Below are 139,138 nucleotides of genomic sequence, written 5' to 3'. Positions count from 1 at the left end.
CACGCGAATGATTGCACGGCGGTTAAAGGGTTAAAATCATCGATGCGACGCATTTCAAAATGCGACGATGTTCTAAGGTATCGGTCAGTTGCATTTCACTACTTTGCTCACTATTTACTTATGACGTCACCACAATGTCGTCTATGCTTGAAAACGGCGTATAGTAAACGGATTAATGGTGAAACGCTAGTGATGCGCCAGATTTGCGATATCAGATTTATTATGGCAATTTGATTGATTTAGTTGATTTGATTTTTTTATTCATTTGCTATTTATGTGTTAGCTGATAGTTTTATATTTTTTACATTTTATTTTATTCAAATATCAAATTATAACACGTTTGAGTTCAATTTTGAATAGCTTAAAAAACATTTATACCATTTTGACTAGCCCGTTGGCGCAGTTTGTAGTGACCCTGCTTTCTGCTCTGAGGATTGTGGGTTCGATTCCCACCGAGTCTGGGTGTAATATATATTTATTTATATATGTATTATTTATGTGTTTATCAAAAAAATATGTAGCTATACCAGTCGGCTGTTATCTATAACACAAGCATTATGTTACTTACTTTAGAAACAGATGACGATGTGTGTATATTATAAATATTTATTTATACCTCTAGTGGTCAACTATAGACGACTTCGGCGTTTTGGACATATCATTTACGTGGAATAAAAATGCATGTTTGTATTTCAATGTTTTTCAGTACGTATAGCTCTAAAAACTTTTTTTTATACTCAAATATTGCAGGGATATCTATTTTAGAAATGTTGAATTAAAATACTAAAAATATTTTTTAAATAATTTTATTTAATATTTTTGTGGTCCGGGTTTTTTGTCGCCTATAGACGTCGCTGGCGCACAGGACTCGCGAGTCCTTGTCAAGTATAGGTGACAACGGCGGTCAAAAGGTTAATATTAAAAAAAAAATGATTCAATAGAATATTCAAATTTATCAATAAAATCTCAAGAACTACTGATTAATTGAAAAATTCTTTTTTTTAGATAGTCCACTTTCCGAGGAAGAGTGAACGCTATTAGGTATATAAAATTTTCTTACCCTTTGTTTAAAAAAAAGGGGGTGAAACCGCGATGCACAGCAAGTAGTGATATAAATGGCAAACAACACTGGCATATGGCCAAATTTACTTGAAACGTAATAAATCTAAGATTTTTTTTTATTACATCCCTTACAAGGGTAGAGGCAATCAATCCAGATAACTTCAAATTTAATACCACCGGCACACAAAAAAAATGAAGTGGAATGTGCATTTGACCGGACCTACTTACGGGTACGTATTTTGGTCCGCTGAATCCGAATTTGAGGTCAGTTTGATCTGTACACCCTCAGAATTTCGAGGCAACTTAAAAAAACCGTAAAAATGATGAAAATCGACAGTTTTAATGATGTAAAAATTTTTTTAGAACTAAACTAAGAGTGATTTTTGTGTATTTCGATCCGCTGAATATGTGTCGAAACTTTATTGAGACCATGGGCCGCTTTAAATGCAAAAAAATCGCTCAAAACCCTCGAAAATTCCAAAAAAAGTATTTTTTTTTTTGCTTTTTCACTTTTGTTTTTGACTTTTGAAGGCTTAATTGCTTGTGCCTGTAACCAGGGCACCTCCACGTGGTGACGGTGGGCAACAGAACCATCTGGCAGAGTCCCTGGGTAAACGGCGTGTGTGCCGTCATGGCAGGTACAAGTGATAAGTACTTTACGATGCAGGGAGTCGGAACCCCAGTATCGGCGTCTGGTCAGAGTGAGAAAGCAGGCTCGCAGGCGTCGTCATCAAGCGACTGCAGCTCTTTAGAAGTGGGCAACTTGGCTACTGGAGAGTATACTATTACAAGAAGTAATTCTCATCTGTGTAATAAAAATCCTGATTCATTTTGTTACATTTGTGGCGAATTCAATTTGGAAAGGAATCGAAGATCGTTATCTGATAAGATCAAACAAATTTATGAAGAATGTTTTGGTCTCCAAATTACTAATTTGGATTCAACGTGGGTTCCACATACGATTTGTAGTCGATGTAACATGATGTTAACCCGGTGGGAAAAAAACAAGAAACAGGAAAACTTGAAATTCACAATACCAGTTTTTTAAGTTTTCTCGAAATTCTGAGGGTGTACAGGTCAAACTGACCTCAAATCCGGATTCAGCGGACCAAAATACGTACCCGTAAGTAGGTCCGGTCAAATGCACATTCCACTTCATTTTTTTTTGTGTGCCGGTGTACTTAATACTTTTCTACAATCGCAGTCGCAACACGAAACCCACCAAAATAGTCAATAATATAGTATATAAACCAGTGAACAAAACATAAAAAGTTATTCTGGGAATAATAATTGTGTTTGCTCGCAAACGAAAAAAAAACCGACTTCAATTACATCGACAAGTAATACAATGTAGATCAACGAAAAAATAGTCAAGCAACTACGCGTTATCAAAGATTACTCAAAATAAATATATAAGGATAATAAAAAAATGTGTATTCCAGTAGCAAAGCACGAATCAAACTAGAGACAGAGGGGGAAATTTTTTCAATACACAGGGGAGTGAGGCAGGGAGACCCACTCTCTCCGAAACTTTTTTCATCCCTGCTAGAAGAAGTCATAAGGAAGATGGAATGGGACAACATAGGGATTAACATAAATGGAACATATTTAAATCATTTAAGATTTGCAGATGACATAATACTTATAACAGATAACCCAGAAAGCCTTAAAAACATGCTTCAAGATTTATCATGTGAAAGTAAAAAGGTGGGACTAACAATAAACAATACAAAGACAAAGATAATAACAAACAGGTCCCAAATAAGTATCTCAGTAGATGAAGAAGAAATAGAATACGTGAATTCTTATGTATACTTAGGCCAACTTATCGCTTTTAACACGTTAACTGCCATGTCAGTCACCGGTGCCTGACAGAGTCACTATTTGTTCAGGCCACGTCAGCCACCGGTGACTGACGTCGAAGCATCAAATTCAAAAGACGGCAGTGTGCCGTCTAGCACGTTAACAGTGTTATTTTCTATTGGAATTGACTGACAAGGCCCTGGAAAAAGTATGTTCAACTTGGCCTAACGCTTTTATATTTAGAACTGGATTTATTTAGGTTTTAATTGGGAAAAATAAAATGCGACACAATGAAACTATAAAAACTTTTTATTGTAAGAAATAATCATATTTTGGGCTTACACAGCTTAGAAAATTATTAAAAAAAAATGCAATTTAGAGTAATGAAATGCAATAATCAGTCGCAGAGGCCAAGGAAAAGTTACATTGTTTTATGTTCCTCGTTGAAACAAGATAGGCAAAAATGTGGTTCATTAGGGCATTGTGGGCAATAAGTATTCACTTGCTTAGTCTTCTTTCTAGCATAATTTCTGTCTATTGTTTGAACATTTACTTTATAACACCGCGAACAGTACTTTCTAGTTTTTTTAACAGGTCCTTCTTTCTTTTTTAGCTCATGCTTTTGCCTCCTATTTCTTGTCAATGGCATGTCAGGATTACTGTTTTCTTTACCCGATCCTGTTAGATATTTGCACAACTTTTTCCTATATTCTACTATCCCTATTTTTGACTTTGTGGTTTCTTTATAAATTATGTAAGAATTGAGTAATGCAGTGTTCAACAACAGTTCAACAGCAAGTTTTCTGTACCATTTTACAGTTTTTCTCAGTGGTGTTGAGTATGCGATCATCTGATCAGATAGGTCTACAGAAGATTTTGCTTTGTTATAATCGACTACAATTTTTGGTTTTATCATTTCTTTGTCTCTTTTGTAAGTCCTTGTAAATCCAATAGAATGTTTCGTAGATAGTAAATAAACATCCCTTTTATCCTTCCATTTCATACAGGTAATGCCATCTTCATTTTCTTTAGCTCTAAACTCTCCTTTTTTTATCTTTCCGTTTATAACATCTTTAGGCAAATATTTTCTATTTTTACGTAAAGTGCCCACAAGATGCGTTTCTTTGTCCAACAATTTCCGTCCAAGATCAGTACTGGTATACCAGTTATCGGTATATAATGTATGACCTTTTTGAAGATATCCTTCCATAAGTGACATCACAACATTGGTTGGGGTTGTAGTTTCAGTCTCACCTCTCTTTCCCGCATATATTTGAATTCTGTTAGTGTATCCTGGATTAGTACATAATTTAAAAACTTTAATTCCATATTTGTGCCTCTTCAATTTGATATATTGTCGGAATATAATGCGACCCCGAAATGGTACCAGAGACTCATCAATACAGAGATTTTCATGAGGATAGTAATATGTTTCAAAGTTGAGATTCAAAGTATTTACCAATTCACGTATTTTGAACAGACGGTCGCCGTATCTTTGGTTATCGTTGTTAGAAAAATGTACCATTCGTAACAAAATTTCAAACCTGTTACGAGACATAACCGAACGCGGGAAAGATTGGCAAATCAGGGGGTCTGTTGACCAATAATCTGCTAGCTTAGGCAATCTAACTAAGCCCATATATAAAATCAAACCAAAAAACCTTTTGATCTCGTCTTGGTTTGTATCAGTCCAACTAAGCAGTCGCGATTCTCGTTTTAGTTGATTTTTTGAACTAAGTTTAGTAATTGTCTGAGCAGCAAATCGGTTGGTTTCCATAGCTATATCATGAAACACACTATCCGGAACTAACAAACAATAGAAATCCTCTGGTTTGGATTTTGCCATCGTATTTCTCAAACTATAAGGTTTCAAACCAGGGCACTCTGTGAAAGGTATAATTCTTCTTTGCTTACCCGCTGGTTCATACCATAAATCGGTCTCAAGCCTTGTGCTAACCTGCTGTTCTGGGTTTTCTTCTTCGTCACCACTTTCTATCACATACCGCCTCTTCCTGTTTCCTCGACTATGAAAAATTACTTCTGTATCGTCACAATTTTCACTACAACATGGAATTTCTAACAGCGGGGAATCTCTTTGAGTCAGTTGTTTTTCTAGTTCGTCAATTGCTTGCAGATCTACCAACGATAATTCAAAATCACACGTATTATCAATAATGGACATGATTACAATAGCTATCGTCACACAAAATCTCCAAAAACACAAAAAAAAGCAATGGATGCGCGCACTTACTTCCGCAGCTAATTCGAAGCGACTAATAAATAAACACTGTAGGTACATCGCATGGCTCGCGCCGGACTGGTTGCAACCTGCAAGGAATGAACTACGACACGCGTAGGTACTTTTGTTCAAATGGCCGAACGCCGCACCGAGTGATTTCCCGCGCAAATAAATTGGCGGCCGGCGGACGGTGCTTGACAAAATGCTTGACATGGCCCAATGGCTATGTTTTGTTTCGTTTGGGCCTCGTCAGGCACATATGCCAGTCATTTTATTTTTTTGCTTTATTTTACATTATAATCACCGGAAACCAATTAAAATAGTCATATAATGTGATTTACTTGAACATACAATCAAAAAACAAAAATAAAAAAAAAACAACAAAAATCAATTCAAAATTTTACTATGGCAGTTAACGTGTTAACAACCAAATGGATTCAGAGATTGACAGACGGGTAGCCAATGCCTGGAAGAGATTTTGGTCCCTCAAAGAAGTGCTAAAAGGCAATCAATATAATATAGCAATGAAAAGGAAAGTATACAAGACATGCATATTACCAATCCTTACCTATGGGTGTCAGACCTGGGCAAACACACAAGAACAAAACCAAAAACTGATTACATGCCAAAGAGCCATGGAGAGGAGTATACTGGGTTACACAAAAAAGGATAGAAAGAGAGCCGGAGATCTAAGACAAATTACCAAAATTGAAGATTGAAGATTTTAAAACTAGAAAACTCAAACGGAGGTGGGTAGGCCACATGATGAGAGGGAATAGAAATAAATGGACGAGAGATATAACAGAATGGACCCCTAGATATCAAACAAAAAGAAAACGAGGAAGACAAAGAAAACGTTGGTCTGATGACTTAAAAAAGCATGCGGTTCCAATGTGGCACAGAAAAGCTGAAACAAGAGCAGAATGGAGAAAGCTGGAGGAGGCCTTCGTGTCGCAAAGACACGCCGACGCGTCGCCCGACATATTTACCTAATAATATAAATCAATTAAAATTACAATTTAAATTATATATATAATGATATTGAGTATATATAATAGTAATTCAATAATGTTAATAATGAACTTTTATATTCTACTTTTAAAGCTATAAATTCTAATTTGCATGTCTAATTTAAAGTATGAAATGATAAATCATGTATATAGTGTTGGCAATAAAGGCTTAATAATAATAAAAATAACTTTTCTACAATAAAAGAAATATGTTCATAAGGATTTTTCTTGAATTTCATCCTTTAGCAGAGATTTTATCCCCCCCCCCCCCAAGAAAAAGGAAAGAAAGTCCCCCGAAAAAAGCCGCCTGGGAGATTTTACTGTAAACGCTGCGAATTTATTAAAACTTATTGAAATCCCTTTAAGGCCAAGGTATATAACACAATGATGTATTGTCAAATTATTCTTCTTTAATAGGGCTACATAAAATTAACGACAGCATTTTGTACGGATAGCTTACTATACCCATTCTAAATAATAGAAAATGGTCACGTACAATGCAGTACTTGAAAAGCTGTTTAGGCCGATAAAGTATTTGTCATCAAAACTAAAGGAAACAAGCTAAAGAAAACATTCAGATGTCGTGGACAAAAGCTTTAATAATTCATATTTAATTAATGGTCCACTTAAACATATACCTGTAATCAATTAAGTTTTACATCACACAGTAATTAAATTGAGAAAGTATGCGTTAAACGCGATTCATAAACACTTTTGGTTCACTTAAACCAATTAGTTTTTATATTTTATAGTAAATATTCGTTAATTATATCTCTTATTTTTGGCTGACATGTAAAAACAGTCTTAATTAACCTTTCTTCTTCATTTTCTCCTTGACAAACTGGAATTAATCATCATTATAATTTGTAATTTTCTGAAATTACTGCTCATCCTGCTTGAATTAAATTAAAAAATTACCATACGGTAAAAGTACCAACTATACTATGTTGCTGGGTACCTTAAACCAATTGGTTTTTATATTTTATCATAAATTTTCGAATTATTATATCACTTATTTTTGGCTAACATTTAAAAAGTCTTGACCTATCCTCTTCATTTTCTCCTTGACAAACCGGAGTTAATCATCATCATAATTTGCAATTTTCTAAAATCACTGCTCATTCTGATTTAATTAAATTAAAAAAAAATTATCATACGGTAAAAGTACCAACTATAACTATGTTTTGCTGGGTCACTTGAACCAATTAGTTTTTGTATTTTTACATAAATTTTTAATTAATTATATCACTTATTTTTGACTAATATTTACAAAGTCTTAATCTATCCTCTTCATTTTCTCCTTGACAAACTGGAATTAATCATCATTATAATTTACAATTTTATGAAATTACTGCTCACCCTGCTTTAATTAAATTAAAAAATCACCATACGGTAAAATTAACAACTATACTATGTTGTTGGTTCACTTAAACTAATTAGTTTTTACATTTTATCGTAAATATTTGATTAATTATATCACTTGTTTTTGGCTAACATTATAAACAGTCTTTTAATCTATCTTCTTCATTTTCTCCTTGACAAATCGGAGTTAATCATCATTATAATTTGCAATTTTATGAAACCTGCTTTAATTAAATTAAAAAATCACCATAAGGTAAAAGTATCAGGTATACTATGTTGCTGGGTCACTTAAACCAATGGGTTTTTATATTAATTTATCGTAAATTTTCGAATTATTATATCACTTATTTAAGGCTAACATTTAAAAAGTCTTATTAAGATGTCCTCTTCATTTTCTCCTTGACAAACCGTAGTTAATCATCATTATAATTTGCAATTTTCTGAAGCCATTGCTCATCCTGCTTTAATTAAATTAAAAAATTACCACACGGTAACATCTTAAGTAGTTTTTGTTAAACGTTCTATTACTGATGATATAACTTCCTCCAACTCCGTGTTTGAAAAGAAATATTCTAGTTCAAACGTCTCTGTCTCACATCTTTCTATCTTCTTATTCTTCGTGTCGAGGACTTGTAACGCGTGTCGTAAACAAACGGAATACTTCTTGCGAAACACTCCTTTTACCTGAAAATATTTTAGAAAATACTTATTTTTATAAAAATAAAAGAATGTTAAGGGACAATACTCATACATTTGAATACGACAGTCATACAAGTATATAATTAATAGTATATATATTCAATTTTTTTGAAAAAGTGTTATTTAGTAAACAAATACGGCGAACTTCCGACCACAGACAATAGAGTAATATTGTAAGCTTAGTAAAGTGACACAAAGAGCAAATGAATGAACAATATTAATAAGCCATAAGCGAAAGTAAAATTTATTTTATGTACAAATATTTAACGATTACCATATTGCTAAAATTATTGCAAAATCTGATAATATATTGAATATTTTTGCTAAGAATTAGTAGAGGTACAGAGTTACGAATATACAGAGTGACTGGTGAATTACTATCAATATTTACAGAGGATACTCGGTACATGATTCTCATTCGAATTATGTAAAAAAAATAGGTACTTAATTTTTGACAAAATTCCCACACATTTCAATTTAAATAAATGAAATATAGACACATTAATTTTCAGCCATAATGGCGGCGCGTGCGGCCTTGGCCTTGTACTGTGCCGCTTGCCGCCGCCCGCCGCAACCCCCGCCAATTCTAATTCCCCCCTAAATTCGATTAGTAGGTCACTAGGTCGGTTGGGCGAGCGCCGCCATAAGGTTTGTACGTCTGAGTACGTCCATCTTCCCGCGCGCGCGCCTAGTGATCGATCTTACGCGTATACCTAATATGTCTCGTGTGAATGTGACCTGTCATAAGTAATTAGGTATGGCTTATCAATACACAAATGCAGAGTATTTAAAAGTGACCCGTTCGTGTTATATCGTGTAAAAGACAATAAGTGTGGTTCATTTATTACGTAAGACGATTTAGGGGGAGAGGGGGTCAAATTACAAAAATGCGCAAAGTGAAAATACCTTGAAAAATCGCGGGCAACCGCGCGAGTGGCGACTAGTTGTCACTTGCTTTCGTAAACAACATTCGTTATTTCGTTGATAAATTTTAATATTGTAGTTGAATATGTAGTTTTTTATTTTATTTTTTGTTAAGCCTCTGGACTGAAAATCTTATGTCGGTAAAGATCATAATTAAAACCAGTTTATTACTACCAAAAAATAAAAATTATTAGTACCTACCTAAAGTACAAATAAAAATAAACATTGAAACAAACCAAACGTGTATTCATTTTTTCGTTTAGATTCTTACGTAATAAAATAATATTTATCTAATTATCAAGGGGAAGGGGGTCGGCCTATTCTTATCTTGGTATTTTTGCCTGTCCTAAGCCAAAATTAAAGTATGAAGGGGGATTGGATCATACTGGTAGATCAAAAGTAGCCTGCTACCCTGTTAACACTTGGCGGTGTTTGGACGTAGGTAAACGACCGCGCGATAACTTAATGTACCTATACCTACACACTTGCTTTGTGACGACTGCGCAGCTAGGGCGTCCAGACGACGCGTAATTAGCGAGATAACTGTTGGTTAACTTTACTTAGAAGTTTATGAATATTTATTTTATATGTAATTTTTTTTCATCATATATGATCCTCAAATAACACGTCCTCAAATATTGATAGTAATTCACCAGTCACCCTGTATATAAATCAAGTATCTTTATAAAAGACAACAAATTTATATTTCGTTTATGTAAAATGAACGGTAAAAAAGACGTCACAAATAAAATTTACAACACAATAGGGGCGGCCTGTGTCTCGAAAAAAAATCGACCCTATTAATATTATTGTCACATTATTTGTATTTACTATGAATAAAAAACCTTGCGCCGGCGACACACTCTCTCTATCATCTAAAAAAAGGACTAATAACATTGTTCTCCACGAAGCTCTCATTGGATAATCCTAAGTCTCATCCTAGTCTCAAAAATTTTTCCTGTGAACTACAGTAAACTTTTATGCCATTGCTATGTGGTATACTTTAACATTATATGGGATAGCGTTTAAAATATTCAAGGTGAAATTGATATTCAGAAACGAAAAAAAAAAAAAACCGACTTCAATTACATCGAAGAGTAATACAACGTAGATCGACGAAAAAATTGTCAAGTAACTACGCGTTATCAAAGATTATTCAAAAAGTAGTTATCAGATCTCGATAAAATTTATATGTGACCACATGATAAACATCAGCTTTAAAAGTTATTGCGGATTTTCGAGAGTTTCCCTCGATTTCTCTGGGATCCCATCATCAGACCCTGGTTTCCTTATCATGGTACCAAACTAGAGATATCCCCTTTCCAACAAAAAAAGAATTCTAAACATTTTTGAATATCATATCAAAAATTGACCGCTCCAGCGGGGTTCGAACCCGCGTCTCCGACTGACCGTGTCGGCGCTCTAGCCAATTAAGCTATGGAACGATGTACCCGCTAGATCGAAATTTTTGATATGATGATTTTAATTTTCGGTTTAAGCGAACTCACTATAGACGGCGCCACGGTTCGACACGGTCAGTCGGAGACGCGGGTTCGAACCCCACTGGAGCGGTCAATTTTTAATATGATATTCAAAAATGTTTAAAAAAAGAATTATCAAAATCGGTATATCCAATAAAAAGTTATGTGGTATAATACAATGTAGGTCGACGAAAAAAGCGTCAAGTAAAAACGCATTATTAGATATAACTCGAAAAGTAATTGTTAGATCTCAAATAAATTTAAATGGGACCGATTGACGCACACCACCTTTCGATTAAAACAAAATTTGTCGAAATCGATCCACCCGGTCAAAAGTTCTGATATAACATACATTAAAAAAAAATACAGTCGAATTGAGAACCTCCTCCTCTTTTTTTTGAAGTCGGTTAAAAATAAAACCCTTTACAATGAACACTTTACCATAAAAGATTGACATTTGCAATATTTTGTAAGCATTTTTTTTGCGCTCAACATAAAAAAAAATAATAAAAACAAATTATAATTCGTGAAAATTTAAAACATAGGTAAAGAACATGGCCTATTTTATCGCTCATGCTGTTCATTCACTTATTCTCATTCACCTCTAAAAATATTATGACCACATCCCTATTTGCCTTTTAAAAAAACATATTGAAATATCATATTCAAAAATAGTAGTCACCTGTACTCTCGGAATTCGTATTTTAGTAGTTTTTATGTGTTTAAAATGATAAACTGATATTTGTTTTTAGTGAAATAAATAATAAATGGAGTTTTACAAATGTCCGTAATCTAATGTGTTGTGAAAGTGAGTGATAAATGCGGAAGAAAACGTGAATTACGATTGACAGGGGTTTGTTTACCAAATAAGACTGTTCCAAAAAAAAAAAAAAATCGGAATATACGTAATCTATATTGTTTCTAAATATATATTTAGCAAGTAAAAATCGAATATAACGAAAATTTTGGCCTAATAGAATGTAATTTTTATGAAAAGCAGGTCTTAAGATGGTTTACCGTGATTAAATAAATAAAAAGACAACAGGAAGCTTACCCGAGACAAGTAAAGAGTTGATCGGCAAACTTCACATTCGTTCTCGTGGACGTTCCAAGCACCAGCTGCGCTACGTTTCTCGGACTGGATAATGAAGGGCTTTGGAAAAAAAAAACCGTTAAAGTTAGTAAACTAGTTTACTAAATTATTTCCTTTTTTTACTAACAGCGCTCTTTTATGTCAGTTATAGGTATTGGCATAGATATTGATTGCATTTAAAAATTATAATATATTTAATCATATTCTAATTAAGTAAAATAACAAAACTCTAAAACCTAAACATAAGTTGACGCTTACTGTTCGAATCGGTACAGTATCTTACACGAGAAGCTAAATAATACTTAGTAAAAAAAAACACACTTTTATAAATAAACCAAACTAAAATGTAGAAAATCATATCAAATTAGCGCAATGTCATCAGTCCTCGAGAAGAATCATCATTACAGCCTATACAGTCCTCTGCTGGACATAGGCCTCTACAAGTTTACGCCAAAAATAACGTGAACTCGTGTTTTGCCCATAGTCACCACGCTGAGCAGGCGGGTTGGTGACCGCAGGGCTGGCTTTGTCGCACCGAAGACGCTGCTGCCCCTCTTCGGCCTGTGTATTTCAAAGCCAAGCAGTTGGGTGGTTATCCCACCACCGGTCGGCTTTTTAAGTTCCAAGGTGGTAGCGGAACTATGTTATCCCTTAGTCGCCTCTTACGACACTCACGGGAAGAGAGGGGTGGCTATATTCTTTAGTACCGTAGCCACACAGTACAGTAGCCTCGATAAGTATACTAAGTGTAAATGAAATCTGAACGTTTGAAGTAATGAAGTCCAAAAGAGTCTGTTACAAACATACAAACACACAGGTAAAGCTAATAAAAAACGTGTTAGAAAAGGCTGTAAAGCACCATTCTCAGCTTCATAGCTCAGCGTTATTTCACACGATGCACTTGTAATATTTTTTAACACCGCACACCTTATATCGCTCTTTAAGTAGCAAACTCCCACAAAGTATATCATTTTTGATAGAGGTACTCATAGTACCAAAGGTTTAGCACTTCCGTAGCAAGGGAAAGGAACCACGAAATTTTGACACGAAATGCAACAGACTAATCATTGTACGACAATCTGATTACAAAGATACCCAAAATTTTTCTACGCAAGAAGAGGTCAGAATTCAATATCGGTGCCAATAACTATATAAGATTAATTTTATTATTAACTACATATATACGATTAATTTAATTAATGAGATTTATTTATGGTAACTTAATCTTTGTCTGTGAATTATATTTATGATGTATTCCACAATCATTTTAGTATAATTGTGTTTGCAGGCAAACGAAGAAAAACCGACTTCAATTATATCGACAAATAATAGAACGTAGGTGGACGAAAAAATAGTCAAGTAAATACGCATTATCAAAGATTACTCCAAAAGTTGTAATCAGATCTCGATGAAATTTAAATGTGACCCACATGATAAACATCGGCTTTCGATTAACCAGACCCAGTAAAAAGCTATGCGGATTTTCGAGTTTCCCTCGATTTCTCTAGTATCCCATCATCAGATCCTGGATTCCTTATCATGGTACCAAACTAGAGATATCCCCTTTCCAACAAAAAAAGAATTATCAAAATCGGATCATAAACGACGGAGTTATCCCCGAACATACATTATATATATATATATATATGTGACCGTGTATATATATATATATATATATATATATATATATATATATATACACGGTCGAATTGAGTAAAGTTTGAAGTCGGTTAAAAATACATTTTCATACAAAAATTCCTCAGACCCTGTAAATCGCGGGGCGTATGTGCGGGCGGTTTGCCTTTTACTGCGTTAAAATGTTGCTAAAAACGTCAAATAATTAATGGACGACCGTTGCTATTAGTACATGATATACCTTGAGTCCGTGTCCCTCGAGCTGGCGACGATTCTCTATTTCCTCGGAGAGTATAGCGGAGAAACTCTCGTGTACCAACTGCAGCATGGTGAGTGATGCGTTCGGGTCGCGAGCCACCGAAATCAACAGCTGCTCCAGGGAAAACATTGTCGGCTCGCAGCTTTGACGTAGTTCCTTAACAGACACCAATAAAATAAATATTAAGCGCCTCAAACTCAACGACCCCCACTAGGATTTATTCCTGCGGCGGGAGTCCAGAAACACACACAATACACAAGCACAAACGCCCAGACCACACAAAACACTTGTTCGGCCTATACAAATGTATGCCGTGAGCGAGGATCGAACCCGCAACCAGCCACTAGCCAGTGCTGTAAACTAGGGGATTTGACAAGACACAACTACTTAGTTGCCGATATTTTCAATTTATATAAAAGATGTAAGATAATTTATTAACTTTAATCAATAATGTATCTAAGGCATAATAGCCCACTCAATGAAGGAAAAATAGGGGAAATAATTCGTGTAAAAGCTATTTCTGGCATAGTTGTAGGGATTGGTGTCTGATGCAACATACTTAAAGTACTGATGGATGAGGGTGAAGCTAATGGGTAGGGGGGGGGAGGGGTTGTAAAGTCCCCTTTTTTTAGTTTTTCTTAAACAACTCGTAAACGGTGGCTCATAGCAAAAAAATTCTTGTACTCAAGTAATCTATATAATTTTTTTTACAAAAAAAGGTTCTATACACTATTCCTTTGGATCAATATTTAACGAGATATTATAGTATATTTGTTGTCAAAAGTTCATAGTAAAAATAAAAATTAGCCGAATAGGTTGAGCTATTCTCGAGTTATGCGCTTAGCATCATTCATTTTTATTTATATAAAAAGATAGATAGATATCACGAACTTTATTTAGTTGAACCACATCTAGTGGACTACCTAAGTGGTTTTACATACATTAATTGGCTTGAGCGCCGACACGGTCAGTCGGAGACGCGGGTTCGAACCCCGCTGGAGCGGTCAATTTTTGATATGATATTCAAAAAATGTTTAGAATTCCTAATGTGTGGGGTAACACAAAAATAAAAAATCGTAGATATTAAAAATAGCATGGTGTCGTCTCCTGTCAAAGATTTGCATTGTAATATGAAACTTTGCTTGAAGATCAACTTGAAGAGCTCATGAACGTGGAAAGAGCTCATAACAAAGAGCTCCATAGCGTTAAGCAGGCGCTGCTGTCTGGGCTGCACACCGTCCAAACAAATGTTATGGAAACGCTAAAGGAGACTCAAGCCGTCCGTTCATGGTTAGGATATGAGACGGTAGAGCCTTTCAGACGTATAAAAGAGGGAGCTAAGGGAGCTACAGTCGGTTTTGGAAGCTAAACTGAACGAGCTGACAAAAGGCCTCTCGTCTAGCGGATCCTATCGGGCTACAACGGAAACCGATAAACTAATAACTGAAACAATTAAGTCGGTAGGACAAAGGATCGGATCCCTATCAACCTGGATGGAGCAAATGTCTGGGAAAATAGAGGAAACGAAGTCCTACCTGACAGAAAGAATTGAAAATATACCAGGGATCCAAGGCGACGAGGTCAAAACCCTAGACACAGCGGGTTTGGAAAAAAGATTAGAATTGTTAACACAACAGCTAACACAATATAATGTAACACTACAACAACAACAAACACACCACACAAACAAGGATCTGACCCCGGAACTCGAAACTATATCAGAGAGGATCGAGATTATGACTTCTGAGTTGCGCACATGGAGAGAGGCAAACAAGACCACTGCCTCTCCAATGAAACAGTCACTCCATACTGAAATAGCAGTCCAGGAGGTTAAACAAACCCTCAACTCGATCAAAGAGGGGGTGACGAAACTAACCCCCAAAAACGGTTCACGCACATTCGCTCAGGTTTCCGCCATACCAAAGCCGGACAATATTCACCAGCCCAACCACACCCTCATCATCTCGTCCCGAAACCCGAAAGAGACCAGTGACAATGTGCTGATGAAAATGAAAGCCACGCTGGACCTCAAACAGTCTGGGGTGAGAATGGAAAGGGTCCGGAAAGCGAGAGACCAGAAGGTGGTCGTGAGGTGCGCGACAAAGGAGGACATGGCAAAGATCAAGGGTCAGATCCAAACGAATACAGAACTGACAGTCCGGGAGCCGTCAAATCAGGACCTTCTGGTATGCGTGCGGGGAGTGCTGACTTGCTACTCCAACGAAGAGATATTGGACCACATAAAGGCCCAAAATGGTCATATTCTCGAAGGTGTAGACAAGTCGTCGCTCAAAATGAAGGTGAAATACAGAAAACGCGCCCGAAACCCGCACGAGTGCCACCCAGTCTTAGAGCTATCTCCAGAGGTCTGGAAAAAGGTTTACACAGATTGGTAAAATCTACGTGGGCTTCGGACGATGCTCGGTTGAGGACCAGTCCCCACTCGTTCAATGCATGAAGTGCCTAGGCTACGGCCACACCAAGGCACTCTGTAAGGAAAAGGATGCATGCAATCACTGTGGAGGCGAGCACACGGGAAGAGACTGTCCCTCAAAAGCCAGAAACGAGCCGCCGAAGTGTGTGAACTGCACCAGGGCCAAAAAAATCGGCTCTGACCGGGCGCACACGGCGTATAGCGCAGAGTGCCAGGAAAGACTAAAGTGGGACAATATAAGCAGGTCGAGGGTCCAATATTGCTAAGGGCGACCAGAAGGCCAAAGTGGCGGTCCCAAACGAGGAGACGCACAAAACGGGCTGCGGTTTACACTTCACACAGGTAAATCTGCAGCGCTCGAAGCTGGCCACGGACGAACTGTTTCAGGCGGCCTCAAAAAGAGGAATCTCTTTTGCCCTAGTTCAAGAACCGTACATCGGTAGAGTGGGCGAAATGAGACAACGCCCCGGCGCAAACATCATTCAGTGCACCCTGGGCCGTCAAAAACCAGTAAAGGCAGCGATTATTGTCTTCGGTGACTGTGTGGAAGTCATTCACGACCCCCAGATAGTCACTGAAAATGTAGCTGCTGTCTTCGTAAAGGCCGGTCAGCTCGAGCTGGGGTTACTGTCCGTCTACTTCGAAGGGGACCAAGATATGGAAACTTACTTATCCCAGATGAGAGCGGCAACCGCCAATATTCCCACACACCATCTTATAGTGGCCGGCGACGTCAATGCCTGGAGCCACTGGTGGGGCAGCAGCTCCAAAAATCACCGAGGAGCACAATTCCACGGCTTTATCACCGAAATGGACTTCCACATACACAACATTGGGGATATACCCACGTTCGAGACGTTTAGAGGAGGCAAGCTTTACTCGAGCTGCGTGGACGTGACTCTAACCAGTCAGTCACTTCTCGCGAGAATGGAAAACTGGAGAGTGGAACGAAATCTGATCACATTTGATCACAACGCCATAACCTTTAGGCTACGCACCGGAGGGCCCATAAAACCATTGGAGCAAATTTCGACGCGCAGATACAATACCAAAAAGGCGAGATGGACAGAATTCACCACTATCTTGAGGTCTGACCTTGCAGAGGAAAATGTGACTCTGAGTGGCGTCTCCCTTGTCTCGAGCGAGGAGGAGTTGGAGGAGATGATTAACAAGTACGTTTCTATCATCCACCGTACGTGTGAAAAAACTATTCCGAGGATAAAGCCGCGAAAGGGCGAACGCCGACCACCCTGGTGGTCGGCTAAACTGGATTCCCTGAAAAGGGAACAGCTAAGAGCAAAACGTCGCGTAAGAAATGCTGCACCCAGCCGAAGGGCATACGTTGTTGAGGAATACATACTGGCCAGGGAAAAGTACAAGTTGGCGGCAAGCGAAGCAGCCACCCAAAGTTGGAAGGAGTTCTGCACGGCACAAGACCGTGAGAATGTATGGGACGGTATTTACAGAGTGATCAGGAAGACCTCTCGCAGGCAGGAAGACATGTTTCTGAGAAGCGAAGCTGGCAAAACACTGTCACCGGAACAGTCGGCTGAACTCTTCGCGAACACATTCTACCCTGAGGACTCTGTAACAACCGAAACCGACTATCACAGACAGGTCCGGGTCGCCGTCGAGCACAGAACCCCTGCGGAATTACAAGATCTCTCGGATGAAGACCCACCTTTTACGACGGCCGAGCTGGAACAGGTTCTGATGAGCCAAAATCCGAAAAAAGCTCCAGGCCCGGATGACTTGACATCAGCCATATGTGCAGCGGCAATAAAATGCGACAAAGAGGTGTTCTTAGCGTTGGCAAACAAATGCCTATCGCTGGCCCACTTCCCAAAACAGTAGAAGGTCGCTCACGTATGCATTCTCCGCAAACCAGCTAAAGAAGATTACACCCAACCGAAGTCCTACAGACCTATTGGACTCCTGTCGATCCTCGGAAAGACACTCGAGAAGCTGTTAATAGGCAGGCTTCAGTAGAGGCTCTTCCCTACGCTGCACCATGGCCAGTATGGATTCATGCCACAAAGGGGAACGGAGAAAGCCCTCTACGATCTAGTTGGGCATATCAGGAGGGAAATTAAACTAAAAAAGATAGTACTTCTGGTATCGCTCGATATAGAGGGTGCTTTCGACAATGCATGGTGGCCAGCTCTAAAAAAACAGCTGATAGAGAAACATTGCCCGAAGAACCTCTATGCCATGGTCGTTTCATATCTAAAGGACCGAAGGGTCATAGTAAACTATGCCAGAGCAACCTGCGAGAGTTGTGTCCAGGGATCCATAGGTGGACCGACTTTCTGGAATATTATCCTAGACTCGCTCCTTAGGGAGGTACACGGTATGGGAGTGTACTGCCAAGCCTTTGCGGATGATGTGGTCCTCGTTTTCTCGAGCCAGAAAACCAGCAACCTGCAAGCCTCGGCCGAATCCACCCTAGCTGCCGTACAAGACTGGGGTAAACGCAATAAATTGAGCTTCGCACCACATAAAACCAATGCGATGGTCATGACCAAGAAGCTCAAATATGACATCCCCATAGTCCATATGTCCGGCACTCGCCTGAGGCTTGTAGAAGAAATAAAACTGCTGGGGCTCATTTTGGACTCTAAGCTCACATTTAATGCGCACGCGTCCGCTGTGTGTAAGAAAGCGGCGAACATATATAAACATTTAGCGCGCGCGGCAAAGGTGTCTTGGGGTCTAAACGGAGAGATAGTACGGACCATATACGTGGCGATGATAGAGCCCATCGTCCTGTATGCAGCAAGCACGTGGTCTACAGCAGCACAGAAGTTGTCCATTAGAAAACAACTAGACTCACTGCAGAGAGGCTTTGCGCAGAAGATCTGCAAAGCGTATAGAACGGTGTCTCTAACATCGGCACTCATCCTATCAGGCTTACTCCCCCTTGACCTTCGGATCCGAGAAGCGGCCATACTTTTCAAGACCAAGAAAGGCCACTGCGAGGACTTTCTTCCGCCAGGTAGAGAGCTGGAGCGCAAGGTGGGCCCGATGCAAAATCCCCATCCATCTCTACTCATGATAACCGAGTACGAGCGCTTGGAGAGTCTGAATCCCGAAGACATGGAAAAACACCACATCGTCGGCTCACTCATCTACACTGACGGTAGCAAAATCGAGGGCAGAGTAGGAGCTGCCCTAACCGGGTGGGACAAAAGTAGGGAACTCAGATACTCCACATTCCGGCTAGAACCGCACAATACCGTCTTCCAATCGGAGATGTACGCACTCTTTCGAGCTGCGGACATGGCAAGAAATTCGAAGGAGGGCTCTATTAACATCTTGAGCGACTCTAGATCGTCACTCGATCTACTTAGGAGTCCTTCGGCAACTCACCCTCTGGCCATTGAGATGAAGAGTTGCATCAGGCAGATCCATGAGGAAAATAGGACAGTGCGGTTCTTTTGGTTGAAGGCTCACGTGGGAACACCGGGCAATGAAAGAGCGGATGAATTGGCCAAAAAGGCGGCCCTTACTAAGAAAACAGCCCCTGACTACGATAAAGTACCTATATCGTACGTCAGACGGCTGATACGGGAAGAGACCGTCAGATTGTGGCAGGATAGATACAATTCTTCGGAAACTGGATCGGTTACGAAAATATTCCTACCAGATGCAAAGACCGCTTGCAAACTGGTAAGGAAATCGGCGCTAACACCTAACGACACACAGATTCTGACCGGCCACGGAGGATTTGCGGCGTATCTTCACAGATTCCACCTCCGAGACGGTCCTTCGTGTATTTGCGATCCGGATTGCGAGGAGACGATTCTACATATCATATTGGAATGCCCGAGATTTAGCAAAGTGAGTGTACGGTTCAGCCGCACATACATATCGCCCGATCAGCAGTTTACGTTAGTTGCACGATTCATTAGCTGAATACATCAGTTCACGTTCACATATCATCACCGTACATCGCGTTCGTGAGCTCATTCCTAGCGATTAAATATTAGCAAATATATTTATATTTTAACATTTATTTTTAAATCTTTTATCTACCATAATCAGCAGCAGCAAGTCAGGTGTAACATACAGTGAGACTGGATTTGGAAATAAAACTCCAGAAGGGACTAGAGCAATCTTCGCTCCACACCATCATGGAGAATGATGCCGAAAGGGCTGTCTTCCTCGCATTCGCAAGAAGCGCCGCATCAAGGGCTGCCAAAAGAAACGGCTCAACCGCTCTACCTCTAGCTGTGACATCCGTACCACAGACCACACACACACAGTCACCGCAAATACAAATACAATTACACATACACAAACACAACAAACAGATCGGTCGACTACCGTGCCTGCCATTCAGTGCCCACAACCCCGAACGCTGCTGGGCCACATCACCCAGACCATCCGGTCTCCACTGCTGAAGATTATACAGAGGAGGGCCGATCAAAACGCACCTCCGGAATCACCTGCTCCGAGCAAGACGATAGAGTCCCTACTTGGAGAAGGCAACCGTAGCGGAGAAGTGGGCATAAGCACCAAATGCATAGCCCTCTTCATGGACAATGAAGCGGAGAGATTGGGAGTAAGTTTCGTCGCTTCGAGGGGCGAGATCGACTGGTGGTTTCCCCGGGGCTCGCCCTGCTGTTAAAAGGTAGCACAGAAAAAACAAGCGTTAAAAAATCAAAGATCGATACGCTTGCGCAAAAATACGGGGACGACTCTACCTGCCGTCTGGTGCAATTGCACAATAAAGCGATAGTGCTATTCGAGTGGGGGGAGAAGTCAGCCTTTGCGCAGGCCAGCTCGTGGCTGCAACAGCTGGGTGAATCCTCCGGGGGTGTCCCTGGAAAAATCAGCGTGGACTCTATGAGAGTTGGTTACGATAGAGGTGGCGTATCGGACAGATACGGCTGCCTACTAGCGTCAAGACACCACCAAATCATAGCCTATGAGGACAGGGGGGAGGATCTGGGCTACTTAAAGCCCAGATCACAACCACTTTCACCCTCGTATGGTCGACTCTCGAGGAGACTGCTCTCAGTGGCTCGGAGCGACTGCAACAAAAGGCTGAGGCAAAAAAGAAAATGGAGGGACGACGCGACCCCGAAGATAATACTCAAAAGGCGAAGCCCCGACTGATGGCGATAGTAAAGTTCGTCCAGGCTACCATCTCCCCCAAGAGGTAAACGACTGTCCCACCTTTCCCCAAAATTGGCGGAAACGAATGAGCTGCAAATGAAAGCAATAAGCAGATTTACCAAGGACGAAAGTCCGAGGTACTCTCAAGCACTATCAGCCACTCGAACGAGGGCCGACATGGGGCAAGTAACACCACCCAGACTTCGACCAGCATCCACACCACTACAGCATGCGGAAAATGCGCTGATCGAGTTCCTGGCCATAACAAATGCTAACCGCGAGGTAAGCCTGGCCATATGCAAGAAAATCATGCAGACCTACCAGTACAACCATGAAAAGTTACTGGAGGTGGAACTCGAAGAAGCCGAAGCAGCCATTTATAATAACGACACCCGGCAAGTCCTCAAGGGCAACATGTCGGGAAGATATATGGCTGCATACAACATCACGTCAGGCTTCGTGGACGCAGTCGAGGACGAGGGACAGAACGACGAGATTCAGACCTTTCACACACCGAAAGGGGACCCGTTGGTGGTGGTGGCCAAGTGCACGAGAGTGATGCTGGGTGATAGGGTGCTCGGGATGCCTAAAGCCACCATGAGTGACCTGGACGCCGAAGGCGCTTTCGGGGCTTGGAGGCTACCGCAACTGAGATGGACAAACGGGGTACCCGGATGCGGCAAGACAACTCACATAGTCGGGAACTTCGATGAGGACGGCGAAGTCGTAGTCACAACCACGATCGAGGCAGCGAAAGACCTTAAAGAGAAGCTGGCGCACCGCTATGGCAATAAGGCCAAAACGAAGGTGCGCACAATGGCGTCCATACTGGCAAATGGTTTTCGTGAGGGCGTTAAGATAAGCCGATTAACGGTAGACGAAGCCCTTATGAACCATTTCGGAGCCATAGTCATGGCTGCCCGGCTATCGGCAGCAGAAGAGGTGGTCCTCATCGGAGACGTAAACCAGCTGCCGTACATCGACAGGGAAAACCTGTTCGAGATGCGGTACAGCAGACCTTACCTGACAGTAGGTATCTCATGCGAGCTGTCCTGCACGCATCGAAACCCAAAAGACGTTGCTTTCGCCATCAGTGAGGTGTACGACGGGATCTACAGCTCGAGCCCGATCATCCACTCGTTGCGCATAAAAGGATTCACCGACTCACGAATACCAGCAGAACAGGACCGGACCCTGTACCTGACTTTCACGCAAGAGGAGAAGAAGGCGTTGATAGGTCGGGGATACGGAGCTGGGGAGGGGTCGAGAATCCTGACCATTCATGAGGCGCAAGGACAGACGAGTGAAAACGTCATTGTTATCCAGACGAGGGCGGAGAGGCTTCGAATCCATGATAGTGTCTCGCATGCGGTGGTTGCGGTGACTAGACACACTAACACCTGTGTCTATTACACCGACGACAAGGACGACGCAATTGGCCACTTCGTCAGAAGGGCGGTGCCTCAAAATGGCGATCCATAATAGGGATGCGAATGTTATTGAGGATGTGCTCGCGAAACTGGCGGCGGGCGCTGGTTTAGAAAAATGAGAGTGGCCGTCGACAATGCGGTAAATTAACAATGTAAGTCACACAATGTAAATTATAAAGCATGTAGTGCATTATAAAATTAATGGAGCATGTAGAAAAAGAAAAAAAAAAAACCATAGTCGTAAGTGATTATTCTAGTTATTGTTATTTAATTTAATTCTAATAATTATTCTAATTATTATTATTATATAATTATATATATCTCTCACGGTCAGTTTTGGACTCACCATCGAAATAGAGAAAATAAGCTTTAGTTCGTAATTCGAATGCAATGTTGAAAATAATACGCCTCAATACTTGAAAATTAAAATTTAAATAAAAAAAGGCATGGGCACTCAAGAGCCTATGGATGTTAAAATTTAAATAAAAAATTAAAAAAAATATGAAACTTTGAATAGTTACGGGTTTCTGTAAAGAGCTCACTACAGACAGCGCCACGGTTCGCTTAAACCGAATATAAACGTTATCATAACAAGAATTTCGATCTAGCGAGTACATCGTTCCATAGCTTAATTGACTAGAGCGCCGACACGGTGGAGCGGTCAATTTTTGATATGAGATTCAAAAAATGTTTTAAGAAATATCATGTTATTATATGTATATCTTCTACATCTACTTCTTGTATACAATTTCACGCAATTACATTGAAAAATATGTCGTGATATTAAAATGGAGTGGGGTGATAAAGAGAACCGGATCTCTGTGATTGAACTACACAAAAGAAGGTATAGAGCCAAATACAATGTTTAAAACTCTCCATACGCTTGGTATTAGACAAATGTTTGTGTACCGGGCTATTAATTAGTACAATGAAACCTCCTATGTTGTGGCTGAAAAAGATCTGGCCGTCCAAGTAGTATGTACGAAAAAGGCGATCAAAGATTTTTCACACGTAATGGCTGCAGTTGCAGAAAACTGGCTACATTTAATTCTGACATTCCCATGAGATTGTTAGCAAATTATAAAACTGTTGCCTTTTATTGTAATGGTACCGTTTTCAAACAATTTTGGTAGTGTGAAGAAAAGGGAGGATCCTCCAACCAGACGGGTGTTATGTCTGGCGGGCTAACGCCCCGACGGTTTTTGTCGGGATCTTCTATATATGCTTAATCACTTTGAAAACTTTGATAGCGCGATTTAGCATACGTCAGTTTTCTCTAATTACGTAGTTTGTAGTCGTTGGTATTTCGCGCAATATATGTCGCCACACAATATTGCGTTTTAGGAAGGCATAATGCGTTTAGACTTCAATTATGCTATAGCATGAGAGTGAAAGAAACACGTATATCACATATATATCAATCATATATTTTTTTACATTTATTTTAAATTCATAATATATACATTTTTTAATATAATATCAAAAATTGACCGCTCCAGCGGGATTCGAACCCGCGTCTCCGACTGACCGTGTCCGACACGGTCAGTCGGAGACGCGGGTTCGAATCCCGCTGAAGCGGTCAATTTTTGATATGATATTCAAAAATGTTTAAAATTCCTAATGTGTGGGTAACACAAAAATAAAAATCGTACATATTCATAATATATATATATAAAATTGACTTACTTGAAAAACATAGTTAACACTTTTAACCCACGAGTTGGTTGCGAAATAAACACTCTCTGAGACAGTGTATCCCGTACATATAGAACAAGAGTATGCTTTAGGGAATACAATGATATATTCGCCGGGCTTCTGAACCACTCGTGACATAGAGACATTTCTCTCTAGAAGCAATGTTGGTGGTATCATAGCAATATCAGATGGGAGCCATATGGATTTGTTCTGACAAGCAGTTGGGCATAGGCTCTCGACTGCACGACGGAATTTGTTACTTTCAGAATCTGGTATGCCGTACCTAAAATGGAACATGAGTCTTATAAACGCGAGATAACAATAATTTAAGCCGCGTTTGAAGAATCTTTTTTAATGTTTAAAATTTGCTTGTTTGGTGAGCGTTAGACATTATTATATAAACTAAACATTGAGCAAATACTAGAAACAAATAGTTTACAAATTCACAACAGAACTGGCCTTGAATTTAAGTAATAATAAAATCTGTTCTAATCTAGGCAATTTAATATGCCTATTTGTTATGTTGTCTTGCCTGCGTAGGTTGGTCAAGTAATTTAGAAATGTTCATCATTTCCTAAGATAAGCAACTTCCATGTAACGCCTAACTGATATCTGAGTATCGTTTAATATATACATAGGTAATGATTATTATTGATTTAAAAGAAAGAATGAATTGAAGGAAACTTTCTAGTGTAAGTAGGTACCGATCACCCTTATCTTACATTAGCCTCCCTGAGGCTTATAATACTCACCAAATCTTCTCCGGGCCTGTATGCATGTATTCAATCCAGGGCAGGCCGTGTGGGTCGCGGTGCCAACAGCTAGTCGAATAAATCATACCCACGTGCAGCGTTGGTACCGTCACACCCAGCACAGGCCCGAGAGAACGCAACACATTGCCACTGTTCTGGCTTAACATCTGTAAATTATCAGTCAGAGTCAGAAGGCAATTTTTTTCATAAGTATCATATTACAGCAGGACTACATATTTAACGAATCCACAATTTCATTATATTATGTAGATTTTTATTTCATAATACATATAACAACATTATAATAAAAAACATGGATATTAAATTGTTAAATTAATAAATCTATAAGAACCTTTAAATTCCAAGGGTGTTTGCCATATTGTTCATTCTTGTTCTTACTAAAGCCGTAGCCCTCAACACCCGTGTCTATTGAAGCAGTGTTAACGCACACATGCTCATTGCCCAAGAGAACAAGTTTCCAGTACTGAGATTCAATTTCGGACGTCGAAGGCGTTGATGGGAAAAATATTTTCCGAGCGGTGGTAGCTATCTAAATAAGTAAATATATTGTTGTTATAGTAATTTTATTTATAAAAGCATCTAGTCTCATTTATACAGTTATAAAAGATAATTGGCCACTATTGTCACTTGTCTAGCAAATGAAAAATAACCAACTTCAATTATATCATATATATATATATATATATATATATATATATATATATATATATATATACATACATACTAGCTGACCCGGCAAACGTTGTCGTGCCGCTAAACGTTATTTAAAAATAGGGGTTGATGGTAGAGGGTTGAAAATTTAGGGTTGTATGTATTTTTTAATGTTGTATCATAAAAAATAGAAATTAAAAATTTTGTCTAAAAAATAAAATAAAAAATTTAGGGGTGGACTACCCCTAACATTTAGGGGGATGAAAAATAGATGTTGGCCGATTCTCATAGATAATGGATAAGCACAAAAAATTTCATCAAAATCGGTCAAGCCGTTTCGGAGGAGTATGGCGACGAAAACTGTGACACGAGAATTTTAGATATTAGATATATATATACGCTACGCTACGGTTAAGGACGCTATCACATTTTTCACTCGCTCAAGTTTAGGTATTTAAATCGCTCCACAATAACATTACGCGTACGCACACATTGATACCGCTATCTGCTCGATTTTGTACCGACGTAACTAATCTTGGTACTTTTATTTATTTTATTTTATTTTATTTTATTTGGATAGCTTACAGCTTATTATAACTATACCTCATACAGAATATGAATAAAAAAAAAGCTAATAACAAGCTATCACATATAGACTTGAAAGTATTAATTTTTAATTTTACTGGCATTGATTAGTAAATTTAGTTGTAAGTTTAAAGTCGAACTTGGTAACTGTGACTAACTACCTACTATTCACGGAACCTCTCCTCTACTCTGTTTATGACGATGTCTTAAGTCGTCAGGGTATCTACTACTCGTTCGTCGTACTATACAATAAAATATAATAGATAATAATACGCTTATTTTTATAATTCAAAATCACATACAATTTTAAGTTATATTATTATAGTTTTAACATTATAATAATATAAACATAACATATTTTACGTAAACAATCTATACAAATAAATAAAATTGGAGTGTCCTTTAGTTATATTAAAATACTGCTTTTTACTAAATGCATACGGATGTATACACGGTCCATATACCAAAATAACATTTTTCCAATTTTTGTCTGTCTGTCTGTCGGTATGTTCCGGCTAATCTCTGAAACGGGTGGACCGATTTTGACGGTACTTTCACTGGGATATATCTTATGCAATAAGGAGTAACATAGGCTGCTTCTATTTTAGAAATTTATTTATTTTATAACTCTGCAAACGGAACAATGATGATAATGATGAATGTAAATTTAAAATAAAATAATTTTTAACAAAAAAAAACCGACTTCAAACAGGAAACTTCTTCAATATTATAAAATATTTATTTAATCATTTCTGATTAACTAAATCAAAATACGAATTACTTTGTACTAAGTAAGTTTATTTTTCACTTTTTAGTTTCCTGTTAGAAGTCGGTTTTTTTTTGTTAACAATTATTTTATTTTACAATTTTTAGTGATGGGTAGACCTAACAAGGATGCTTTTTCTCTTGTGTCGGGGGTCCGGAAACATACACAATACACAAGCACAAACACCCAGATCATGACAAACATCTTATATGGCCAATAGAAATGTCTGTCCTGCGCGGAGATTGAACCCACTAACGCCAGCGCAACAGCCAGTGCTGTGACCGCTGCGCTAACGCGTCGACATACTATGAATAAAGTTCGCTATCAGGTGCACGTAATAACAACCGGGACTGACAGCCTAGCGTGTTCTCCGAGGCTAGGTTGGGAGAACCACAAGGATTAACAACTAGACTGAAAATAAATATTTGTATAAACATAAATATCCACTCCAAGCGGGAATTGAACCCGCGACCGTCAGTGTTTAGGCGCCGCCGACGCGGTACATGCACCATTATATCAAAGCGGTCGTCAAACAGCAAAAGGTAACTGCTGTAAATTGTTGAGAAATTCCCTCGAGTGTATGGGCTCCATCATCAAACCTGGTCCTGTGACACAGATGACCACACAGCAGGTAATTCCTCGAATATCTTTCGTCTCCATCATCAGACTGTAATGGCACTTGTAACTCATATAGGTGCAAAGTTCTCATCGATAGAAACGAATTAAGTTCAAACAGCAGGTAATTGCTATAAATCGTTAAAGAGTTCCCTCGACTATCTTTTGTCTCCATCATCAGACTGTAATGGCACTTATAACTAATACAGGTGCAAAGTTCTCATCAATAGAAACGAATTAAGATCAAAAAGCAGGTAATTGCTATAAATTGTTGAAGAGTTCCCTCGACTATCTTTCTTCTCCATCATCAATCAGATCGACTCCAGACCTTTATTAAATAGTAGTACTTTATAGTACTTAATGAAAACATGATTAAATTTACTAGTCACCCGTACGATTTTTGAAAGTTTCCCTCGATTTCTCTGGGATCCCATCATCAGATCCTAGTTTTCTTATCATAGTACCAAACTAGGGATATCTCCTTTCCAACAAAAAAAGAATTATCACAATCGGTTCATAAACGAAAAAGTTATCTCCGAACATACATTAAATAAATATATATATATATATACGGTCGAATTGAGTAACCTCCTCCTTTTTTTGAAGTCGGTTGAAAAGAAGACAAATTGCAAAGATTACTTATTATTATTGATTATTATATATAAACCAGATGCATAGCAAAGACAATCGATTGTGAAGTATCAATTTCGTCCAAGCACAGTACACACAAAAAACTCATTTTTTACGTAATTATTACTTGCGCTGAAGCGATACAGCCGTGCTTCCATGAGCGCGTTTCGGCGCGGAATGACGAACGACGATGGTTCACTTGTAAAAAATGTATGAAGAAATTTAAGAGCGTTTCTTATTTTTCTCATAAATGGAAATATTATTTATTTTTATATAAAATATCTAGCGCTACGTATAGAGGACTAAATAAGCAACAATTTCTTAGTGTATTTATTTTTCTTAGTGCAGTGTATTTAGGCTATAATGGTTCCAATTCAGACCCGTCTTTTTTTCATTTTTTGCGATTTCTGTGATGGTTAAACTGTATTTGTGTGAAAAGTTTGTATGGGGCTATAGAATTTTTATGGTCTCACTCGGAGATGAATATATTATCTTTCATTTGAAACCAAGATATTCTCTCAGGGTGACTCCTAATTAATTTAAATGGTACGTGAAAAACACTGATATTTGTAGAAAAATGTGATAGCGTCCTTAAGATGTTTGCGTCCCTTTTTAGAAAAAACCTTCCAATTACTCCAAATAAGTTATATATCATTTTACAGACATTTGCTTGCTCTATCGGCATCCACAACTAAAAAGTTTATTACTGCTTTTGCTTTTGTAAATTAATTAATTAAAATTTCATCTGTGATGGCTTTGATTTTGACACAGTCAAAATGATTGACAGTCGGTAAATTTTTTACTTATTAAGTGCCAATTATTTGCATGGGTATTGCTAGTCGACATGTAATACAACATCAGTAGATGATTTTTTTTTAAATCAAATACATAGATCAATTATAAATGGGACCAGACAGGGCCAGATGACAAGCACTAACATTACATTTGAAAAAAAAAGTAGTCGAATTGAGAACCGAGAACCTCCTATTTTTATTGAAGTTGGATAAAAAAGTATACCTTCTTAAAATTAGCGAGGTTCATGACGCGTCCCCGTACAACGCATTCCTCAGCCTCATTTAGCGCTGCAGTCATGTGCTGATTATCTTCAAAGTCATCGTCATCTGACGAGTCGGATTCGCCCAACAACCTCTTCTGACGGTGAAGCGGGTTCTGTGCTCGTAGAATCAGCTTATCATTTCTTTTCGACCATTTCCTGTCCATTTTCTCCGTTAGTTCTTGACGCTCCCCTGTAATTTTTTTATATTTTATTTTAATCTTATAAATATTTTTACGATTGAATAATTGTATGATTTAATATATATTTTTTTACAAATGTAACATCAAACCTATCTATCTAAACGACTTGCATAATATATAGCTATTATAAATGGTAAAAAAAATGATCTGCTGTTATTTCTATAACCTATAAAAATATTTAAATTAAGCATTATAAAATTCTGAAAAGGATGTAGATAAGTGCAATTAATTATAACATACTTTGAGTAAGGGCATCATAGGGTAACAGATATTTAACATATATTTGGTCCAATTTTTTAGCTGGATTATTTAATTTAGTATAATTAAGTTCCTCGGCTAACTTGTTCCATTTTCTCGTATCCACGTACGTTCTACTTTTGACATTCGCTTTAAGCCCCCCTTGACGTTGAACAAAATGCAACATCTTAGGCAGATTGACTTCTAAGCCTTCTAACTGAAAAAGTTTAAATATATTTATTAAGAAAGATTTTTTTTAATTTCATTGAATTAAAATATACAAAAACAAATGGCTATTAACAAATAAACAAATAAATAAAACTGGAGTATCTGTTTGTAATATTAAAATAAACGCTTTTTATTAAAACCATATGGATGTATGTATTAGTGATGTTCCGGATATTCGTATCCGTATCCCTATCCCTATCCGCGGGAAAAATGAGATCCGTATACATATCCGTCACTTTTCTCGCGGATCTTATACGGATCTTTTATTAATTTTCTTTCTTTCTTTTTTTCTTTCTTTTTCTTTTATTAATAATAAACTTAGATTATTTGATTAAGTAGTATATATAATATACTTATATATAGGGTACTTTCGGTATTGATAAATAAATTATAAAATTTGATAAAAATTAAAATTTATTTAGAAGTACACTTAAATATTTTGATTATGAATCATAAAAGCACATTATTGTTTTATTATATTGAAAGTAAAAATCGTATATTTATATCTGTTTATCACGTGACCTAAAACACGACCCGCCATGGTATGACGACAAAACTACATTTTTGTGAAAAAGGAGTGAAAACTTCAGCCAAAGTGTATCAAGATACAGTCTTGGATCAGGTTCTGAAACCTCTCAACAATACACTTTTAAAAAATATACCGTGGACTTTCCAGCAGGACCTGCACCTAGTCACAAGGCACGAACTACCCAAGCCTGGCTTGAAACTAACGTTCCGGACTTTATAAGAGTTGAACTGGCCCTCATCTAGCCCAGACCTCAACCCTTTAGACTTCAAATTATGGTCAGTTTTAGAGGACATGGCCTGCTCTAAACGACACGGCGACTTTATGTCTCTTAAAAAATCTTTGGAGCAAGCAGTGGCGAAATTTCCCTTGGAAACAGTGCGTAAATCCATAGATTCGTGGTCAAACGGATTAAAGGCCTGTATAAAAGCTAAAGGAGGCCATTTCGAATAGTTTTTTATTTTTTGCTGAGATGTTAATAAATATGTAGGTATCAATTTTAATAATATTACATTACTTCATTTTAAAAAAATGCATTTTCATTTGTAACAGAACTTATGGCTTATTTTACTTTTGTTTCTTCCGACCAAAGTCCCAATATCCCGAAAATTTGTTTTTTTTTTTCTCCTGATAATAGTGTCTCGAATTCGATCTGGCAACCCTAGTCCTGCCCGTCGTTGCAGCGGGCATGACGTCAACTATCGTTTCAATGTCATGCATCGACACCGATTGAGTGAGTAAATAAAGATCCGTATCTGTATCCGCGGATCTTGACACTAAATATGCGTATGCGTTTCCGGATCCGTATCTGCGGATATATCATTTTTGACGATCCGACACATCACTAGTATGTATATTCTATTTTTTTTGGAAGAGTCCTAAATAGTAAACAAATATGGCGTACTTCCGACCACAGATAATAGAGTAATATTGTAAGTATAGTAAAGTGACACAAAGAGCAAATGAATGAACAATATCAATAAGCCATAGACGAAAGTAAAATTCATTTTATGTTCAAATATTTAACGCTAACATATTACTAAAATTGTTTCAAAACCTAATAATATATTGAATATTTTTTCTAAGAATTAGTAGAGGTACAGAATTACGAAAAAAAATATATATATATTAATCGAGCATCGAGCATAAAAGGCCACAAATTTATATTTCGGTAATGTAAAATGGTCGGTAAAAAAGACGTCAAAAATAAAATTTACAACAAAATAGGGCCGCCTGTGTCTAGAAAAAAAAGTTGACTCTATTAGTATTATTGTCACATTATTTGTATTCCTATAAATATAGAGCCTTGCGCCGGCGGCACACTCTATAACACGTAAACAAAAGGATTGATAACACTGTTGCTCACGTAGCTCTCATTGGGTAACCCTAAGTCTCATACTAAAGTCCCACAAAATTTTCCTGTGAACTACAATAAACTTTTATGCCAATGCTATGTGCTTTTATATTATATGGGATAGCGTTAAAGAAGAGATGGATACGATTCCATACATTCTTGGGCCAAAATGTAATGAAATAAAAATAGTATCAATTAATGCATTTAGACTTATTGATTCCTTGCTGAAAATTATCTATATTTTGGCTATCTGAGAGTGGAGTTATTAGACTTTTTGTAAAAGTGAGGTTATGTTACAATGTCTTTACAAAATCCCGATCACTAAGTTCTTGTAGCATTAATGTTTGTTAAATTTAGTGAAGACTGTTTGAAAACTCTTTACCAATATTAATATACACTTGAAACCATAAATAAATATCAGGAATGGACTCAGAATGCATCGGAAAACAGTAAACATGAAACGAGTGACGGACACAGTATTACTGTAAAAATATGATTTATTTTAAATCGATACGAAATCGATAATCATTTTGGTTTATCAGATATTAATTGATATTTTCGATATTAATGTAACTTTATATAAATGTTCTTTTATTTGTTTACAGCTTTAATTGTGCATCTAAATATCTTGAGTTAATTAACCAGTGCAAACATTTTCTTTTTGAATTCTGTAATCGATTATAGTTGAATCGATACCCAAATAATTTGATAAAAACTATCTTTTTCAATTTTCTCCGCTTCTAGATTCAGAATTGAGCTGATATTTTATATTTTAAAATAAAAAAATATGACCAATTTTTTAAACAATATCTCTACTCATTACATTTTGGCCCAAAAGTCCCCATCTCCTTTTCAGAGTGAAATTGATATTCAGAAACATTCATAATATAAAATAAAACCCTTACAATAAACACTTTACTATAAAAGATTGACATTTATAATATTTTGTCAGCATTTTTTACGCTCAACATATTTAAAAAAAAAAAAAAAAAAAAAAAAACAATATCTAAAACATAATAACAAATCGCGTTACGGTAACATTGTTTTATAACTTACTATCAAATTATGATTCGTGAAAATTTAAAATATAAGTAAAAACACGGCCCATTTTATCGCTCATGCCGTTCATTTTCTTATACTCATTCACCTCTAAAAATATTATGACCACATCCCTATTTGCGTTACAAAAAAAGATATTAAAATGTCATTTTCGAAAATATTAATTATCTGTACGCTCGAAATCTGTATTTTAATAATTTTTATGTGTTTAATATCATAAATTGATATTTGTTTTTAGTGAAATAATTAGTAAATGGAGTTTTACAAGTGTCCGTTAGCTAATATGTTGTGAAAGTGAGTGATAAATGCGGAAAAAACGTGAAATACGATTGACAGGGGTTTGTTTACCAAATAGGACTCTTCCAAAAAAAAACGGAATATGTACACCGTATATATACCAAAATAACATTTTTACAATTTTTGTCCGGCTATTCTCTTTCACTGACACATAGCTGATGTAATAAGAAGTAACTTAGGCTACTTTTGTTTGAGAAAAATTTATTTTCTAAATGCAAACTAAACATAATTTCTTTTAATTCGCTTTTAATAACGCGGACGAAGTCGCGGGCACAGCTAGTATACAATAATCGCATGTCACAGTGTTTTTTACCGAATTCCTCCGAACCGCTTTACCCATTGGTAATAATTTTTTGTGATTGATAGGTTTGAGAACACGACGTAGGTTATTTTTATGCCCCTAGGTGATAATGGTATCCCACGACAGAATGATTGCTGGGTCAGCTATTTTATTATAAAAACTTGACATGTAATAAATAGATGATACTTACTAAAGGCGAATGAGAGAAGGCTATGTTTTGCGACGCTAAAAATGATCGCAAGGCGCATAATTCTCGCGTCACTGGTCCCCATCGACTGTAAAACCGCGCCAAGTACTGGTTCGTCACAACAAATCGGATAGAGTCATTGAGTGTACAAGAAGGTTTGAAGCCCGGAGGTGCTATTACTTTGCATAGCCCGTATTTCGCTGCTTCTGGCGTTATTTTTTGGAAATATGCTACAGGGTCCTGAAATACAATCACATTTTTAAAATAAAAGACGCAACCTAATATTGGATGAACTAATAAAACCACGTGAAACCAAGATAGGCTTCGTTTTCGCTTTTCTTTACCATTACAAAATTAATATCATATTCTAAGATGAATCATAATATCATGTAGAAAACCTGCATATATTTTAATTTGTAAAATTCTGCAATAGATTGCTTATTTTACGACGATTCAGCCTGTAATATCCCACAACTGTTCATGCCTAGGGATGCCCAAAAAAGTAATTTTTATCGAGTTATCGTATCGTAATACACGCGACAGCGTGCATTTGTATCGATACACTATATACGATATCATCGATATTTTTATCATTACGAAATGATAAAGACAAAATTGTAGCTTTTTGGTATCTCTCTATTAGCGCTTTGATCAATCATTTAGACGGATATTAAGTTCTTTTCTATTGAAACCATTTCTGAGATAAAATCATATCAACTTTTTAATTTTTAAAAAATCAAATGAATCTGGAATTACCAGATATATTGCGTAACACTTAGCTTTTTTACTTTGTATCGTTAACTGATTTAATAGAACTAGTGGTCACCCAGTGATCGCCAAGTTTCAACATTATTAAGGTTCTGTTGTTAAAGACTATACTTCTAAAACAATAACTCCAAACGGTTGACTTTACTAGTGCCGTAATGAAACGCAAAGCGGTATTACTCCACAATAATAAATTAATTATAATAAATTGCTTGCAATGATCTCTAAATTTAAGGAAAGCTTTCTGTACAGACAAACTTATAAAGATCTTAACTAACAAATTTTAAATAAAAGTTGACTTGTGGAGTTCTGTTTCACGTTTAGTTACGTTACAAGTATTAAAATAACAGTGTCTAGTATTACCAAAACGAGTCGATGCAGTTAAGTTATCTGATCCATATAAATACTGTTATATTTTGATGCGATACCTCAATACAATATTTTAGTAGGAATACTGTATATCGTATTGCTGTATCGATATTTCGACATATCGTATCGTGTTGGGCATCCCTACATAGGCCTCTTTCTGCGTGTAGAAGGATCGCAGATTAATCCACCACGCTGCTCTACTGGGAGTTGGCAGATATGTTCCCTACGATGGAATAACGATCGCTATCGGGTATTTATGATAACAAGCGGGATGGACAGCTTAATGTATTTTCCGAGGCAGGGTGGGAGACCCACATGGACAGACAAACCGGAAATAAACATTTGTAAATACACATATCTATCCCGAGCGGGAATCGAACCCGCAAACCGCCATGTGTAACCGCCACAACAGCACGTGTACCATTATACTAGAAAGGTTGTGGCTTATTTACGTCAAATTATTCTTCCTAATAGGAGAAAAGACTTGGTAACGGAGTTCATTTAAAGTTATAACATGAATATTTATGCTCATGCTATTGAATACAAGTATTCTTACTCTAAATTCTGCTTCAGTGGGACGGAATGATGGCGCCTCAACTATTTTGCCTTTACCCGGGTTATATGTTTTATATATTTTTTCTTGGTCTGACGGTCTGCTCATTTTTTTCGTCTCATTACTCTCAATTTCACTATCAGTGGCATTGATCTCGTCGGTTTCGGTTGGTGACACACATTCGACATACGACGTACTGGCAACAGAGTGTCTTCTTTTATTAAATAACTTTTCTTGACAACCAACCGAATTTCTTCTTTCTTTAACTTGTTCTTCTTGACAAGCAACCGATTGTCTCCTTTCCTTTACTGGCTTTTCTAGACAACCAACCGATCTTCGTCTTTCCTTCACTAGCTTTTCTTGACAAGAAACCGAATGTCTTCTATCCTTTAATGGTTTTTCTAGATACGCAACCGATTGCCTTCTTTCATTTAATGGCATTTCTAGAGAAGCATTTACAGGCTTTTCTTGGCAAGCAATCGACTTTCTTCTTTCTTTTAATGGCTTTTCTAAACAAGCATCCCATTGTTTTTTTTCCATTACAGGCTTTTCTTTACAAGCAATAGACTTTCTTCTTTCCCTTAATGGCTTCTCTAAACAATCATCCGACTGTTGTTTTTCCTCTACAGGCTTTTCTTGACAAGCAACTGATTGTCTTCTTTCTTTTGCTGGCTTTTCTTTACTAGCAACCGACTGTCTCCTTTCCTTTGCTGGCTTTTCGTGACTAGCTACCGTCTGCCTTCTTTCCTTTGTTGGCCTTTCTTGACTAGTAGCAACCGACTGTCTTGTTTCTTTTACTGGCTTTTCTTGCCAAGCAACAGACTGTCTTCTGTTCTTTAATTGCTTTTCTTTACAAGCAACCGAGTTATTTATGTCCTCTTCTTCACTTGTATTTTGAATAGGTAAAATAAATTGAAGAGGTAAAATGTGTGAAGCCAGTTTTCCAGTCTCTAGGGCAGTCAGTAGTGCAGTGGTAGAACGACTTATTTGAAATACTTTAATACCCGAGTTTAGAATGAGGCTTTCTTCGTGCTTTACAGTCTTTTGATATGTTTTTATGTTGTTTTTTAGAGATTTACAAAATTTGCATGACTTAAAAATGTGTATTGGTTCTAAAGGCTTTTCAGGTCGTTCTTCCGACACAGTATCATTTTCAGCGTATTTATCTACATCTGCAATTAAAAATTTCAATTTCAAATAATGTATTTCTTCAAAAATATTTTTCGCTGTAAAAAATGTGTCATTAGTATATTGAAGAAAGCTATTTACACGAAATAAATTACTGAACGCACAAATAAATATTTGTCAACCAATATATGTCATCCTTTTTCATTATATAGACTTTATACTACATTTTTAAAATCTAAAATACGCTATTATCCTTATATTGTGGATATTTTGTGGATTCGAAACTTAACTTTGTTTTTTATAATAAAAGAAAATGGGAGAATTTACCATATCGAGGGGATGAACATTAAATCATTGAAAGTTACGAGACCAATGAACATTGTGTATTGGATTTTTTTTTTGTTTTCAATTTTCCAATGTTTTTAATAGTTATTCTAAATTCAGCAAGGACAAATACAACAAATCAGAAACCATGAAAATCAGTGCAGCTGTTCTCGAGGTATAAGTGTTCAAACAAACCCCACTTTAGTTTTATATATTAGAAGATAAAATGTTAGTCTTCCAAAGTGTACTACAGTGTGTAGTGTGTAGTTTTCGGAACACACTTCAGCCTGTAATATCCCACTACTGGGCATAGGGCCTCTTTCCCCATGTAGAAGAAGGACCAGAGCTTAATCCACCACGCTGCTTCAATTCGGGTTGCCGGATATAGTCCATACTATAACACACACAGTACAGAAACTGGGATTGTGACCTTCCACTTTATGGAAGATTTTATGCAAAGATCTTGGCTTAAAAGCTTTCAAGATTCAACTTGAGCAGGAATTAAAGCCAAGCAACCATCGTATGCGCCTCCGATTAGGTGAATGGGCTGAACCACAAATTGACATAGATATTGAATTTCCATTCAAAATTTTGCTATCTGACGAAGCTCATTTAAATTAAGTAAATTAGTAGCATTGTCACATTTGGAGCAAGAGTAATGCACAAACTTTTGCCGAAACACCGTTACACCTACAGGAATTTACTGTTTAATGCGCTTTATAGGTGGAGTTATTGGTAGTATGTTTTTAAAAACGATGATAGTCAGAATTTTACTGTCAATAGTGAACGGTATAGGGACATGATTAAAAATCATGATGATGATGATGATGATTTAGGAGTATAGATTGCTAAGTTTGCGAATTGATTCAAATAGAAAAAAATTTGATCTATATTTGAACAAATCAAGCCATCCCCTAGGAGATTATATTGAAAGCGCGGCGTAATCTTTTTGAGATGTAAAAAATTTAAGAAAACAATGTACGATGGAATTATTCCCTTTATAGGGTAACAAAAATGCCGGTTTTATGCAAATTTCAATTTAATACACTATTTAATTTAAGTGAATATTGTAGGAGTTAACGCAGAATTCAAAATATGCGTGCGAAATTTAACATACATTTAAGAAACAAAAGATAGGAGAATACATTGATTGGGTGCCTGTCAAAAAGTGTCAACAAAAACTTTTAGTTAAAATAATGTTACTTAATTTTTCAAAATTAATCATATAATTGTTTTGTATTCCTACCTACAGTGGCTATTTTAAGATTCAGCGCTCCGGGACAATAAAGTACAATAATTCCTCATAAATTAAGACAAAAGGGCAAAATAAGGGTATGTATTTGGGATGATGTTACATTTCTGAATAAAATTGTTGACTAAGTTTAAAGATTTTTTTCGGAAATGAATCGTTTTTTTTTTTTTTTTTTTTTTAAAATAAATCGATTGCTAGGTGGTTAGCCTAAAAATGTTACTTTCAAATATTTTGAATATCGTATATATATTAATAAAGTTAAGATATTTGTCGCCTTTTTAGAAAAAACTCACAATTACTCCACATAAGTTATATATCATTGTATAGATAATTGCTTTATCTACCGGCACCCACAACTAAAAAAATTATCATTACTTTTGTTTTTGAAAATTAATTAATTATTAAAATTATGACAGGATATTCGGACTCTAGTGGTAATCTAGCGTGACTGGTACTTCTTGAAAAAAACTAACATAATCTAACCTCAAAATTAACCTAACCTATCTAACCTCAAAATTAGATCGTTTATCGGCATAATTTCGTTCCGTGGGTATTCAGTGTGATTAAATTACGGAAACACATTTGAGGCTGTACTTAGTGCCAGCCACTCTAATTTCACGCTAAATTTACGCTAGTCACGCTAGTGTCCGAATATCCTTACCGTAAAATTGTATATATATATATATATATATATATATGACGACTTTAATTTTGAAACAACGTTTTCAGGATTGACGCTCGGTAAACTTTTTACTTATTTATTGCGAATTATTCGCACGGATATTGCTAGTCATAAATATAAAACATTAAAATAATACAAATATAATATTTACGAATAATATACACATTATAAGAAAATTTTACAAATCATTACATAGTATAAAACAAAATTGCTTCCCGCTGTCTGTATGTTTAGATTTTTGAAACTACGCAACTGATTTTGATGTGGTTTTCTTCAGTAAATAGAATGATTTCAGACGAAAGTTTATATGTATAATACATGCATAATATAGTAGAGGAACACTGATAGTTTTGCAAACGTGTGAAGCCTGGGCGGGTCATAAGTATAACGTATAAATATAACATATTACAGAAACATTTTAAGGCCACCCATTCCACAATATAATCGAGTAAAACAATACATAACCGGAATATATTTCGTGTAACCTTTTTTGGTAAAAATCGATTCTTTTTTTCACATCCCTAGGACGTATGCTCGGCTTGGCCATAGCTTTTGGCTCTAGGGTAATTACGCTTTTATCTATCTACGAGATGAATGTACCGATTTTGTAGCCGGATCTTAGACTATTTACCTGTGTGGTAAAGATCCGGTTGAACACCGGTGTTATTGGTTTAGGGTAATTACGCTTTTATCTATCTACGAGATGAATGTACCGATTTTGTAGCCGGATCTTAGACTATTTACCTGTGTGGTAAAGATCCGGTTGAACACCGGTGTTATTGGTTATCTGATATAAGTTACTACTAAACACTCAATTAAATTTAATATATATATTCCGTGAGCAAAAAAAAAATAACTATTACCATAAAAAAATAATTATTCAATAAATTATTATTTAAGTTCATTCAAATCTTTACATAAAAGTAAGACTTTTTCTTCTAAAAGCTGAACTACTCACATTTCTTTTGGCTAGACGCCTGTGACGTTTGCTTTTGAACAATGATGTGAATTTCTGAAAATATAAAAAAACATGTTGTGGACCATTGAAAATTATTACATTATTTATTAATTAAAATTGTTAAACCTTACCTTTTGCAACCGGGCATGATCGAGCAAATGAAGTCAGCCGAGAAACATCTAAAAAAAAGCATATTTTAAATGTTTACATAACATTTGTTTAAATTATAACTATTTGGATACTCTTCTATACAAAGCAAAAAAAAAAAAGCATAAGATTTTTTGTCTTTTTTTATTATTTAATTGTTTGTTACTGTTTTTATATGAGAGAGATTGGGGTAAGTAGAATGAGAAGAATATCTTACCTCTATTAGTTTCATTGTATATATGAGCCGCCAACGCTAACTGAATTTTGAGTGGAAGTTTGACGGGAGCTGGAAAATAAAATACCAGTCATAATCCCTACTAATATTATAAATGTGAATGTAAGTTTGTTTGTTACGCTTTCACGCGAAAACTACTAAGCCGATTATCATGAAACTTTGTATAGATATTCTTGGAGGTATTAGAAATAACATAGGATAATTTTTATTTAAAAAAAAAGCGAAAGATAAAATCTCTCTCTAATACTTATTTAATTTGTATTTTTAAAGAAAAAAATTAAAGTAATTTACTATTTTGTAAATTTATGTATGAACCACTAAATTAGTCTAATTATTTATAAACTATTATATACGCAAAAATCCTTTTTTTTTCGATTTATTTATCACTATTGTGTATTCAATAAGTTTTCACAACTTTAATAACTCACTTGTAGTGGTGGTAGCTTTTTGTGGAGTAACAGAATTTTGTGTGATAGTATCTAAAACAAAAAATTACGAATTTATTGGCTGGAAGAGATCTCTTCTAGAGGATAAGTCCACCGTTGCTAACTAAATTTGTATATAAATAGCTGTACAAAAAATTTAAGTGCAATAAAGAATATACATTTATGTTAAATGAATACAAAACGGGCATATATGACTAAATAGAAAACTGTAAAGGATAAGAAATTATTATTAGAATATGAATTATTGAATACAATGCATATGAAACGGGAAATGTATCAGAAACTATTAAAAAACAATCATAACTTACCTTTATTTGTCAAAGGTAACCTAAGTATACCTGATTCCCTTGGAGATGGTTCTGGAAAAATTCGAATGGTTAATTTTAAAGTTAATCCTGAAAGTATTTCGCTTAAAAATAATAAACTCTTAAATGATTTGTTTGGATACTAAAATATATATATATAGCCAATTATGGTGAGGCTGTAAAATCTTAGGATTGTCCGTTACAGTAATCAAAATTATCAACCAATTGAGAAACTCAACAATGGCAAACAAAAAATAAAATTTTCTATTATTACTTACTTTGAAGTGATCTAATATATAGATAACAAGAGTTTATAAATAATTTTTACAATTGAAATCAATAAAGAAATTACCATAACTTGGAGTATCTACAAGGTTCGAGTCCTCCACACATGTTGTAGCTTCCTTGGCATTGGCATTTGGTATTCCCTTAAGAGTTGGGGACTCTTTGTACTTTGGTTTGTTTGTGTGTTTCTTTTCTGTTCTATTACAGTTCAACACGTCTTCATTATTCAGTGACTCATTGTGAGTCGATGAAACATTACGATTTGCTTTTTTAGGACTTGGTCCTTCATCGTAGTGTAGCGTGCCTTTACGAATCCTTTTATCCTTACTATTAACTGTTTCATTGCGTTTCGAAAAATCATTACAGCTAGATTTCTGCTCTAGTTCATTTGCAAATGAAACCTCACTGCCACTTGGCACTTCATTATTCTGGGATTCTTCATTGTTATGTGGAAGCTCGGTTTGTGCAGGTTGTGGCGACGTCAACATATCTAGAATTATGAATTAAACAAATGATAATAATAGTGCAGTTGAATTGGAACTAAACTAATTGACAGCAGTAATTTATACTAAGCTAACATAAAAGTGAACTTTACAATACAGGCCTATAAAAGGGAAAAACGTGATACCTTTTATATTAAGAAACTTATTTGAAATTTGGTATCTTTAATAGTTTATTTATTCAGCGCAATTTTTTTTTTATTACATATAAAAGCACATTTTATTAAGTTCGCAATTAAAAAACCAACTTATCAAAAATGCGTGTTGGCGTAGTCCATCCAACTGCTGGCTTTGAAATACGCAGCCCGCCTTCCCAGTGTGGTGACTACGGGCAACACACATAAGTTCACGCCATTTTTGGCGTGAACTTGTGGAGGCCTATGTCCAACAGTGGACTGTGATAGACTGAAGTGATGAGTGATGAAATTGTTGGTGTCAAAATTTAGTTACCGATATGAAAATTCGAAAATGATACACAGTCAATTACTACGTTTATTTTTTAAATATTTAAAAAATAAAAATACCTTTCTTCGTTTTCAAAATATTTTGTGCATTGTCTTGTTTTTTGGTCATTCGTTTTGGTGTTAAAGTTTTCTTAGTATAAAACATTAGAGGTTTATCATCATCAATAGAAAAATCTTCGTCAACAGCAGAAGTTGGAATGGCTGATCTTAACTTCATATTACATTTTTGACTCTTCACTTTTTGTAGTTCTAGACATCGTAATGAACAGTTTTTCGACTTTCTTTTAGTAATAACTTTTCTTTTGTTCTCAGCTACTGGTTTTGTACATATGCATGTTGCAATATTTTTTATATTATTTGCTAATCTAGTTACTTTCTTTTGGACTGGTTGAACTTGTGCTTTAGTAGTCAAATTACTGACAGCTGGTGTGAGTGCCTCATTGCTAACATTAGGCTCATCATCCATTTGCGTATTTGGCTGTTCTTGCAATCTTTCCAATAACACAATTGGATTGTGCTTGTGTATACCTAAAATCCGTATTGTTTGTAATATTTTAATTAAGCAAGTATTGATTTCTCATGGTAATATTTAAAAAAAAAAATTAACTATTTTTAATTAATTAAAATATTTTTTTGTGTTAATGGAAGATAACTTTTTAATATTTTTTTGCTATATACAATAAAGACAGAATGAAGATTTCTTATAACAAGAAAATCCTTAAAATTAAACAATTTCAACTTATTTTGTTCTATGTAGTCACAACCATTATAAAAAAATAGTAAAAAAGAAAATAAAGCTATGAATGTAGTCTAAAGTGTGTCGAATGTAAGTCACGAAAATCCACATTTCAAAAATACAATATCCCATCTAGGCTAATGCCATTTAAATTGTGTGTTCATCAATAATGTTTAAATGAAAAATATATATATACGTACTTTCAAATGATATCGAGTCTAAGAGTTTCCTGGCAGAAGTATTATGTCGAAAAACATATGATATTGGTTTTTCATTTGTAAGATCTCTTCTATTTATTGCATTGTTCGTTACATTTGGACTAGGCGGCACATAAGCTCCTTGGGCAAATTTGCGTTGCGCCTGCACTTTTCTGAAAAAATATAAAAAATAAAAATTTCACATAATTATGACAAAAAAAAAAAAATGTCATAATCAAAAGCCAATTTCAACAATATATTCTTTACATAATAGAAGGTGTTTAGTAACTCTCAAGAATGATGCATATGCATACATAATAACAAACTTATTAGATTTAGTTAATTAAATAATATATTCTGCCCATAAGAGGGGATAGTTGTTTAGATCACGTTATATTAAAACTAGAAATAAATAAAGATAAGGCCCTTGTTGCAGTGCTGAAAAAGACTATCACGGACCACAAGTTGGTTATGTTACATTTACAACATTCATTAAATATACTAGATATAATATAGATATAAGGTTAAGACAATTGTAGATTTTTAAAATACTCTTAAAACATTAATTAATATGGATGTATCTGATTTGAGCATATGTAAGAACCCAAATATATATGCAAATATTCTGAAATTATTGTTGAGTCTACATTCCACATGCTGGTAAGCTCGTGGGCAAAGTCTAAATATTTCACACTGCCTTTTGAATCCGACCCTTGATCCAACAGTCAAGACTTTCTTAAAATGTTGGTCGAAACTCTTCGCTAATAGAGCATTAACCGATACAACAATAGGAACAATTATTGTTGAGTCTACATTCCACATGATGGTAATCTCGTGTGCAAGGTCTAAATATTTACTTATTTTTTCTTTTTCGGCGATTGTCGACAGTCGGCGACTTACGAGATTAGCGTCATGAGGAACTGTAATGTCAACAATATTTGCTCAGCGCGCTGATCGGTCTACTAGGACTATATTAAGTTTATTGTCTGCAATAAACCTGTCAGTGACAATAGACCGATCCCAGTAGAGCAATGCATTTATATTATTAATACTTTTTTCCTAACAATCACCATTCCTAAGATATTGCAATTCTAAAAGTTGAAGGTGAACATTTTGTATTATATTGATACATTTAGACACAACCCTACCGTAGTCAACCCTCAACATCTCTGGGTTGACACGGAAATGGCCCACAAAAGACAAGCACATCCTAAAATTTTACATAATTTAATAATTTTTTTAGAGCAATTAAAATTAACCCAACACACAACCTACACACTTAATCACAATACAATAATTATATACGATCAACATAACATTATTTTGATAAAAATTAGTACATCAAAATAAAACATCAAAACAAATTTGAAAGAACGATAATTAAAATGAAATGAAAAAAAAAAATGTGTGTATCCATATGTACTTAGTAAAAATCAGTTATTTTAATATGACAAACAGACAATCCAATTTTATTTATTTGTATAGATAAATCCAATTTTAATTAATAGTATAAATAACAAATTTAAAGATCATACACAACATTTTAGAAAAGTAACTGAATTGAAATTATCAGATTCTTCAAAGTAAATTTTGAGTCTTTGATTAATAAATTTTGTAATTTCTTTGCAATTGCATGTATACATATGTATATTTGTAGTAATTTTATAGACTTCCTGACTCCCTGTAAGCGAGACAAACCTCTCCTTAGTAGGTATTACATAATAATAATAATAATAATTTATTTCAGACATATGTCCATATTTTTGTTAGTTACATCTTTTCCTAAGCTATGTTAGTTCCAACAATTGTTACAAATGACAAACAAACAAATTATACCAAGTCAAAAATCAATAAAAATAACACTAACATCAAAATCAATATACTAAAATTCAATCAAACCCAAAATTAAAATGATCACCAAATTCAATACTAAAATTCAATCAATATTACAATAATTAAAATTAAAAAATTAAAATAAATACTACAATTCAAAATTACAATAATAAAAAATTAAAAAAAAAAAATCAATATTAAAATTCAATCAAAATTAAAATTAAAACTAAAAACTAAAATCATAATTCAATCAATAGAAAAGCTTAAGAAATAATAACTTATTCAATTTAAATTAAGTTTCAAAAAATTTCAATACATTAAATTAGCACAAATTATCACCGTAAAACCAAAATCAAAAATTAAAACTAAGAATCAAGACAAAATCGAAATTGAAATCAAAATTATAATTAAATGTCAGTTACAATAATTCTTAACAACTATGTTAGTTATAAAAAAATAAAAAAATAAAAGCTATCAAAATTTATTTCTTTAAGCTTCCCTCGCAGCTACGTGTGCACCATCCCAGCGTCTCCAGAGGGGACTATCTAGCTTTACAGCCAATGTGCTGAGGAGGTTATTGGAGCTGTTCATTAATCTGCGCATTGCGGACGCGGTCCGCTTGCGCATGATCGCATAGAAGTCATCTATATGAGCATCCGCAAACATTGCCGACGCGCTGCAGTACCGAGGCTTCTTCAACAAAACCCTCAGCACATTGTTGTACTGTACACGCAGAGCACTATATGCTCGCCGAGTGTAATTCTCCCATAGACTACACGTGTAAAAAGACTGACAAAAGGCTTTAAATAAAATTACTTTTACTTGTGACGTACAACGAGCAAATCTACGGGCCAACATATTACCTCTAACAGACAAAGCTCTGCGCTCGCGCTCGATATCACTATCATCATCCAGGCGTTCATTCACAATATGCCCAAGGTATTTGAACTCAGATACTTGTTTTAGAGGAGTTCCACAGAGATGTATATAAACAACATAAATAACAATAACAGAAATTCAACATCAATGTGTTTAAAAACAATCACTGGAGATGGTGTTTTTAATTGGTCCGAATTTATTTATTGGCTTTCCAACTACAATTTAGACAACCAAACATCTATAACATACATATTAGATTATTTCTACAGTATAAATAAATTAACAACAGCATTTAAAAATGTGTATTTAAATTATAAGAATTGCACAGCATTAAAAAAACAAAATAACAAGATTTGAGTAAATACTAATTTATTGTTTTATACTAAGAAGATAATTTGATAACTATTGATTTATTTAATTATTGAAAACTACAAACATTTTTGTTTTTAAAGTAGCCAGACTGTTGCAGAAGATATATGTCACAATTTTCATAAAGGTCATTATAATTTTCCTCATCATAGAGCAGAGGTAAGCTGTAGTTTCTTTTTTTAGTATTAACATATTGTATTAACATAAAATCTCAATCTGTAAATACATATAATTAAAATATTGTGAGCAGGTGACATGTGGTGTTTTCAGCACGCACGATTGGCTGTCTCGTGTTTGTCCTGATCATTTCATGGTCATACTGTTACTTTTTGTCTTGTGTATGATTTTAAATTTTTAAAAGAGTACCGAGAGCGTTTTTCCTCCGGCTTTTTTCTCTCGGCCTACACTAAGGACATTAGTTTATCTTATTTATTGTAATATCTAAAAAGAAAATTTGTCGAAATCGGTCCACACGGGCAAAAGTTCTGATGTAACATACATAAAAAAAAAAAAAAAAAAAAAAAAAATGCTGTCGAATTGAGAACCTCCTCCTTTTTTGGAAGTCTGTTAAAAACCAGCAAAAACAAGTCACTGTGTGGTACTCGATAACGACTCTTGGCAGCACTATTTTTTTCGTAGGTATTTTTGTTTATTTTATGCCTTGGCGTACAGGGCACGGGATTGGTTTTGAGGCGTGGCGGTCAAAAGGTTAATAAAGCCGAGGACATAATAGAAAGGTAATGTCTACCGAGATATTAGAAATTTAAGGTAAGGTCAGGATGGCTAATTCCGGTATAATTTTTTTCGACTTACATTTGAGTGCCTGTATCCGATGAACGTTTTAATTTATTATCAATGGTATGGTCGATTGGGTTGATTATTTTGACTAAGCTATGGTTGCACATAACACTGGGTATATTACCTAAGTTTGTAATGTACGCAATGTTAAGATATAAATTTTTATTTTATTATTTGTTTTTTTTGCTACCTTAACTTTCTTATATTGTGTGTGTGTGTGTTCTTGTCGTTTTTTTAAACTTATTTGTATTATTATTTTTGTAAATGACATTATTTTGACATTCATTAAGTGTGTATATCACCTTATGACGACATGTTTTCATTTCATTTCGAAGGCCTTAAAATAGCACAAACCCGTGCAGCAAACCTGGGCACATTAAAACTAACTAGTGATAGGAGAGTGCACGAGTAGAACAATGGGGGATAATTTGTTAAGTAACATGGCTGTGACGCCGCGTTGGCGCAGCGGTCACAGCCATGGATTGTACCTGTTGCGCTGGCGGTTGCGGGTTCGATCCCCGCACATGACACACATTTGTATTGGCCATACAGGTGTTTGCCGTGGTCTGGGTGTTTGTGCAGTCCTAGTGGGTCTCCCCATCGTGCCTCGGAGAGCACGTAAAGCCGTCTGTCCCGGTTGTTATCATGTACACCTGATAGCGATCGTTACTCATAGTAGGGAATATATCCGCCAACCCGCATTGGAGCAGCGTGGTGGATTAAGCTCTGATCCTTCTCCTACACAGGGAAAGAGGCCCAGTAGTGGGATATTACAGGCTGAAGCGATTCTTAAGTAAGTTTTATATGTTTCGACTCGGTCGCAGGCAGACTACAGTCTAGGGTTTCCAGAAAGTGTTTATGAGAACCGGGATTTTTGGTACTTTCTCTTAACAGAAACGGGATTTCCCGGTTCTTTTTAGTTTTTATTATATAAAAGTAGCTCTGTCTCGCGGTTTCACCAGCGTTAATTTAAAAAAGGTACTAAGTTATATGCCTCCCTCGAAAAATGGACACTAACACAAAAAGATTATTCAATTCGAACCAGTAGTGGGGTGAAAAATTTGAAGATTCTATTGTAACATTTGAAGATAATATTAGTTTAACGTCATATATTCATATTAATTAACCAAATTACCTATCTATACTATTATTATGAAGAGGTAAAGTTTCTTACTTTGTTTGTTTGTAGGGGGTAATCTTCGCAAATACTGGTCCGATCACAAAAATTCCTTCACTAACAGAAAACTACACTATTCAGAAGTGACATTGGGGTATATTTTATCGTGATTGAACGGAAAATTCAGTGAAAAATCTTATATATAAAATTCTCATGTCACAATGTTAGTGTAACTAACTACTCCGAAAGGATTGTATATCATCATACATATCGGGTAGGTCTGAGAATCGGCCAACATTTATTTTTCATACAGCTGTTATAAGGGGAGGGGGCGGGCTTATAACATAATATATGGAAAAACAACGTTTGCGGAGTCAGCTAGTATAATATATGATGACAATTAATGTCATATATTTTATATAAATACTAGCTGACCCCGCAAACGTTGTTTTGCCATAACACAAAATTTCAAATATTTTTCTCAATTTGATCGCAGCACCAACTGTCGGGACAAACTGAAATTAAAATAAACACACCGGCATATTTAGCGGAACACAAGAAAAAGGACCAAAAAAAAAATGGTTTTATTTTAAAATCTACTTACTACTTCTTTTGTTATTTCAAGTTCCATTTGTTTTTCTTAAAATGAGATCACATTAAGAACAGATTTTGCGAGTAAAGGCTATTTGTGAAAAAATGGTACATTTTTTAACTTTTCATGTAACCGGGAAAAGTGAAAATTAATATTAAAATAATTAATTAAATTAGAAAAATGGTGATTAATATCGCGTATTTCTTCCACGTGCTCTTATTAAAGTTTCTACCCATCTAGGCATACTGAGAATAATGTTATCGATGGTCTCCTGGGATAGTCTTCGCCATTCCTCAACTACGGTGATTCGCAGTTCACCCACGTTGGCAGGAGCTGGAATTCTGGACTTAACTTTTTTTTTCAGCAAGTGCCAAACGTGCTCTATTGGGTTCATATCTGGTGATCTCGCCGGCCACTCCATAACAGTGATATTCATATCATTAAGATAAGCTTGAGTTACCCGAGCGGTATGTGGCCGAGCATTATCCTGCATAAAAACAAAATCGTCACCGATATATGGGGCAAACGGTACGACATTTTCTTCTAAAACTTCTCTGATATCGCGGTCTGCAGTCAGACTCCCTCTGTCAATCACTACCAAGTCTGTGCGAGCTCCCAAATAAATGCTCGATCAAACCATTATTGATCCACCACCATATGCAACTGTAGTTTCAAAATTTGTTTGCATATATCGTTCTCCTTTGCGTCTGTATGTTCTTTGTCTGCCGTCAATTTGATTTAAGAGAATTCTGCACTCATCACTAAACAATACCTTACTCCATTGGTCCGCGTTCCAAAGTCGATGTTCCTGAGAAAAGTTAACCTGTTTCTACGATGATTTAGCTCGAGCCTTGGAGCTTGGCGGGCACAAATGAACCCAAACCAGCTTCTTCGAACCTTCTTCGTACCGTACGCTCACTTATGGTTACACCCCGCACTGCTTCTAACTCATGTCGGGCTTGGACGGCTGTCAAACGGGGGTTCCTACGTACACGAAGCCGAATGAAACGAACATCCCTACTCAAAGTGCGTCTTTTTCTGCCTTGTCCTGCTCTTCTCACATAAGTACCGGTCTCCCTGAACCGTTGGGTACTGCGATGGCTCGTTGAAACTGGTCGACGAAGATCTCTGGATATCACTCAGTACGTTTGACCATTTCTTCGCATTTCGAGTGCCCTGGCAATTTCCGTTGGGGCTAAGTTAGGCATAATTCAGTCCTCAACTCAGAAACTAACACACTAACAAAAAACAGTATTTCAATGAAATTTTAAGTCAAACTCAGAAAGAAAAAATACTCGACGTTCGCTCCAGATAAGGTGTATTTGAATAAAAGTAAAACAATTGCATAAAATGTGATGTTCAGTTGTTTTCTTAATTTGAAAATATTTCTTTTTTAAATTAAATGACGTATAAACCAGCCAGCAACCTTATATGATACTGATATCAAACCTTTATTTTATGTTCCGCTAAATATGCCCATGTGTGTAAAATAATGTTTAATTATTTATCGTTGTGTCCATTTGTTATAAATATTCTTTGACGGTTCGGAAAGAAAAGTGGAAATAAGGTGCCAATCAAACCACTAATTGCAAATTCATGCAACATTTCGATCCTTTATTGGACCATCATCAGGCATCTTTACATGTAGCAGTTAATCGACATCTCTTCATTAAAGTTCTTTCATTATGTAAGATTCCAAATCCAAATGCATTATATATTATTTCTAAGTTACGTTTAAAGCTGTATTATATAAATTTTGAAAATTTATACTAAAACATTTAAATTTAAATAGGTAACAATATGCACAATTTCAAGTTATTAAGTTTTTTAGTTTGTACATTTTCAAGGCATCAAATTCTCAGAACTTGACTATTGAGCTGCATCTTTACATATATTTTTTTATATATGATTTCTTTCTTCCTATTTTAATTTTTTCTACATGTATTTTTCTTCAATGGTTTGACAGTTTTGACATTCGTGTAGAGTGACGTGTTTTCGGCCGTTAACAAAAGATAAAATTTAAAACTAATTAGAAGATGTAATTTAATATTAATAAATAAAGATATAGGAGAGGTATTGATTCTACTACATGTGAGACACGATAATAGAAGAAATTTTTGAGAACAATATATCAATACAACGTGTAACAGCTATTAAATTGAAATTGTAACGTAAAATTCTCTAACTAGCTAATTTAAATGACATATTTTTTATAAGAAATGACAAAAAAAATTTAAAATTTAACAATTGTAATGATTAATAATAAAAATTATATGTAAAAACGCATTATTAGATATAACTCAAAAAGGAGTTGTTAGATCTCAAATAAATTTAAATGGGACCAATTGACACACACCACCTTTCGATTAAAGAAAAATTGTCGAAATCGGTCCACACGGTCAAAAGTTCTGATGTAACATACATAAAAAAATACAGTCGAATTGAGAACCTCCTCCTTTTTTTGGAAGTCGGTTAAAAACAAATCGCTTTACGGTAACATTATTTTATAATCTATTAACAAATTAAAAATATAGGTAAAGAACATGGCCTATTTTATCGCTCATGCTGTTCATTCACTTATTCTCATTCACCTCTAAAATATTATGACCACATCCCTATTTGCCTTTTAAAAAAACATATTGAAATATCATATTCAAAAATATTAGTCATCTGTACTCTCGGAATTCGTATTTTAGTTGTTTTTATATGTTTAAAATGATAAATTGATATTTGTTTCTAGTGAAATAAATAGTAAATGGAGTTTTACAAATGTCCGTAAGCTAATGTGTTGTGAAAGTGAGTGATAAATGGGGAAAAAAAAATTAATGATTCAAATTATGCATAAAAAATACATTAAATCAATAAAAAAACATTACACACACTACAATGTATTTGACATACAGACGCATATTATATTCTTTTGTTGATTGTCAGTCTGTAGTCAAATTAAAAAAAATGTTATATGTTAAGCGACATGTAATACTTCTTTGGACATTGCTTAAAACAGGCTGGCGTAGTAGCACATATTATTGGAAGTGGAAGAGAATTCCAAAGGCGGACAGCTGTAGCAGTGATTGTAACTATCACTGTGACCTCAAATAATTTGAAGCACACCACGTGACCTCAAATAATTTGAAGCACACCACTGACTAGTATATTTTGTTTATAGCCTTTTTTTGATTTTTTTTCTATACGTTGGATATTATTTTGGTAAGTTGGATGGATACCAGACAATGTTAGTCGTAGATTATTATCCACATTACTTTGGACCAAGGAAGAATAGAGAACTTTCAATGCTTTGACTGATATAAATTCCGTAGGATACCTAGAATTAAAGGATTGCTTTCATAAGCACTTACTCAGAGTATTTATTATTTATTTGATTTGTAAAGCGTATCACACAGTCAATAACAATTCCTTCAATTCAATAGTGTCCTCCAAAATTGTTAAAATATATTTTTGGTTTATTGATATTTTATCAAATATACCTTTCTTGTTTTAACTACGTACATATCTGTTGATACAAGGGATGTTACAGAGCTTTGTAATTTTATATGAAACTATTTGTATCTGTAACCTGAGTTATAACTTCTAGATAATTTTATATAATTTTGGATATGAGAGGAGTCCATAAATGAATAAGAATAATATCTATAAAGGAATGTTACAAGTTAAAGTATATTTTTGTGCCTGTTCGGTGAAACCAACACTAATGAATGATTCTAAAATTCATATTTACAACATACCTGATTGAAATTGATAACAACAGCATGTCAATTTCTATTGATAAAAGTAGTGTTGTGATGTTTTCTCGTTGTAGAACTACTCCAAATATAAGTGTTACTTTAAATGGACAAGTTTTCCCGGTTAAGGATTGTGTAAAATTTTTGGGATTTGTACTAGATTCGAAAATGTTAAGATCAACTCACATTATTATGAAGGTTAAAAAATGTGAAAAAAAAAAAACATTAAAATTATGCATTCGCTCTCTGGTGTGTGGTAGGGTTCACATCCATATACCCAAAAACTGGTGTACAGCCACCTGGTTCGCAGCCACTTGGCCTATGGATTGTTTTTACTTCAAAACAGTAATAAAACTAGCTTAAAATTATTTGATAGGATTCAGTCAAAGTTGCTTCAAATAATTATTGGTGCCATAAGATCTTCTCCAATCAATGCTCTTCAGACTGAATGTGGGGAGCCTCCTCTTCAGTTTCGGAGACAATACCTTTCTGACCGTTTTCTTCAAGAATTGTTTTATTACTTATCCTATTTGAACTTACTTCTTCTTCTAATTACTGGAGACACAAGGAGTTGCCATGTTTAATCAAATCTTTCCTTAAATTGACCAGTCTTCCCTGTCTAATTTATCAGTGCAGGCTCAATACAAGATCCCATATGAACCCATCATTAGCATCCCCAAAGTTGTATGAAATCTTGGTATAGAAAAAGGTTCGTCCTTTGCTAACTTCCAGTTTAATTATAAAATTAATGAAATTTGTAAGGACTGGATATATGTATTTACAGATGCCTCAAAATTAACCCAGGAGGAATGTATTGGATCAGCAGTGTGGATTCCGAGATTTAATGTGGTACTAAATTTTAAATTGCCTCCACATTTTTACTGGTGAACTTTTGGCTATTTTGAAAGCAGTATCCTACATAGAGTCGCACAATTTAGATAAATCGTTTAAACTCTCGGATTCCCAATGCTCACTTCAAGCCATCCTTTCTAATCAATTTAAATCAACAGTCAAGTTCTATTTAGTCCTAAAGATAAAGCATTTGCTCTTTAAGTGTCACTTAAAGGGGATCCATGTCAAAGTGGTATGGAGTCCTAGTCACTCGGGTATCAAAGGCAATGAAGATGCAGATTACTATGCGAAGGAACCCACTGCATGTGTGTACACCTGTATTTCTGGCCAAAATACGAATTAAAGACACCCCTATCTGTGAATGTGGTTCAGACGAAGGCACCTCAGAACATATATTTTTTTTTCTTGTCCTAAATTACGATTCTCTTTGTATGATGCTCTTCCCCCTGAGATTCCACATCGTACTGACCTAAAATCCTTATTAATGTGTATTTTATCCCCATTTATTACTTCTTTATGCACTTTCATTGAAACTAACAATATAAAACTATAACGGGATGGAGATATCTAACAAAAGTTAACTATTCCAAGTATATATTTACTATTATATTTATAAATTTTTGTGTTTTTTGTCTTAGGCACGTTAACTTTTCTTTCAGGCAAACTTGTGCGGGAATTGGAACCAAACTTGTACTCCCACTATAACTCCAAATAAAGCAAAGTTTAAATACGCTGATATTGGCAAATCCGCAAGGGAGCTTTCGCTTGCAGACCAATCAGACAATTTCTATTGCCATCTTTATCTAATTATTGAAAATGATATTATTTATACCTAATAGAGTTGAAAATGTCATGTATAATATTGACATATGAATTAGATAACTTATCAATTAGGTAGGTAAACGTCATTATTATATGTCTTTTTCAGTAACATCTTTTAATAACGAACCTTGTTGTCATTTTCGATGACCAGGAAACTAAATGAAAACTGGTACACTACTTTCTTGGCCGACCGTACATGATAACAACAGGGACAGATAGCTTAATGTGCTCTTCGAGGCACGATGGTAAAACCCTCAAGAACTGCACAAACACCCAGACCGCGGCAAAAATCTATATGGCCAATACAAATGATGGTCATGTGGCTCGGCCCGCAACCGCCAGCGCAAGAGCCACAAACCAGTGTTGTAACCATTGCGCCAGTGCATCGTAACCAATTGTAATTTTTTTTAAATCTTTATTTATTTATAGAGGGTTTATACATACACTGAAAATGTCACCCTCATAGGGGCTTATATTAAACTATGTTTTACTACTAGTTATACATCATTACAGCCTCTGCTGACAATGGATTGCTCAAAATCACATTACACAGACCCAAATTGAACAAGTTAATATTATATTTAATAAAAAAAATCCCACCTCCCCGACTCAACGCAAAACACATTCAATCAGAACATGTCTTCAATGCATTAACGTTCTAAACATTTTGGGGTTAGAGACTTGCCAACTAAATGTACAAAACCATTTAGGGAAATGTGTCCAGATCGATAACCAATATTGTAAATGGTAAACAACACATGGAACAGAATAAAAAAATCTTAGTGTAAATATTTACCGTTTGTATTTTATTTATTATTTTTTTTTAATTATTTACCCATGAATCCAGACTGCATCAGAACCACATATATTTTTTCAAAAGAAAACAAAAAATCATTATAAGATTTATGACTTTGATGACTTACATTAATAACAATAGCTACAATAATCATAAACATTATATATGATTCTTATTATTTATTTTAATTGCAAAGGTCAGTGAAAAACTTAATTAGAGTATGTAAAGAAATAAAAATGACAAAATAATTGTTAATACTGATACCATTTCATGGTATCCACAAAATGGCGTAACATAGTTTGAATGTAAAAAAAAAATAGTTGCTCGTTTTATTTACTGTTTCTAAGCTTTACAAAAGCTGTAATAAAATAAATGTATGTAAATCAACTTAAATTTAAGAGTAAGGACAGGTAATTAATTGAATTTCATCATTTCATCATAGTATTACAACCGACGCCGTTTTTACCGCGCTTTTATTGATTCGTATATTTTATGCCTCGCAGTAAGATTTTATCCTTGTTTTTTTATTCATATAGAATTCTGATATAGCATTATTTTTTACCATTTTCATTTACAGTCAAGAGATCGGTAAATTAATTTGTTTTATATTTACAATTCCTTTTTTAAACTTTATTTATCCATATTTAGTGCGTATGAAAAGCCTCCATTTTTGTAAAGTCCTTTTCGATTTTAAATGCATAATTTCGTGATTTTATAGGTAGAAAAAGCTTTATTAGATGTAAATATTCTTTAAATTGTAGGTAAATAATAATTTATTTAATAATTAATTTGTTTTACATTTACAATTCCTTTTTTAAACCTTATTCATCCATATTTAGTGCGTATGAAAAGCCTCCATTTTTGTAAAGTCCTTTCCGATTTTAAATGCATAATTTCGTGATTTTATAGGTGGAAAAAGCTTTATTAGATGTAAATAATCTTTAAATTGTATGTAAATAATAATGTATTTAATAAATACTTGATATGACCGTACATTTTAATTTATTGATAATATAGTAATAGGCATGTATTGCAGGTATTTTATTTTGTATACATTTTTTGTATTTGTTTACATCGAAGTTAATTAAATTTACTGTGTCAATATTATTTGCATATTGAAGTAATAAAGAACTTTTTAAAGATACTCACGGTTTCATGTTGACTTCCAAATTCGAATTGAAACCGATAAAATTTAATAAAGCTAAGCGCGCACGTTAACGTTACTAACTTAAATGAAATGATGATACAAAATAATGTTGTATCAAAATTAAGCGTCGTTGGTCATAGATAATAATAGTGTCAACACCAACAGAGTATATAAGAAATATTAACAGTGTATTTAAAGTTCAACTGTAATTATTTGTATAGTTTATAATTTATAACAAAATGTTCTAGAATTCTCTATAATGATCTAATAATCAAAATTGTTAATATGACATGAAATGATCTATTATAATCTAGAATGTTCTTAAACGTTCTAAAATGTTCTCAAATATTCTGAAATAATATTTACAGAATAATCAAATTTAATTCAATGACTAAAATTAATAAAAAAATAGTCGACATTCATCTAAAATGCTCCTAAAATGTTTTAGAATATTTGATAGGAATCCAATATGATCTAAATTATTAAATTATATTGTATGCGTATAAATAATTTTATTTTCGTATTTTTTTTTTTTTGAATTTCCAAAATTGAATATACTCATCGTCAAATCGTCGTCATCGTCAATCGTCTAGAATATTCTGTTTCGGGAAATTTCGATTTTTTTTTTTTTGGTATATCAGTACTAGAAACTCATTGAGTTTTTTTTTTTAAATTTTGGTATCGATTGAACCACAATCAATGGTAATCAAAAGTAAAAAGTGAACAAAGTTCAATGTTTTCTAGAACATAGTAACGAACAAAGTATTTTATTCTTTGAGTGTTCTGGTACTGGATACTTTGATTGTTGTTTAATTTCATTTATATGCTTTAGATACACCATATATTTAATGGTAAATAGAAATGTTATGTCGTTATGAACTCTTAAGAGCCATTTCACAAAAATCGGTAACAATCCGCGAAATTGTAATATTTTGACGTCGTTAATCTCAGTGTTGGATGCAATAATGTAATTTATATTCTTGAAATATAATGGAGCAACCTTTGTTGTAGTCCATAGTCAGATCAGAATTTTGATTTATATTATGTGTATAAAATTATTAACCTTTTCATCAGCCTCCTCCCTGGGTAAACGGTCGCAATGTATACTTTGAACTCCTACTTTTCAATAACCTCTACGTTGAAACCATTTTAAAAAAATATCATAATATGTGGAATATAATTTTGTTGTCCACTATCATAGATTTTTATTCCATTTGTATCTCTATTAAACGATAAAAAAAAATTTAAAGTTACGAATATTTTCCAAATAAGTACAATTTTAAAAGCGATATTTCTCTTAGAAAACTAAGAAATTTTAACGAACTATCTACATCAAAGTAAACTTACATCATTAAGGAATAAAAAAAAATAATTAAAAGATGTAATTATTTTTAATACATTTTATATTAAATAATAAAAAGATAGTATATATTGCCACGCATCAAGCCCGGTAAATCAGTCGAGCGCTAGCGCTCTTAGAGGTAAGGTCCACGCCAAATTCTGCGCAGCCGGCTCTTTCGCTCACACGCGCCAAGCGCCTGTTGTTATAGCGGATAAAACGCATTTGATACTTTCATAATAAAATATAAATAAAATAAACATATTACGAAAATGACTGTAAAATAATATAATGATAATTTCTGTAAACAAATGTATAATTTAATTTTCTTTTCTAACACTATCAATACAAATAGGCATTTCAATCTGTTTGTCTTGTTATTTGTTAATTAATATGTTTGTCGGTGTCGATGTCATTAAATGCTTTTTTATTCATATCGTAAATATTAGATTCATTCGTAAACTGAAAAAACTAAATCAATTTAAAAAAATTGTTTCATAAAATTGATTTTTTTAATTTTATTTTAAATTTATTGACTGTTGTTATATAACATACTTGAAATTTTTAACAAATTAATTATGTAAAAAACATTTTATACCATAGTTATAATTTTTATTATACATCAGAAAATGATCACGATGGTCTTTTGGTTGTCACACTATACGTACTAGCACAAAGATCGCGCGGCTCGTACGACTCGCGCGATGCGACCAAATTTACCTAAACTTGCAGAGCGTAAAATTGTGAAATGGCTCTTAATACCATTGAACATACGATACATTTTATCCGAGCAACGGTGAGTTTCGCTGCTAGTATTAGTCTGAGGTTTAAGACAAGTATTTTTATCTGAAGTACCTAGATATTAAAATAAAATTAATATGCCATATACAGATGAGTGAAGGTTGTTTCTAGTTCGAATATCTTATTATATGGACTAGAAATACCTGATAATTTGGTGTTTCTTTTATCTCGCAGTATCATAGAAATGATAATAATGATTACCAATTTGTTTTTATTACTAACCGACTTCCAAAAAAAGAGGAGGTTCTCAATTCGATTGTATTTTTTTTTAATGTATGTTACATCAGAACTTTTGACTGGGTGGAGCGATTTCGACAAATTTTCTTTTAATCGAAAGGTGGTGTGTGCCAATTGGTCCCATTTAAATTTATTTGAGATCTAACAACTACTTTTCGAGCTATATCTAATAATGCGTTTTTACTTGACGCTTTTTTCGTCGACCTGCGTTGTATTATACCGCTTTCTACTGGATGTACGGATTTTGATAATTCTTTTTTTGCTGGAAAGGAGATATCCCAAGTTTAGTACCATGATAAGGAAACCAGGATCTGATGATGGGATCCCAGAGAAATTGATGGAAATTCTTGAAAATCCGCAATAACTTTTTACTGTGTGTACCTATTTTGATAATTCTTTTTTGTTGGAAAGAAGATATCCTTAGTTTAGTACCATGATAAGGAAACCAGGATCTGATGATGGGATTCCAGAGAAATCGAGGGAACTTCTTGAAAACCCGCAATAACTTTTTACTGGGTGTACCGATTTTAATAATTTTTAATTTAATCGAAAGCTGATGTTTGTCATGTGGTCACATATAAATTTCATTGAGATCTGATAACTACTTTTTGAGTAATCTTTGATAACGCGCAGTTACTTGAGTATTTTTTCGTCGATCTACGTTGTATTACTCGTCGATGTAATTGAAGTCGGTTTTTTTTCGTTTGCGAGCAAACACAATTATTTATTCATATTTTATAATAAGCAAAACATATTGTGAATCTAATAACGTACCTATATAATAATAAAAAGATTTATATTGTAGATATATATATACTGTCACTATAATAAGTTCTTTTAACATAAGTAACAGAATGAAAATTCTGTGTATCATCTTATGCAGATCCCTGCTTGCAACGTGTGAAAATTACTTGCATAAAGCCCCCATGAACTTACTCAAAATGATTCGTTCCTCAATTACTTACCAATAGCTCTACTATTCCCTTCTACAGCAATCAGCAACGGAAATGGGACAGTCAATATCAACCAAAGAAGTTAACTAAGTAAACTAATTTTAGCAGACAAAATAGAATCAATCGTAATATTAATTATTTTAACATAGAATTAATGAGAGTTTTAGACTAGAAGAAAATTAGAAAGAAGTAGCATAAAATGCTTTCCCTGTAGGTACAACTATTTTATCTAGCAAACCTAAGGAAATAAAAATATTAAGAATAGGACGATACATTAGTTTAAATCGATTATGAATAAAAAACTTTAAACCTTAAGTAAATAAAGCAATAAACTAGTGAAACAGTAAAAAGGAATGTGTCATATTAATAATGCCGACGCCGTTAATATTAATTACTTAGCTGCCCGGATAGACTTCGCTCTGTCAAAAGGTAATTATAATGTTTATTTTTTTGAATTTTGTTTCCTTTTTTTTAAAGTATTAAAACCTTCCGTGTTCCTTAACATATATATATATAACCTATACAAATAAATAAAGATCTAGTCATTCTCGAGCTGCACGCTTAGCAACATTCATTTTTATTTATATAGATTATGGTTAACATTTTATGCATTAAATTTTACGGAATCCAAAAACTTGTTTTTTTTTTAATTTTTTTTTTCTTATTTAGAAAGCGATCAATCTTACATACAACATTTTTTACATACAAAAATTATTTCCTGATTTCATATCCAATTAGTATTATTACTAACTAGTGGACCCGGCAGACGTTGTCCTGCCTGGCAAACAGCTGCCAAATTTAACAGCTTACATACCGATAGCAGCGTCACTTAACGGGTCCAATTGAGATAAAAACTAACATATCTTCAAAGTTAGACAAAATTACAGATGCTTACAAAATTTGATAAAAATTTATTCAGTAGTTTCAGAGCTACATACAGATAGCAGCGTCACCTACCAGGTCCGATTAAGATAAATACTACCCTATCTCCCAAGTTGGACAAAATTATAGATGCGTACAAAATTTGATAAAAATTGATTCAGTAGTTTCGGAGTTACATACTAATAGCAGCGCCACCTATTGGGTCCAATTGAGATAAAAACTACCCTATCTCCCAGTTGGACCAAATTAAAAATGCTTAAAAAAAATTGATAAAAATTGGTTTTGGGCATGAGTTATCCTAATGTGAAATAGTTAGTTAATACCATTTTTACTGTATGTAAATTTAATTAAAATGCGGTCTAGGAATAAGATCAATTTAATCATTAATAACTTATGTAAAATGCACCCTAATATAATATTTAACATGAACTGAATAGCAATAAAGTTCAAATTTATTCTACATATTAGTTAGAAAACGTTTGTATGGAAAAAAGAAAAGGGTCGTTTTTAGGGTTTTCACGGAAATTATTTGAATTTTTCTCGCCGTAAAAACCATCCTTGGACTTCAACGAACATTTAAAAAAAGAATTGGTAAACTTGGTCCAGGCGTTGTTGAGTTATATGCTTACTAACACATTTTACGATTCATCTAATATATAAAATTCTCGTGTCGCTCTGTATGTAGTTAAATTCCTCCGAAACGGCTTGACCGATTCTCATGAAATTTTGTATGCATATTGGGCAGGTCTGAGAATTGAACAACATCCCCCTAAATATTAAGGGTAGTCCACCCCTATTTTTTTTAATTTTTAGATAATTTTTTTGTGATACAATATTAAAAATACATACAACACTAAATTTTCAACCCTCTATGATCAACCCCTATTTAAACGGTTTTATTTAGCTCACCCCGTTTGTTTTATTTTTTATTTATTATTTATTCTTGGGTCAAATTTAGTAATTCAAATTTCACCCTCTTCCTGTCAACCGATTAATCTGAAATTTTGTATACACTTTGGATTTTGGTGACAATACAATTATGTTTATTCATTATCATTATAAATTCAAGATGGCCGCCGCTACAAAATGGCGGATAATTTATGTTTTATTAATCCCATCAATATGGGTATCAAATGAAAGGGCTCAACAAGCAGAATACAATACACTATAAAAAATTGAAATCCAAGATGGCGGCCGCTACAAAATGGCGGATAACGTAGGTTTTATCAATCCCATCAATATGGGTATCAAATGAAAGGGCTCAACAAGCAGAATACAATATACTATAAAAAATTGAAATACAAGATGGCGGCCGCTACAAAATGGCGGATAACGTAGGTTTTATTGATCCCATCAATATGGGTATCAAATGAAAGTGCTCAACCAGTATAATCAATGTACTATATAAAATTAAAATCCAAGATGGCGGCCTCTACAAAATGGCGGATAACTTAGGTTTTATCAATCCCATCAACATGGGTATCAAATAAAAGGTCTCAACAAGTAGAATACAATTTACTATGCAAAATTGAAATCTAAGCTAGCCGCCGCTACCAAATGTCTGATAACAATTTTTTATCAATCCCACCAATATGGGTATCAAATAAAAGGGCTTGACAAGAAGAATACAGTGCACTATACAACCTCAATATTTAAGATGGGCCTTGCAATAATGAAGCACTAAATGAATTAAACAGAATGCGAAATAAAAACTAAAAACTAGAAAATAAAAATAGGTAAAAAAACTTTTTAAGTTAAACGGTTTTATGTTAAACATACATTGCAATGTTTAAGATAAATGTACTAAAAACCAAAAAATAATAAAATAGATACAGTCGTGGGAATTATAAACATATGCATAGACTAGACTAAAATAAAACCGTGGGGCACGTCAATTGTCTACAATCGTTGATTAAAATGTTTGTTTTGTAATGTTACACTATAATTAGGCAGTTGTTCAACCGACAAAGATGGACGTGTGATAAGTAGGGCTAGAATGTGGAAACAAGCTAGCAAGCTCGATTATAAGCGAGTTTTAGGGTTTCATGTTCCATGAGCAAGAAAATAGTAAGTAATTTCCTCACCGTCTGCGGGCCAAATGCCTATTTTAACAACGAATTAAACGATTCTTCTATCGCACATTAAGTCGATAATTTGTAGACAATTGACGTGCCCCACGGTTTTATTTTAGTCTAGTCTATGCATATGTTTATAATTCCCACGACTGTATCTATTTTATTATTTTTTGGTTTTTAGTACATTTATCTTAAACATTGCAATGTATGTTTAACATAAAACCGTTTAACTTAAAAAGTTTTTTTACCTATTTTTTTAAATAGTGTTTAGCGGCAAAACAACGTTAGCCGAGTTAGCTAGTTTTTATATATAAGAAATTTAGGGCTGGACTACCCTTCTCTTCCCGTGGTTCTCGAAAGAGGCGACTAAGGGATAACATCACAGTTCCAGTACTATCTTGGAACTTATAAGGCCGAGCGATGGCAGGATAAACATCCAACTGCTAATTTTGAAAAACACAACAGACCAAAGACGGGCAGCAGCGTCTTCGGTGCAACAATGCCAGCCCTGCGGTCACCAATCCGTCTGCCCAGCGAGCCCATGAGTCTACACCATTATGTCAGGCGCGAATTTGGGTAGGCCTATTTTCAACAGCGGACTGCGGTAGGCTGAAGTGGTAAAAGACAACAGAAACCTAATAATGACCAAACTTAAGTTTTTTGCTCGACGTCATAGATGACGCCACTGTTGGCAACCACATCGCGCCTACTTCGCCCACAAAATACTGGTGGGGCAGAGTGGGATTTCACGATTTCACCAAAACATAGCGGAAATTCGAAAGAACAATTGTCAATGTCAAATTGTGAATGACATCAGAACTTGATGAACTTTTCGAGTCATTATCTCCCTTCAGGGAGCCAAAGTAAAAGAGAAAGAAGAAGAGTCATTATCTCTCATTTGTTTTGTCTAAACCAAAAAAAGTGTGTGTCAGCTCCAACGCGCGATTGGAGTTTATTCATTCAGATCGAGTGTCTAAATAGGCACAAAAAAGGCTTACTAGTCTAAGAAAAAGATTATAATACCATATCAAATGGTAAATAAACGAATCAAATAAGTTATGTGGAATGTAGCCATAGTCAATCATCATCCGTCACCCCATGGAGCATAGAGAAAATGCTCCATGCGTCACCCTATAAAAATGAAACTACTACCTTTAAAAAATATCATATATTTATGATAAATAGGTTCATGCCTATGTATCTTTAAATATTCAAAAGTTGAATCAGGTTTACATGTGGCAACTACACTTTGTTGCATTGTTGAGTGCAGGTCATGGAGCATAGAGAAAATAATTTCTCTATGCTCCATGGTGCAGGTGCTGACCTTACTAAAAAAAAAAAAAAAAAAGCTGTAGTCAATTAGTCATGATTGAAGAAGATAAAAATTTTGTTTCCTTATAATTTTCAGGTCAGTAAAGTGCTGTTTATTGAATAGAAATAACGAGTTTACGTATGTAATATGTTTCTTCCATTGCACGTTCTTATACTTTAAATATGAAAGTTAAGTATTTAAACTGCCTGAGTGATACTTCAATTGCATTGTGAAGACCACCTACTCGTAAAGATATATTTGATTTGATTCAGGTATGATACTGTAAATATTTTCCTTCTTTTATTATTTGCTTTTGTTAAAAAAATTATAGTGAATATTTGATGTAAGAACTAAATTTATTATTTTGTAAATATATCATTTGTCTAAATTCTAAATATACATCACAGTCCATTCACCTACCACTGTGTAACACATTTCGAGTGCTTTGAGTATAAATCCCTTTAAAAACTTAAATGCAATGTATTTTTTTTTCAAAGTTATTAATATACATTTTATTTTATTTTTAGTGCTATAATTTTAGATATGTAATAAATAGATACTTGACAATTCCCTTTCTATTTCTTACCATAAAATCTTATTAAATATGAATAATTATCTTGTTTTGAGGATGAAGTTAACATGAATTTTTAAAATTTAGTTATAGTTTAGATATCTCAAAATCAAAAACAGCTTCTCTCTACTCTCTATCTCTAAATAACAATAATAAAATAAATAGACATACTAAATATTCTGCAGAATTCAATTGTAGGTAGAAAGCTAAGTAGGCATAGTGCCATAATTTGTTTTGTAAAATGCCTATTGCTAGAATTCATTGATTTTCATAAGTAGAATAAATCAAAATTTTTGTTTTCTTATTAATATTTAAGTAGGAAATTTATACACCTAATATTTGTACACCTACACCGACACAATACCATCTCCTGTGTCCCTAGGTTGCCTGGAAGAGATTGCTTTTCAGCGTTAAGGCCGCCCTTTGTACCTTATGATACTCGGTTAAAATCAGTCTTCGTATCGGTTCGTAAATCGGTTAAAATGTATTATTTCTGTATTGGTGTACAATAAAGTGTATTGTTATGTTAAGTAAGAAATAATATATTTATAATTTCATTTCATTAATACACAATTTTATAGCTGGAATGGATTTATAAATTTAAACTACAGTTTAATCAAAAATCATACTTTCATATATATATGAATATATATATATCAATAAAATTAATTAGATAGACAATCGGAATTGGATCGGACACCAGAATTTCAGGCAGGCCGGTTGTAAAATATATATGCCAAATCATTACTATAACAACATGAGTTTGGGAATTAGAGTATGCGGTGATGTTTAGGCGTGCCCCGCAGGCGACGCGCAGATGCAGCAACCGGTGTCTGTGCGAAATGGACAAGGGTTGCTGTACCAGGGACGGGGGCAGGGTAAGAGGAGTCCGGGAGGTGAGCTTGAGGATTGCGAGTTGGAATATGGGTACGATGACTGGGAGAGAATGAGAGCTGGCGGATGTTTTGGAAAGGAGACTGATAAATATAGCGTGCTTGCAGGAGACGATGTGGAAGGGACAGAGACAGACAATTGGGGAGGGTTATAAGTTTTATTATTGCGGCTGCGATGGAAAAAAGGAATGGCGTGGGTATAGTGTTAGATAGAGAGCTCAAGAGCAGAGTGAATGATAGAGTTATTGTAGTAAAACTGTTGATAGAAGTCTGGGTTTTAAATGTAGTTAGTGTGTATGCGCCGCAAACTGGATGCGATGACAGTATGAAAGAAAAGTTTTGGGAGGATTTTGATGCGGTAATAATGAGAATACCAGAACGTCAGGAAATATACATAGGGGGGGGGACTTTAATGGATATGTGGGAAGGATGAATGACGGGTATGAGAGAGTGCATGGGCGCCGAGGTCACGGAGTCAGAACCGAGACGGCGAAGCTCTACTGGAAGTAGCCTTGGCCTTTGACTTAGCAATAGCCAACACATTCGATCAAAAATGGGAACAACAGCTTATCATATACCGTAGTGGTCTACACTCTACCCAAATTGACTACATTCTTTTAAGAAGGAACAGGCTAAAATCGGCGAAGGACTGCAAGGTAAAACCAACTGAGAGGCTTGTTTCCCAGCATAGGCTACTGCTCCTGGATTTAACTATGGAAGTTCAGCTTTTAAATTAGAGCTTGAAGCCCCCAGTTGGAACGAAATGGTACAGACTAGATGATAGGGAGATGGCTGCAGAATTCAGGGAAAGAGTGGTTGGTAAAATGATAAAGATGGGAGATATGGCGGAGATGGGAGTAAACGACTGCTGGAGTGAGATGGCAACGTGGGTGCGAAGTGTAGCAAAGGATGTCTTTGGGGAAACAAAAGGGAAAAGCAATATAGACAAGGATACATGGTGGTGGAATGAGGAAGTACAGACGATTTTGAAAGAAAAGAAGAATGCTTTGAAAGAATGGAAAAGAGTGGAAGATGGAAATGACAGAGAAAAGAAAATAAAATAAGATCAGAATATCAAAATAGTAAAAAGAAGGCTAAGAAAGCAGTCGCAATCGCAAGGACCAAGGTTCAAGATAAGTTGTACGATTTTTTAGAGAACCCAGAAGGTCAAAAAAATCTTTTTAGGATATCAAGACACAGAGAGAGATGAATGCAAGAGATGTAAACCATATGAAATGTATAAAAGACGAAGCGGCGAAGATCTTGACGGACGATGAGGAAAAAAAGAACGCTGGAAGAGATACTTTAATAACTTGATGAACGAAGAAAATGAATGGAGCGGAATGTTAGAAAATGTAGGAAGTACTGAACGAATGGTGAAAGAGGTAAGTATAGAGGAAGTGAAGATGGCGGTGCAGAGTATGAAGAATGGAAAAGCAGTTGGGCCAAATGGTATATCAGCGGAAGTGTGGAAGTTTTTGAATGCGGATGGATGGAAGTGGCTGACTTTATTTTTCAATAAGTTGCTGCAAGAAGAGGTTATAACTGAGGAATAGTGACATACAGGTTTGCAGCAGCTATCGGAGAATGAAGCTCATATCACATAACATGGAGATGTAGGAGAAAGTGATAGCGCAACAAATGAGAGAAGAATGTGAGGTCACACAGAACCAAATTAGATTTATGCCGGGCCGGGGAACTACGGACGCCATATTTGCACTCCGCCACCTCTGCAAAAAATACCGACTCGCACAAAAAGACTTGCATATGGTGTTCTTAGATCTGGAAAAAGCATACGACAGGCCCCCCGTAAGGTTCTGTGGTGGGCTATGAAAGAGAAAGGAGTGCCAGAGAAGTATGTACGACTTGTCCAGGCGATGTATGATAGAGCTAGCACCCACGTCCGGTCCGAAGCCGGAGTAACTGGCAAGTTCAATGTGGCTGTAGGTTTGCACCAGGGGTCGCCTTTAAGCCCGTATTTGTTCCACCTAGTAATGGATGTTCTAACATCAGACATACAGGAGAAAGCACCCTGGTGTATGCTGTTTGCCGACGACGTTGTCCTTGTCGGAGATAATGCTCTTGAGGTACAGAGCAGACTGGGAAAATGGCAGTGAAAGATTGGAGGGCGTGGGATTGAGAATAAGTAGATCTAAAACCGAGCACTTATTCTGCAATTTCAGCGGTTTGTCCGGTTTTCCCCATATTGCCTTGGATGGTGTATCCCTACCAGTCTGCTCCGACTTCCGGTATTTTGGGTCATTAATACAAAATCACGGCAATGTAGACCGTGACGTGAAAAATAGAATAGATGCGGGATGGATGAAATGGCGACAGGTTTCTGGAACAGCTTGTGATCCACGAATGCCCCTTAAACTTAAGGGGAAAATCTATACAACGATCATAAGACCTGTCGTAATGTATGGATCAGAATGTTGGGCAACAAAAGTGACAGATGAAAGATGAGTGCATGCAACCGAGATGAGAATGCTAAGATGGATGTGTGGAATGACGAGGAAAGATCGGATTAGCAATGAGTATATAAGAGGAAGTTTGAAAGTAGCACCCGTGACGGAGAAAATGAGGAGCAATAGGTTAGCGTGGTATGGGCATGTAATAAGGAGGGATGAGCGCTATGTTGGTAAAAGAATGTTAGGGATGAATGTCGAAGGACGTTTTCGTCTTCGTCGTCGATCGGCAGACCGAAAAAGCGATGGATGGATTGTGTTAGTGAGGATATAAGAAAGAAAGGAGTAAGAGCTGAAGTGACGAATAATAGAGAGGAATGGAAGAGGAAAACATATTGTGCCGATCCTACATAAGCGGGATAATGGCAGGAAGATGATGTTTTCGCACGCAAGGGCGGAAGGGCGGCACTGCCCGCAGCGCCGAAGCCAAGCGTTATCCTAACCTCAAAAGTGGTAGGTTAAATTTTTTTTTGTAACGAAATTTCTTTTTGTAATGAAATTATGTCGATAAACGGTGTAATTTTGGAGTTAGATAGCTTAGAGCTATTTTTTTTTGTAACGAAATTGTGTCAGTAAACGGTCTAATTTTGAAGTTAGATAGGTTAGAGTTATTTTTTTTTTTTGTAACGAAATTATGCTGATAAACGGTCTAATTTTTAAAGTAAGATCGGTTAGGGCCTTTTTTGTAACGAAATTATGCCGCGCCGGCATAATTTCATGACAGCGACAACACCGTGAAACGGGTGCAGCGCATGAGTCAAGCGTAATTCTAGCTTCAAAACTTTAACCATAATTAAATAATTGTTACTGTGTTATTACTTTACATACAGTTATTTAGACAAAAATAATGCATTTGTGCTTACATTGTTTTTAAACGAAACGCTAAGTACGTGCTATTTTGTTTGAAAGTATCTATTTGTCAGTCGTTAAACGTCAGTTTGTATCGTTTGTCGATCTTGCAGTCGAGATCGCTTTTACGTACTTCTGTTCGAAAATAACGTATTAAGTTGCGAAACGGAGCCTGAGTGCACTTCCCGCAGCGCCAGAGCTAAGGTGAGATCAGATGCGGAGCTCTAAGTTATTGGGCTATTCTATACACAATCGGGATCTAATTTGGGGTGTGGGGTGAAGGGGAGGGGGGGTGTTGTGTGCTAGAATATAGGTATAGAAATTCGAAAAATACCCAAAACCGAATCGGAGCACTCCACTGTCCATGTGGTCTTGTTCTACCCTACCCCTAGAGTGTTTTTTTGAAGCCGGAGGCGTGGAGAGAGGGGTAATTTTTTTTTGTAACGAAAATATAATTAGATCTCGATTGTCTATAGACTTACCATTAATTTCATGTATTCCGGTAATGTCAATCCAGGAATTGTTCCCATTCTTTTCGGCGCGAACCTCATCGCCCTCACCAAAAAGGACGGAGGGGTGAGACCAATTGCTGTTGGATCAACACTTCGACGTCTGGCCTCCAAAATTGCTGTTCGATATATTTTACCAAAATTAAATTCGGAATTTGAACCCGTACAGTTAGGCTTCGGTGTAAAAGGAGGCTGTGAGGCAGCCGTCTATGCCCTACACTCTTTCCTAACTTACGGCCAGCCTGACGTGTTGCTCAATAGAGATACCCTGCTGACAGAAATAAAACAGCATATACCGGAAATATACAATTACGAGGGGCGGCTGAAAAGATCTGAGCCTAGGGTACTTGCAGTTGTACTATTTACTTATCCGGTGGGTCACTATTTGAACGACATCTACCCACTATATAAGCGAAGTTTCACGTCATTAGCTTCATTACGCTTTGAGTAATTGAACCGTAAACATCACCATGTCTGAGTCATCACTGCACTTAACGAAGTTTGAGCATCGCGCCGTCATCAAATTCCTCGTTAAAAAGGGGAAAACAGCAAAAGAAATTTTTGAAGAAACTTCTAGTGTATACGGAGAATCTGGACCGTCGTCAGCCACGGTTAAACGATGGACACGCCTATTCCAACAAGGTAGAGATACTCTGGAAGATGACCCCCGCTCGGGTCGGCCGAACACCGCAGTCACCGATGAAAACATCGAAAAAGTAAAAAAAATGTACTGGACGATCGCCGAATAAAATGTTGGCAGATAGCAGAAGAGCTTGGCTTTAGTAAGGAACGAGTTGGAGATATTATGCACAATCATTTGCATATGAATAAAGTCAGTGCGCGTTGGGTGCCAAAAATGCTCACGCCACTTGACAAGCAGCGGCGCGTTGAAACTTCTGAAGAGTTTTTAGACTTGTGCAAGGATAATTTGGAAGAAATTTGCACTCGTATTGTCACCGTTGATGAAACGTGGATCCGACAATATGACCCAGAATCAAAACAGGAGTCAATGCAGTGGATAGAAAAGGGGGAAAGACCGCCGAAGCAGTTCAAGGTGGAAAAATCGGCTTCCAAACTCATGGCCATCATTTTTTGGGATTGCGAAGAAGTTTTGCTCATAGATTACCTTCCAAAAAAACTACAATGAATGCAGAGTATTATTCTGGGCTTTTAAAAAAAGTTCGCGAAGCCATTGCCGAAAAAAGAAGAGGTAAAATCAGCAAAGGAATTTTATTTTTGCAAGACAACGCACCGGTTCACACGGTGGGCATTGCGAGGCAAGCCTTGCGAGAAACTGGCTTCGATGAAGTAAATCACCCTCCCTATAGTCCAGATCTGGCACCTAGCGATTATTTTTTATTAAAAAATTTGAAAAAAGACTTACGGGGACGAAGATTTGGGGATGATGAAGAGACGAAGGTGGCCGTTAATGAACATTTTCTAGCCAAAGACGCGGGTTACTTTTTATCAGGGATACAAGCCCTCTATAAAAGATGTCAAAGGTGCATTGAAGTCCAGGGGGACTATATTGAAAAATAAATTTTATTTAGATTTTTATCTAGACTCTTAATGCCCTAGGCTCAGAACTTTTCAGCAGCCCCTCGTATTTTCTAAGTTACGCTGACCCAACAAAATTATTATATCGTTCTAATGAACTGTCCTCGGAAGTAGGTTGTCAACAGGGTGATCCCCTTTGGCCTGCAATTTTTAGTTTAGCTATAAATCCGATAATTAAAAGTCTAAATTCTAAATTCAACGTCTGGTATTTGGACGATGGAACCCTAGGAGGTGATATGGATACTGTGTTTTCCGGCCTTTTGTAATCGAAAATAAATTTGAAGCCATTGGTTTAGAACTTAATTTTAGCAAATGCGAACTTTTTATAAATAACTGCGACTTAAATTTAAATGACGTAAAACAAAAATTTAATATTTTGGCTGCAAATATTAAAATAGTTAACAGTTATTCCCTTTACCTTTTAGGTTCTCCAAGTTTTGATGAATCTATTTCAGAATATATTAATAATTCAATCACTAAATTTCAAAATTCAGTTGACCGTCTCCTTAAAATTAGTCCTAATTATGCACTTTGCATCTTAAAATACTGTCTTTTCGTCCCAAAATTTACGTATGCGCTCCGTTGCTGCTCCTTTTGGAATCACCCAGATCTTTTAACACAAGTAGACGACTTAATCAAAATTAGCTTAGAGTCGATTATTAGTATGCAACTGTACGAGCAATCTTAGACCCAAGCCCCCACCCTACCTATCCGTTATGGTGGTTTAGGGATTCGCAAAATTTCCAGTGTCGCTTTACCAGCCTTCCTATGTTTATCCTTATCTTCTGTCCATAGTTCAGCAAATCTCATAAGTAAAATTTTTAAGGGCATCCCCTTCAAACTTTGAGATTGCTGGTTTGGAAGAAGCTAGAAACGCTTTCTTAATTCCATGCTCAGGTCAAAATTTTCCAGTTTCTCCAAATTCACAGAGGAGCTGGGACTGGTATTGCAAGAGACGATGGCAAGAGACCGGACGGTATGAGTTTGATTCCATGGAAGATGGGCCGGGTGCTGGTATGGGATGCAACCTGTTCAGACACGCTGGCCCCTTCCCATCTACATGGAACCAACAACAGAGCTGGTGCGGCATGTGAAGCGGCTGAAAAAATAAAAGCAGACAAATACAGGGGTCTAGGCTCCGAATATCATTTTGCCCCATTCGGTGTCGAGACCCTTGGTCCGTGGGGTCCTAGCGCTATAAGACTTTTTAAGGAAATAGCAAAAAGGTTATTCGACATCACAGGAGACCGAAGAGCTGGCAGCTTCTTCGGACTTCGGACAAAGAATTAGTCTAGCTATTCAAAGGGGGAACGCTGCCAGTATCTTCGGAATCTTGCCTAAAGGGACCCCTTTTAATAATGTTTTTTATATTATATATATACACCGGCATATTTAGCGGAACATAAAATAAAGGTTTATACGTCATCTAATTTAAAAAGAAATATTTTCAAATTAAGAAAACAACTGAACATCACATTTTATGCGATTGTTTTAATTTTATTCAAATATACACCTTATCTGCAGGCCTTAGCATGCGCGCCACGACAAAATTTTGTCTACCCCTTTTCTTGTATTATCTCTCTATGTCTACAGTAGCTAACATGCGTGCACGTGATACTCTTCTCGTTACGTCAATAGAAGAGATAATCATTAAATTTTAGTGATCTGTGGTATTTATCTCTACGGAAGCTAACATGACATCGTAATTTTGTCGAATTTTGATGTTTTAAGAAGAGAAACTTCTCGTTTTCAATATTATCGACGAGAAAGACGATAAATAAAAAATAAATAAAACCGGGTGCCTATTTTTGTATACCATAGCGCGAAAAGTCGAGTGAAGTGTGCCATATAATGGCACAAAAAACGTTTTTGCACCCTGTTGCTTCTTATTCTAAAACAATGCGTGATAGAATTACAATTATCTAATGTGCAACAACATATAAAGCACAACACGAGCATATTGTTTTACATATATAATTAAAGTACCCGGGTGACCGAGCTAAGCTCGGTATTTTTAGTAAATCGTGTTTTATGGAAATCATAAAGTATAAATACGAATTACACATTGATAAAATATGAATAATATTTTTCGATTTTACCGACATAATAATAAAAAATAAGAACAGTCTATTTAAATTAAAAATAACGAGTGCAATTAGAAAAAGAAAAAGAAAAAATAATTGATCAGGGACATGTGGATTTGAACCATGATCTTCTCGATTGATCCCGAGCGGTCGATTTCCCACCGAGCTATTTCAACTACATTGACTTATGCGAAATTTACCTTCGTATTCTAACGATATTTTTTTCAATTCCTAAAAACAGGGATAAAACGACATTTCCTGAAAATGAATCCAAGCTAGATAGATTTATCTCCCCCGAAACCCCCTAAATACTAAATTTTATGAAAATCGTTGGAGCCGTTTCCGAGATTCAGATTCTATATATATATATATACAAGAATTGCTCGTTTAATAGTATAAGATTCATTTACTTACGCCGTTTTATTTTCCATATTAGATTTTTTAAATTAGATATACACTTTTTATCTTAGCTAAAAGGCCGAGAACATTGTTAAATAAAACATGTGTCACTCGTTTGAAATTATACTGTAAATCCAAACGTTGGCTCATCCCGGTTAGGCACGATTGGTCAATATCCTTGTAAATTCAACTTTACGACATAAGAAATAAGAATGATATTCAGTTGTGATTATGGTTGATAATGTTTAATTTTTGAAATTCCTTCTTTATTAAAATTTCATAATCGAACGAATTACAGTGTTTTGAATTTTGGAAGTGATAGGCGAAATTTTAAGATTCTTGTATTTCTTGTTTTTTAAATTAGTTTAATAGTTAGTTAGTGTTGTTAGTTAGTAATATTTAGTTAGTGTTTATATTCATTGTATATATAGTTTAGATTTCGATTAAAAATAGTGTATAGTTAGTTTGTTTTCTTATTATTTGTTAGGACTTAGGTTTAGGTGTACAATTTTTACCTATTTAGGCATAAAAATGTCTTTCAATAAAAAAGTGAGTGAAACATCGGAATCGGTCTACCTAGTGAAAAGTTCTGAGGTAATACATTAAAAAAAAAATACACTCGAATTGAGAACCTTCTCCATTTTTGGAAGTCGGTTGATGAAGGGAATTGTTTAGTTTACAATTTACAAAAACAAAATTCGTTATCCGCATAAACTTAAGTAACAGGTTGTTATTTTATAACAGGTATTGATATCTGTTATTTTTCTATAACAGTAACAGATATAACAGGTAACATGTTTCACCTGTTATAACCCACGTCTAATGCTGACAAGTGTCAATTAATACTCAATCAAAGTAGGTACTCAATAAAAAATTAAATATAATTTATTTATTTATTTATTTAAATTGGTTTGCTAGCAGTTGTTACATTTATTATACTTGACAATATTAATTTTATAATAGACTACATTTATAAATGTACAACCATATTAAAGCAAACACGACATGCAAAGTTATCCTGTTAAGATACATTATTATAATTATTATTTAAAACATACATACACACACACACACACACGCACGCGCACACACACACACACACACACACACACAATACACACACAACACACATATAATTAAACGTAGTGTAAATTTAGGATGATACCAGTGTTGCATTATAAAAAAATGGTATATTTTTTTGTAAGGGCAGCACAAGTTTCTCTACTCGACAAGACGAAGTCTTCGGAAGAGAATTTTGTCTCTCGTAGTGCGCATGTTAGGGTATTCGAGAAAATACTCGATGTAGACATTATCTCTCTCTCTCGTCAAGAGATATCTCGTTGTACGCATGCTAGGCCTGCTGGAGCGAACTTCGAGTATTTCTTCCTTCTGAGTTTGATTTAAAATTTCATTGAAATACTGTTTTTTGTTAGCTTTTTTTTAATCGCGTATCTTTTTGGAGTTGAGGACTGAATTATGCCTAATTTAGCCCCAACGGAGATTGCCAGGGCCCTCGAAATGCGAAGAAATGGTCAAACGTACAGAGTGATATCCAGAGATCTTCGTCGACCAGTTTCAACGATCCATCGCAGTACCCAACGGTTCAGGGAAACCGGTACTTATGTGAGAAGAGCAGGACAAGGCAGAAAAAGACGCACTTCGAGTAGGGATGACCGTTTCATTCGGCTACGTGTACGTAGGAACCCCCGTTTGACAGCCGTCCAAGCCCGACATGAGCTAGAAGCAGTGCGGGGTGTAACCATAAGTGAGCGTACGGTACGAAGAAGGTTCGAAGAAGCTGGTTTGGGTTCATTTGTGCCCGCCAAGGCTCCAAGGCTCGAGGTAAATCATCGTAGAAACAGGTTAACTTTTGCTCAGGAACATCGACTTTGGAACGCGGACCAATGGAGTAAGGTATTGTTTAGTGATGAGTGCAGAATTCTCTTAAATCAAATTGACGGCAGGCAAAGAACATACAGACGCAAAGGAGAACGATACATGCAAACAAATTTTGAAACTACAGTTGCATATGGTGGTGGATCAATAATGGTTTGATCGAGCATTTATTTAGGAGCTCGCACAGACTTGGTAGTGATTGACAGAGGGAGTCTGACTGCAGACCGCGATATCAGAGAAGTTTTAGAAGAAAATGTCGTACCGTTTGCCCCATATATCGGTGACGATTTTGTTTTTATGCAGGATAATGCTCGGCCGCATACCGCTCGGGTAACTCAAGCTTATCTTAATGATATGAATATCACTGTTATGGAGTGGCCGGCGAGATCACCAGATATGAACCCAATAGAGCACGTTTGGGACTTGCTGAAAAAAAAAGTTAAGTCCAGAATTCCAGCTCCTGCCAACGTGGGTGAACTGCGAATCACCGTAGTTGAGGAATGGCGAAGACTATCCCAGCCGGCCTAGCATGCATACAACGAGATATCTCTTGACGAGAGAGAGAGATAATGTCTACATCGAGTATTTTCTCGATTACCCTAACATGCGCACTACGAGAGACAAAATTCTCTTCCGAAGACTTCGCCTTGTCGAGTAGAGAAACATTATCAACCATAATCACAACTGAATATCATTCTTATTTCTTATGTCGTAAAGTTGAATTTACAAGGTTATTGACCAATCGTGCCAAACCGGGATGAGCCAACGTTTGTATAATTTCAAACGAGTGACACATGTTTTTAACCGACTTCCAAAAAAGGAGGAGGTTCTCAATTCGACTGTATTTTTTTTTTTTTTTTTTTTTTTTTTTTTTTATGTATGTTACATCAGAACTTTTGACCGGGTAGACCGATTTCGACAAATTTTGTTTCAATCGAAAGGTGGTGTGTGCCAATTGGTCCCATTTAAATTTATTTGAGATTTAACAACTACTTTTCGAGTTATATCCAATAATGCGTTTTTACTTGCCGCTTTTTTCGTCGACCTACGTTGTATTATACCACATAACTTTCTACTGGATGTACCGATTTTGATAATTTTTTTTTTGTTGGAAAGGGGATATCCCTAGTTTGGTACCGTGATAAGGAAACTAGGATCTGATGATGGAATCCCAGAGAAATCGAGGGAAACTCTCGAAAATCCGCAATAACTTTTTACTGGGTGTACCGATTTTGATAATTTTTAATTTAATCGAAAGCTGATGTTTATCATGTGGTCACATATAAATTTTATCGAGATCTCCCGGCCTAGCATGCATACAACGAGATATCTCTTGACGAGAGAGAAAGATAATGTCTACATCGAGTATTTTCTCGATTACCCTAACATGCGCACTACGAGAGACAAAATTCTCTTCCGAAGACTTCGCCTTGTCGAGTAGAGAAACGTTATCAACCATAATCACAACTGAATATCATTCTTATTTCTTATGTCGTAAAGTTGAATTTACAAGGTTATTGACCAATTTCAAACGAGTGACACATGTTTTATTTAAAAATGTTCTCGGCCTTTTGGCTAAGATAAAAAGTGTATATCTAATTTAAAAAACTCTAATATGGAAAATAAAACGGCGTAAGTAAATGAATTTAATTATATATGTAAAACAATATGCTCGTGTTGTGCTTTATATCTTGTCGCACATTAGATAATTGTAATTCTATCACGCATTGTTTGTTTGTTTTTTTTTTTTTTAATTTTTAAAATTTTTTGAATTTTTGAATTTTTTTTTTTGATTATTGATTTTACTTTTATTCTATTTAATTTTATTTTTAGTTATTGATTTTTTTAATATAATTTTGTTTTGTTTTTTATTCTGAATGTTGTCTTGTCTTGTTGTACTAACCCAATATGGACTTATACTTTGGTCTAAAATAAAGTATTATTATTATTATTATTATTTAGAATAAGAAGCAACAAGGCGCAAATACGTTTTTTGTGTCATTATATGGCACACTTCACTCGACTTTTCGCATTTCCCGCTCTTCGTATACCGAAATTATATAATTATAATAGGGAAACGCCATGGTATACAAAAAATAGGCACCCGGTTTTATTTATTTTTTATTTATCGTCTTTCTCGTCGATAATATTGAAGACGAGAAGTTTCTCTTCCTAAAACGACAAAATTCGACAAAATTACGATGTCATGTTAGCTTCCGTAGAGATAAATATCACAGATCACTAAAATTTAATGATTATCTCTTCTTGACGTAACGAGAAGAGTATCGCGTGCACGGATGTTAGCTACTGTAGACATAGAGAGATAATACGAGAAAAGGGGTCGACAAAATTTTGTCGTGGCGTGCATGCTAGGCCTGCTGATAACTACTTTTTGAGTAATCTTTGATAACGCGTAGTTGCTTGACTATTTTTTCTTCGATCTGCGTTGTATTACTTGTCGATGTAATTGAAGTCGGTTTTTTTTTCGTTTGCGCGCAAACACAATTATATTTAACAATGTTCTCGGCCTTTTGGCTAAGATAAAAAGTGTATATCTAATTTAAAAAATCTAATATGGAAAATAAAACGGCGTAAGTAAATGAATTTAATTATATATGTAAAACAATATGCTCGTGTTGTGCTTTATATCTTGTCGCACATTAGATAATTGTAATTCTATCACGCATTGTTTTTTTTTAACCGACTTCCAAAAAAGGAGGAGGTTCTCAATTCGACTGTATTTTTTTTTTTTTTTTTATGTATGTTACATCAGAACTTTTGATCGAGTGGACCGATTTCGACAAATTTTATTTTAATCGAAAGGTGGTGTGTGCCGATTGGTCCCATTTAAATTTATTTGAGATCTAATAACTACTTTTCGAGTTATATCTAATAATGCGTTTTTACTTGACGCTTTTTTCGTCGACCTACGTTGTATTATACCGCATAACTTTCTACTGGATATACCGATTTTGATAATTCTTTTTTGTTGGAAAGGAGATATCCCAAATTTAGTACCATGATAACGGAACCAGGATCTGATGATGGGATCCCAGAGAAATCGAGGGAAACTCTTGAAAATCCGCAATAACTTTTTACTGGGTGTACCGATTTTGATAATTCTTTTTTTGTTGGAAAGAAGATATCCCTAGTTTAGTACCATGATAAGGAAACCAGGATCTGATGATGGGATCCCAAAGAAATCGAGGGAACTTCTTGAAAATCCGCAATAACTTTTTACTGGGTGTACCGATTTTGATAATTTTTAATTTAATCGATAGCTGATGTTTGTCATGTGGTCACATATAAATTTTATTGAGATCTGATAACTACTTTTTGAGTAATCTTTGATAACGCGTAGTTACTTGACTGTTTTTGCGTCGATCTACGTTGTATTACTCGTCGATGTAATTGAAGTCGGTTTTTTTTTCGTTTGCGAGCAAACACAATTTTTTTTTTTTAATTTTTAAAATTTTTTGAATTTCTGAATTTTTTTTTTTTGATTATTGGTTTACTTTTATTCTATTTAATTTAATTTTTACTTATTGATTTTTTTAATATAATTTTGTTTTGTTTTTTATTCTGAATGTTGTCTTGTCTTGTTGTACTAACCCAATATGGACTTATACTTTGGTCTGAAATAAAGTATTATTATTATTATTATTTAGAATAAGAAGCAACAGGGCGCAAATACGTTTTTTGTGTCATTATATGGCACACTTCACTCGACTTTTCGCATTTCCCGCTCTTCGTATACCGAAATTATATAATTATAATAGGGAAACGCCATGGTATACAAAAAATAGGCACCCGGTTTTATTTATTTTTTATTTATCGTCTTTCTCGTCGATAATATTGAAAACGAGAAGTTTCTCTTCCTAAAACGACAAAATTCGACAAAATTACGATGTCATGTTAGCTTCCGTAGAGATAAATATCACAGATCACTAAAATTTAATGATTATCTCTTCTATTGACGTAACGAGAAGAGTATCGCGTGCACGCATGTTAGCTACTGTAGACATAGAGAGATAATACGAGAAAAGGGGTAGACAAAATTTTGTCGTGGCGCGCATGCTAGGCCTGCAGGAGATCATCGATAACATTATTCTCAGTATGCCTAGACGGGTAGAAACTTTAATAAGAGTACGTGGAAGAAATACGCGATATTAATCACCATTTTTCTAATTTCATTAATTGTTATTTTAATATTAATTTTCACTTTTCCCGGTTACATGAAAAGTTCAAAAATGTACCATTTTTTCACAAATAGCCTTTACTCGCAAAATGTGTTTTAATGTGATCTCATTTAAAAAAAAAAACAAATTAAACTTTAAATAGAACAAAAGAAGTGTAGTAAGTAGATTTTAAAATAAAACCATATTTTTTTTATTATGGTCCTTTTTTGTGTTCCGCTAAATATGCCGATGTGTGTGTATATATATATACCTTAAAAAAAATTTTAAAGTATCTAATATCAAAAATATAATTTTACCATTTCACATTACACATCAATTACACATACCTTAAAACTAGTAATTGTTTGAGTACAATTTTTCTTTTAAATATTACTGACACCGGTTACTACATAATCTGAAATTTATCATATAAATCAAAACTTTTTAATTCAGTCCTTAAAATAAATTTAAAACTTTTTTTATTGCTTTTAGTACTTTATAATTTGTAAACATACTAGCTGACCTCGCACAAGTTTTTTTGCCATATATGTTATTAATTCCTTAAATATAGGGATTAATCCCTTATAACTTAGGGTTATGAAAAATAGATGTTGGCCGATTCTCAGATCTACCCGATATGCACACAAAATTTCATAAACTTTGGTCTTGCCATTTCGGAGGAGTATAGAATATTAACTAACATTGTGACACGAGAATTTTATATATACGAATACCATGTTTCAAAATCCATTTGCAAAAATGTGTAATATAAAAGGTAAATATATTGACTAAGTGATATTTGCCTTTGAGTGTAACTACTAATGTACTAAATTAGTGTGTGAGAACTGATAAAATGATAATCTATTTGAGATAAGGTTCAGTAATAATAAGTATCCAATTTATTAAAGATAATAAATTTGTATAATCTACTTATACAAAACAACAACAAACGAAAAGTTAGGTTTTAACATTTATTTTATTTTCTTTTAGGTGCTGTATTGTATTTCCTAGTAATAGTACAATGTTTATTGTAAGCAATTTAATAATATTATTCATTAAATCTTTAGTATATGTTATGATAATATGATAGAATAATAGACTAATTATGATAGAATTCGACAGTACCTGGGCGAAATTGACTGATAGTATGACATTATCTTTCTATAATGAATTATACAGTGTCATAGACGCTAATGTGCCTTTGACGACTATGAAGAAGTCAAGGCATTGACCGCCCTAACGCTCTTGTAGGAATGCTCACCGAAAAGAAAAAGATTAGAAAAAGGTACGCCCGTTATAAAAATCCCCGTGATCATTTGGAGTTAAAAATTTTGAGAAACCTTTGCCATAATTTAAATAAAACTTGTTTATCTCGTTATAAAAGACGCGTGGAAGAGAGTATTCAGAAGAACCCTAAAACTTTTTGGCGTTATATAAATAAAAAACGTAATGGCGATAACTCTGTTCCTTCTATGATGTATTCTGGTAGTGAGTCTGCGAATTCTGGTCAATCTATAGCGCAGTTATTTGCTGATCATTTTTCCTTAGCCTGTAGGGATTCTCAGCCTGTTTTACCGCTGTCAGTCGAGCCAATTTTTGATAATATTCTGTCGTTTGGTAATATGTCAAGCTTGCATTTTACGGTGGAACAGGTTGAGAAGGGTCTCGGTTCTCTGAAACCGTCGGGGTGTGCGGGTCCTGATAAAGTTCCGCCAGTTTTCCTAAGTCGATGTGCTTCGGTTTTGGCTTTGCCTTTGCAACTTATTTACAATCGGTCTATTAGCGATGGGAGGTTCCCTGTGGAGTGGAAAAGAGCTAGAATAGTCCCTGTTCATAAAAAGGGGTTATTCATGACGTGAAAAACTACCGTCCTATTTCCATCCTCTCGTGTGTTTCTAAACTTTTTAAACAACTAATACGTCCGGTTTTAACATGCATTGTTCGTCCATATATTTCTACGTATCAGCATGGATGTGTTCGGGGTCGGTCGACTATGACTAATCTGGTTGAGTTTGTTGCCGATGTGATGACCGGGGTTGACAGGGGTCACTTAATAGATGCCATTTATACTGATTTTAGTAATGCTTTTGACAGGGTCAGTCACAGCTTGCTGCTAAGCTGGAACGCATTGGTATTACTGGGTCTCTTCTGCATTGGTTTTCTTCTTATTTGGCTGATCGGTCATTAGTAATTAATTAATTAAAGGTCACTCATCTAAATGTTACACCACAAGATTAGAGGTCCCACAAGGTTCAATTTTGGGTCCCATTCTTTTTACAATATTTGTCAATGATATAGCAAACGAAATTAAGCATTCAAATTATTCCTTATATGCAGATGATCTAAAACTCTATAAAACTATAGATTCTTTTGACGATGCGGCGCTTTTACAAAGTGACTTAAATGGCATTAAACGCTGGTGTGACGCTAATGGCATGGTACTAAATGTAAATAAATGCGTTCATATTAAATTGACTAAAAAAAAGAGTCCCCATTGCTAGCACTTATTATATTGAACATGCTTTACTGCTTGAGGTGTCACAGGTGTGAGCTCTCGGCTTCGTCATTGATAGCAAGCTCAAATTTGATATACATGTGGACAGTGTAACTTGTAAAGCTGCTAGGATGTTAGGTTTTGTCAAGAGAAATGTTGGAGATTTTCGACTCCCATCCACAAAGATACTTTTATTTAATTGCCTGGTTCGTAGTCACCTCGAGTATGGTAGTGTTGTGTGGAGCCCGTCGTATGTTGTGCATTCGCAGAGGCTAGAGGGTATCCAGAGAGCTTTCACTAGATACCTGGCTTTCACGTCTCCAGGAATTTCTCATAGAAGTTCCAATAGGAACTGATAATCAGCGCTTGGATTACTTTGGCTTGATTACGTTAAGAGACAGACACAATTTGCTCGACCTCCTGTTCCTGTATAAAGTAATCAATGGATTCATGGACTCTGCTGGTATTCTGTCTCGGGTGAATCTATTTGTCCTTTATAATATTCCTCGCAAGCCTCTCACATTTTTGAATGTTCTCGTAATAGGACCAATCTAGGACGCCATTCCCCCGTTAACAGAATTTGCGTGGAATATGGCGAGCTGTGCAGCCGGGCGCCGAATGTGGACATTTTTAGCGATTCTTTGCGTAAATTTAAAAATCTGTGTGTGTAGGCTGTAATTAGATATATTTTTTTCCTCTTTTTTCCTCTTTGTCCTATAAACCCATTTAATAATCAATTTGTTTTCTTTCTTTTTTTGACATGATAGACAATTTGTGTATAATGATTTTGACAATGGTATTACACTGACATTTTATTTCCTTTTGATTTTTTTAAATAATTACATATAGCAATTATTGTATTTTTAAATGTTGATATAATTATTTAAATTTCAGTTATCTATTTATTATTGAATTTATTGTTATTGAATTCTAGTTATGTTTGATTATTAATATTCTCTTGACTTAGCTTTGACTTTTTTATATAAATTTGATTAATGATCTTTTAAAATGAATTTTATTGTTAATGAGTAGCATTTTTACTTTTTACCCGACTGCCAAGGAAGGGTTATGTTTTTCGCGCGTATCTTGTATGTATGTATGTATGTAATATTCTTTACTACCTCATATTTCCAGAACCACTGAACGGATTTACATAATTGAGGTATCGTTAGGTTCGTCTTAGCTGCCCAAGTGTTCTTAGATAGGTGACATTAAAAAAAATCAAACATGGCGGCTGCGCGAAGCCATTGTAGTTAATGAAAAAAAAAATTTTTTCTCGAATACTACAATATGGGTATCAAATTGAAGGTCACGATACAAGGATTTTAAAAAGGTATATCATAATACTAATAAAGAAATACAATATTAAAGTTTAAAAAATGTAGACTGCTCTTTCCTACGCCTATGCCATGCCAAACTCGCCTCCTAGGCGACGATCAACTTCGGGGTGTAGCCTTTCTAATAAAATACAATGGTTAAAAAAAACATACAATTAAAATTACAAATAAAAATTAATAAATGTCACATCAATTTACAATTACATTAATAAAATCAATAACAAATACTTAATACCAAATACAAACAAATAATTTTAATGATAATTTCATTATATTAAAACTAATAGTTGTTGACTTAAGCAGTCACCTATTTGCTAAACGTTACGTTGCTTTGAGCAGAGTGAGATCTTTCTCCGGGCTTGCTATCAGTTCTCTTGACCCTAAAAAAAATACTTAATCAACCACATGATGTAAACTGTTTCAATGAATTGAACCGATTACGTAATTTGTCTGACTAAAAAGACATAAATAAAATAATAATTAAAAAAAAAAAAAAAAACAAAAAACCCGCCTGCGTGAAGAACGTGTGCATATTGAATTTTTATCTTGTTCCAGCTTTTTCAGTTGATTTTCTATTAGTTGTTCTTTACGCAGGCGGGTTTTTTGTTTTTTTTTTAATTGTTATTTTTACTTTAAATTTTTTTATGTGATGTTACCTTAATTATACTTGCTTCATAACATTAATATATGGTGGAATGTTGTGTACTCCGTAATGCGATACATATTAGATAATAATGTAATAATGATTCATATATAATGTTTTGTATGTATTCTGTGGACCTTTAAAATAAATAAATAAATAAATAAATAGAGAAAATAATTTAAGATATTTATGATATTCAAGTTCAAATAAATTTGAAAGGATTACATAAGTTCCCCAGACATCATTCTAAAATATCATGTATAGTATTTTCAGCGTATCACCTCCGTAGTTATCAGTATGATTTTTTATAAAATAATGTTCACTTCATCAATCATCACCTTCAAAGTGGGTGCTTTTTGATGGTTTGTTTACCTTTTACCTCACACTTTCCTGAATACCGTTAAAGAAAGACTGAAATAAGGAATTGGGCAATCTAAGTAAAACATATGTTTTACCGAAAATGAGCGAGAGTTTGTATGTTGTACAAAAAGTCAAAAATTTTAAGAAATTGTATCATTATATAGATATTTTTTTTTTAAATGAAAACTAAAAAATCTTCCTTGGGCAATCTAGTGTTAATAATATGTGTATGCTTATTATACAGGATTGCTCAGTGTATACAAAAGATTTTAAGCAATTTATACAATTTCATTAAAGATGATGACATTTTTATTGTTATTCACACATTTACATTTTTATTTTCTACAACTAATTTTTCTTCTTTAGAGAGAATGCATAATATGTTAAATTTCCCTTACATAACTAAAATGTTGAAAAATATGTTAATAGTACATCTGATAAGAAGATCAGTACTGTGTGGCTACGGCATTGAAGAATATAGCCACCCCCTCTTTTCCCGGGGGTGTCGTAAGAGGCGACTAAGGAATAACACAGTTCCACTACCACCTTGGAACTTATAAAGCTGACCGATGGCGATATAACCATCCAACTGTTGGCTTTGAAATACACAGGCCTAAGACGGGCAGCAGCGTCTTCGGTGCGATAAAGCCAGCCCTGCGGTCACCAACCCGCCTGCCCAGTGTGGTGACTATGGGCAAAACACACGAGTTCAAGCCATTTTTGGCGCGAACTTGTAGAGGCCTATGACCAAAAGTGGACTGCAATAGGCTGAAATGATGAAGAAGTGAAATATTAAAGGCGTTGGCGGTTCTCGATTGTTATAATTTAATGTTACGTTTCCTCTCAAGAATGCTTGTTATCAGTGTTAAAGCAAATTGGTTTGGTTTGAAAAGAGACGAATGAGCTCGTTAAATAATTTAATGGCTTAAATTATTTGTTCGCGTTTTATCGATACAAATTTTGTTTCAGGCTTCAAAATGAATAGGGCGGCGCGCGTCGAGCCCACTCCTCCGGAGTGCGCACTTGCTGCCGAAATGTTCGATCATTTCTGTGCAGCGGGAACCATGAAACAAATTCTAGCCCTCCATAGAGAAATTTGCAACACACTCAATTTGAAACCTAACAGACTTCCGGATTTTTATCCAAAATTGAAGGTTTATTTTTTATTGTTTTGCTGATAAACGTAAATCTCTATCTAAACTAATAAATTTCACTTCATATTAATCAACGATATAATTATGCATAAGCTCAGTTTTTTTTGGAAAGGTATAGTTTTTTGATTTTTTTGTTTTATCTTCTTAACCAACATAACATGTTGCTTGTAGTTAAAAGTATAATTAATGTTAAAAAAAATTAAAACAGCAATGCGATTGTGCGTGGTAAGATAATATATTGATGAGCATAGATTTTGGCAAGGTGCCATTAAAAATATGTGGATCTAATGGGCGATATTTTAATAAAACCAAACGTTGAATTAGGTAGAGAAAATTTAATTTCAGCACGACGGAGGTGATAAGTTTACCTATATATAAGTAGATCTAGTGGAAGCCTGGTTTATTTCTTAAGTTACTTAATTGTCTGGTGCTTTGCGGCGAAGCGAATATAGCTAATAAATGTCAACAAAATTGTGTTGATCAGTTATGTTTTCCAAGGGTTCTATGGCAATATTCGTACAGACGTACTAATGTAGACGTTTCTTTATCATGTTTTTTTTTTTATATCTATTACTTTTAAACGACTCAAGCGATTCAAATGTGTAGGATATTACAACAATCTCACGATATTTTGCATGACATAGGTGAACCTATTTGTGTTTATCTTCTTCTTAATATATAAAACAAAGTCTGGTTTGTTCGTACACTTATAACTGAGAACGGCTGGACCGATTTTTATGATTCTTGTTTTTTTTGTATTTGTCTCAATCCCGAAAAGCAGAATAACAAACAACATTGGAAAATTGACGAAAAAGAAAAAGTTTTCCGATACAAAATGTTCATGGGTTTCGTAACTGACAAGCATTTAATATTCATCCCGTCGATACGGTAAACTCTCCCCTCAAATTAAAGAGCGTATTTAAATAAAGGTTTCGAATCGACAATATTCGAATGATGGCGTATTATAGATTTTAAAAATGTAAAATAATGTTGATTGATTGATTGGCTTTCAGTAGATTAATGTTAGTAATGAAAAAGGATTGACATAAATATGTACTGGTTGTCAAATATTTATGCGTAGGTTCAGAAATTTATTTCGTGTAAATAGCTTTATTCTATATAATAATGGTGCATTTTTAACATGTATGTATATGTATGTATGTGTATGAAATTAGTTGTCATCATATATCATATACATAGGTATTTTGGTTACTCAGTATCAATATAATTATGAATCTATACTAATGTTATAATGCACTAGCTGACCCGGCAAACTTCGTATCGCCTAACACAAACTTTATCGTATGGTATTAAAGTTCAAATTGACTTTTAAGTATTATCACAAATCTTTTGTATGGGAGTATAGAAAAGTGTTGTTTTTAGACTTTTTCAGGAAATTTAAAAATTTTTTTTTTAGAATTTTTCTCTCCGTAAGAACCATCCTCGTACTTCAAGGAATATTTTAAAAAAAGAATTAGCGAAATCGGTCCAACCGTTCTCGAGTTTTGCGCTTAGCAACACATTCAGCGACTCATTTTTATATTATAGATAAGCGTTTGAATTTTCAAAATTTTCAATCAAGTCTCAAGAACTACTGGTTCAAATAAAAAATATATTTTTGTGTTAGATAGCTTATTTTTCTAGGAGAGCTATAGGCTATTTAACATTTTAGTACTTACCTTTTTTAATTATTCATAATTACCATTGCTATGTAAATTATTTCGTTTTTTGACATGATAACGTCATATAAATCGAGGAACAACGGCTAAACGTATGAAAAAGTGTCACGTTCCGCCTGAGTCTCAGCGTGCTAGCGAACGCGGAACAAGCGATAGAGAGGCACGACTGTCCCAAGCGTTGGCTTGTGACACATTTATCTCTCTTCTCGCGTGAAGGAGATCGAATAAATAAATACGTTTCAGCGTGTAATATCCCACTACTGGGCATAGGCCTCTTTCCCCATGTAGGAGAAGTATCAGAGCTTATCAACCACGCTGCTTCAATGCGGGTTGGCGGATACATTCCCTACTAAGAGTAACGATCACTATCAGGTGTACACGATAACAAACGGGATCGACGGCTGCTTAACGTTCTCTCCGAGGCACGGTGGAGAGACCCACAAGGATTACATAAACACCCAGACCACGGCAAACACCTAATGTTAATTTGAATTTTTGAAATTTTTTTTAATTTTCAACTAACTCCTTTGTATTATACAAAATAATGATAATTTAGTGATAATAATTCAATTTATAAAAGCATGAAATTTTTTATCAATGTTTCTTTCTGGTGTTATCACGTAAAACTATCGTCCGTAAATCGACTTTACAGACAATCAATTTTTTACATAATATCCTTTTGATATCGCTATAATTAAATAAAACATAATAACTAACTGTACTTATTGAAATTGATACTATACACAAAATATTGTTATATATGTTCATATACGTTTACAGAATACGATTGCATAATTTCATTTTTCACCGACTAAACGAAATGAAATTTTCGCTTACTCAGAATTATATTTAAATATTAGCAAGTATGTTTTTTTATTATTTTTTTATTTATTTATAAAAACTGCGATTTGGAATTAGTACAAGTTATTCGTTATTTATGGTTTCAAATGTAAACACGAATGGAATCATATATTTAACTCGTAACGTAAACCATTGCTCGAGTTGTTTACAGGTGGTATGTGTGTTAATGTCTGTTCACTGTGATAAATCAAGATCTTTATTGTATGCGAAAAATTTTAAGCGTATTAGTTTCGTTAATGGTAACTAAACTAAATATAATGCAACGCTTGTTCGTGCGAACTTTATTAATGTTTTATTTACCACATATACAACTACAATAGTGGTTTGTTATACAAGTTGCGGTTTCGAAATAATACCCACTACGAGATTGTAGTTTATTTGTGCATCTTCATAACAATGATAAACTTTGTTGTAATATTAAACCTAAAGATGTTTTATTATTTTAAATAAGTAATTGAAGATTGAGCGAATGAAAAACAACAACTAATAGTCGTTGTGGTAGTATAATCAATGAAAACTATCTTAAAATATCAATTTTAAAATATGTAAATTATTTGTAATGTTAAAATATTAAAATATTCAAGGTACATTGTGTGCATTATAATATAATATTATGTCTTTTTTCTATACTTTGTATAAAGAAGCAGAATTTTATTTGTATATATATACCTATGTAATTATTATATATGGTCACCAACCCGCCTGCCCAGCGTGGTGACTATGGGCAAAACACATGAGTTCACGTTATTTTTGGCGTGAACTTGTGGAGGCCTGTGTCCAGCAGTGGACTGTATAGGCTGTAATAATGATGAATTATTATATTAAGGAAAAAAAATAACAAGGCGATACGAAGTCCGCCAGATCAGCTAGTTAATTATATGTATGTCATGCTTTCGCTTATTATTTAATTGTTTGCTTATAACTTTATTTCTAATGAAGCTTAGCAAATGTTAAATTCTTTGTTGATGAACAAACTCTGGTCTAATTGGCTACGTTGTTATGAATCGAGCGATATACCTACCCTTCTTGGATTTTATAGAGATATTAATTAACTCCTTTACACAATTTTTTGTACTGGTGCGATTAATTTTTTTTGCCGCATAAAGCAAATCAATGTAAGAGCTGTGGGCTATATGGCAATAGCCTGTAAAATATCGCGATCTTGTATTGTATCTATTTACGTTCATGCATATAGTGGAATCAGTATTACAGCATTGATATTGATGTAACTAGCTTGTGTGGTTATGTGTAATGTGGTATTCAGTCACAGCTGCAAACTCACCAAAAATGGCGTTGGAATTTTATTAAGACTTTCAATTTATTGTTCTTGATATACTAGTATGTCTCATTCTGTACTACGCGCTTATTCCATATATGATAACCACAACTGTTCTTAATACATTATTTGTAAAATATATATTTTTTTATAATTATATGACTTATGGTTTTATTTTAAATTTGAAAACAGTTCTAATCTATTGAACTTGAGTTAAATATTTATTACTATAGAAATATCCCGTTGATAGTTAATGATTGTTTATTTACAACATTTGTATTAATAGTTATGTGAAAAATGCTAATGCTACTGATTGCAATTTATTATAGATACAAAGAATAGGGATGTCACCTATAACTGTTCTAATTTCAGGTTTAATCATATTATACTTATATAATATATATGTGTTATAAATTTCAGGCCAAATTAACTAGTTCATGGAAGGCTCAAGCTCTCTTTAAAAAATTTGATGCTCGCGCAAATCATAAAGTGTACGCAAAAGGCCGAGCCTGTACTCAAAATAAGGTGCTCATAATAGGAGCCGGGCCATGCGGCTTGCGCGCCGCTATCGAGTGTCAGCTTCTTGGTGCCAAAGTGGTTAGTAGTATAATATTGTAATTTCTTAGTACTTGTTTCTAAACACTCGGCTGTGACGTGTATATGTTTTCAGGGGGGGGGGGGTTCTGTAGATGCTATAAATTAATTCAAGTGAAATAAAAATTTACTTTATCCTAATATACAAGCTACTCTGGCAACATACTTTCGCATAACCGTCCAATACTATTTTCTTAGCTCTAAAAAATGTCGATAAAGTGAAATATTAACACTAAATGCCGCATAGAACTATAAAGAACCGCATATGGGATCGAATTCTTTTTCTCGAAGAATGTTTTTTAATGTAAATATATAGCCGCGCTTATGCGCTGGTAACGAATCAACGCAAGTAGCTCGTTTAGTAATACAAAACCAAATTTAAAAATCCCCCATTTGAAGAAACGCAGTTAGAAGTCGGACATTGTGTATAATGAGGCAATATTTGTATGTTGTTTATTATAATTAAAGTAATACGAAACTATTGAAACAGTTTAAAAAAAACATAGGCTGTAAATCATCTAGTCCCGAGTAGCGTCATTAAAGTAAAAAAAAAAAAAAACTACTAATAAACTGGATGCGGTTGAAATCGCAAGGGATGCTATATACGCTTACTATAATATTATCAAATTGTTTAAATTAAGTTGTCATATAATAAACTGCGTGCAATATTAAGACAATATAACTAACTGTCAGCAGTTTTTTCGCAAGAAAATTCATAAGAATGAGTAAAACCTAACAGAATTAAATATACTTAGCTGGTGTGCAGCCACTGTGTGATAGTTGTAAAGAAAATTGCCTACAAAAATAGTAAATTTCTAATTAGCGTTCTAACATCGAGACCTCAATTAAGTTAACTTTCAAAAATTTAGAATAATTATGAATACATTTTAAAGTAAAGTGTCACGCACCAATTACAGTGCGCCGCTCTAATATAGTAAAAGTTTTACGTATTCGTATGCTAGATATTCCGAGCCTTTATTCAAGATTTTCTCTCTAGTAAAATATTGGTATTATTTTCTTAAAAACCTTCAACAAATTAATTTTATAAATTATCAGAATCGTATGCTTCTATAAAAAGAAAAGGGTTCGTTTAATTGTATGAGTTATGAAGAAAATTATAAAATTATTCTTATTTAAGAATGAAAATCCTGAATATAATGAAAATCTATCTTTTATAAATGCAAATAAGTCTATTTAGTATCAATGAAGTTCAAAATTAAATTGGTCTTTAATTAATTATTATCCTTAATATAAAGACTAGTTGTACCTAATACTTTTTAGTTTCAACTAAAATAATGCCTAGTTTCATTTAAATATATTAGACCCAAAACTCCATTATCAACACTATTAATGTTTTAGAAATCTTAAGGTGAATCTGATATACCTTATGGACTAAGCACATACGGTCTTACATTTAAATCACATATCGATAGAATCAATCATCTCCAATTTTGAATCTTAAAAACAATTGTAGCCATACACAACAAATAAAAACAAAAACAACTTCTTGAAATTATTTTATTACTGCAAAGTAATGCTAATACATACTAAAATAAAATAATATACATTAAAATAATATACATTATTAATAGAACAATATTTTAATTCAAATATTCAAATAAAAATGAGTCACAATAAACTAATAAGAAATATTTGCAAACCACACATTAAAAATACATAGACATAGTAATTTTTATGGAAAACGTACGCTTGAATATATTATTCCTTTATTAATAAATAATCTGCCTCAAATTAAAAAAAAAAAAAAAAAAAATCTAAAAATATATTTAAAAAATTCTTTTTAGACCAACATATAGAGAGAGAATCAAATGGGCACATTTATTATTTTTATTAGAATAATAATTTTTTCTTCTTCTTCTTCTTCTTCTTCTTCTCCTTCTTCTTCTTCGTCTTCTTCTTCTTCTTCTTCTTTAAAGACTATGGCTCCATCAGCTTTTCGCCGATGATTTTGCCAATGACAAGTGCTGAAAGTGTATAAGTCCGGAGACGGTCCGTATTTGACAGTACAATAGTGGAAAAGCCGCTTAAGCTGCGGTTTGTTGAAAATATTTGACATGATTATTTAATTTTAATTTATTGATGAATTATAATTCTATATCATTGATTCTAATAAACTTAGCTAAAACAATACAAAAAGAAGATGGCACTAAAGTTAGGAGAAAACAAACATTAAACGGCCGCGGAATGTTTTTGGGAAGCATATCATATAGTGATACAGTGAATTTCAGACAAAAAACAAATGGTCGAGAGATCTTTCCTTCAAGCCACATTTACATAAGAAACTGTCACGAATGCGCATGTTAGCCAAGAACACAGGTGTGCAGGAGAAACCCAATCGTATACGGATAATTATAGACGTAGTTATTTTACCCAGGTCGGAGTATTTAAAAAATCATGGCTTGATAGGAATACGCGACTGGATATTGCCATAATATTTACCTGTAATTAGTCTTGAAGATTGCCATAATCTATCCCACGATTTATCCAGGCATTGCTTAGCCAAACTTCAAAAGTCGCGGGAAAAGCATTTATTATATATATCGCAGCCTAGGTGAATGGCGTCTTTTGCACATATGTCTGCCATCTCATTACCTGCTATACCGCTGTGACTCGGTATCTAAGCAAGCGCTACTTCAATGTTCGAATGATGATAATTGAACAGCGTCTCTATTATCTTTAGAGTAATGGGAAGATTATTTTTGGCATGAAATGGACTTTTCAAGAAATCCTGGAGGCAGCTTCGAGAGTCAGTGAATACTACAGATTTATTAAGACCATGTGATTCAATATACAAGACAGCTTCCAAAATGGCAATACATTCACCTGAGAAAGTGGAGGAGAGAGGAGGCAGTTTGTAATTCAAGATAATATTGTATTTAGGAACCCAGACAGCAGAACCAACGTTTAACTCGGGGTTAATTTTAGATGAGTCAGTGAAGGAATGCAACCATTCCCACCAGTCTGAATCGATTATTCTATTAAACTCAAGTGCAGCGCCAGGTGATTCTTTAGTAAACCCTAGGTTCCACATAGGGTGATATATCAAGGAATCGTAGCTATACGTGAATAGTGGATTTTTGTCAAGCTGATATATACCATTGATGTTGATTTTAGGAAAAGATTTAGCAAGGGGGGTTTATCTTTATAGATCCAAAAATTTGAATTATTAATAAGCTGATTGAGATCATGGAGTTTATCAATTAAAGGGTGAGAAGAGTTTTGTACGGCATTAATAAGGAACCTGTCACATAAGAACTGTCTGCGTAGATGTAAAGGAGGATCAACCAAATCCACTTGAAGGGCATTAGTAAGAGACATTTTCATTGCTCCAGCTATAATTCGTAGGCATTTCGCTTGTAATCTAATCCAATATGAGAGAGAAACTTTATTAAATGGTTCCAAAACGAAACTTGCGTAGTCAAAATGACTACGTATAATCCCACTGTACAACCCCGATCCCCATCTAACGCCCGAGAGAGATCTTAGAATATTAATATTTTTTTCACGTTTGTTAGAAATATAATTTAGGTGTTGAACATCCGACATTTTGGAGTCCAGTATCACTCCCAAAAATTTTACGTGATTCTGAATGGCAATAGGTTGATTATTGATGTGAAGAGACACGCTATCTGAAACAGAGCGTTTTCGAGTGAAAACGATGCCAGAGCATTTTGGGACAGATAAGGTAAGACCTTGATCAGTTAACCAATTATTTAAGTAGTGCAGGGCAGAATTAAGTTTAGAAGTGGCCTCGGAAAATGACGAAGAACAAGCGTAAAGAGCAATGTCATCAGCATATTGTAGAATATTGCAAAAACAGGGGACCGATTTGTCAAGGTCGTAAGTATACAAATTGTACAAAAAAGGGGCTCAGAACGGAGCCCTGAGAAAGCCCTTTCCAGACTATTCTTTTTTGAAGTAATAATCCTTGGACACGAACCGTGATGTATCGGGCAGAGTAAGTTTAAGTTAAACATTTTCTGACGGAGAATATGGAGTTCAACGTTATCATATGCAGATGAGATATCAAGGAAGGCGCCAATAACATGTTTCCCAGAGCAAAAGGCATGTCAAACATAGGTGGTAAAGATGCTGAGGCTATCTAAAGAGCCCATACCCTTCCTAAAGCCAAATTGGTATTTAGACAATAGGCCTCGACTCTCTATAAACCACTCTATTTTTAATAAGGTGTTCCATAATTTTAGTCATAACAGATGAAAGAGCAATTAGTCTATATGAAGAAGGATTCCTGGGGTCTTAATTAGGTTTTAGGATAGGAATGATTATATGAGTTTTCCACGAATGAGGGGCAATTCCGGAGCTATAGATCAAATTAAAGATATCAAGCAGATATAGTTTAACAGAAGTGGGGGATTTCATAATGAAGGAGTATGGGATACCATCGATTCCGGGCGAAGAATCCTTAAGTCCATCAAGGGCAGAAAGTAGTTCGTTTAAGGAGGAGTCGTCGAATCTTTCTGAAGTCATGCAAGAGGGAGGACATAAAACAAATGTTTTCAGAATAAACATAGGGAGGAGCTAGATTATTAACAAAGTTAGGCAACCAGTAAGAGGAATCGTTAGAAGAGACGTTACGCTCATCCTGAAAAATTTGTCTGAAAGATTTTATTTTTCTCCACACAAGCGAGGCAGGAGCTCGCAGTGACAAAGACTCACAGAAGTGACGCCACCCACTACACTTTTTCTTTGAGAGTAAGCGCTTAGTGTTAGCAGTTGTTTTCTGTAAATTTAGGTAATTAATCATCGATAAATCAGAAAGATAGGTAACCTCGGCAGCTTTGCGTTTCCGAATACTATCTGTGCATTCAGAGTTCCCACCATGGGGGCGAAGATATTTTGTCTAGAAAAGAATTTTTAAGTGGAATTGATTCATCAGCTGCAGAGGTTAGACGCCAAATAAACAAATCATAACACAGTAAAAAATTATTGTCAGAGACCGGAGGAAGAGTAGTAATTTTAGAATCAAGAAAAGATGAGAATTTACACCAATCAGCTTTCTGAGTTCGGTATTTTAAAAGAGGTGGGAGAGGAGCAGATTTATTAGGAGCGGAATCAAAATTTATTACTATGGGAAAGTGATCACTACCGATTGAGTTCGGTAAGATCATCCACAAGAAGGACATGACTAAAATCGAAGATGACACGGAGAGGTCAACTGCACTAGGTTTTTCATTCGGGGCACTTCTTCTTGTCGGAGTACCATCATTTAAGACACATAAATTGAGATTATCAAAAAATGACAACAGTGATGAGGAATTTGAGTCACATTTACCGCAACCCCAGAGGGTGTGATTGATGAACATTAAAATCTCCTAAGATGACAAGAGGAGTCGAAAATGTGGATAAGATATTGTTTAATTCTGAAATTAATCTTGAACTAGGGTGTGGTAAATAGATTGAAAAAAATATATTTTAGCACCAATTATTTGAAAACCAGGACCATGGTAAGGGATATGAATTTGCGAGAAGGTAAAAATTCTAGCAATCAGAAGAGCCAATCCTCTGTAGCCATCATCTCTGTCATCACGTAAGCATGAGTAGCCAGGTACTCTAAATATAGAACGAGGCTGAAGCCTAGATTCTAGAGCAAATATTGCAGGTTTATATTTATTGATTAAATAAATTAGTTCATGTTTTTTATTTCGATTACTTCTACAATTCCATTGAATGATCGTACGACCCATTTTATTAACTAAAGTAGAAATAAGTGTTTGCAATAAACTTAGGACATTGTTCGGTAAAGCATCTCCAAACTTTGAGATCACGTTGACAAGAGCGCAAACCAAAATCCCAATTAAATTATCGTTAGGAGTTAAATTTGGGGTCGGCTCAATTATTTGGGGATTAGGAAAAGCACAACCGTTAGGCATGGTGGATTTAGGAGAGTTGGTGATGGAGGAATGAGCATAAACATCAAAAGAAGGGCGCAAAGGGGTACTAGGACGAGGAGTACGGAACACCGTTTTACGGAAGGAGATAGAGGGAATGGTAGGAGAGCTTTGGGATTGGTGAGTGATTTGAGGAGAAGGATCTATAGGAGAGCTTTGGGATCGGTGAGTGACTTGAGGAGACGGCTCTAGCCTAGGCGACGCTTGAGAAGCTGCAGCATAGGATAGCCGGAGTAAATGAGGGACACGTGATGAAGCCTCTGTGTAACCAATACTCTCTTTGGTCATAATTAGTTTGATTTGTTTTTGCCTTTCATGCTCTGGACATTTTGAAGAATCTCTAGCCTTATGATTGCCTCTGCAGAAAAGACAAGAGACATTTTCACCTGAGAGAGAGCAGGTTTCGCCAGAGTGAGGTTGAGCGCATTTGTAGCATCGGGGGGTGGAACGGCACTGGCCCTTAGTATGACCGAAACGGCAACAAGCAAAGCATTGGATGATCGGTAATTGGTACAAAGAAACAGGAAGGGATGTGTGCAAACAAAATACTCTCTCAGATAAATTCTGTCTGAGAAAGGTTAAGGCAGCTGTAGTAGTAGGTATCCATTCAGGTTTTCAATCGGTAATTCGTTTTTTTATTTAGGCGACGAGCTTTGATGACTTTACCGCAGTTATGAGGGTATTTCATTTCCTCAACTATATCTGATAAAGACCATTCAATGGGGACAGAGCGGACCACGCCAATCCTCGTGACTTGATATTGTGGGATAGAAGCCTCGTAATTATTTGCGGATAGAATAGGATTATGGACAAAGAAATCCTATTTCTGCCTAGGTGTTTTTAATGCCTCCGTTAACAATTCCATTTATGGAGTTCTTATGAAGGAACTGTGCGAAATTGAGAAGGCGAATAGATGGATCAGGGTTTTGCACAGATTTCAATTTAGAGATATGAACAGAAAAGGGACCTTTATCATCCTGATTATAAGCAACTTTATTACCTGTGAAATCAGTATACGTGTCTTGCACAGAGATCAGGATCCTTTGACAAGCGTCTGTGAAGCGTCCTACTCCATATTAGGGACTACCACTTATTACACAAAAAAACAGCACTACTATACAAAACAAACCGGCACAGTATACAAAATTCAACAATAAACACAAAAATTTGGTGGACAAAATAACAGAAAAGATACACTAGTACGTGTTGACTCTCACCTACCCAACATGTTACTGGTGTATTACAACCCAAAAATATTTTAGATTGTTTGTCTGTATGTCAATTATTATTCTTTAACCACTTTATGTTCATTTTTTAATTATATTCAAATGTATAACTTATTATTTGTGTAGCTTAATGACATATTTTCATATTAGTTTACTAGCTGTGCCCGCGATTTCGTTCGCGTGGAGAGTTACAAAATATTTTCACTGGCAGTTAGCCTATCTGCCAGTGAAAATCCCGTCAAAATCGGTCCAGCCGTTTCAGAGATTCATCACTTCAGCTTATTGCAGTCCACTACTGGACATAGGCCTCCACAAATTCGCGTCGAAAATGGCGTGAACTCATGAGTGTTGCACATAGTAACCAGGCTGGGCAGGCGGGTTGGTGACCGCAGGGCTGGCTTTGTCTCACCGAAGACACTGCTGCCCGTCTTCGGCCTGTGTATTACAAAACCAGCAGTTGGATGGTTATCCCGCCACCGGTCGGCTTTATAAGTTCCAAGGTAGTAGTGGAACTGTGTTATCCCTTAGTCGCCTCTTAAGACACCCACAGGAAATAAGGGAGTGGCTATATTCTTTAATGTCGTAGCCACACAGCATGTTTCAGAGATTAGTCGGAACAAACAGACAGACAGACAGACAGGCTGATATAATAAAGGGTAACTTAGGCTACTTTTATTTTAGAAATTTAACTCTGTGAACTGAACAATATTGTTTTTTAATTCCACGCAGACGAAGTCGCGGGCACAGCTAGTTATAAATAAAAACCTGTTACTTGGGTAATATATAATAAAATTACTCAATTGGTGATATTTACGTTCTAGGTGGTGGTTGAAAAACGCGATAGAATGTCCAGGAACAATGTTCTCCATTTGTGGCCCTTTGTAATACACGACTTACGAGCGTTGGGCGCCAAGAAATTCTTTGGCAAGTTTTGCGCTGGGTCTATAGATCATATCAGCATAAGGCAGTTACAGTGCATACTTATGAAGGTAATGTATGATGAGTAAACTGGTATAATAGTAACATTGTTGATAATAATTATATATATATATATATATGCGTTGCATTCAGTATAAGTAAGTTATATATGTATATATTTCTTTAACAATTTAATCTAGATGTATTAAATGTTCATAAAAAAAATATTTAATTATAACAGTAGCAAATACTATCGACAGTATCTTTTCTTTGTCTCATATATTTGTTACACTTAAATATTGCGGCTGTATACAGGTTTCCAAACCTGAGCTCTGGTCAAATGTTTTATACAAATATAAAACTAAATGCGTTTCTGTAAACCTACTTTGACAGTGAAACGGTTTAACTTAATAAACTATTATTTTTTCTTTTAGTGTTTTATTTTGCAATATTGAATATTTTGCGCTGATTCAATGCTTTTTTTAGGTGTCGCTATTGCTAGGCGTAGAATTTCATGAAGGAGTCGGTTTTGAAGAACTTTTGGAGCCAACTGTTACAGAAAACTCTGAAAGTACGAATTTATTACCTAATTATGTTAAATTAACAAGCTATCTTTATAATGACTGAACTTTCAAACCCCTATTATTTAATTTAGACGATAGTGTACAATTATAAAGTGACGATTAAGATGCAAGCCTAATATTTTATCTAAAAATTTGATTGAAAAGATCTATCTGCCTGTAATTAATTTTTATTTTGTAGCATTAGGCTGGCGTGCGAGATTTAGTCCTCCAGACCACCCAGTATCACAATACGAGTTTGACGCGCTCATTGGCGCTGACGGCAAACGAAATACTCTGCAAGGGTTTAAACGTAAGGAGTTTCGTGGGAAACTTGCAATGGCTATTACAGCTAATTTTATCAACCGACACAGTGAGCAAGAAGCTTCGGTTAGTATTTATTAATAAAAGTCGCTTATATGGTGATATTGAAATCCTTGGCTAATTATTGAGTTTTAGTTACAGTAATTAGAATCTTACAATAGCAAATATAAGTAGGTTTATCCACAAAATACTAGTTTGTTGTGGGCTCAATTTTTCGCATTTAAACTCAAAGCTGGTCCGTTATGCGTGAAAAGAGGGCTTACTAGTTCAGCCAGCCCAGCTCCTTCCAGAAGCTCAGAAGTCTCCTGGGGCGTTCACAGGCTTCTCGGATCGTCCTTATTTCCCTAAGGATGATTGCCCGCTGTGTGGCCACTCCCTTGTATTCCAGAATCACGTGAGCGGCTGTTTCTTCAGCAGCCAGACATCACCTACAAAGAGGACTGTCTGTTGCATTCATAATGAATAGTTGATGATTGAGTGCCATGTGGCCGGTAATCGTACCAATAACTATTCTGATGTCCAGAAGGTTTAGACTGAGCAGTCGGCACGATAGGCGCAGTGATACTTCCGTGAGTATCATTTTGGACTGTCTACAACCGGTTTGGTTTACCCAAAAAGCATTGTGAGTTGCACGTGTACGTTGCCTTACCCACGAGCGCAATTGTCCAAATGGTAGCGGCATTAAGATGGTTGGGCCAGCGACCTTTGTATTGGACCCCTGTCTTGCTAGCTCATCGGCGGCATCGTTTCCGTGTGATTCGCTATGTCCTTTTATCCACTGGGGGATTACTTCATTATCTGAGGCCAATACTTCCAGGGTTTGGTGATATTCGTATATAAGACTAGCTCCCTAGTCACAAAATACTAAAATCACATGATAATATATCGTCATCATCATATCAACTTAAATTTTCTCTTTGGAATGGGGCTTGCAACCCGATGTCGTTTTTAAAATCCGATTTCGTTTTTAAAATCATGATAACCTAACTTTTTTTCATTCCAATATAAGTAGACCATTAAAGAAGTGTAAAAAAAAATGTAAAAACTGGCGATATATTGAGGTACTGAGATGTATGTACGACGCGGCGACGATGACCCTTCATATCCAAGACCAGAGAACAAGACCCATTTTTCTCCGGCATGGGATAAGACAGGTAGATGTAATATCACCGAAACTGTTTACCACTGCGCCGGAGGATGTCTTTAAGACTTTGGATTGGGGGAAAAAGGTATCAACGTCAACGGCGAATACATCTCGTACCTTCGTTTCTCCGACGATATCGTCATCTTTGCGGAGACGTTGGATGAACTAAGCCAAATGCTGGCTGGCCTAAACGAGTCCTCCTGACGAGTCGGTCTCGGTATGAACTTGGACAAAACGAAAGTTATGTTTAACAACCAAGTCATACCGAGACCGGTATCGGTCGATGGTATCCCTCTCGAACTTTACCTAGGCCATATCATCTAACTGGGCCGCAACAACTTCGAGGAGGCCGATAGGAGGATTCGGTTGGTCTGGTCGGCATTTGGCAAGCTTTGTCGAGTCTTCACTTCGAAGATTCCGCAATTCCTGAAGACAAAAGTCTTCGGGCAATGCGTCCTGCCTGTATTAACTTACGAAGCCGAAACGTGGACACTGACGAAGGGAGTGGTCCACAAGCTTAAAGCCGCTCAACGTGCAATGGAACGGGCTATGCTTTTGGGGTGTCTTTCAAACTTAGAATTAGAAATGAGACTATTCGCGAGAGAACGAAAGTAACCGCCATAATCTTCAGAATTAGGAAGTTGAAGTGGCAGTGGTCTGGTCATCTGTGTCGCAGGACCGATGGCCGTTTAAGCAGACGGGAGTGGAGACCGCGTCTTGACAAACGCAATGTTCGAAGTCCTCCGGCCCGCTGGACTTAACTTGGCCGCTGGAAAACCAGTATATCTGGCGGAAAGTTGGGGAGGCAGGCAGTCCAGCAGTGGACTGCAATAGGCTAAACTGACTGAATGACTGATTGAAGTGTAAAAAATAGTACACGTAGTATGAAATTATTTTCTATACTAATTTTAGACACATTCAACCTTTTTGAACGCCAAAGTCTTGACAAGCACTTGCGAGCCCTGTGCGCCAACGACGTCTATAGGCGACAAAAAACCCTCTAACCCGTATCTACATTTGTCAAATTAAGCCTAATTACTCTTACTTTATTCAAAAGACGATTCGTTTTATTCACGAATAGTTCAATTTCGAACTCATCGTGTTAATACGCGGTGAGACGGCCCAAAGAACTGGATTTATAATTTTAATGTTTCCACTATTGTTCATTTTTTATAGTGTTTGTAAGTCTTCCTATCTACTTTTTCTTTCACGAATTTTACAATATCTGTCGAGTTATTACTTGGTTAATTATTTTTAACATTTTTATACCATCATATCAAAATCGATTCCAGCGGGGATCGAACCTGTATCTCCGACTGACCGTGTCGGTGCTGTAGCCAATTAAGCTATGGAACGATGCACCCGCTAGATCGAAATTTTGGATATGATGATTTTATATTCGTTCTAAGCGACCGTGGCGCCGTCTATAGTGAGTTCTTTACAGAAACCCGTAACTATTCAAAGTTTCATATTACAGGACATTTTGACAGGAGACGACTCCATGTTATTTTTAATTTATATGATTTTATTTTTGTGTTACCCACACATTAGGAAATCCTAAAATATAATAAAAAAATATTTGTAATATTTTTTCTTTTGCATAGTAAATGTTTATGACACACACGCATAAGTTCACGCCATTTTTGGCGCAAACTTGTGTAAGCCTATGTCCAGCAGTGGACTGTAATAGGCTGAAATAATGATGATGATTATGATGATGATAGTAAATGTTTAGCATTTATAGATTATTTTTGAGTTTTGTTTATTCGATTTTAAAGGAAATGCCAATCTAATTACCTACTATATATAATAAGTTAATTATTAACATTTATTGTTTTGCTACTGTTAGAAACTCTAAATACTCTCTTTTTAAAACAGCGATTGTAGGATTACAATGATTAAGATGCAAGATTCATTGATAATAGAAGACACGGCTTTTATTATTTAACTCGGAAAATGTAAAAACATAGAGGAACATGTATTATTTCAATTACCTTGCCATAGATCTCTATGTGAAATTATCAAAAACTTTTATATCGGTGTATGTTACGGTTACAGATAGATTTTTATTTCGGATATCCGATAGTTATGATTCCGATTGCGAGTTAATACTTGTTGGTATTCTGCAAGCAACAACAATGCCACTTTTTTTTACACACAATAAGGCAAGCAACTTCAATGTTGTTTTAGCTGTAAACAGAGTTGAATACTTTCACCATAACGCATCTATAATTAATTTTAATGGTTAAAAATTTTAATCTCGATTTTAATCTCAGCGTCAAAGACTGATTCACTTAAAAACCATCTGTATATATGGTTATTTTCTGACAAACAGCCATCACCGTATCTGGTCACCTAAAAATGTGTAAATGGTGCCAGGTCCGCCGGATTGTTGAATCTGGTTTACTGTAATTGTTGTTTTATTGGAAAACAATCTCACGTATAAATTATATATTCCAAAATAAAATCATGTTTTTATTAATTACTTAAAATTAAATCCCTACACTATTATATTCCTAATACTATGTTTTTGAATTTCTAGGTGCCTGAGATAAGTGGAGTAGCTTTTATATTTAACCAGAAGTTTTTTAAGGAATTATATGAAGAAACTGGAATAGATCTTGAAAATATTGTCTATTATAAAGATGATACACACTATTTTGTGATGACTGCAAAGAAACACAGTCTTTTAGACAAAGGAGTTCTTTTAAATGTAAGCTTACTTTTTACTGTTTCAGTATATCACATTATATGTATATAGATTTTGTAAATATTTGCTTAGAGTAACAAATAATTGAAATAAACCAGTTTAGTAAACTGATATAAATTTTAAATCCATGCATGTGTCTAAGACGTTTTCCTGAAAATTGACAGTTTGTTTACACCAATGCCAATGAGATCGAGACAATCTGCTAATTTCGACTTCGTAGTGCGTTATAGTCCAAGATCCCAGATCTTCCTTATTTTCTTATTGACAAAATATATACAATATACTAGTATAAAGAGTTGAGTTGTTTAATATATTTTATACGGATTTTAAAATATAATCGACTGTGTCTGATAATAAATACTGTCGACAGAAGGTGTCTAGTAGTATGAATTTCATATTTATTTTTTACAATATTCTATTAATATAATAATTAATGTAAAATAGCTAGTAAATACCACGTTTACGTACACATAACAGCCTATATGATTCGTTTATATTATGCACTAATACTACTTTATTCTATGTATTTTGCCCTTCAAAAAAATAAGCAAGGTCTGGAGTGCCTGAGACCTTACACTATTAGATCTGTAATGCAAAATACTTACATGTCCATCAGAGACAACACTTTACGAAGTTGAAATTATCCAATTGTCTCTTCCAAAGGCTGAAGTGCATTATTTATGGCCGAATATTGTATGCAGGCTTAAAAATTTAGTTGTGCTCGAGATTGAACCAGTCACTTTACACCTAAAATTCACATGTTATAGTTACTGGATTATTTTGAATTTCTGGTATAATTTTACATAATCATTATATATAATAAAACAAAGTTGATAAAATGTGCGTGCCGATAAAACTTAAAAAGGAGTCCCGGTACGATAAAGGGACTTATATAGTGTGTGATAGCCCTTTATCCCCCCTCGAACAAGAAAGTTCTCGTTTTAACCCAAAGGGCGTGTTTTTAAAGATATAAGGGCTTTTTCAACCCTTCAACTTGGAAATTAAGTGTACTGCCGCCATCTGTTGTCGAGTATTTGAACTTCATTCAGGAAAACGATTATTTGGGTTGCATTTCGAAAGGCGCTGCGAGCAATTGCAGCATGTGTAGTAATGGCGCGAAATTTAAAATTCCAATTTCAATAAAGTCTTAAATTACATTTGTTACTAAAATAAAGTTATTAAATTTTATATATTTATACAGTAGTAGCTAACTTATATTTTGGAGTTAAAGCGACATAATTTTAGTTATTCAAATTAGTTCTGAAAACATTTTAAACTTTAAGTTTTTAAATTTCGCGCCTTTACTACGTATGCTACCGCTGCAGAACCTATTGTTACGGCGGACGATAATGTCGAGAATATTCTAGAAGGTGTGAGAAAGAAAATATTCTCAAACTTTCTCGAATATCCTAGAGCCTAGCTCTCTGAATATATAAGAGCCCGGTGTCGCCCGCCAGAGTTAGTTCGATTTGAAGCGAAACAAGCGATTTCGAAACGAAAAGGAAAGAAGTTATCTTATTTTTTTTTATTTCAACTACCACTTAATCTCATATCAACTCCCGAGCGAAGCCGGGTTTCATAGCTAGCTGTAAATAAATATATCCTTACTCAACAGCCCACACAAGGAATTTCTCTCTGACCTCTAGGGTTTGGCAACACACTCAATATAACGTAAACGCCTAGACCACGTCAAACGTGGATCAACACGAACGTTTCAGATGAACGAGGATCAAATCTGCGACTGCTAGCGAAAGAGCCAGGACTATACCGTTACACCAACACATTGTCAGTACATGTATGTAATAGTAATAAATATTTCTGTTATAGGACTATGCGGAAGTATCTCGTTTGTTAAGCGTCGAGAATGTAGATAGATCGGCGTTGATGAGGTACGCGCAGGAAGCGGCCCGCTTCTCAACAGACGGACGGCTACCTTTGCGCGATTTTGCGCTGAACCATTATGGAGAACCAGATGTTGCTCTCTTTGATTTTACGTCGATGTATGCTGCTGAAAATGCCAGCATGGTAATAATATATATCTTGTTTGATATAATATAAATAGTTTTTAGTCATCATTGTTCCAAATACTTTCTGACTTTCTTTTTTCCCTATATTTAACTAAACATTATGATCCATATTGTCGTAATCACCTTTATGTTTTTCTGCCTTCCCTCACCCGACCGGATAGTACAATTACTTCAATGACTGCTGAGCATTGTGATACACTTGCTCAGGCATTTCTTGATAACCTAAGCCTTACTCTGGAGTGGGATACATCTGATACTGACGAGGAAGGGCAAAACTCTTTATCGGTACTCAGTAAATACGGTATCACTTAAAAATCGTAAATCACCAAGTAGTGATGGTATTCATAACGTGTTGCTTAAAAATCTGTCTCAAAAGTCGGTTGTGTTTCTAACTATAATATTTAACGGCTGCCTTTCTGGGTTATTTCCTTAAGATGTGGAAATCGGCTAAAGTAATCCCTACAAAGAAAACAAAAAAAAAAAAATCCATAAACTACCAACAAATCATCGTCTCATTAGTTTGCTACCATCTCTTGGTAAGTTATTTGAAAAAATAATTTACTACAGATTCTTAGGATAATCCAATAACTTGTTTATAAAGCCCATTGGCGCAGTTTGTAGTCACCCTGCTTGCTGCTCGGGGGTTGTGGGTTCGTTTCCCACCCTGAGTCTGGCTGTAATATATATTTATTTATATATGTAATATTTATATGTAAGTTTATCAAAAAAAAATGTAGCTATACCAGTCGGCTGCTACCTATAACATAAGCATTAAGTTGCTTACTTTAGGAACAGACGACTGTGTGTATATTGTGTAGATATTTATTATTTATTTAATGAACAATTTGGCTACCATGCCGCTCATTCTACTGTAGAGCAAATTGCCAGAGTGTCCGAGTATATATCCCATCATCTTAGCTTAGGGCAGTCACGGGTATGTTTCTTCTCGATATTGAAAAAGCTTTCGACACCGTTTGGCATGAGTGATTGTTACATAAATTAATAAATTTAATTTTTTTTTTAATTTAGTAAAAAATATTGAGTCTGTATTGGTGATTGTGCTTCTTGTCCTCAAATGATTCTGGCCGGAGTTCCTCAAGGATCCATTCTAGGATCATACTTGTTTCTCCTCCTGTTCCATGTTTGATATTTTCTTTGATTTTTATTTTACCTTGTCACAAGTGGTTCTACTATTAATAGGTCACAATAAAGTATATTTGTAATTATTTTGTCATCTTTAGTATTTTATGTTGTTATGAATAATAGCAAACATTTTGTAAATTTTGATAGATGACTGCTTGCGTTGTGTTATTATTTATTTATTTATTTATTATAATAATTAAAACGGTTTACAACAGTTACATTAATTACTAAGAGAAACATAAAACATAAACATAAACACAGCAATCCGATAATTATACATCAAATAGAACAAAAAGAAAAAAAAAAAAAAAACAAAAATTGAAAAGGAAAAATACAACAGTCACAACAATTATACAACTCGCTCACAAAACTTCATGTATACAGATAGTATTTTCGACCATTCATCCGCAAAAAGATCACACTCAGGGTATGCATCCAGAAGAGCGTTGACCGTGGTGCGCTTGAATGCGGGGAATCGGCGATAGTACGCGTTGGAGGTACGGCAAACAGTTTATGCTTGCGAAACTGAATGTAATTATATGGGACAGCGAATCGACACAGCCGGAATATCTTGCACGCTGTGACCAACTGACGGTGCACCCGTCGGACCTCTAACGCATTATAATTTAGGGAACCCAGTAGAAAGTTTGTTGGATAGTATCCATTCACTGGCTTATATATCGCAGGAAGGTCTTTTGTACCTTTTCCAGTAGAAGTGCTATGGTAGGGATTCCATACACAGGCCCTTGTTTCCAGTTTGTATCGCACGAGTGCATTGAATATCCGCCGCAACCCACTGATGGAATGGAAGTCTTTTGTACTCCTAAAGTGTATGTAACAGTGTTGTTGTGCCACATAAAGTGTATGTAAGAGTGATTTAAATGTTTGACTTAAATTGTTATACATTTATTGTACTATTGCTTCATTAATTAAATAAATAAATAAAAAAAAAAAACTTATATTGACTGCTTTGATTCTATATATCATATCGATTTTTTTTCATAGTGTAAATTTCATCAATGTTTTCCTTTACCACATTTAAAAAGTCAGTGCTAACCTAGATACGATCACGTGTTCTAGATGGGTCTATCAGTTAATACGCTCCATTAGGCTTCATACTTTTATTCACTTTATGTTTCCAAAAAGAAAGGAGATCTCAATTAGACTGTATATTTTTTATGTGCTACCTCAACTTTTTCTGGGTGTACCGAATTTTCTTTTCCTTTTTTAATCAAAAGCTGGTACTTGTCATGTGATTCCATTGAAATTTTATCAAGATATGTCGAGTACTTTTTGGAGTTATTTGTAATAATGCGTATTTACTTGACTATTTTTTTTACCTACGTTGTAATAGTTGTCGATGTAATTGAAGTCGGAATTGTTTTGTTTGCAAACAAACATAATTGTATCATAACAACTATTGATTCCAGGTATACGAACGACACGGAAGGCGGTTGCTATGTCAATTAGTTGGGGACAGTTTACTGGAACCATTCTGGCCGACGGGTTCCGGTTGCGCTCGAGGTTTTCTCTCCGCTCTCGACTCGGCTTGGGCGGTTCGAGCTTGGGGGCAAACGCCAATGCCACATCCTCTTGAAGTAATCGCTGAACGAGAATCTATATACAGGTTGCTAGGTAAGATGTTGGCATAGTCATTTGGTTTGTATTTTAATGTGAACTTGACAAATTTATATTGGCAGTCTAATAAACGAAACAATGGAAATAACAAATAGTCTGGTTTTTCAAAAATTGATATTTATGGTTAAAGATGATTTATTTTTCAAAAAAAAAAAAAAAACTTGATGGTGTTACATTTGTACATCTTATATATAAAATTTTCGTGTCACAATGCTAGTTAATATACTCACTCGAAACGGCTGGACCGATTTTTACGTAATTTTGTGTGTATATTGGGTAGGTCTGAGAATCGGCCAAATCTATTTTTCATACCCATAAGTTATAAGGGGGGGGGGATTAATAACATTAGGGGGATATTAACATTACATATGGCAAAACAACGCAGGGTGAGCTAGTTATTATATATAAATCCAACAAATTACAGACCCATTTCTATTCTATCTGCCTGTAGTAAAATATTTGAAACAGTGGTTCTCGGTCAGCTTTTAAACCATTTCACAAGAAATAATCTTTTACGTAACAAGCAGTTTGGTTTCACTAAAGGCCGCTCAACAACTGATGCCGGTGTCAAGCTTTTTACTTCGATAATCAATGCTTGGGAGGAGTCGCGTGATGTTTTAGGTGTATTTTGCGATTTATCAAAGGCATTTGACTGTGTTCACCATAATTCATTTATCAGGAAACTCAGTCACTATGGCATTAAAAATTCCGCACTAAAACTTCTGAGTTCTTATTTTAGTGAAAGAACTCAAGGGTTGAAGTAAATGGTACTAAGTCGCCTGGGTCTCATATACAGATGGGGGTCCCACAAGGCTCAATTCTTGGTCCATTCTTGTTTTTAGCATACATAAACGACCTACCGTATTTGGTAGAGAAGAAGCACGAGATTGTATTGTTTGCTGATGATACTTCATTAATATTTAAATTACGTAGACAAAAAACTAACTATGACGATGTAAACAATGCTCTCTCTGAACTGGTGCATTGGTTTAGTGTGAATAACTTACTTCTCAATAGTTAAAAAAAACTAATTGTATCAAATTTTCTGCTCCAAATGTAAAACAAATTGATATGCATCCAAAACTCCATGGTGATAAATTGAACTTAAGTCTGTTCAACGAGAAGAGATACCAAACGTAAACAAAGCCTATCATTTTTTCGTACCGACAACGGGACAAACAAAATATAGTCTATCTTTTTCTATCTTGTTTGTTTGCTATCTGCTGCACGTCTCTGGCAGGTCGAACGATATTTTAACTGGCTTTGAAAACATTCGGATCGCGGACGGCCCTTTAGTTTTGTGTTATTTATTTTTATCTCATTTCGTGTCCTGAAGCGCTCGGGGTGATTTTTATATTTTGATAATTATTATTTTAGTAGTATCAAATCGTATATAAATAATAACATTTCATTAATTATATTTAATTAATTATCAAAATATAAATATATTTTACATTATAAAAATTTGTGTAATTAAAAAAAAAGGTTACAAACTCTGCATAGTTGAATGACCTCGCATTTAGTTTGTTTACGTTTGGTATCACGGCTCGTTAAACGCACTATAGTTATCATTACAGCCTAATACAGTCATGTGTTTTGCCTATAGTCACCATGCTGGGCAGGCGGGTTGGTGACCGCAGTACTGGCTTTGTCGCACCGAAGACGCTGCTGCCCGTCTTCGGCCTGTGTATTTCAAAGCCAGCAGTTGGATGGTTATCTCGCCATCGGTCGGCTTCTTAAGTTCCAAGGTGGTTGTGGAACCTTGTTATCCCTTAGTCGCCTCTTACGACACCCACGGGAAGAGAGGCGGTGGCTAAATTCTTTAGTGCTGTAGCCACACAGCACAATTTTTATATCTTATATATATATATATATTATATATATATATATATATATATATATATATATATATATATATATATTAATCTTTATATCTTTATATCACTATAGTTAACTCAACAGTTATTCTAGGAATCACTATTGATTCAAAGTTGCAGTTGGGACCCCATATCTGTCAATTGACGGATAGACTGAGTTCAGCAGTATACGTGGTTAAAAGAATAAGGCTATTAACAGATGTCGATACAGCTAGATTAGTTTCCTATGGCATTTTGCTATGGGGCAATGCGGCTGATATCAATGTCATTTTTATTCTGCAGAAAAGGGTTATCCCTTATATTTACAAAATGAGATGTAAAGAATCTCTGAAACAGAAATTTAAAGAGATCAACATCCTGACCCTTGCATCGCAGTATATTTATGAAAATATAATGTACATACGGAAAAATAGTTTATTTGTTAGTCGTAGTGATCGACATTCCTCACATGATGTAACACTCAGGAACGACCACAAATTAATATTTCCTAAATGCCGGCTCAGGAAAAAAGTAGTTTCTTTATAGGAATGTCTATCATATACAATAAGATTCCGGCTGCGCTTCAATCTCTGCCTTTACTTAAGTTTAAAAAAATTATTAAGCGAACTTTATGTAGTAAAGCCTCTTATAACATCAATGAATATCTTAATGATGAAAAGGCATGAGATTGAATAAAGCTCGACCAGGCTATGTCTTTGATCTCAATCTGTAAATAGATATAGTTAAAATATTGTGAGCAGGTGACATGTGGTGGTTTCGGCACCCCCGATTGGCTGTCTCGTTTGTCCTGATCATTTCATGGTCATAGTGTTACTTTTTGTCTTGTATATGACTTTAAATTTTTAAAAGAGTACCGAGACTTTTTTTCTCCGGCTTTTGTTTCTCTCGGCCTACACTAGGAACATATTTTTTTTTTGTTACTTATAATTTAAAAAAAAAAAATACTAAAATTATATACATATAATAAAGAAAAAAAAACATACGTTTTCACTTTAAAAAAAAATGATTAAAAAAATTAACAAATAAATCAAAATAAATACGTGTACTAATTTTTACTATAGTATAATGAAACATAAAATAACACCGTAACAATGACACTTCCAGTTGCGCATATTTCTGTTAACTTGTGTATTTTTGTGTGTTTTAATCCTACCCTACATACTGTTAATTTCTTGTCTCGACTATAAATTGTTTATAAGTATATTGTGTTGCGATGTACCCAACATGTAATATTTTTGTTAAATTTTAATGTTTGTAATTTCTCATGTAAGTGAATTGTATTCTTTTGAGAAATAAACGATCTTTAACCTTACATTAGTTTATCTTATTTATTGTAATATTTAATAAAGTCGAAGACATAATAGGAAGATAATGTCTACCGAGACATTAGAAATTTAAAGTAACTTAATATTTTGATTATTTTGACTAATTAAGGTTGCACAAAACACTGGATATATTTTCTAAGTTTGTAATGTACCCAATGTTAAGATAAAAATTTTTACTTTATTGTATGATTTTTTTGCTACCTGAACTTTCTTTTATTATTGTCGAGTTTTTTTCATATTTATTTGTATTATTATTTTTGTAAATGACTTTCGTTAAGTGTGTATATCACCTTATGACGAAATAAATGTTTTCATTTCATTTAATTTCATATAAATGTAGCTCAAACCATTCTTGTTTCTAAAACTGTAACTCAAATAGGGAAATAGTAACTATAAACCGACTAGCCTACTAGTACTAGCTTGCAGTATTCTGCTTTCTGTTCTGGGGATAATATTCGATTCCCAGCCTGAGTCTTGGTATAAAACATATTCATTTATTTAAAATATAAATACATACTTTGTATCTATAACAGTTATAATGATAATAAATAAATAAATATTTACAACATACACACACGGTCATCTGTTCCTAAAGTAAGCAACTTAATGCTTGTGTTATAGGTAACAGCCAACTGGTATAGCTACATTTTATTTTGATAAACTTACATATAAATATTACATATATAAATAAATATATATTACACCCAGACTCAGGGTGGGAAACGAACCCACAACTCTCGGAGCAGCAAGCAGGGTCACTACAATCTGCGCCAATGGGCTAGTCAAATTAACTGTTACCTAAAAACAGTAACTAAGTAGCATATCTTAAGAACAGATGACCATGTATGTTAAAAATATTAAAATAATAATAATAATAAAATTTTATGTATATAGCTCAAACAACGCCTGAGAATCTACATCGCGACTTCGGGGCATACACTTTGGACCCAGGCACGCGATACCCCAATCTTAACCGCACAGCTGTTACGCCACACCGCGTTACTTCCTTCTACGATTCGGACGAGCCACTGCCACTCGATGCAGTACCCACTGCTAAGAAGAGACGTCGAGGTATTTATTAACTCTAATAAATGATTTAAATTCACCTCCATTATAGTTACTCCGCTCATGGGAAATAAAGATAGAAAGATTTAGTTAAAGAAAAAAGGAATACAGTTTTAAATCGTATTACTTTGAATGGTATGGAACCATAATTGGACCTGTTTTTTTTAATACTAATTGCCGTCAATGTCGTTAATTAAAAATGTTTGGGTGTATTTTATATACATATACCTATATTTATATCATATATAAAATTCTCGTGTCACAATGTTAGTTACAATATTCCTCGGAAATGGCTGGACCGATTTTTATGAAATTTTGTGTGCATATCGGGTAGGTCTCAGAATTGGCTAACGTCTATTTTTCATATACACACACAAACACACACGCAAACACACACACACACACACACACACACACACACACACACACACACACACACACACACACACACACACACGCGCAAACATACACACAAACACACACACACACACAAACACACATACACAAACACACAACAAACACACCCACCTACAAACACACATCAGTCTATCGCAGTCCACTACTGGACATAGGCGTCCACAAGTTCGAACTAATAATGACATGAACTCACCGCCCGTCTTCGGCCTGTGTATTTCAAAGCCAGTTAGTTGGATTGTTATCCCACCATGGGTGGGCTTTTTAAGTTTCAAGGTGGTAGTGGAACTGTGTTATCCCCATAGATAAAGTAAAAAATATAGATAACGCACCTAGAACAGAAAACTGAAGCCACTTTTTTAAAGATGTGTGAGTGAGTGAAGTGTTGACACTTTTTAAAAAAAGTCCCTAAATTTTTTATTAAAAAATTAATTTAATGTAGGTAAAATGGGTATGTGAAAATAAAAACCTGTTTATAGTTTTAAATATATTTACTCCTTTTTTCGATTCAAATTGTTACATAAATCTATTGTAGCCGTGTTTTGATTTATTTAATTATATAAATCTGTGTTAATGAAAACATGCGTTTTTAAGTAATTGATGATTCCTCTGAGGGGCAAGTTCCTGCTTTAAAGACGTCTAACTCTTTGCTGTAATAAATTGATTTTATTTTTACATTTTTTTTTAAAATTAAGTTCCTGTTTTTTTAACTTTTCTCTTAGTTTATGTTTTCTAGGTGTATCAAAGATTGAATCTTTGTTAACGACTGATTTAGACTCATCCGGTAGGTCCTAGAACAAAAAATATAACATTAAAATACGTAGTAGTAAGTAGCAGTATGTACTTGATGGTACTCTGCGAAGTCCACGTTTTGTACCGTACATGTCAGCTTTATCAAAATGGTTTGAACAAACTAACTAGATGAGGATGGCTGTCGTTGTAGTTCATTTCGGCTCAGTCGTAAAGCAGCTACCCATTCATCTCCTATTAAAATATTCGTTGGAAACGTAAAACCATGATATTTAGTAGTAAAATATGAGTAGTTAATTCACAAATTTAAACAGAAACAAACGAGTTAAAAATTCATATTTAACTTGACTTCAATTTAGGAAAAAAATAAAAATCACACGATAAAAAAAAAAAAAAAACAATAATGTTGTCCACTTTCTACTTAATTATTTTTCTATGATTGTCTATAATTTACTTACCCGCATTTTGGGCTAATGAAAATAAAAATTAGTGGTAACACTCCCACGGTACGTCATTTTGGGACATCGAAATTATAAGTTCCGAGTAACCTCAATATTATTTTGGAATAACAAGAAATATAAAGTTTTGTATGTACTTACGTGTGAAATGATATTTCTTCAGACTTTTTATTCACTTTGGTATTGTTTTTGCACCATTTAATTACATAAGAACGGCATTTTGAAGGCAAAGTTACTGTACGAGGCCCCGTGAGATACTAAAGAAAATGAGCGTAGTTTGATGCATATGTGTGCGTGAGCGCGTGTGTTTACTTGAAGGAGCCGAGTTTTGTGGCTTCAGTAACAACAAAGGCCGTGCATTATCTACTTTTTTTTACTTGATCTATGGTTATCCCTTATTCGCCTTTTACGACACTCACGGGAAGAGAGGGGGTGGCTATATTCTTTTATGCCGTAACAACACAGCAACTATTTTTCATAGCCCTAAATTATAAAAGGGGGAGATTAAGGGAGCAAATAAAATATATTGCAAAACAACGTTTGCGGGGTCAGCTAGTCTATATACAATATAAAAATTAATCCCTATTTTCCTTGGTCATGTCGTCACGCGTGAACGGCTCGACCGATTTCACAAATTCTTATTTTTAACCGACTTCCAAAAAAGGAGGAGGTTCTCAATTCGACTGTTTTTTTTTTTTTTTTATGTATGTTACATCAGAACTTTTGACCAGGTAGACCGATTTCGACAAATTTTGTTTTAATCGAAAGGTGGTATGTGCCAATTGGTCCCATTTAAATTTATTTGAGATCTAACAACGACTTTTCGAGTTATATCTAATAATGCGTTTTTACTTGACGCTTTTTTCGTCGACCTACGTTGTATTATACCGTATAACTTTCTACTGGATGTACCGATTTTGATAATTCTTTTTTTGTTGGAAAGGGGATATCCCTAGTTTGGTACCGTGATAAGGAAACCAGGATCTGATGATGAGATCCCAGAGAAATCGAGAGAAACTCTCGGAAATCCGTAATAACTTTTTACTGGGTGTACTGATTTTGATAATTTTTGATTTAATCGAAAGCTGATGTTTATCATGTGGTCACATATAAATTTTATCGAGATCTGATAACTACTTTTTGAGTAATCTTTGATAACGCGTAGTTGCTTGACTATTTTTTCGTCGATCTACGTAGTATTACTTGTCGATGTAATTGAAGTCGGTTTTTTTTTCGTTTGCGAGCAAACACAATTATGTTGTATTTGTTACTGTCAGGAGTCAGAAAAATTAAAAAAAACTAAAAAATATAAACCACCATATAAAATTATTTCTAATCTAACCTTAGCGCTTTGGACAATATAAACTTTTTTTAATGTAACTTTATGACGTTTGACATAAAATTGGTTATAACACTTTTTTAAATATTTTTTTTTAAATTAATTATACCAATTCGATTTCAATATTTATTGTTAAGGCAGGACAACGTCTGGCAGGTCAGCTAGTATCTTATACACTGGACTAGCCCGTTGGCGCAGTTTGCAGTGAACCTGCTTTTTGGTCCAGGGGTTGTGGGTTCGTTTACAACCCCAAGTCTGGGTATAATATATGTATATATTTGTATACTAGCTGTGCTTGCGACTTCGTCTGCGTGGAATAGTGACTTTAGACAGCATTTTTTGGATATACCTTTTGATTTATTTTGGATTATAAATAGAGATATAGATATACAGTGAAATCTGGTTAAGTGAGAACTGGATAAGTGAGAAACCCTTTATTTTTGAGAACTACAATGAGGTCCCGGCACTTTTTCATCGAATTACCTCTGTTAATGGGACTTTTCGAAACCTGGTTAAATGAGATTTGATGTCTAAGATTTTTTCAATGTTTACCTCTATAATTAGTACTTTGGAGCTCAATTCCCTTTATAAGTGAGACAATTTATCAGGTTGGAACATGTTTCGACACGATTGTTTGTAAACATTTTAATTTCTTTCACACGTGCTTTTTTTGTCAGTACTATCTCAAATTTTGCCCTACAAACAAGAGAATAAAAGTTCACAATATGTGCAAACGTAAATAAACACACCGGCATATTTAGCGGAACACAAAAAAGGTCCATAATTAAAAAAAACATGGTTTTATTTTAAAATCTACTTACTACACTTCTTTTGTTAGTTAAAGTTTCATTTGTTTTTCTTGAAACGAGATCACATTAAGAACAGATTTTGCAAGTAAAGGCTATTTGTGAAAAAACATAATTGTGTTTGCTCGCAAACGAAAAAAAAAACCGACTTCAATTACATCGACGAGTAATACAACGTAGATCGACGAAAAAATAGTCAAGTAACTACGCGTTATCAAAGATTACTCAAAAAGTAGTTATCAGATCTAAATAAAATTTATATGTTACCACATGACAAACATCAGCTTTCGATTAAATTAAAAATGATTAAAATCGGTACACCCAGTAAAAAGATATTGCGGATTTTCAAGAAGTTCCCTCGATTTCTTTGAGATCCCATCATCAGATCCTGGTTTCCTTATCATGGTACTAAACTTGGGATATCTCCTTTCCAACAAAAAAAGAATTATCAAAATCGGTACATCCAGTAGAAAGTTATGCGGTACAATACAGCGTAGGGCGACGAAAAAAGCGTCAAGTAAAAACGCATTATTAGATATAATTCGAAAAGTAGTTGTTAGATCTCAAATAAATTTAAATGGGACCAATTGGCACACACCATCTTTCGATTAAAAAAAAATTGTCGAAATCGGTCCACACGGTCAAAAGTTCTGATGTAACATACACTAAATACAGTCGAATTGAGAACCTCCTCCTATTTGGAAGTCGGTAAAAAAATGGTACATTTTTGAACTTTTAATGAAACCGGGAAAAGTGAAAATTTATATTAAAATAACAATTAATTAAATTAGAAAAATGGTGATTAATATCGCGTATTTCTTCCACGTGCTCTTATTAAAGTTTCTACTCGTCTAGGCATACTGAGAATGATGTTAGCGATGGTCTCCTGGGATAGTCTCCGCCATTCCTCAACTACGGCGATTCGCAGTTCACCCACGTTGGCAGGAGCTGGAATTCTGGACTTAACTTTTCTTTTCAGCAAGTTCCAAGCGTGCTCTATTTGGGGTATATTCATATCTGGTGATCTCGCCGGCCACTCCATAACAGTGATATTCATATCATTAAGATAAGCTTGAGTTACTCAAGCGGTATGCGGCCGAGCATTATCCTGCATAAAAACAAAATCGTCACCGATATATGGGGCAAACGGTATGACATTTTCTTCTAAAACTTCTCAGATATAGCGGTCTGCAGTCAGACTCCCTCTGTCAATCACTACCAAGTCTGTGCGAGCTCCCAAATAAATGCCCGATCAAACCATTATTGATCCACCACCATATGCAACTGTAGTTTCAAAATTTGTTTGAATGTATCGTTCTCCTTTGCGTCTGTATGTTCTTTGCCTGCCGTCAATTTGATTTAAGAGAATTCTGCACTCATCACTAAACAATACCTTACTCCATTGGTCCGCGTTCCAAAGTCGATGTTCCTGAGCAAAAGTTAACCTGTTTCTACGATGATTTAGCTCGAGCCTTGGAGCTTGGCGGGCACAAATGAACCCAAACCAGCTTCTTCGAACCTTCTTCGTACCGTACGCTCACTTACGGTTACACCCCGCACTGCTTCTAACTCATGTCGGGCTTGGACGGCTGTCAAACGGGGGTGTCTACGTACACGAAGCCGAATGAAACGATCATCCCTACTCGAAGTGCGTCTTTTTCTGCCTTGTCCTGCTCTTCTCACATAAGTACCGGTCTCCCTGAACCGTTGGGTACTGCGATGGATCGTTGAAACTGGTCGACGAAGATCTCTGGATATCACTCTGTACGTTTGACCATTTCTTCGCATTTCGAGGGCCCTGGCAATCTCCGTTGGGGCTAAATTAGGCATAATTCAGTCCTCAACTCCAAAAAGATACGCGATTAAAAAAAAACTAACAAAAACAGTATTTCAATGAAATTTTAAATCAAACTCAGAAGGAAGAAATACTCGAAGTCCGCTCCAGATAAGGTGTATATTTGAATAAAATTAAAACAATTGCATAAAATATGATGTTCAGTTGTTTTCAAATATTTATTTTTAAATTAAATGACGTATAAACCAGCCAGCAACCTTATATGATACTGATATCAAACCTTTATTTTATGTTCCGCTAAATATGCCGGTGTGTGTATAACACATTATCAGCATCTAAAAAATTAGCGCTTCTATTAGATTATGATTGTGGAAAAACGCGTGATATTTTTGATCAAATTTATTCTATCGCGAAACAGGTTCAAGCAACTAGCAATCAAATACAAACAAACATAACCGATAACATTGAGTCATAAATTTTACTGTAGGTATTGTTTTTTTTTTTTTTTTTGTATAATAAATACATACCTACACCTATTCATAACACCAAAAATACGCATTTTTATTTTTTATTCACCTTTATAAATGAAATAACGGTACATTTCGACCTCTATAAGAGGCGGGCCTCTGTAAATGAGACAACAAAATTTTTAAGCCTGTCTAATTCTGTCTAAATCTGTAAAACTGGATAAATGAAAACCTCTTGAAATGGTACAAAATCCTTGGTCCCTTGAGATCCCAACTAACTTCACGGTTTCACTGTATATTCTAATTTTTTTGGAATAGTCTTAAATAGTAAACAAACATGGCGTACTTCCGACCACAGACAATAGAGTAATATTGTACGTATAGTAAAGTGACACAAAGAGCAAATGAATGAACAATATTAATAAGCCATAGACGAATATAAAATTCATTTTATGTTCAAATATTTATCGCTAACATATTGCTAAAAAAATTTTCAAAACCTAATAATATATTGAATATTTAAGCTAAGAATTAGTAGAGGTACAGAATTACGAAAAAATAATAATAATAATAATAATAATATTAGTCGAGCATCGAGCATAAAAAACAACTATATTTCGTTTATGTGAAATGGTCGGTAAAAAAGACGTCAAAAATAAAATTTACAACAAAATAATCTAGAAAAACAGTCGACCCTATTAATATTGTCACATTATTTGTATTTACTATGAAAAAAAAACTTGCGCCGGCGACACACTATCTCTATCATCTAAAAAAGGACTAATAACATTGTACTCCACGAAGCTCTCATTGGGTAAGCCTAAGTCTCATCCTAAAGTCTCAAAATTTTTTCCTGTGAACTACAGTAAACTTTTATGCCATTGCTGTGTGGTACTTTAATATTATATGGGATTATGATGGGTACTTTAGTATTATATGATTAATATTAGATGGGTTAAAAATGTTTAGGCTGTAATTGATATTCATAAAACATTCATAATATAAAATAAAACCTTTACCATGAACACTACCATAAAAGATTGACATTCGAAATGTTTTGTAAGCATTTTTTTGTTTTATTTCAATTTCATTCGTGTGGTCTAAAGCACGCTCGTTTTTTTATTTTTGTGTTATTTTTATACAAACATTGTCTTGACTACACCCACTCACACACACAAATACACAACATAAAAAATAAAAAAACACAAAATAAAATAATTATCCAATTTACATACGTTTCGGATGTCCATTTTTATGTACACAATACTTCTTGTATAAAATAAATATTATTAGATTTAATTAATTGTTTGCTCTATTTAATTGTTAGAACCAGAAATATCAGAAGAGACGCTCATTGGTTGGGTAGGATATGAGGAACCGGGACTCAGGGCAGCGACTGGTCCAGCTGCTTTATACGAACTGCTTAAACGATATCGACCGGACCTTATACCTCCTGAATCGTCACCAAAGGCAGTTTACCACATTTTACAGCAGGAGTTTGGTAAGGAGTTAAATGTAACTTTTTTCATTAACTAATTTACACTCGTTATATTGTTACTTTTATTTTTAACAGACTAAAAAAATTTGAAGGTACTCAATTCGATTGTATTTTTTATGTGTTTTACCTCAGAACTTCTTCTTGGGTGGACCAATTTCGATATTTCTTTTTCTAATCGAAGGTGGTGCTTGTCATTTGTCCCCATTTAAATTTAATCGAGATCTGACCAATACTTTTTGAGTTATCTCTAATAATGCTTAACAATTTTTTTCCGACCGACTATTTTACCGATTTCGATGATTCGTTTTTTAATCGAAAACTAGCGCTTGTTACATGGTTTTAATTAATTGTTTTTTGTTTTTTGAAATCTGAGGAGCACATTTTGAGTTATTTCTAATAATGCGTATTTACTTTGCTATTTTTTCGTTTACATAATTATGTTGTATTACTGGTCGATGTATTTGAAAGTCGGTTTTTTGCCGTTTGCGAGTAAATACAATTATTCTATTGTAATCTTTACTTTTTAAATCTACGTTTTCTGTCTACAATCTAAACAATCTGTTTAAAATAATAATGTTTCAGAAGTTTTTTTTTGCCTTGAAATATGTTATTATTCAATGAAAGCTTCTAAAATGTTATTGATGCTTATGATCAGGAATAATGCCAGTCACAGCCAATGGATCGAACCGAGACATTCCGGAAGCAAAGCTACGATCCTATCTGCTTCGCGTGTACCATGCGTTTAAGGGTGAAGTTCCTCATATATACCACAAGACAGATATGTTCGATCAGGTTATTTATTTACTATCTTTATTTTTAAAATTGATAAACACATATTCTGTGACATTGTAATATACTAAATATTATTATTTTATTGGTTCCGCTCAAATTTAGAATGAATATTTTACTTTATGTGGTAGTTGATTGTGTATTGTACGATTTTAATTTCAGATTAAAAAAAGTCAGCAAACAGAAAAGAATATTCGAAACACAGCTCACTCTGTTTCTGTTTATTCAAGTAAGTAGATCTTAATATGTATAAATTACGCATCACGTTGTTTATCCGCGTTGGACTCCTAAAACTACTGAACCGATTTTAATCAAATTTGCACAACGTGTGTAGTTTGATCCCATGTGAAAGATATTTTATTTCGATATAAATAATTATTATATTTGCATATTTGCAAAAAAAGGCGATACGAAGATCGCCAGGTCAGCTAGTTGATCTATATATTAATAGATACGTGAAGCAAAAACTTTGTACCCCTTTTACGAAAATTGCGCGGATAGAGGAATAAGATTTCGCACACTTATAGTTTATATAGAGAAGGAATTCAGAATGTTAATTTTTTTTTATTATACATAAAAAAACATTACACGCACTACCATGTATTTGACACACACACACACACGCATATATACTCTTATGTTTATTATTATAGAAGTATAATTAGTCTTTGACAACAGAACCGTAATAATGTTCAAACTTTAAATAAACTAATTATGGTTGTATTTCGACCATTGGGCGACCACTAGTATCAATATGAGAGATTACAAAGATAGTATTACTGTACATAATGAATATTTTGTCGAAAGGAATTTAAATTGTTTACAATCTTTACAATTTTTTTATATCTTCTTTACTTCATTTTAGATGCTGTAGAGACTGACAAATCTCATTCGAGCTATAGAAAAAAGCGGCGATCCGTTCGTTCTCAACAAGTAAGTAAAGATCCTGCTGAGTATATTAGGAAAAAAATTGGCAAATTAGATCTTAACGATATAACGCAACTAGCACGACTTATCGAAGGACACGACGCTATTATGAACGATGAACAGCGAGTCGATAAACAGAGAGAGTTACAGGAACAGATTATTACTTTATTAGACCCTGAAGATTCTCCTGATCCAAAAATTGTACGGGATTCGTTAGCACAACTGCTACAAGGTGATTCAAAAACAAATGTGAAGTCCAAAAGTGTTAAGGATCAGAGAAAATTAACAAACTTTTTCCAAGAAACCAAAAACAAGGAGGCAAAGCAACAAAAAGCACCTCGTAGATTAAAAGGTTTGGATTCTGATACAATAAAAATTCCTGATTTTCCGGACATACTACAAGATGAATCAGCAGATACAGACGCTACATTAACGATAGAAATTTCTAGGAAAAATAAAAAATCAAGGTCTCCATCATCCAGTGGTCAAAAACACAAGACTTTTGTTCGTTCTTCTTCAACAGAAATACCAACATCTCAAACGAGACGCTTATCTGAAGTAGTTGAATCACAAAGAAACAGGTATTCGCAAAGTCCAGAGATTAGCTTACCATACGGTCGTTCGAATTCGGTTGGGTCACCAGAAATGGCGTATAATACGAGACGTATTGCTCAAATGTTTGAAGGGAATAAACGACACACTGCGAGTCCAGAATCCGCCGCCGTTCGTTCAAAAATAATAGATAATCCAGAAATGGCCTTGCGCTGGCAACGAATGGCTGATATCATTGAAGGCAAGCGTCGCGACACACCTAGTCCAGACCGCTCAAAGCGATCGGACTCTATTGGAAATCCTGAACTAGCTCTGCGAAGACAACGAGTCGCTGATCTGATCCAAGGCAATAAAACACGCCCGGATCAAGAGAATTTGTTACAAAGAAGGAACTCCGGTGAAATGGCTTTCAGGATGCAGAGAGTTTCAGATATGATGAATAAGAAAAACGCTGAAGTGAAAAGACCAAAATCTTGCGGAAAAAGGAAAGCTGCTCGTGAAATTATGAAGCAACGTTTCGAAAAAAGTCTACAGATGTTGGCTGCTGAACCGCGTCTTGATTTTACTCCTTCTGCCGATTTAGAAAACGATTACGGGTTGCAGCAGTACCGTGCCAATGCACCGCAGTTTGACGAGCGGGTTAAAAAATTAGAGAAGAAGTTACAACACTATGTGAGATATGTGTGGTTGTGTGCTGCATGGTTGAACTAACGATTCCTTTTAGGGTTAGGAGGGGATTGATACTTAGGTGATTATTCATATTGTACACTTTTGTTATTTCACGTTAAATTTAATAAACTGGTGTTTAAACTGTGTTTAATATAGAAATTAATAATTATCGTCTATACCTTCTTAGTGCTGTTACATAAAATTTCATATCAATAAGAGAATCATATTTCCCTAAAAGTTTTATTAAAAAAATGTCGATAAAGTTAATTTGATACTTTTATTCTTAATGGGTTGAATAATTTTCTTTTTAATGAAGGCTTTTAGTGTATGCATGCCCATCAATAATGTGAAATTTTATCGGTCAAACTTTTTTACGTTACTCAATTTTTATTGCACATCTTATTTTCGAGCTGTCATTGACTCATATAGAGTACTAGACTACGAAGCAATATAAAATTGAGTAACGCTCGAGAATTAATTTGTATGCTATAATATAATTTGATTTGTCACAAACCGTTTTTAGATTTTACACGTTTGTACTAACAAACTTTAACAATATGCACTTTAAATAGTGAGAATTGTCTCACTACTTTCAAATATGAGTAGTAAATACGAGTTTTGTTTTGTGCCGAATTTTCGACATATATTTATGTGCTAAATTATGGTATTTTCTCATTTAGGAAGAAGGACGCATAGTGGGAGGCGGCGGCCGCACTGCGGGTGGGGGAGCTCGCGTTGCACGTTTGGCCGCTGAACTGTCTAACAGTACTACCTCGCCCACAGCGCCGAAGTGCTCGAAACCTAAAGATCTGATGAGATCCGTTGGAAAAATCGAACGAGACGATTGGAACGTTAAGGAAATCGAACGAAAGATAATGGAGAACAGGCTCGGCCGGCCCGAGCCTAAAGCCGCAGAAAAGGTGCCGAAATGGGACAGGGAACAAGTAAGTTTAAATTTAGTTTAACATTATTAAAAATGAACTTGATTAACTGAACATTGAGTGTAATAAAACCATTTTTGGTGCCCATTAGTTCTTGGGTCGTCAACGAAGGCTCAAAGAAGGGGACGCAAATGAGGAAAAATGGGGAGAAATAGACGAAACCCTGCACAAGTTAGATCAGAAACTAAGAGACTCTGGACGACCAGTTCACGGAACTAAGAAGGTAGATATGAAGTTCATTATTCGTACCTGTGTAACAGTTAATACATATGAGTTAAACTATGTTCTCTGTTTTCTACAGGTAGCCAATTTAGCAACTAAATTTGTTAAAAAGGATGAACCGGAAGCAAGCAAGGCTTCTAAAGAAGAGGTATTACTTGAAAAATGCAATAATACTAAGCATGATTTTATTTATGTCACTTGTAAAATGAGGTCACATTATTATTAGGAATATATCACTTCACAAATTTCTCACTATTTATATCAAGCTTTGATTCAATAATTTTGCACTATTTTGTAAATATTTTGTCTGTATAATTTTTTTTTTAATTCTAGGCAAAATTACTAGCAAACCATTTTTTTTTTAAATATAGGAACTAGTTTTTAATGGTATTTATAACTTTTGTCATTATTAGGTAGCACAAAAAATAATAATAATAAAGGTATACACACGTTTATGAGTGCGTTTGCGTGTATAATTTTGGTCACGGGCTTGCTTGTTTATATTCGGCCTTAAAGAATCAAATACAATAATGATTATTATTATTGGAACTGAATATTTTAATATCACTGATGCTCGATCTGTGATCAATTTTTATATATATTACACATTATCCATATATGTTTATTCTGCGCTTTTCTGGAGAGTGTCCTAGGTGACACAGTGTCTGTCTGACACTGTTTAAATCGTCTGCAATAGACGGACTAAAGCCAATGATAATGATGATCCAAATATGTGGTAGGTTACAGTGTACATGCATTGGTAATAACATTCGAAGTATAGTCCCGAAATTTATGAAATGACCATACAATTGTGAAAGTATTTTTATATTTATACTTTCGCCGTAAAGTAAGTCGCGTAACTCTTGATTTACGAAAAAGACTGTAAATATTCATCAATTTGTGAATAAGTGATACCGGGCTTAAAATTTCGGACTATATATATATATATATATATATATATATATATATATATATATATATATATATATATATATATATATATATATATAGATGTTCGGGGATAACTTCGTCGTTTATGAACCGATTCCGATAATTCTTTTTTTTGTTGGAAAAGTCATATCCGAAGTGTGGTATCATTTTTACGTTGGTTGATAAGGAACCCAGGATCTGATGATGGAAACCCTCGAAAATCGTAGTGACGACTAGTGAGTTTGTTAATTTTTTTCGTCTATTTACGTTGTATTACGTTACATTAGTTATTATTATTATTATTATTATTATTATTACTTGTCGATGTAATTGAAGTCGGTTTTTTTTTCGTTTGCGAGCAAATACAATTATTATTTACAAATTTTTTTAAGTATAAATGTTGCCTTAATTGTAGGTGTTAGTTATTATATAAAAGTTTTTCCTTAAATAATTAATAACAATGCCTTAAGTAGTGAAAATAAGCAACATTCGGACTGATACAAAAGAATGTATTAAACGATTTGTATCAGCTTAGGAAACCGTGGCGAGCGCCGTCGTCTGAAGATTCGGATTGACTTTGTTTCTTACAATAGAACGTATCTTAAGTCTATTTATTTGTTTAACATTAACGCCAACAAGTCATACAATAACTAAATCAGAAAAAGTACAATTTCTTAAAAAATCAACTATAACTGCAGCCTTAATTATAGGTAGGTTATATAACTGAGTGACTTAAATGAATGTATATTAAACGATTTGTATCAGCTAAGGAAACCTTGGCGGGGTCCGTCGTCAGCGGGCATGCAGTGTGCGGCGTGTGGGACGCGAGTGTTCGCGGCGGAGGGCGTTGTGGCAGACGGACTGCACTTACACCGTGCGTGCTTCCGGTGCGCGGTGTGCAAGACGGTCCTCAGGCCTGGGTTAGTGGAACTTTTTTATTTCGTTTGTTTATACAGCTGTGTGCTGTGTGGCTACGGCACCAAAGAATATAGCCACCCCCTCTCCTCCCGTCGGTGTCGTAAGAGGCGACTAAGGGATAACAAGGTTCCACTACCACTTTGGAACTTAAGAAGCCGACCGATGGCGGGATAACAATCTAACCGCTGGTTTTGAAACACACGGGCAGAAGACGGGCAGCAGCGTCTTAGGTGCGATCACCAACCCGCCTGCCCAGCGCTGTGACTATGATACAACACAGATGAGTTTACGCATTTTTGGCGCGAACTTGTGGAGGCCTATGTCCAGCAGTGGACTGCAATAGGGTGGAATGATGATGATGATGATACAACTAGGTCAGCAAACAAGCGTACGACCCATCTGATGGAAAGTTATTATCGTAGCCTATAGACGCTTGCAACACGAGGAGCGTCGCGAGTCCGTTATCGACCCTACTCCCGACTCTCCTCAGAAACATGGCCACATACTCGCCACAGGAACACAGCACTACTTGAGAGCAGTAATATTTAGTTGCGATCCCGAGAGTTGCAAGGTCGCGGTGCTTCCCCAGTCCCTGCTCCAGATTCTGAGCGCGATATTTCCTCACGTGTCCTGCTTCAAGTGTTTTATATAAATCTACTTCCTATGATTAAAGATAAATAGTTAAAATGTGTTCAAATTTTTTCAGTATCTATTCGTCGTCTGTTTGAATAAAGCTAATACTTATCTATACGTAAAACGCAAAAAAAAAATACTCTTGCTAATTATGATTCTCTATTATAATGCTAAACAATAAATGCATTTTATTTTGTAAATCTTAATAAAAATAGAGATTAAATGCAATAAATGATCCCCAGTATAGCTTGAGTTTAATATGCTAAGGTGTCTTCTACGAATCAAAAATGGGTTATTAATGGACATTTATATAGTTATACTAGCTGACCCCACAAACGTTTTTTTACCATATATTTTACTATCTCCCTTAATCCCCCTATATATATATATATATATATATATATATATATATATATATATATATATATAAATAAATGTATTATATATATTGCAGTAACTACACAATGGAGCGTTATGGCAGTCGACTAGTGTGTCTCCGGCATTCAGGAGTAAGCGCGCCCGACGCGATAGTATCAAATGTACTGCCGTGTCCTAGAGGCGACGCTCCGACCTCCACTCCTGAAAGAATTAGTCTTGAACTCTCTGATGGGGCGCGAGAGATCGATGAAGATGAATGGACCGATAGAAACTTCCTCGCCTCAGAGACGTCCGGTGCTGGTGGACTCAGGTACGAAAATATGAATATACCGTCTGACACACGGAAGTTGAAACTGCGTTTATTACTTATATGAAAACCTTTAAGTTGGTCCTTGACTGGTAATATTTGCGTCCAAATATAAAACCTATAAGATGGTACTTTACTAGGAAAACTTCTGTGTTTATATTTACCCAAGTTAAAAGTATTTTTAGTCAATCAATTTTTACGTGAAGTCTTTAAAATTACAGTAACTATACAGTAAATATATTGACATATTATTCCGATTATTTAGATTTTACGTTGGTTTTTCATTGGTAAATTTTGTAACTCAATGATATAGTTATAAAATTATATTCGTCGTATTAAAATATAAGATAGATGTAAAATGATTTAGAAATACCACGTCTAAAATGTGTTTTTTTTTTTAATTTTTCTCATTTTTTCATTATAGCTTTCGTGTGTCAGACTATAATTTAAGTAATTTTGGCGCGTGAAGTTTTCAGCTACCCATAAAAAAGAAAATAATGAATAACCATATTCAATATGTATTTTTATGCAATTAGAATATGTAAATGACAGTATTTATCATATTTAGTGAGTCTATACAAACGCGCAGTGTATTGAAAATGATTTGAAGTACGAGTATTTTTTACACAAAATTATGCTCGTAATTTACGAGTCTACGTATATCTTTATTACTTGGCTTAGAGTTATGTTTTATAGCCTGTTGTTTCATTTTCTGATATATCCAAACTGTTAGGCTGTATAATATTATTACTCGTAATGTGATATTAGAAATAATAGGTCGGAGAAAAAGTCTTTTCGTATTTGTTAGTAAATTTTGCAAAAAATTGTTTAAAAAAAAGGTTCCTATCACTTTTAATTTATTTTTCTGTCCACCAAAGTGGGCGCCTCCAACAAAGAAATTTGGTACATTTTAAAGTTTTACTTCAAAAAAGGAGAATTATGCGACTCAAGCCGCAAATAAAGTTTAAGTAAGAGTAGCACAAAATCGGTTTAAGCGTTTTTGTTGGAAATTTTTGAAAAAGTGAAGATAGATCGACATTTCAGTAGTTATGATATAGCTGAAGATCTAAGAATTGTCCATACAACACTTTTGACCCATTTGAAAAAGGCTAAGTGACTACACAAAAAAGCTCGATATATGGGTGCCACATGGACTCACTGAAAGAAACCTAATGGTCCTTGGACTCATTTGCGATTATCAAATTATTTTTGAAGAGATTGATCACTGTTGATGAAAAGTGGATCACCTACGACCACATACGTCTTTACCTACACAACGAAAATTGCGGGCTCTTATTAATAGAGAACTGTCAAAACTACTTATTGCGGTTTCTTAATGAGAAGTCACTACCTACGAGATGGCGGCAAGTTATTGAACAAAATGATACATATGTATTATAAGTAACGTAAATAAATTTAACACAATCGTACCTTGCATTTTTATATAAAATACGAAAAAACTGTTCCGATCTAGTATATATCGATCCAGTATATATATATATTAGGTTAGAACAATATATATAAGATTATGGGAACATTCTCGATTACTTTTCCAGCATGTCCGGTTTGAGTGAGTGGTTTGGGTAAGTTGTAGAAAAATTTAAACGTCAAGATTTTCACACTATTTATAATAGAAAACCACTTTTAATTTATCACATTGATAAGCGAAACCTGAATACATAGTTTTCGATGTTATTCCACGTTTAATTTTATGGTGTTTAATTCTTTCATAATATAAGGTATTTTTTTTAATATTTATATTCATTTGTATTTTGTGACTACGTTTTGACTATGGAGATTCATCCATTACGACAATAGTAAGAAACTTAGAAACTACAGTATCTACAAGCGGTATAGACATAAGACGTAGATTTTGTTACTATGTTAGAAAATTAAATTTATAAAACTATAGTAATTTTAAATATGTTGCGTGTTTATTTTTTTGCACCGATGTATGTCGACTGACTAGTCAGTAGTTTTAGCATGAATTACTAAAGAAGATCAATTAATTGATCCTCAAAAACGTTTGTGTTTATAATACTGTTTCTTAACCTCACTTTATATTTAACCAGCGATGAAGACGAATCAAGTTCGGACGAGTACACAGATGCAGGAGACAGCGATAACGACGTTGAGCTGTCTCCGGAGCCCGTGGTCGCCGAGTCGAGGCCGCCGCACTCCAATCTCTATTTCTCAGATGATTCTTTTGGATACGATGATTACTCGGATGATGGTAAAAAGTAACAAATTAATTATAGTATATGTGTAAATAAAATTCACACATAATTACAGTATAATAAAAACCAAAGAGGCTTATATTGTGTATTTTATGTACGATGTTATCGTTCTCCATATTTGAAATTTTTAATAATTCAAGTGATAACATGTTTGTTTGTTCTTTTTCAAAGTATGACGTTAAACATAAAAATTTTGCTAATATATGATATAGCTAAGTTATTATTGTATTAAAATTGTTTGGCTATATTTGGCTATTTGTTATCATATATTCAAATAATTATCAATCATATTACATAATCTTGAAAATATGTTCAAGATTTTAATTTTTAAAGTAGCATAGGTTAATATCCGAAATAGAAATGAATGTTACAAGTTTGAGTTGAAAGTTTTGTAGTGTAGTAAGTATCTAATGCGTAAAAAAAAAACTCCAATAAGAAACTCGTATTTCTAATTTTCTTTAAAGTCGTGTGAGTCATAATTTTTTAAATTATAACTATGTCGTCAAATAAGCGTAGGGTTCACTTGATTGTAAGCGATTACCTTAGCTTATAGACGTCCGCAACATCAGAAGTAAAACCGCTCTGGTCACCTCACTCACCACAGGAACACAACACTGTTTGAAAGCAGTATTATTTAGCTGTGATCTTCTGTAAGGTGGAGGTACCTCAACAATACATATAGGGGTATATATATATAAATCTCGTGTCACAATGTTAGTCCGCGATGAACTCTTAAACTACTTAACCGATTTTAATCAAATTTGCACACCGTGTGCAGTTTGATCCAACTTGAAGTATATTTTGTTTCGATATATGTAATTATTATATTTAAGAAAAAAAAATAAGGCGATACGAAGTTTGCCAGGTCAGCTAGTAGGTGTATATGTTATGCAGGTGCGGAATCGTCCGGTAACGAATCGTGTTCGCGCATGCGCGCCGCGCGCGAGGCTCGGCGGCGCGAGGTGCCGGCGGAGGCGCGGCCGCCGACCGACAGCAGCGAGGTACCGCGCTGCGTCCTCGCCTAGCCGGCAGTGCGCCAGCCGCGCGGCCGCCCGCCCGCCTCCGACCGGCCGCGCGGCTGCGGGGAGGTGCGCCGCGCGACGCCTCTCGCGCCGCCGCACACATCGAACATGCATGCGTCCTCATCATATCATTATGACTAACCATAGTACTTTTAGGAAATCGGTTTGTTTATAGTGCAGCCGCGAAACGCTGTTTCATCTTACCACGTTTTTATGCACCTTGAAACGATAATTTTGAAAACACATGCTATTTATTTCTATAAAGGTGTTTGTGTCCCTCCACAATATCCGAATCGGTGGTAGCTTTACTTCTACAAATATAATAATTTATTTTTAAAGTTTTAATTTATTAAATGACGATTCGAAAGTGCTCTTGGAGCCTATTTGAATAAAGCTGTTTTTGATTTTGATATTTTAATTTTGAACATTCACGTTCTACTTCCAGTTGTCTGACTATACATTGATGAATCAGTTATGAATATCTTTTATGTATAAACAATTATCACACCACATTAGAGGTGTACGAAACAAGAAAATATATAATTTCTGAAATTACCAAAATGTACCTAAAAAAAATTATCGATCATTCGACGCATGAGCATTCAACACGGTGACACATTTTAACACAAGGCGGCAGCGAGAGGTAAGTGTGTAATCGCCCACACTAACTTCCGTCTTACATCTTTGTTGCTGTTTTGAAATTACTATGCCTTTTCCATTATCAATTTGAGTTTCAACTGATTAATATAAAGCATTTAACTTTGTTTTTTAAAACGATCTACTTCTTGTTTTTAAGAATAATTTAATATATCTAATAAGAAGTAATTGAGCCATAATTATTAACTTTATTTTAATAATACTCAATATTAGAATTTTATTGTGATTTGTTTATGTATATACATATATGTCTAAGTTATATTTATATAATGTTTTTTGTTGTGTATATTTATACTAACTTATATTATGTATATAAAAATTTTCAGTACTACATATAAATTATAGTAGCCTAGTAAATATGTCTCATTATATAAAATACAGACGGTAAGTTAGTGTGGTAAATCGCATAAGCGCAGCAAACTCCTCTGTGCACTTTTTCTTTCTTCTTAAGGATTATAAGAACCTAAATTGTCATATTTTGTAGAACTGAAATTATTTGCTTATTTATAACTCACTTTTTTTATGGAAATGAAACTTAACAATCAAAGGATCAAAAGTAGTTAGATTTATTTGAATATTTCAAAACATAATAATATATGTTTTGAAATAATATGCATGTATATAATTTATGAAAATAATGGAAACTAGAAAAAAAGATTGCAAGAAGCTTATAGCAGCTTATAATATGTTTTAGGTGATATAAATTTTAACGAATCATCAATTACTTTATAAATTATTATTTAATAAAGTATTCGCGATGCAGGTGGAGTCGGAAGAGGAGAGTGAGAGCAGTGATGAGGTGTCGTCCGCGACTGAAGTGTCAACTGACAGTGAGTTCGCTCGCGAGGAATGTGCACCGATGCCGGCATCGCCACCCGCCATCTTAGTGACGGAAGCGACGCCCCCTGCGCCTCCTCAACTCCCTGAGTACCCCCTCAGTAGAACTCGATCAGCCGGTGGCCTGGCCACCAAACGAGCACTAGAATTAAAAAGAAAATATCTCCTAGGCGAACCATCCCCTCCCGCTGTAAGAAAATCAGACTCTACATCGCAATTGGACACCAAATTGGAAGCTTTCCGATCTACTATTACAGAATTTCAGAAGTTATTACATCCTGCACCCACCCAGCCTCAGAAACCTATTGTGACGTTTCGGATTAATTCTGGAGAGGAAAAAGTACAACCCATGCCCGATATCATTAAAAATCTGTGCAGCGATGCTCCGGTAGATTTGTTGTCAAAAGTTGATTCGTCGTTATGCAAAAGTGATTGGAGAGAGCCAATTGAGGAGGAAAGAAAGGAACCGGATATAGAGTCGGATTCTCTTTCTGAGGATGATTCGTCGCACACCGAAACACTACCTAATCAATCCGTGCCTAGAGTAGAAGTTCACGATGAAGGAGGAGAATTAATACAATTAGATAGTTTAATGATTGTTAATAGTACAGATGATAATGAACAAAAAGCCTCTGGTACCACGACAACGACGGGACCTACTGTTATAGCTGTTGACTCTGAGTCTTCAGAATCCTGTAGGGACGCGACAACATTAGCTTTAACTGAAACAGAATTATCAGATTGGGCTGCTGAAAGTGCCGTTTTAGATGATTGCGGTTTCGACGAGAAAGAAGATAGAAAAAGAAGTAAAAATCCAAGAAGTCTCAGTGGACCTAAATTAGTGCATGAAACCAAAAATATATCTGCTATGTCACATGTCTGTGGAAAGACTAGTCCCACAGAGCCGATTGTTTACTCAAACGCGCTAGAACATTTCGAATTTGCTGATGAAGGCGACCAGGATCCTTCTATTGAAGCGCCTGTAACTCCTCGTAATGAAGGTTATATGGAATTAATTGAAGACGAATATGATTCGTATGTTCCTATGAACGATCGGTCAATTAATTTTATAGAAAGAAGTTTTTCTGAAACAACCGTTAAGCCAAACAATGTTGATAATGATCATAAGGAAACAAACAACGATAGTTCTGATATAATAAAGTATATTGATGATCAAGACTCTAAAACTGATAGTTTACCTAAAGAGGAAGTTTCAATCCGAAACAAACCGTCTAATGTTGAACCAGCCGCAAATGATTCTTTTGAAAAATCAAATAGTAGTAGCGGTAAAAAAGATGATTCTTTATTTCGTGTTACAGAAGAAAGTTCAGCAGAAAATCAAGACTCTAAAAGTGATCCTGTAGTAACTACTGCCAGCTACTCGGATATATCACCACCTTTGGAAGATGAAAGTAATGAAAGTAAACTCGATAGCAATAATTTAGAAGTTGAAGTATCTGTCGATGATACATCTCCCCCTCTAGCTAGTGAAATGTTGAAATCACAAAATAGTATACCTTATACAAATAAGCCTCTTACATTTACTAATCCCTGTAGTATTAGAATATACGCACCGGCAATATGTAGATCTGCTAGTGAGACTTTTAACAGACCGAACGCACTGGGAACGAGCGAGTTGTATCACGTGAGATTGGACTCAGTCTCGGCAACGAGTCCGACGCCCGCACGTGATACTATTGAAAAAGTTCAAGAGATAAAGAAAGAAAGAGAGGAACAGACTGAAGTGGTGAGACGGCTGGTGTTGGAGAGGTTGGGTAACGGACAGAGGGCGAGTAGGAAGTCGACGAGGAAAACTAAGGCATCGCCATTGAGCAACATGCCGCCTCCGGTTCCACCCCCTCCTGTTTTACCAGAGCCGCCCCCTCCCGTGCCACCGCCCCCGGTAATTGCCTCCCTGCTGCCCCCGCGCCCCGCACCTCCCCTCATGTCTCTACCCGTCACATCCTCTTTCTCTGACCCTGACCTTACCCACGAGAGGAGGAGAAAAGGTATCATGAGGAGCATTTCCAATTACTTGAACAGGCGGTTGGGACCTCGACAAAAGGTAATTATATAATGTAACTTGTCATATACGAGGTCATTTTGTATAACCAATATGTATTAAAGATTGTCATTATTAAAAATAACTACACAGTAATAATTAATGAACTATTCGTGAAGTACGCATTTTGTATAAAATGTGTTAATCATACCTTTTGCTTATCAACAAATCATAAATAATAGGGTGTTTAAATCGATCCAAAGACACGAACACATGAAGTTGTGAATATTGTAAATAATGGTGGTTGTGTAACGTCTAGTGGGAGGTGGGTGTCCACAGTAGTTTAACACAAAAACGAGGTAAGGACACCCAGAGTAGACTAACCCTAGTTAAATTTTCAGTGTGTCTCGGAGCCGGACCTGACGACGCACGTAAGCAAAGCATATCAAATACAGTATCGTGAACTCGTGAGTCGCATGCTGTGTCCATCTCTCTCGCACACATCATCCGCTACCTGTACGTTGTCTTGTCTCGCTCAGTCACACCGTTACGTGTTGCTTGTGTTAGAAGATTATCATTTCCATTTCGACATTGGATCATGGATCGTTTTACTTATAAATCTCATATTATAGGATACATCAACGTAACCCTGAACCTAGGTGCTTGTTTAGTTTTGTACTTTCGATTAGGATTTTTTTTTTTGGATTTTCGAAATACCAGTCTATTTATTCTCTATATTTCTTGATCCAATGTTAGTCGTTCTTTTTCGATGTCTCTGCTTTTGATCGTTTAGAATGCTCGAACGATTTTTATTTTTATTAGCTTTAGTCTGCGTACGCAATCTGGTTACGATAGTATTGCATGTTGTGGCTTTAAAATATGCATTGAAATTATAAATGCTTCTAGTTGTATGAGTTCTATCTGTTATCTTTTAAAATAAACAAACAAAGTTTGGTTACCAAGTTTATGGTGAGTGCAATTCAAGGAATGATCTCAATTGTTGTTATCTTTTGTCGCTTTGTAATCAAAGGAAATTTGTAAAATATTTTGTAAAAACGCATTGAATAAAATTAAAACTTGCATGTCATAAATATGTTTATTTGTAAATTAATCTTTAACTTTAAGTTTCTCTTTCTTAAATGCCGTTAAAGTTCTTAGTTAATAACTTTTCAATTAAAAATAATTACTTTAGCGTTGCCTTTTCTATTATTAATAAAATTTAAAGCATGTATATATGCAGGATATCAGATAAATAATGATTGAAACACGGTTCAGATCGGCACAATATCTACGCCAACGTTTGGTCGTTTCTGATTTTAGTGTTCCGTTTGATGATTCTTCCCAAAGTATTTTTAACTTAATTTTTATTTTTGTGTTAAAATATTAATTTATTATACTCGTATGTTCATATTAAGTAAGTTTATTATATTATAAATCGATTATAAGATTTTAAATGAATCAGATTTTAAATGACAATCAACGTATACTTTTCCAGTTTACGTTAGTATCTAGTTTCTTTCGTCACATTGTTCGATATTTCTAAGCTGTTCCGTGAAAGGCTTAACCTGCGTAAAAGTACATATGTAGGTATACATATGTCATTCCTTTACAACTAGATGCAATACGCTCTAAAATAGATTTTTACATAGTCGGTCAATGACAAACTATCAAATATGTGAATGAGTTACATTGACATCGGTCTACAAAAACAAGCTTCTCTACATATCGATTTTAATATATTTAATTTTATAATACTTGTAAATGCTGATTTAGTCATTATTTATCAATGTCCTGTATACTCGTATAGAATTAAAAAAAAAAAACATTTTTTAATATCTAAAATTGCAATTGAAGTTAAGGATAATTTGTAGATTTAGTTAGAAAAATGTAGACTAAGTAAAATTTTTACTTAATCAAACATAAATCCATCCAGATAAAAATTAAAAATTCTCTATAAAAATACTTTATTTTTTGGTATTTTAGCAGTGGCATTTAAATTAATGTGATACGGTCACATTGCAATGTTTATAGGACTCAAGGAGTAGTCGCGAGGCGCACAAGTCGACGGGCGCGCTGCAGGAGCCGCCCCCCGTGCCCCCGCCGCCCGTGAGCTACACGCCGCCCGGCGACGCTCGTCCGACTCGGCCGCTTGCAAGTCAGTAATGTAACTCTTTAAAAAAAAAATTAAAAAAAAAGAAAAAAAAAAAAAAAAAAAAAAAAAAACTGCTAGGCTGGCAAACAAGCGTACGGCTCACCTGATGGTAAGCGATTACCGTAACTTATAGACGCCTGCAACACCAGAAGCATCGCAAGTGCGTTGCCGACCCTATCCCAATCCCCCCCAGGAGCTCTGTTCACCTTACTCACCACAGGACTTGAAACTACTTGAAAGCAGTAATATTTAGCGGTGATCTTCTGTAAGGTACTTCCCCAGTCGGGCTGTTCCTGCTGCGCTCAACCTTTGTTAAAAAGTGAAAACTCAGACGTGAGAGTATAAGCGTTACACACTCGTATCTGAACTCGTATGTGTACGTTGTCTGCAAGTTTGTATTATTATTGTAAGTGTAAGTTATTAGGTGTAGGTTATATCCTGCTCAAAATCTAGCCCGTCTGTCTGGTCAAGTATCTCAATCTTACAGAAGATCAGAGCTAAACAACACTGCTCTCAAGTGATTTTGTGTTCGTGTGGTAAAATGGCAAGAACTCCTCGGGAGGCTCGGGGATAGGGTCGGCAACGCGCTTGTAATGCCTTTGGAGTTACAGGCATCTATAAGCTATGATAACCGCTTACCATCATGGTGGTACGACTGTTTGCCAACCTAGTTGTATAAAAAAATAAATAAAAGACATTAAGCTGCATTAGACACAATTTTTTAAATTCGTTATAATAGCATTTTCCAGAAGTGAAGCTTTCATAAAGTTGCATGCTTGCAGACATAATAACAATGTTATAATGTCCGGCCGTAAATATTGCATGACCTTTGGAAAGAGATATCGGCTAATTTCACGTTCTTTAGAGCACTGTCTCTGGCGCACATTTATGAGACGTTTTGTCAGTTGTTGTTTAAGTACGAAAGAGTGCAATCGCGGCCAGTTCAAAATATAATGCGTTCTACTCCTAATTACGTTCCTTAAAATAGGGGGTTCTACAGGTGTAATAGATCACGTTTCGTGTGAATAATACCTGTTTTTAAATTTGACTATGTTTAAATGGACGAGCTACTTTGATAGACTCGTTCTGCATGATACATTTCGTGAGCGCGTAAGCACGGCTATAATTTACAATGAAAAACATTCTTCGAGAAAAAGTATTCGTTGTCATATGCGGTTATTTGGTTGTATGCGGCAGTTAGTATTTAACTTCATTGACGTTTTAAGGGCTAAGAAAAATAGTATTGGACGGTTATGTAGAAGTAAGTTGCTAGAGTAGCTCGTATGTTAAGAAAAAGTAAAATTTAAAAAAGATCTATGAATTTTATTAACGTCGAACGTGATCTATATCGCCAACCGCCATTTAAAGTAACGCATTTAGAACTTGAACAACCTATATAAAAACTGGCCCTTGGCTTCAGCTAGTGGTTATGTGTATGTTCACTGTACTAATACTACTATTAGCCGATCGTCTCTGTGTGCAAAGATCGACGTGTAATATTTTTCGCCGGGTATTGTAGTAGCGTGCTAATGCTACTATAAACTGAATTTAAAATTGATAACTAAACTAAAAATCTCAGATAACGACATTACTATTATAACTATCGTTATTTTTATTTTGCATTTATAGTCATTTTTCATCTCTTAATTGTCGATAACATGAAACAAAATCATAAATATCAATGTAACACTCATCACACTCGTAACACTCATCAACGTCGGACGGCACGTAAAGGGCCGGGCGACGAGGACGAGCGCGACGCCATGCAGTTGTGGTTCGAGGCGCGGTGGGCGAGGCTCGTAGCGCAGAGACGTGCTCGCGACGAGGCGAGAGGTGACCCGGCCTCGCGTCGCGTAGCGCGCCTGCAACGCCGCCTCTCGCGACCTCTTTCTGGTAAAAGCCTCGAACTATACCAGCGGAGAGCACATGAGTGAAAGCTTAATATAGTATAGACAAGTGGCTCCCAAAGTTATCTGGGCTACGATCCATCTAATATACAACTTTCAAAACTCGGGGCTCTAGGAAATTTAACCGTTACCAATATGAATAAAGATCTTTTCAAATGACAGGGCCCACTCAATATTCGCTCGCGACCCCCTAGTGGCTCGCAACTCATAATTTGGGTAACCCTGGTATAGACTCCGTAGTGTCCTCTATAGTGTCTTTGTACACACAAAAAAAAAAGTCAAATGACTAGTTTTATGAACGCCAGTTACATTTTTACTTGTTGTCCAAACAACTTCAACAAGCCAGCCAAAAAATACCGATAATATTTGATCAAATAAATAATTTATCGAACGCATTTACCGTTTTTAAAACGTTTAGATGTTCCCTACCTCTACTCTAGGGTTAATATGGTATGGAAAGGTAGGTTCTCGATAAAAGACCATCAAATCATCATAATTATTAGTTTGTTAGATACTATAAGGAATAATTTTCTGTTTTAATGCTTACTTTTTAACTTATTGATTACCTAAAAAAAAATAACAAATTCTAAATACAAAACAATCATCTGTCTTCATGTATCAAACACCCTGTAAACTTCATTTTAACTTATTTTTTAAACAAACAACATTTTTTTTTCGCTTTTTTACTAATTTCATACTGCACATCCAGCTATCAATAACCGTCAATGTTTAGAATATCTATGTTTTGTTATTTTTCTAATAGCGGAACAACAAGCGGCTACGGTAGCCGAGCTTGTACAAGTGTCAGCCCAGCGAGAGGCGCATCAAGCGTTAATGGCTGCAGATAGGTAAAATACTAAATTTTAACAGTAATATTTATAAATAAATACTGGACAATATTAGTTAGTACTAATCTATACCGGGCCGAATATACTGAGGGAATTGGGGGTAGGGTCGGTAACGGGCTTGCAGTGCTTCTGGTGTTGCAGGCGTCTATAAGCTACGGTAATCGCTTACCATCAGGTGAGCCGTACACTTGTTTGCCAACCTAGTTAGTTGTATAAAAAAAACCAATACTAGCTGACCCGACAGAAGTTGTCTTGTCTTTACTATGACGGCGCGCGAACTGTCAAACGCAAGAGCTGTCATCATACGCATTTACACTATATTTTTTTTTATTAATTTTTATATATACAGGTGTCTCAGAAAGAATGGATAATTCTGGAGCGCCTAATAGTACGGCTATCAGGCCCTCCAATAAAGATACACAAAAAATATATATTCAAAGTGGTGCCAGAATATGATTATCCATTCTTTCTGAGACAGTCTGTAGATATAATTACTTTTTTTGTAATTTTCCAATGTCATACGCAACTTTTTTCAATTTTTATTCCGTAAAAACCGTCTACAAGTATTAGCAAACATGTTCGGGAATAACTTCGTCGTTGAATGAACCGATTTTGATAATTCTTTTTTTGTTGGAAAGGAGATATCCTAGGTATGGTACCATGATAAGAAAATCAGGATCTGATGATGGAATCCCAGAGAAATCGATGGAAACCCTCGAAAATCGTAGTGTCGACTAGAGCGTTTGTTAATTTTTTTCGTCTACTTACGTTTTAATATGTTTGTATTTGTCGATATAATTGAAGTCGGTTTTTTTTTTTCGTTTGCGAGCAAACACAATTATGCATAAATTTGATAAATTAACTTATCTTTTACAGACGGCGCAGTGGTTCCTGCAACGGAGTTGGCGATTAAAACTATCTCTATCTCCTTATTTGATTGATATCATGTAACGATCTTCATTACTATTTCTAAGCTTTATAATCAATGTATTATTACTGTTTTAATATGAATAGGTATTTTATTACATCACATTCTGTTGATAGTATATTAGTTATGATAATGAGCAGCACTCAGCCTGTAACATCCCACTGCTGGGCATTGGCTTCTTTCTCCATGTAGGAGAAGGATTGGAGCTTAATCCACCACGCTGCTCCACTGCTGGTTGGCGGATATCTTCCCCACCATGAGTAATGATAGCTATCACGTATTTATGATAACAACCGGGACCGACGTTTTGGCGTGCTATCCGAGGCATGATAATGAGTACGATTTACAAATACCCGACTATACAATTTGTGAAATCGTCTTAAGTACGAATAATTTTTAATAATTCGTAATTACTGATTCAGAAAAGTCAACATGTGCTAAAGAGAGATCCTTAAAATTA

General features: G+C 35.0%; 5 protein-coding genes across 5 annotated transcripts; 3 read left to right on the top strand and 2 right to left on the bottom strand.

The window, feature by feature from the left end:
- Window positions 1-3,286: 3,286 nt before the first annotated feature.
- On the bottom strand, window positions 3,287-5,047 carry LOC123668794 (piggyBac transposable element-derived protein 4-like). The gene has a single exon (XM_045602487.1). The coding sequence runs from the start codon at window positions 5,045-5,047 to the stop codon at window positions 3,287-3,289; it is 1,761 nt and encodes a 586-aa protein (XP_045458443.1).
- Window positions 5,048-6,693: 1,646 nt separating this feature from the next.
- On the bottom strand, window positions 6,694-43,973 carry LOC123668793 (protein Jumonji). Its single transcript, XM_045602486.1, has 19 exons — window positions 43,960-43,973; window positions 43,063-43,232; window positions 42,349-42,654; window positions 41,230-41,652; window positions 40,881-40,931; window positions 40,555-40,605; window positions 40,109-40,177; window positions 39,876-39,923; window positions 39,745-39,798; window positions 35,404-36,572; window positions 33,717-33,953; window positions 29,765-29,978; window positions 29,285-29,514; window positions 25,352-25,549; window positions 25,000-25,166; window positions 24,239-24,530; window positions 13,550-13,723; window positions 11,635-11,733; window positions 6,694-8,160 (listed from the first exon to the last, which is right to left on the bottom strand). Exons 1-19 carry the CDS (start codon window positions 43,971-43,973, stop codon window positions 7,975-7,977), a joined length of 4,152 nt encoding a protein of 1,383 aa, XP_045458442.1. The 3' UTR covers window positions 6,694-7,974.
- Window positions 43,974-63,452: 19,479 nt separating this feature from the next.
- LOC123668387 (F-actin-monooxygenase Mical) lies at window positions 63,453-138,761 on the top strand. Its single transcript, XM_045602119.1, has 27 exons — window positions 63,453-63,702; window positions 84,814-84,998; window positions 89,235-89,411; window positions 97,386-97,553; window positions 97,969-98,053; window positions 98,245-98,432; window positions 102,053-102,223; window positions 104,048-104,245; window positions 106,821-107,025; window positions 111,125-111,301; window positions 118,652-118,825; window positions 119,478-119,614; window positions 119,774-119,840; window positions 120,477-120,544; window positions 122,440-122,703; window positions 122,792-122,923; window positions 123,002-123,070; window positions 124,618-124,772; window positions 125,858-126,091; window positions 128,161-128,321; window positions 129,220-129,326; window positions 130,768-132,906; window positions 133,245-133,274; window positions 134,875-134,966; window positions 136,701-136,888; window positions 137,666-137,750; window positions 138,627-138,761. Exons 2-27 carry the CDS (start codon window positions 84,822-84,824, stop codon window positions 138,661-138,663), a joined length of 5,685 nt encoding a protein of 1,894 aa, XP_045458075.1. The 5' UTR covers window positions 63,453-63,702; window positions 84,814-84,821; the 3' UTR covers window positions 138,664-138,761.
- LOC123668792 (protein GVQW3-like) lies at window positions 69,367-70,043 on the top strand. Its single transcript, XM_045602485.1, has 2 exons — window positions 69,367-69,612; window positions 69,657-70,043. Exons 1-2 carry the CDS (start codon window positions 69,367-69,369, stop codon window positions 70,041-70,043), a joined length of 633 nt encoding a protein of 210 aa, XP_045458441.1.
- Window positions 74,413-75,360, top strand: LOC123668791. The gene is made up of 2 exons (XM_045602484.1): window positions 74,413-74,778; window positions 75,136-75,360. The coding sequence occupies exons 1-2, from the start codon at window positions 74,413-74,415 to the stop codon at window positions 75,358-75,360; spliced, it is 591 nt and encodes a 196-aa protein (XP_045458440.1).
- Window positions 138,762-139,138: the final 377 nt, after the last annotated feature.

The sequence above is a fragment of the Melitaea cinxia genome, chromosome Z (genome assembly GCF_905220565.1).
Source record: "Melitaea cinxia chromosome Z, ilMelCinx1.1, whole genome shotgun sequence".
NCBI classification, from domain to species: domain Eukaryota; kingdom Metazoa; phylum Arthropoda; class Insecta; order Lepidoptera; family Nymphalidae; genus Melitaea; species Melitaea cinxia.
Note: the sequence above shows the minus strand (reverse complement) of the source record. Positions and strands in the feature narration are given on the sequence as shown.

Bases quoted from the DNA above. Each gene is read 5' to 3' on its own strand.
- LOC123668794 (XM_045602487.1), bottom strand. From the start codon at position 5,047: ATGTCCATTATTGATAATACGTGTGATTTTGAATTATCGTTGGTAGAT.
- LOC123668793 (XM_045602486.1), bottom strand. The intron at 39,799-39,875 runs GTAAGGTTTAAC...TTATATTTTCAG, and splicing joins ATCATGCCCGGTTGCAAAAG to AAATTCACATCATTGTTCAA. The intron at 8,161-11,634 runs GTAAGCTTCCTG...AAATATTTTCAG, and splicing joins CAACTCTTTACTTGTCTCGG to GTAAAAGGAGTGTTTCGCAA.
- LOC123668792 (XM_045602485.1), top strand. From the start codon at position 69,367: ATGTCTGAGTCATCACTGCACTTAACGAAGTTTGAGCATCGCGCCGTC. The intron at 69,613-69,656 runs GTAAAAAAAATG...AAATGTTGGCAG, and splicing joins CCGATGAAAACATCGAAAAA to ATAGCAGAAGAGCTTGGCTT.
- LOC123668791 (XM_045602484.1), top strand. From the start codon at position 74,413: ATGCCTAATTTAGCCCCAACGGAGATTGCCAGGGCCCTCGAAATGCGA. The intron at 74,779-75,135 runs GTAAATCATCGT...GTTTTTATGCAG, and splicing joins CCAAGGCTCCAAGGCTCGAG to GATAATGCTCGGCCGCATAC.
- LOC123668387 (XM_045602119.1), top strand. From the start codon at position 84,822: ATGAATAGGGCGGCGCGCGTCGAGCCCACTCCTCCGGAGTGCGCACTT. The intron at 97,554-97,968 runs GTAATGTATGAT...TGCTTTTTTTAG, and splicing joins TACAGTGCATACTTATGAAG to GTGTCGCTATTGCTAGGCGT. The intron at 129,327-130,767 runs GTACCGCGCTGC...TTCGCGATGCAG, and splicing joins CGCCGACCGACAGCAGCGAG to GTGGAGTCGGAAGAGGAGAG.